General features: G+C 46.7%; 2 long non-coding RNA genes across 2 annotated transcripts in view; both read right to left on the reverse strand.

Moving 5' to 3' along the window:
- LOC148755260 (uncharacterized) overlaps window positions 1-431 on the reverse strand; it is a 10,567-nt gene extending 10,136 nt beyond the window's left edge. The window contains exon 1 of the long non-coding RNA XR_016018822.1: window positions 1-431. This exon is cut by the window's left edge and continues 4,166 nt beyond it. This is a non-coding gene — a long non-coding RNA (uncharacterized LOC148755260).
- A 9,941-nt stretch (window positions 432-10,372) lies between these two features.
- Window positions 10,373-110,523, reverse strand: LOC141572819 (uncharacterized). The gene is made up of 3 exons (XR_012498309.2): window positions 110,236-110,523; window positions 18,683-18,769; window positions 10,373-11,180 (listed from the first exon to the last, which is right to left on the reverse strand). It is a non-coding gene; the product is annotated as an uncharacterized LOC141572819 (long non-coding RNA).
- Between the last annotated feature and the right edge of the window lie 33,656 nt (window positions 110,524-144,179).

Raw genomic sequence — 144,179 nt, forward strand, 5'->3', positions numbered from 1 at the left:
GTCTTTGAGGGCCACCATTAAATGTGGGGGGAAAGCAGCGCCGCTGTCTATTTTTGACTTGCACCCACGTACTGAGTTAATCCATCTGTAAACCAAGCTCGGTCTTTGTCCTTCTCTTCCAGCTGCGGGATTCTCCTCTATGGTCATAGGCACAAGTTGGTAAAGGGAACTGGTCTAACAGTGGTGGGTGACAAGGAGGTCTGCCAGTTAGGCATGCCTTCTGGCCCTACTCAGGCTCAACTGGAGATGGAATATTTCCACACCACAGTGGACGCCTGCTGGACCTGTCTGACTTTATAACTTGGCAGGTCTGACAGAATGCAACTCATAATAAGCATTTCCAGATGCATTGTCACTTGATGTTCATGGCTAAGTGTTCTGTCTCTACCAGGACCCAATAATATGCCAAGAGTTATGTCTCAAAAAGTGTATAATTCTCCACTGCAGGTGGCATGACTTTGCTCCAGAAGTCCAGAGGCCTGCTTTGTGATTCTCCCAATGGAGTTTTCCATAAGCCAAGGTCACCCCCACCCACCCTTCCCCCTTCCAACCAATTATTCTCTTGCCCCTTTCATCTTTTTCTTTTTTATCTCAAGACGCTAAGCATTGACCTGTAGAACATTATATGCATTTCCAAGGGCTGCCATAACCGAGTATGATAATGGGGCAGCTTAAACAACAAAAAGGTATTCGCTCACAGTAACAAAGGCTGGAAATCTGAGATCACGGTGTGGACAGGATTGGTTCCCCCCAAAGGCGGTGAGGGCAAATCTGTCCTCTGCCTCACTCCTGGCTTCTGGTAGTTTTCTGGCAATCTTTGATGTTACTTGGCTTGTAGAAGCACCATCCCGGACTCTGCCTTCATCGTCACACGATGTTTCCTCGGTGTGTGGGTCAGTGTCCAATTTCCCCCTTTTCCTAAGGACACCACTCATCGGATTTGAGACCCACCCTATTCCAGCATGACCTCATCTTAACTGATTCTACCTGCAACAACCCTGTTTACAAATAAGGTGACATTCAGAGGCATTAAGAGTTAGGACTTCAACCTATGGACTGTGAGAAACACAGTTTAACCCATAACAAGCATCTTGATGTTCTCTCCTCTTTGAGCTTCTCTCTCTGAAGCCTGCCTCCTCCCAGGATAAGATCAACTGCCTCCTGCATCAGCCAGCACCGCCAGTCTTTGAATGTGAGCCACTCATATGAAAGGTAATGAGCAGGAGACCCTGGGGACAGTCCCCCGCACTGACTCTCACTGCCCAGGCCAGGGGCCACTCTCACCATGGGCCTCACTCTTGCCAGTCCCTCTCGATCCCAGGACAGCAGGTGTCCTGAGGCTAGCCACCCCTCCCGACCCTCAGCACAGCCGCTCCCCCACGGAGGCCCTTTCTCCACAGACTTGGCTTTGACACACCACATTTCAGTTTTCTCACCAGACAGCATGAAACGGCACTTTTTAGAGAAGCTGTTTGCTCCCCAGAAGCATGGGCTGGACACAGCTGTGAAAGAGCCCAGAGGACTTCAGGACCCCAGCCCGTTTCATCGTTCTCATCAGGCCTTTGGAAACTCCCAGTTCTACCCTGCCCTAAACATTAGTATAAACACGGTGCCCAGTGTAATGACAGAACATGGAGCTAGGAGTCAGGAGACCAGGGGTCTAGCCCAGGCTCTGTCATTTAGCATCTGGGTGACCTTGGGCAAGTCACCTCCCCAGTTCTCCTCTGGAAAGCAAACAGGCAGACACGCAACTGTCAGATGATCTCTAGGTTGTCTTCCAACATGAATGACCTAGGACTCAAGCCTAGCTGGTCATTAACTTGTCCAAAGAGAAAGGAATGTATTTGCTCGAATTTGAACCCCTCAGATGTTTGAAAACGTCCCTTCTCTCTGAAAGTAATGATGAAACTACAGATAGAAGACCCTTGGGTCCGTATTTACAATTCAGGATCTTGAGTATTTTCATCAGACATGTTTCTGGTTCTCTATCACTGCCTACCAAACCCTCTCATAGCTGAGTGGCTCCAAGCGATAATTGATGACCACAGCTCTGTGTTTTGACTGAGCTCCGTCGCGTGGTTCTTGCTTGAGGGTTTCTCATCCCATTGCAGGCAGATGGCAGCCAGGGCGGCAGTTATTGAAGGCCCGGCAGGACTGACCCACTCCCACATGCTGGCAGGGGGCACTGGCTGCCAGCCGGCCGCTCAGCTGGGGCATTGAGCAAAGCACCAACACTAGTTATTACCATGTGCCATGGGCTCCTCTGGCATAGGGTGGATTCCAGAGGAAGTGCCCAAGGGTGAGGGTGCCAGAGAAGGGAAGCGAAAACCACAAGCCTCCTCTGACCCCGCCTTGGGAGTCCCAGGCACCACTTCCACCACATTCTGTTGACCAGACAACTAAGGACAGCCCCCATTCAAAGGGAGAGAAATTCACTCCACCTCACGATGGAGATGTGTCCAGACCACATTGCAGAATTTTGTATCAGGTGGGAGAACGGTTATGCCCAACTTTGGAAAATGCAATCTGCCACAGTATGGAAATCTATAGTATAAACCTGTATGATAGAATCCGTAGAAATGCATTAAAAGGGCATCAGTAATACGTATTTCTAGTTGACAGAATTTTACATTTTATTTGTCAAATTTTTATACAGTTCTTACAGTGTACCAGGTACTTCTTAAGCACCCAAATGTACATAAACTCATTTAGTCATCAAAAACTAATTTAATCCACTATCATCACCTTCATTTTACAGATTGAAAAATAGGCACTGAGAGGTTAAGGAAACTGCCTGAAACCACACAGTAAGTGCTGGAGCTGAGATTTGAACTCAGGCAGTCTGTCTCCAGAGTTCATATGCTCCAAAGGAATGTTTATTTTTCCTTTTATTGATCTATGATTTCCAAAAGTTTAACAATGAACATGTGTTATTTTACAAGTCAGAAAAGTGAATGCTCACTGATACTGAGAGAAAAGGGGTCTGTGCACACAGCTCTGGAAACGCATCTGTGTACCTCTTTCTGCTTGAACATGATATTGCAGACACAGCACTTCCGTCTCGCCTGAAGGGGGTGTGTAGGAGACTGGGGCAGGTCGTGCTGGAAAAGGGGTGACATGGTGAAACCTGTGCCAGGGCTCTGGAGTTTGACATCTTCTCACTCTGATCTAACTGGACTCACTCGAGTGAAATCATGCTGATGGCATCCAAAGCTGCAGAACTTCCAAATGAAATCTTTTCAGGCCCTTTCAGATGAATCACAAAAACTTTCAGACTGTGTGTCTTCAATATTGCATGGACTATACTTACACTCAATATGTATTTGCTTTTGTATTGAAATGTGCGTTTAACGGAGGTGTGTATTTTTATTTACTGACCCCAGCGACCCTGCCTGCAGTGAAGGTGGGCGCTGGGACCACCAGGAGCCTGCAAAGGTGGGTGAGTGGTCAGGACCCAAGCTAGGACTTCATGGAAGAATTCAATTCTGTGGTTTTCCTCACAGGAGGCTGCAGTGGAGGGAAAATTCTGAAAGCAGGGGCACCCAGACTGGGGCTGCCTGATAATTTCAAAATAATTCAGAGGAGTAAATAAGTCCAAAAAGTGGGAATCCGTTATCTACGCCGCCTTCCCTCCTTCGACTGTGTCCTCAGGCAACGTGTCCTCCCTGTCACACTAAGTGTAAAACCACTTCCTTTGCTGCCTGTGAGAGATGATGATAAAGGGAGCTGCCCTACCGTCCAGACGCCTGTGGGGCAACTGAGGTACGGTGTCAGTTATGGGAAAGTGGACAAAGCAAAGGGCTTAGGTTTAGTGAGGGAACTCTGGTTAAGTCTGGGGAGGAAATTCTTCCCTTTTTATGGTCAAAGTCTAGGCTGTATCACAAATTCCTTGCGGCAGCACCTGTGTCAGTGGACACCTCTTGCCAGAAAGGTCTTTAAAGTGTCCTCTTTCTTGAGGACGTGGAGGGGTTAATTTAACTGTGACAATCCTTCTCCCCAAGCAGGGGTGGTGGGCGGGGGGCAGTGCAAGGACCATGAGCCTTGGATTTGAATTACTGTCCCCTACTGGCTGATCATATGCCTTGGGCATGTGATTTGACTTCTCTGGGCTCCAAGTTCCCCCTTTGCAGAGAAACAGACTCCCAGAATTAGTCTGCCTTCCCTTTTCATTCTTCCCAGCAATCACTCCTCCCAGACCCTCAGTTCCACACAGAAGCACGTTTTCCTAGCCCCATTTTCCTGCTCCCCCACACACGCAGTCCTATCTGAACCTTTCCCTCTTCGCCTTCCTGACTCAGGCCCTGGGCCTCGCCACCATCTCTCTCATGGCTTTAGACTGAGAGCACCCCGCCTCTTCCTGCCTAGGGAGGTTGGCACATTGCTGGATGCTGGGGGAGTGTCAGGTACCCGCGATGGCCCAGGAGTGCCAGGAGCATCCTGCAAGGCAGCCGGTGCTAGATCAAGAGCAGAACACAGAGAAGGAAAGCATGTGTCTCATGCACATTTTTTATATGTCAATAGGGAGTAAGCAGGAAGCTTATGGCCGCCATCAGTGTGCAATGAAGCAATTCCAGAGTTGATATGTTTCAGCGATTTAGTATCTACAAAACCCTCTGCCTGAGGGAAGCCATAACCTTACCCTGTGTGCCTGTGTGTGCGTGCGCACACACGCACAAGTTGTGCATATGTTCAGAAACTCCAAGTGCCTTCAGAATGTTCGTGCAGATCTAGGAATTCCATGGGGTCCTGAGCCCCCAGCCGTGTTGTGCAGCATCCAGATCATTACCCTCCTGAAAGGCACCGAATATCCAGTTATTTTCCCAGGACATGCAGCTCCCAACGTTAGCTCTCTGGCCGAACTCTGGGAGGGATGTGGTTACATTCCAGCTGTTTCTGAAGTGCTCCGTTAAGAGCTGTACCACCGTGCTAGCTTAAGTGGAAACGGTCCCCACGCCCATCACAGTAACATCATCCTTTCGTAAAGAGGCCAGGCCCAGAGAACACGTTCATTATCTAATCATCTTAACTTGCATAATTATTTCCCTAAAAATACAATTAGGAAATACACCTCTGGGATTTAAAGTATATAGATAGCACAGCCTAATACAAAATTGTGTCACAAAGGGGAGAAGAGGCAGAAATACAGAAGAAAAGCAAGATTAAAAGATCAGGAGGAGGCAGAGGTGGTCAGGTAAACAGCAGTGGCAGGAGAAAGGGGAACGAACGGAAAGGAGAGGGCAGAGAGAGGAGGAGGAAGAACTATGGAGAGAGAGAGAGAGAGAGAGAGAGAGAGAGAGAGAGAGAGAGAGAGAGAGAGAGATGCTTGCAGAAACAGTAGTAAACCCTGCAGAAAGGAGCCTCAGCACCCCTCCACCCCAGCAGTCTGAGTGGCTCTCCTCCTGCCCACGTGTGGGTCAGAGCAAAACCCACCGCAACCAGGATCTCCGACTCACACAGGTGCTTTCACTCCACCTTCCCTCGCCTATGTCCGATGTGGCTGCCTGGTCTTGCCGCCCCGCCTAACACCCAGAGCTTCCCTCACTGCCTCATTCTCCAGGTTGACAACTTGTCTGCTGATAAGCACGCTGCTTCCTAGGCACCACCCTTGGCTCCAGACATCAGAGCTTCTAGAGAAAGGACTCCACCCCAGGGCCCTGGCCAGGCTTCCGGACACTGCACCTCAGGCTGAACCTTGTGTCCTGGGATCCTACTTGTCTGGGAGTGGCCATCAGACATTAAAACCCTCTCACTCCGCCTTCTATCCCTACAGAGTATGAACATCCCATTAAGAACCTGCTTGGAGAACTTGAGGCCCTGAGGCAGCATTGAAGTTCCTTACCTCCTGCAGGTACCAGGGAGCAGATATGACAGGGACCAAGCCCAGAGTGGCTGCAGAATCCCAGTACTAACTAGCTCTCAACCCCACCACACCTCGGAGATAAGGTGGAGAAGGAGAAGTACTCTGAGGTGTAGATGGGGAACTTTGAACACATACTGATCGACAGGGCTGACACATTTGATCCTTGCTCTTCGGCATGGATGGGTAACAGCTCCAATGCTGCTGGCACAGGTTGATGTCCCTTAGCCCCTCCCACACTTTGTACCAACCGTGTTTCCCCGAAAATAAGACCTAGCCGGACCATCAGCTCAATGTGTCCTTTGGAGCAAAAATTAATATAAGCTCTGGTCTTATATTACATTATGATAGATAAGACCTGGTCTTATAGTAAAATAAGACCGGGTCTCATACTAATTTTTGCTCCAAAAGACACATTAGAGCTGACGGTTCAGCTAGGTCTTATTTTCGGGGAAACACGGTAGCCCTTTTCTAATTTAACCCTCTTTGAATAATTCCCATTTGAGGGTGCCAGCTCTTTCCTGTGGGCCCTAACTGATACAGGTGTTAACAAAACGGGGGAAAGGAGCGATATGGCCAAATAGGGTTGGAAAAGTCATGGTTAAATATAACCTGGTTTCCCACCTGCAGGGTGTAGCCAAATAATGTATTGAGACATTCATGTGCTTTTCATTTTCATTGCTGTAGGACACACAAAAGGACCGGGCTGTTTCCCGGTCCCTCACCAAGGAGTTGGCTAACCATGTCCTGAGTCTGGTCTCCAGCGCCTCATCATATTATGGGAAGTTTGATGGGGGTTATATGATGGGGGTTAACATCAGACTATGTTTCAGAGCCAAAATAACAGGAGGTGTACTACACACGTGGATGACCAACCCCAACTGAGATTGAGTTCAAGTGGAGACCAGGGCAGGGCAAGGGTAGGATCCCCAGGCCCTTGGGCCATAGGTAGGGATGAACAGGCGGGTAACTCTGAGCAAAAGGACTTGAATCCCAATCCCTGCAGTTCCCTAGGGTGCTCAGAGCTCCAATGGAAGCCCGGGCGTGTTCCACAGGAGACAGACGTGGTGTCAGGGGCTTGAGAACCTTGGCTAAGATTCCTGTGCCTGACCTTGTCATGGAAACAGCAGAGCCATCCACTGTGCAGGCCACTCCACAGAGACCATGAGGGACTATGGCCAGCGGCTCATCCCCACACTTCCTGTAACTGTCATTTCCCCCCAGAGGTCTTGTGAAATCCCAAGGGAAGGAGGTAACATAACTGATTGATTTGCTGCCAACCCAAGGGAAGTGAGGGCCATCCCTAGACACCTGGTAAAAACATAGCGTAGGGGCTCTTCTCAGCCCAGCTCCCAACCTGGTGAATGGAACCAACGACTTCATTGCAAGTGGATGGGCACTCTAGGTCCTAACGCAAGGAGGGGGACTGAGAGTTTAGGGGCAGCACCATCCCCTGTATTTGCCAGCCATGGGTCTTGCTGTACAGCCCACTATTGTCAGAAACTGGGAAAAGAGATGCAAGCCCAGCTAGGTGTTCCAGCCACTCATCAGCTAAGATACAAAAGGAAGAGTTAGTAGACAGGCAGTCCTTGTCTACCTGCCTTGCTTCCCTTACCTGCCAGACTTTATAGAACCACGTGCGAGACCAGTTCTTTCAGGTTAAACCACTAATCAAGTCAATTCATGGAACCACTAACTAATTCATGGAGTACCTGCCGATGGGCACATAATGGATTACATAGTTGTTGTTGTTTTCTTTCTGTTTTTGCTCAAAATACCACTACGATACCTGTCAAAATGCCCCAAAATCCTGTACACTGGCAACATGTGGAGCAACAGGAACTGTCACTCATTGTTGGTGGCAATGCAAAATGGTACAGCCACTTTGGAAGACAGTTTTGTGGTTTCTTACAAAATTGAATGTGCTCTTACATACCATCTAAGCATCACACTGCTTGGTATTTACCCAAAAGAGTTGAAAACTTACATCCACCTCCTCCTTCCTAGTGGAAGAGGTATTTGTCTTCAGGTTCAATGCCAACCCTCCCCTCTGCCCTTGGTCTCATCCCTTCCCGTCTCAATGGCACACACTCATTCACATGTCAGCTTCTCCCCTCCACTTGCTACTTCCTTTACAGTCTTAAAAATCTGCGCCACTTGTAATCGTGAACTTACCTCTTCTCCTCTCCTATTCTCACCTTCTTAGGAAAAAAAAAAAAAAAACAGGTCTGCATTCAGCGTCCCCACTTTCTTACCTTCTGTTCACTCTTTAATGTAAACATGCCGTAATATGTTTCTGTTCCCATCGTGCCAGGAAAGTTATTCTTGCCAGGCATACGGCCTAGCTGCCAAGTGGCATGGATACTTCTTAGCTCTTACATAACGTGTTTCTTTGGTGCATTTAGTCCTCTTGACTAAACTTTATCCTTTTTCTTTCTCAGCAACTACACCTTTCCCTGCCTCTTTCTCCTTCCTTTTGACAGTTCATTCACTCACCCAGGACACATTTATTGAGCACCTACGCCGCGCGAGGCTGGGCCCTGGAGCTCACAGGCTGGTGGAGGAAAGCAGTCACGGGGACCAGAGCACCACATAAAGTGTTCCAGGTACAGTGCCAGAAGTTTAGGTGCTAGAGAAGGAACAAAAAGAGGAAATGTCACTTACTCCTAGGAGAGGAAGCTTCAGAGGGGAGCGGAACGATGACACAATTTGCCAGAAAGACAAGGGGAGGCATGCAGTCCTGGCAGAGAAGCAGAGGAAGTAGAAGTGGAGGCCTGCAGTGGCCCCTGTAAGCTGCGTGGTGTGACTGGAAGATAAGCACAGGTGTCTGCCCCTCACTGGGCCCTCCTCCTCCAGCAGCTCCCTAAAATCTCCATCACCATGGCTGCTCCCTTGTCTCTCTTGTCTTTCTCCTCAGAAAGCCTCTCCCTGAGTGGTCTCAGGCCCACCCCCAGCTAGAGGTACAAATAACACCACCCTCTCCTCCTGTGACCTCTATGGATGATGGTTTCCTCATCCACCAGGGACCAAAGATGGGCCTGGGGTCATCTTGACTCCTACCTGTCCTTCCCCTTCTCCAGCGATATCCAGGTGCCATCAGTCCCACTCCCACAGCCCACTCCCTTCCGCCCCTATGGCCACTGCCATGGCCAGGCTCTCAGCTTCTCTAAAGAAAGCCGTCCTGAGGGCTCCTAACAGGCCTCCCTGCCCCAAACCTCCTCCTCCCTCTTCATGCCAGCCAAGGAGGGGGCCTTTAAAACACAGACAGGCTGGGGACTCTTTCCTTCACTTCCTGTCACAGCAGCCCTCCTCCCACTTTCCAGGGGAGTCTCCCCAACAGCAGAGCACAGCAACCACATTCCCCACTAGGGGCCCAGCGGGAACCCAGCCCCAGGGCTGGTTCCAACACTTTGATAATACTTGACCTCGCTACTGAATTACTCAGCTTCTTCCCCAACGACGGTCTAGTAAAACTAATGCCTCCAGAAGACTGCACTGGGTTTATGTGTCATGGGACTGTTCTCCCTGACCTACCACCTCATGCCCCGTCTATATCCATTCCCCTGACTGCGGAACAGAAATGCCAGCCTCCTAGCCTGGCATGTGAGCCGCTCACAGTCTGGCCCACGCCTGGCCTGCAGTCCACCTCTCACTTCCCCCCACCTCCTATTCTATCCCAGCAACACCCTCTCTGCATCCTCAGATACAAGAACGGGGTCCTAGGTAGAAATAATTTAACTAATTATACTCTGGTTCAGAAATTGTCTTCAACCAGACGGCCGCTCTCGCTTTAAAACTTCAGGCCCCCCAGATTACAATGGATTTCTAGAAAGCTCACCGTGTTATACTGTTATTTTTATTAAAGTCATAAAGTTCTCATGTTTTATAAAGGACACATGTTCGTTATTTTAAAAGCAAGCAATACAGAAAACTATAAAGAATGCAGCAAGTTGCGCAAACTCCCACCACTCACAAATAGCCAGTGTTGACCTGCACACACGCTTTCAGACACCCCTCTCTGCACAGAGCTCTGCGGTTGTTTTCTGTCTATCTCTGGCGCACAGCAGTGAGCCCCTCCAGCAACCTCACCTCATTCTCATGCCCAGAGGCCTGACTGGGCTGGGGGAACGGAAGAGGCTCCCCCCAGGGTCATGTCCTCTGGGGACAGGAGCCCATCTTTCCTGGGCGAACCTCTCCCCTTCACTGACCATCAGCTTTTAACTCAAAATCCTGGGCTCACCCAGGCCTCAGCTCTCCTTTCCCACCACCCTCCTTCATACCTGCGCCCTACATTCTGCTCTGGGGCAGAGATTTGTCAGGTGAGACTCTGATGGCCCTTCCAATTACAGGGGAATTGACGGGGTGGGGTGGAGAAATGTATATTTTTAGCCATGGTGAAGAGAAAGGAGATCAAGAGAGAAAATTTTCTGTTGGAACTTTGCTCAGCTCCTGTTCCTGAACTCAGCAGGTACCCAGGGTCTTGAACTTGAAAAATTTGGGAATGAGAAAGCGTGAGCAAGAAAAAGCCATAGGCAGGGCTCATGGGGGTGAGGAGAGGTAGGAAAACGGTTAATGTCGCTGTCAGAATGTTCGTTTTGGAGAGGTTTGCAAAACAATGAAATGTGTTTACTGTTTGATGTTGGAAAGCTAACAAGAAATAGATACAGAGGCAGTGTGACGCTAACTGCCTTTGACACTGGCGACGGCCTTTTGGTTAGAACAAATTCACCCTATGCCGAGACGGATTATTTCACACGTCCGTTGTCTTGAGAGCCACCCTTTGCAAATATTCTAATGCCCGAGTTGCCTCATCTGTGCACTTACTGATTTATTTGAAGGCAGATTGGTGTGGAGAAACATCAGGCAGGAAGGACCCTGAAAGGTGCAGGGATTGGAGGGCGCCAGGCCCTGGGATGGGGTGGGCACTGCCCCTTGGGCCATGCTGGGCTGATGACTCAGTCTGCCCTGCCATTGACACTCATCTCATGTTTACAACTGCACAAGGACAGAGGAACTCTTGTCCATACTTTACAGATGAGAAACATTACACAGCTGTCTAGTGGCAGAGCTGGCATTGCACCTTAAAGCCTGGACACCTGCTATTGCCTGACCCTTTCCCTGTGTTCTGCTCCTCGAGAAATGAAATCAAAGCCTCTTCCCTCTGATGACCTCAGCCAGAGCCACTCTCCCCATCTCTTGACCCACTTGGACCTGCCGTACTCCTCTGCAGACACGCTCCGCCCTGGCCCAGCTGCAAATCCAGGCACAAATATAGGCACAGAGGTTCAAATCCAGGGACACGGGGATGAGGTTAGTCTGCCTCCTGTAATTAGAATAATAGTGCTTATTTACATTTTCCTAGCAATTTATATTTTCCAAAATATTTCAGATATATTGTTGAAAATAGGTAGCATTAATATAGTTCAGGGATGCCAATACCATTGGCTGCTTACAGGTGCCCGGGTTGAGCTCTGAGTTGAGATGGGTTCTGAGGCCAAGCTCAGGGTCAGTGGGAAAGAGTTCAGGGTTTAGTTAGCACATAGTATCTTCTATGCATACGGTGCAGTCACATTATAAGCACATTTGATTCATTCAAATGCAATCATTGAGGCTCTATACGATGAAAAGAGAGTAATTTCAAAAGTGTGGGTGATTCTACCCATCTTTACCCTCAATGAGCACATTCCCTGGCATGAGGGGGTGATGGGCTCTCAGCCCCCTCATGCATCTCCTGGTGTGGGCATCTCACCACACTAAGTGGGATTTTGGCATTTGAAAGAAATAGCAAGTATTTTCATTCAACAGATCCCCATATGTGAGCCATACTTCATCCACTCCATCTTGTTCAAACACTGGAGGACATTTTTTAAAGGCTTGAGGTCTCCTGAGGGATTTTCAAGGCGAATTTTGTTTACATACAATTCCACAAGAGCCCATCCCTGTAGAACCCATCACTCCTATCAGATGCAAAGCTGCACTGGCCATCCTGGTAGGTGAAGGAGCACCCGACTAGAGTTTACACCTGCCAGCTCATCCATTTACCACCTTTCCAGCATTTACTACCTTTCCAGTAACTGGGCAGCTTCCTAAACTTCTCTGCAGGCCTCATTGCAGATAGAAATCAGTACCGCCAGGTAGCTCCCAGAGCCAAGTGCTGGGAAGAAGCTTCAGTTTTATTGTTCTTTCAAGTTCTTTGTTGTTGTTGTTGCTGCTGCTTTGTTTTTGTTTTTGTTTTTTTGTTTTGGTGGGGCTGAATATGCCCCAAGTGGTGACTGGGAGGAGGGCTGTGAGCGGAAGCATCTAAGGCTCTGCTGTACCTTGGTTTGTTCGGGGTGGGTGGGTGGAGCTGCACTTGATATGGGCAGAACATCCCCAGGGGGGGATGGGGGAATGCCTTGGGTCTGGTGTCCCTGGAGCTTTTAGCAGGTGGGGGAGGTTGTGGCCTGGGACCAACATCCGATGCTGGACTGCACCACTAGGACCTGTACCTAGGCAGCTTTTTGGTTTCAAGTTCAAAATACCTTTCTCTGCAATATCTAATTGGGTTTGTTCTGTGAAACCACCTTGTGATGGATTCTTAGCCCCATTTTAAAGATAAGGAAACAGACGCAGAAAGGTTACTGACTAACCCAAATTGGCTCAGCTAGTAGGAGGTGGAGTGGAAAGATAAACGCAAGAACTTGGAAGAACTCAAAAGTTTATCTTTCCACTCCGCCTCCTACTAGCTGAGCCGATTTGGGTTAGTCAGTAACCTTTCTGCGTCTGTTATCTTTAAAATGGGGCTAAGAATCCATCACAAGTTGGTTTCGAAGAACAAACCTAATTAGATAATGCAGAGAAAGGTATTTTGAATTCGAAAAGGCACTCTCCAGAGATATTTGGGCTTTGCTTCAAGGTGGTTTTCTGTTTGTATTTTTAGGCTTCTGTTGTTGTGTATCAGATACAGAGCTAAACCTGTCACTACTCCACTTAAAATCCTTCTGCTATCGACTGAATATTTGTGCCCCTCCATGTGTTGAAGCTCTAACCTCCAATGTGATGCTATTTGCAGATGGGGCGGGCCTCTGGGAGGTAATGAGGGTTAGCTGATGTTATGAGGATGAGACCCCAAGATGGGGTTAGTATCCTTACAAAAGGAGACTCAAGATACCAATCTTTCTCTCTCTCTCTCTCTCTCTCTCTCTCACTCTTTCTCTCTCCCTCACCCCCATTCCAAGGAAAGGCCATGTAAGGACATGTCCACAGAGAGGGTCCTCATGAAGACCCCAACCATGCTAGCACCCTGATCTTGGACTTTTAGCCTCCAGAACTGTGAGAAATAAATGTTTGTTATTTAGGCCACCCAGTCCATGGAATGTGTCATAGCCGCTGAGCTGACTAAAGCTCCTTCACTGACTCCCCATGCCCTCAGGGCAGAGACCACACTCCAGCCTAACACACGAGGCCCTTCACAAGCTGGCCTCAGTCTATCTTTCTGGGCTTACCACCCCCTCTCATTCTCACAAACGCATCCCAAGCTTCAGTTTCCCAAATAACTGCCATGCTTCAAATAACTCTTTTTCATAGTACATGTTGTTCCCTCTGTTGATGAGTGATTCAGACTTCAAGAATCATTTCAGAACTCAAAAATCATTTCTCTGTGAGGCTGAATCAATCACCCTGTTGTCTATTGCTGTGCCCATTTCTATTGTACCGCTTATCGCATCATATTATTACTGGGTCTTTAAATACCTTTTACCCCCAATTGACAGTGGGCAGTATGAAGAGCTCTCACTTCTTTAATTAGTGCCAACCCTTACACTAGAGGTTGATAATTGTTGAGGGAAGGAAAGAAAGAAGGAAGGAAGGAACGAAGGAACGAAAGAAGGAAGAAATGATTCATTATCACATGATGTGTTTATGGCTGTCTCCAGACAGTTTTGAAAGTGAGGGAAATATTAACAGCAACTTAACATGGAGATACCTACCACATTTCCACTAAAAGCAAAGAGTTTAGATATGCCAAGGCAGTCAAAAACCTAAGGGTTTCTTTTTACCCATCCACCTGACTACTCAGTTTCTTTTATGCCCCCACCGAGTAAAAGCAAGCCTGGAAACCCCACTGAAGCACTTCTTTGCAAAAAGAATTAAGGATAGAAATATAGCACTCACAATCATGATTAAGTTGAAACACTGATTATATTTGATTTTATGCCATTTAGAAACCATCTATTGAACTTGAGGTTAGCTTGGTATCCAATGCAAATTCTTCCAATATCCCCTTAAAAATACCTACAAAGATACTGAGAGAGGAAAAAAATAAATAAAGAAAGAAAGAAAGAAAATTTACAACAAAGAAAATTGATATAGCTTTATGGGAAAGTAGATAGAACTGTATTAGGGAAAGAAATCTAGCTAAGCTTTGCCTTATGATGTACAAGTCTCTGTGCCACGTGAAACAAAGACTCTTTAATTTAGGAAGACAGTTCATGTTTTCCCCATTGTCTGCTCTCTGACTCAGAGACTCAGAAACTCAGGTCTACGCCAAGCATGAATCTGAGGAGCCATCCCTTGGTGCTGACCTGGGTTTAGGCCAGAGAACTGTTGCCTAATGTCTTGCCCTCTCCCATTGGTCCCCAACCCTAAATCTTGCATCTTTCTACATCTCTTTGAAACCACTCATCAGAAGTGCAGGGCAGCTAGGAAATGTACTTTCTTATGTATCCCAACCATTTAGCTTATAGAGAACAAGGCAAGTAGAAGCAGGAGAAGATGCCTTGTAGGTAAATTATGGCATTATGGTAAACTTTGGCATTTAGATTAGAGGTTGCATGCACAAACCCAGACAACAACTTTAGGTCTGGGAAAATGAGGATGAGAAAATTTTCCTCAATTGGAAAAGAACAGGGAAATATCTATTCTCAAATCTTCAACAAATGAATAATACAGATTTTAATTTATTTGAAGATGAATAAAGGAAAATAATTCAATGAAAGAAAAAATGCTATAAAAGAGAAATGAAACAGCATCTATGACCCAGAAGAAGAACTTAGCTCTGAAAAGTGATCACCTCCAGGCATCAGAAGAAAATTTTTGGAAATTTGTATTCTCAATAGAATGCAACAAGTCATCGTTACCTCTTACAAAACAGAATGAAAAGAAGTCAAGATTTAAAAGACAATGGTGGAAAAGACTAGACATGGAGGGATTATAAAAAGCACCTTTTAAAGCATTTTTGAGTTCTCAAGAAAAAGAAATCTACAAAGGAGTGAGACTCGGAAAAAGGAAGACAATCGTAAGGTAAGAAGAACTGAAGAACAGAAAGCCAATGTTGCTTTGTAATTAAATTCTTGTATCTGCATTAAAATCAAGAGACTACACTTGTGGTCCTATGCTAATTGGAGGGTCCTGAAGATCTCCTATTAAACTGAGGTCCTTCTAAGAGGCTGAATGGTCTTAGGTCAATAATACTCCTCGCTTCCCAGTAGAAATAAACAAAAACCCTCTCTGAATGAAAATAACCCTACTAGAGTTTAACCAAATATGAACTCAAAACAAAAAATTTTAACCCACAGGGAAACAAGCTACCATAATTGAGAATCAGCAGAAATAAAATACAAACATTACAAAAAAACTACAAAACCCTGATGAAAGAAATCAAAGAAGAACTAAGTAAATGGAGAGATATTCCATGTTCATAGATAGGAAGACTCAATATTGTCGAGATGTCAATTCTTCCCAACTTGATTTATAGATTTAATACAATTCAAATCAAGATCCCAACAGATTGTTTTGTGAATATCAACGAATTGATTCTAAGGAGGACTAACACTACTTTACTTCAAGACTTGACATAAAACCACAGTAATTTAAAAAGTGTGGTATTTGTAAAAAGAAAAAATAGATAGATCAATGGAACAGAATAGAAAGTCCAAAAACAGACCCATACAGATATAGTCAACTGGTTTCTGACTAAGGAGCAAAAGCAATAGCATGGAAAAATGACAAAAATGTTGCTAGAATAATTGTTCATTCTTGCAAAAAAAATAAGAATCTAGACACAGACCTTAAGCTTTACACAAAAATTAATTCAAAATGGATCATAGTCTTAAATGTAAAATGCAAAACTATAAAACTATTAGAAGATAACAGATGCTTTTTAAAATATAATATCAAAGGCATGATTCACGGAATAAAGAATTGATATGTTGGACTTCATTAAAATTAAAATCTTCTGCTTTGTATCATACGCTATCAAGAGAATGAGAAGACAAGCCACAGATTGGAAAAAAATACTTGCAAAAGATATATCTTATAAAGGACTGCTATCCAAACTATACAAAAACTCATAAAACTCAATAATAAAACATTTTGCCTTAAAAAAATGGACAAAAAATCTAACAGATACCTCACCAAAGAAGATATGTAGATGGAAAATAAGCATATGGAAAAATGTCCAACATCATATTTCATTAGGAAATTGCAAATTAAAACAATAATGATATACCACTACACACCTATTAGAATGGCCAAAATCCAAAACACTGACAATACTAAATGCTGACGAGGATGTGGAGCGATACAAACTCTCATTCACTGCTGGTGGGAATGCAAAATGGTACAGCCACTTTGGAAGACAGTTTAGCAGTTTCTTAAAAAACTAAACCTGCTCTTGTCTTATGACTCAGCAATCACACTCCTTAACACTTATCCAAAGGTGTTGAAAATTTAGGTCCACACAAAAACCTACACATAGATATTTATAGCTGTGTGATACAGACTTGCCAAAACTTGGAAGCAACCAAGATGTCCTGCAGTAGATGAATGGATAAATAAACTGTGGTACATCCAGATGATGGAATATTATTCGGTGCTGAAAAGAAATGAGCCATCAAGCCATGAAAAGAAATGGAGGAACTTTAGATGTATATTAATAAGTGAAAAAAGTCCATCTGAAAAGCTATGTACTGTATAATTCCAACTATATGACATCCTGGAAAAGGCAAAACTATGCAGACAGTGAAAAGACCAGTGGTTGCCAAACGTTCAAGAGAGGGAAGGATGAATAGGTAGAACACAGAGGATCTTTAAGGCAGTGATGCTATTTCCTGTGGTACTATAACGATAGATCTATGTCATTATACATTGTCAAAACCCATGGAAAACACAACTCCAAGAGCGAATCCTACTGTAAACTATGGACTCTGGGTGATAATGACGTGTCAATACAGGTTCATCAATTGTAACAAATGTACCACTCAGGGGTGGATATTGATAGTGGGAGAAGCTATGCTAAGTGAGGGAAGGCAGTTATGTGGGAAATCCGTATTTGCCCCTCAATTTTCCTCTGAAGCTAAAACTGCTCTACAAAATACAGCGCATGTTTTAAAGTATATACTTACCTATTATTTATGGACCCCACCCAGATGTCACTTTTACCAGAACCTGCCTCAAAACTTGGATATCTCCCAAATTATACCTCAAGCAGGATCTTTTTTTTTTTAATTCACACCTGGACACACTGTAGTAAATCTAAAAATACTAAAGAAAAAGAAAGCTTTAAAAGAAGCTGAAGAGAAGAACAGATCATCTACTTACACTAGCACTAAACTCCTCAGCAGCAACATGGAAGCCTGAGGACAAAGGACTACTCCCCCACTGGGAAATCATGCAGCGCTGATGGCTGTGTAAGAGGGCACATCCGCTTTGAAAGGGTGGCATTCTGAACATGCACATATCCTATCCCCCAACAATTCTACTCCTAGTTAGACGGCCAGAGAAACTGTATAAAATGTCCCTCAGGAAACATGGGCTAGAATGTTCATAGGCACAAAAATATGAAAACCACCAAATATCCATTAACAGGAGCACGGCCAAATGAACGGTGATACACTTACGCAATGGAGTATTACATAGCAGGTAATATGAATCAACTACAAATGCAAGTCAAAACTGAAACAGATCTTATAAATACAGCAGTGGGTGAAAAAAACTAAGTCACACTGCATGATCCTATTTTATGAAGCCATTGAACACTATACTGTTTTAAGATATGTGCTTGTGGTAAACTATTTTTTAAAAACAAGAGCATGACAAACACAAGTTAATCATGGTGGTTACCTATGGGCGTGAGGCAAGCAAAGGAGTACCTTTAATGCAATAGTTAATATTCCAGTTCTTAAACTAGATGGTAGAGTGAGTCATGAGTTCTCGTTTTACTATCACGATTCATAACTTATATGCAATATATATGTATTATAATTTATAATACATATATTATAATTTATATGCTACGTGAATTTTTTTTCTCATTAAACTTTGTATTCAATGGGTCTCAGAATTCTGTGACAGATCTTTAGTCAAGTTGTTTCCATTAAAAAGGACTGATTTTAAAAACTAATAACTTAAAAACTGCCATACAGAAAGAACAAATGGTCCACAAAACATTTTCCTTTCCTTCTGAAGGTTTTACGATGCATTGTCATCATTAACCAGTCTTTTACTATTACACTTAAATAGCCAATTGAGACAAACAGGTCTGTGACCGTTCTTCCACCGCTGATTAAGACTGAGGTGGCAGGTATTGAGGGTAATATTCATTGAGACTTCTTACAGGAAAGTTTTAAATGAAAGAGAAATTGTAAGAAATTTTCAAATACGATATCAGCATTAAACAACGACAGAAATAAACAGCCGTCCTGATTCTGCTAAAACACAAACAGCACTATGCAATGCACATTTCAGAAGCCTTTTTTAATACAGTCAGGCACCACTTAACGATGGGCATATGAGAAATGTGCCGTTGGGCAATTTCGTCATTGTGCAAACATCACACGGTACACTTACCTAAACCTGGCTTGTATAGCCCACCGCACATCTCGGTTGTACAGGATAGTCCATTGCTCCTGGGCTGCAAGGCTGTACAGCATGTTACTGTGCAAAACAACACGAGATTAAACCAAGCACAAGAGAAAACAACATAATCAAGAGACATGGTACACATGAGCCTGTTGCCGAGGTAACACAGCATACAGTTTCACAGCAAACTTTTTTTATACAGTCCACTCCAAAATAAGGGTAAAAAGTCTAGTATAATAAATACAGAAACCAGAAACTTGGATATTGTCATTATCAAGTATTCTGTACTGTAGATAGTTGTGTGTGCTCTCCTTTTATACGACTGGCGACAGAGTAGGTGTGTTTACACCAGCATCATCACAAACACATGAGGAAGCTGTTGTGCTAGGACGTCACTAAGAGATGAATGTTTTCCATCTCCATTATAATCTTACAGGCCCACTGCAGTATATGCATAGTTCAGCACTGACCACATCTTAATGCAGTGCATGACTGTAAATGGAAAAACCCAAAGAAATGAATACAAAGAGAGAGCACATTATGATTATGGAAGACAGTGAATGGAAACAAACATAATTGGTGTTCCTGAAGGGGGGAAAAAGAAGTATAATACATGGAGCGGCAATAACCAAAGATAAAACTGAAACCTTTCCTGATATAAAAAACAACCGGATGTGCCAGACCAAAAGTAGTCACTTACAACGAACTAAAAAAATGATAGACAAATGCCTTAGTGAAATTTTTAACTTCAAGAAGAAAACAAAAAATCATATAAAAATCTAGTCGAGGGAAATAGAATAGCTCCCCTAAAAAAAAAGGATAGCAACCTAACCTCAGAATGTAATCCGAAATTTAAATGCCGTAGGCAATGAAATAACAGCGACAGAGTTTTGAAAGAAAAGAGTTACTACCTGAGAATTCTGTGCCAGTTAACTTAATTATTTACATGTGATGGCAACAGAAAATAGTCTTAATATACAAGGACACAAAAATAGACCACTCACAAAATCTTTTTGAAGAAAATAAAAACCAGTTAAAGACAAAAGGGCTAACAAAAAAAAATGAATTAAAATAAAGAGCTCAACAATCAGGAAGGCATGCTATAAAAAAAACTAGTAAATATTGAAATCATTAAGACAAAGATTTAAATGAAAGCATCTGCTCTGAATGTAGTCACAAAACAAAAGGAAATGTGAAAAAGTATCAAAAGACATATCATGTAAAATTATAGTAAATACCAATAATTAATTAGTCCATATCTTATAGAATAAATTGACATATACTTTGGGTAAGAGAACGATTGACAGAAGAAAATAAAATGTTAATTTCTAAAAAAAATTACATAAGAAAGCATTAGATAATATTGATAATATTATATATTTAGATAACATTAGATAATACTTATTTGACATTGATAATTAAAGAAAGTTAGGGGACAAATATGTACTTTTAATTAAAGATAATCACTAGAGAAAAAAATAAATGAAGGGCTAATTCATTTACCAAAACTAAAACAAAGGATATATATTTTAAGTATAAAAATGGCCAATAAAAACAAGATGAAAAAGTAGAACAAAACTTATTTGTGACAGTAGTAAATAATAGTATGATAAACTCATCTACTGAAATTGAATTTTAAAAAGATTGGATTGGATTTTAAAAAGAATCCAATTATAAATTATCTTCAAGACATACATTTAAAATGACGTAGAAAGGGTAAAAATATGAACAAGAATGTACCAGGCTAATGTGAACAAAGAGAAAGCCATAGATTAATATTAAAGTAGAACTCAAAGCAGTATGCAATAAACAAGATAAAGAGGCTCGTATTTTACTGATAAAGGGCAAAATCCACAATGCAGATAAAATAGTATAAAACTTCTGTGTTTTGGACAACATATCAAGATATGTGAAACAAATACAATTCAAAGTACCAGGAAAAGTTGGAAGAAATACATTAGAAGTCTGAGATTTCTTAACACATATTTTAGGGCCTTGGTAGAACAATAGGAAAATAGAAAAATCTGAATAATGTAATTAAGATTTGATTTAAATTCTTCATTAAACCTGGCATTTCATAGAAAACACACTTCATTTTCCAGTGTCCATGAAAATGTATAGAAATCGACCATACAGTGGACACTAAAGAAACCCTCACATTTGTTCAAAAGCAAAATGACTATCCTTGTTCTCTGTTTTACTCTGTAAGACTAAACAGTCAATGAAGACGCACCCATACAACATGTCAATTGGAAATTGTAAAATATTATCCTAAATAATTATGGAGGTAAGGAGGAAATCAAAGGTACACTTAGAGAAAGCTTGGATAAAAGGAGAGACAGGCATGTTTCCCAATAAAATGATTCAACATTACAACGAGGGCAATTCTTTACTAAGTTTAATTTACAAATTTTAATGTCATTCTAGAATTTGTGTGTGTGTGTGTGTGCGTGTGTGTGTGTGTGTGTGTGTGTATGCTTAAATTGATGGGCTTTATTTTTATAATAAAAAAGATTTTGTAAAATAAGAATAATGGAGGGGAGACCATCACTATAAATTATTAAAATAAATGATAATGCTAAAAACTACATTTAAAGAAGCTCTCCACAAGTTGAGGTGATCTGCCAGTGACTAACTACTTTATAGAACAAAATTTAACACTCTGTGGAGTAAGAAAATAGAATCCAGAGTCTCTAGCATATAACATCCATAATATCCAGTAATCAAACACTATTGGATGTGCAAAAAAGTAGGAAAATGTGACAACAACAAAAAAATCAAAAAATAAAATAGTCAATAGAAATAGACCTATAGACAACACAGGTATTGAAAAGAGCTCTTAAGTTACTATTTGAAAAGGATGGGGCTAAGATGAGATGAGTAGAAGCACTTGCTTTGGGTATAAAATTTAAGGAGGTGCCCCAGAAACCCAGTTAACAAAAGAATATAATGCAGTATTTTAACAAATCAAAATTAGTGCAAAAGAAATGCATGATGTACAAAACCCCCAAAATTTAAATAAAAGTCGAATTAATAATGATGCCAGGCTAAGCCTTATTTGGAAACTTCAAGGAGAGGGGGGAATCAAAAATAATGATCCTGTCTGTACTTAAAATTTTTGTCAGAAACAAATGAGAAACAGAAACTCATAGACACAGACAATAGTTTAGTGGTTACCAGAGGGTAAGGGGGGTGGGGGGTGGGAAATGAAGGTAAGGGGGATCAAATACATGGTGATGGAAGGAGAACTGACTCTGGGTGATGAACACACAATGGGATTTATAGATGATGTAACACAGAATTGTATACCTGAAATCTATGTAATTTTACCAACAATTGTCACCCCAATAAATTTAATTAAAAAAAAAATTGTCAGGAAGGAAATGATAAAATATCAAGCAAAATGTTTCCAAATCTGAATAAAACACTTGCAAAGCTCAGCAAAACCCATGTAGGACAAATAGAAAGAAAACCTCACTGAGGTATATCATAATTAAATTGGCTAAAAAAAAAAAAAAAAAGATAAAGGAAAAAAAATCTCAAAACCAACCAGAGAAAAAGACATGTTGCAAACAGGGGAACAGCAATAGTGGTTTACTTCTCATCCGAAAAAGAGAGAGAACAGAAAACAATATAAGGGTTGTTTCAGCACTTGTAAGGTGCTGAAAGGATTAAAGCCAAAAAATCCTCAACAGAGATTCTAAATCTAGTGAAACTATCTTTCAAAACTGAAGGTAAAAGAAAGACATTTTCAGTCCATTGAAAGCAGAAAGAATTCATCACACACAGATCCCCACCACAGGAAATGCTGAAGGAGGTTATTCAGGCTGAAGGGATGTGATCCCAGGTAGAAATTTGAATCCCTAGGAAGGAATGAAGAGTGCTTAAAATAGTAAATGTATGGGTAAGCTTTTATATTATTATTTTTCTTAGAGTCTTTAAAAGAAAATTGAGTGAAACAAAGTAATAATGTACTGTGAGGGTTATAAAATATGTAGAATTAACTATATGACAACAGTAGAACAAAGGACATTAGGGATAAATGGAATTATACTTTTCGTAAGATTCGTACATTAAACAAACCATGGTATAATACCAATTTCAAGTAGATTATGATTACACTAATGATGCATGTTATAAACTCTAGACAAAGAGTTTTGTAAAAATACGAAGACATATAGCTATAAAGTAAATAGAGAAGATAGATTAAAATATTTAAAAATACTTTATTAGCCCAAAAGGAGGCATAAAAGGAGGAAGAAAAAAAAGAAGAACAGAAAGAAACAAATTTAAAAGAGACAAATAGCAGGATAACTCTCAGTGGCCACTGACGTAGTGGTTTGAGACAGACCAGAGTTTGAAACCTGGTTCTACCTCTTGCCCTCTGCGTGACCTTGATAAATTGTCTGAACCTCCCTAAGAAGTTTCCTTATCTGTAAATAAAGCACTTGTGCGCCAAGATTTTGGTATGAAATTTTTTCAATCATGCACATAAATCCCTTAGCACAGTGCCTGGCCTTTAATAAACCATGAGTAAATAAAAGCTGGTGTCAATACAAAGGAACTTGGTAGAAAGTTGAAAGAAAAGCATATGAAAGATGAGGTGCGAAAGATCTTTAAGTCTCTGATTGTATGTTGATAGCTCTATGAAACCTTCACTGACTCCTTCTTGAAGAAATAATTGATCCATCCTCAGGGCTCCCAAAGAATTTTATACATAACTTTATGATAGTACTTGTCAAATTTGATTATAGTTACTTGCTTTAATTAAACTTTTTTTTCAGATCATTGTAAATTCACATACAGCTGTAGGAATGGTAAGAAATCCTATGTACCCTTTATATGGGAACAGTTTCCTACAGGGGAACATCTTGCAAACCACCCTACGATATCACAATCAGAATGCTGACACTGATACACTCAAGACACAGAACATTGCTGTCCCAAGATTCCCTCATGTTGTCTTTATATAGACACATCCACTTCCCACCTACCACCTCCCTTAGCCCCTGGCAACCACTACGCTGTTTTCCATTGTCATTTCAATAATGTTTAAAAAGGGAATCATACAGCGTGTGACCTTTCGAGATTGGCCTTTGTTCACTTATGGTTCACTCACGTTCTTGAATCTGTAGGATTCAAATTTCACCCAAATTATGAAGTTTTCAGCCTTTTTTCCTAAAAATCCATTTCAGACCCACATTCTTTCTTCTATTCCCTTGGGATGCCAATGAGCAAATGTTAGATCTTTCGTTAGAGTCCCACAAGTCCCTGAGACTGTTCATTTTTTTTCAATCTATTCTCTCTCTGCTGTTCAAATTGGCTAATTTCGTCTTTCCCCGAAAATAAGACCCAGCCGGACAATCAGCTCTAATGCGTCTTTTGGAGCAAAAATTAATATAAGACCCAGTATTTTATATTATATTATATTTATTAAATTATATTATATTATATTGTATTATATTGTATTGTATTGCATTGTATTATATTGTATTATAGTATATTATTATGTTATATTATATAAGACCTGGTCTTTGCTCCAAAAGAAGCATGAGAGCTGATTGCCCGGCTAGGTCTTATTTTCGGGGAAACACAGTTTTGGTTGCCTACCTGCCTGTGACAACATTCCAGAAGGAGAATGGGAGCACCGCCTGTACTGCTGGGTGTGGGGAGCAGTCCAGGCTCCCCACCTTCGACACTCAGGTGGCAGGGACTCCTCATGATAGTAGGGCAGGACTGGGAGTCTGGGCGCTTCACCAGGGCGCCGCTGAAACCACCCCGGCTAGGACGACGGGTGGGAATGCCTCTCTAATCCTCTGCGCGTGGTGTCTCCTGACGGAATTCCTCAATCTTCACCACACCTCCTCCCACACCACTCCAGCTTGAGGTGGGCACCTCATGGCAGCCTGGCAGGAGTGGGAATTTTGGGTCCCACTCAGCCTGTGATGGCGGGATAGGGTACAGTCGCTTCTGTGCTGCTTGTCTGCATACAGCAGTGACTGTCTAAAAGTATTATGTTTTGCTAGGGTCTCCTCTTCTGTTCCTCTGACTAGAGAGCAGATTCTTGTGGGGGTTTTTTGTTCTCTGCATCTGTTGGCTTGCCTGAGTTGCCAGTGTCCTCAGCTCCAAGTCTGGGATACACCGGACAATAAGAAAACCCAGGGAACTCACCATTGTCTTTCCTCAGGTCCCGAGAGCCCTTACATGGTGTGCCTTCTTTCCTCACCCTTTCAAAGCCTCCTTATGTTTGTTTCATATGTAATATCCAGGGGTTTTCATTGTACTTAACAGGAGGAAGAGGGAAAAATACACGTGCTCCATCTTCCCGGAAGTGCCAGTACTGAATTGCACTTCGTTTTCTGCAGTTTCCTCTCCCGGGGGAACGCTTCGAGGGCAAGGAGCACACTTGATTCATTTCGGTTTCCTCAGCACCTAGCCAAGAGCACATGTCCCATACATTCTGTCGAATAGACGTGTGGATGAATGTAGTGCCTAAGGGCCTGGGACTAACCCTCTGCGGGGCCAAGCCCTTTTCACTCTGCCTTATAGCCTTTCCGATACTGAGTCTGCCTGGAGTGCTAAGCTGCATGCACATTGCAGGGACCCTGGGATTTCCTCGTTCTCTGCCAAGAGCTTGCTCTCAGGTTTGACTGTGTGCTGTCAGAAAGACTAGGAAAGCAGACCAGAGACAAGGCAAGAGCAAAGGCCAGACTCTAAAGAGTACGGAGGGCACGCCCTGCAGCAGGAAGTTCCCAGATGAAGAAAACACCGGAAACCCTTCAGAGGGATTGTGCCCGGCTGTTTCTATCTCATCTCCCCGTTTGCTGCTGCCTCCGAAGATGCTCGTTAGAGTCCGAGAAAACAAAGCGGGGAAGCTTTGGGGATTCCCCAAATTGAAAGAAAATTGCATCTCAGGAAAATGTGCACACACACTTGCATCCACACAGCATACTCAAGGTGTGAGTTACATGCGTTCCCACGTCACTGGGTCACCTACTCAGTTCCAGTTCCTGCACTGTTGAGACGCACCAAAGTACAAATCAGCCAACAGAAATAATGAACGGCTTTAGTGCTTTTATCCACCATGTACATTGTGTTAAGTCCCTCAGAGAAAGTGGTAAGGCAGTCCTCCCCTCAGGGTGCAGGGTGCGCAGTCCCTATCTGGGGACTTGCAGGCCAGCCTCACCCCTCTGTGATATTATTCAAAAGGACAAATCGCAGAATGAACTGCTTTTTAACCAAGACCAATCAACCTCACACCCCCCACACCCCATCCCTCAGAGAGACAGATACGATTAAATCAGGCCTGTGCAATAGAAACATAATGTAAACCACACAGGAAATTATAATTTTTCTAGTAGTCACTTTACAAAAAGGAGAAACAAATAGATGAAACTAATTTCCGTAGCATATTTTATTTAACCCAATAGATCCAAAATGCTACCATTTCAACAGGTAACCAATATTTTAAAAAATTATTGAGATGTTTCCATTTTTTGTACTACGTCTTTGAAATCTAGCGTGCATTTTACATTTACGGCACATCTCAGTTTGGACTAGGTCATTTCAAGTGTTCAACAGTGGCACGTGGCTAGTGGCTCCCATATTGGATAGTACAGATCTAAGTCATGAGTGAATAAATGAGTGAGGGAATTAATTAATTAATTAATTAATGACTCTGAGACCATTGGCCAGCACCTCGGGCCTATCACACATGCTGGCTGGTGATGGGCAAGCAAGAGCCAGAGACTTCAGCTATTACTAGTGTGAAAATATCCTGCCTTACTCGTATAGTAATTCACTCCCTTCCAGAGTTCTTTCACGCGTACACTTTGGTCCTCGTAATAGCCTGGGAAGGGAGGGAGTCTCAGGATGCCAGGCCTGGCAGACAGCCCCACCCTGCCACCCTCTCAGTTGTGGGCCAACAAAAATGTACCCGAACCACCACCATGAGAAATCCTGTTGAAACTCTCTCCTCTCAGGCCTCCATGGCAGGAGATGCTCACCTCCACAGACTACATTCTCGGTGCTGCACGCCTTATTTACCTGGAGAGGGGCACCGGGCCGTGTTTGGATTCCAAAAGCAGCCAGTCCCATGGGTGTTCCGTGGAGGAACTGCCTTCCTGGAGCGGGCAATAATTCTCAACCCTGCACAGCAAACTGCACTCTACAGTTTCCCAAGGACTTGCACACACATCTTGAAGTCCTCCCCTCCCAGGACCAGGCCAGACCAGCCAGGCCTCAGCCTGGAGGTTGATTCCAGGAGGGAGCCTCAGATTTCAGGGTGGAATCGGGCAGGGTGGTTGGTTCACACTCACTCGCTGGCCCTTGCCAGGGTGGAACACAGGCAATGGCCAGCGAGTGAGTATGCACACTTGGTCATGAGACCCAAAATCTGTGTTTGTGGGGAACTGGAAGAAGGCCAAGGTGGCTGGATTGTCACAGCCCGAGGGGAAAATGGAACAAGATGGGGTAAGAGAGGGAGGCAGACCTCGTGGTGAGCCACGTGGGCCTGGGAAGTAAAATCAATCCTAGAAATTCCATAGGGACAAAAAGCAGATTAGGGATTGCCCGGGGCTGGGGGAGGGGGACAGCGAGGAGTTCCTGCTTAAGGGTGTGAGGTCACCTTTTGGGGTGATGAAAATGTCCCAGAACTAGATCGTGGTGATGGCACAACATTGTGAACATACTGAGTGCCCCTGAATTGTACACTTTAATATGGTCAAACCGATGGACCTGACGTGTGTTTCATCACAATTAAAAAAACAATAGTGCTGAAACTCAAAACTCGCGGTTTCTGAGGAAGTCCAGCTCCCCTTCCCCAGCGGCCAGACCCATGCAGCCCAGTGCAGACTTTCCCATGGGCTGAGGACATCTTTTAGAGAGAGCCCCAAACCAGCAACCCCTGATGCCCTGTCATGCGCTCACAGAGAGACATTCTACTCACAGCGGAGCTGCCTGGCCAAAGAAACCGAAAATCACTAACCGGCAAGTCTGGGAGATTTCATGCATTCTGTCTCCGACAGGAGAGCAAGGAGCTTGTTCAGCAGATGAATGTGATATTCAGAGTAGCATCCGAACGTACTAACTCCCGTCCTGGGCTTATTAGGGAACTTTAATCTTTGAAATTTGTAAACCCTTCTTGACGTTATTTATATGTTCAGCTTGTGCTGCATCTCTTGGGGATAGAGTTGCATAAATTTACACTACTCACTGGGCAAAGCGGGATTCCCTTTAGTTCTCCTAAAACTATCTCCCGTCAGATTTTATGGGGATGAAAGAGAAGGGGGAATGTAGGTCTAAGATGTCAAAATTTGAACCTTTCATCTCATCCTCCGTCAAACTTGATCTTTCCAGATCTTTCTCATTATTCCTCCACCCCTCTTGATCATTTTGGGTGCCTTCCCTACAGTTCTTACCTATTTATCCTCCTTCTCTCTGAAAAGGGAGTAATTAGAATCTCCTGGAATACTAGAAGGAGAGCTAGAAGCAGCAGCATCGACCCTTCCTGGATCTACCATATGCCTGGCCCACCAGAGGCATCAGTGAATTTAATATCCGCATCTTTAATTACACATTCATTGGAGCCCCACAATGTGCTCGGCGTGGAGAAGACGAAAAGAAGACTGTCTCAGGGCAGATTAGATTTTACACACACACTCTCATGTTCTCACTCACACACACGCACACCACGCAGGATAGTTACCCTCAGGCCCCCTGCTGAGAAAGCCAAAAGCACAGCTGTTCCTTCTGCAAGCCTCCCACTCACCCCAATACCTCCTAGAAATTCATTAACCTGGAGAGAAGTTTCCACAATGACATGGAGGAAAGGTTCAAGCTACAAACACGTTTGGAAGCGTTAACATCGTGGCTTTCACTCTCTCACCCCATGGTGCCAATGAGCAAGTGGTAACTTTATTTTTAAGTCTAAGTCCAACTCTCCCGTCAACTGTAACCCCTAGGAAGCAAAGCCTCTTTGCCCCGAACTCCCCTTGTAGACACCCTCACCCACGTGTCTCGGACTTGCAAGACTTTGGTTCAGTGTATCCCCTGTGTCTTTCTCACTTGTCGCCCTGGAAACCTCCTACTGGCACCTTCAATGTCTAACTCAAATGGTCACCACCTCTGTGAAGACCTCCCGGGACCCCTCGATGGTATCGCAGCCTTTTGCAACAGGCCCCTACATGACAATGGTCACATCTCATCATCATGGCTGACCCCTCACTAGATGGTGATCTCCCCAAAGATAGGGACTGTGTCACTCATCTCTGTCTCCCTGCAACATCAAATACTATGCCAGAAACACGGTAAAAAGTTGATTTTAGAATGTGAGATAAATAAATCACAGAAGTTAAAAGGGCATGTTCCTTTCTGCTGGTGGGAAAGTTGTTGGCATCTGAGTGCAGCTCCCCAATTCCCCCATGCCCGTAAATCCCAGCTGGCACTTGGGCTTTGGCTCTATAAGAGAACATGATACCGAAGACTGTAATCGCCAGTGAGAGATGGATTGCTTTCCTGCCCCACCTCATGCACCCTCACTTCCCTCAGCAGTGATGAGACCCTGAGTTTGGCCACATTGGCTCAGACCTGGCACATCCAGCCCAGTACCATTTCCAGCAAGAGCCTCAACAGCTGCTGTCACCGAGAGAGGCACACGGGATGATTCTGACCCGTCTTCCGGGTGACCTGGCCTCTGCCTGTGATGCCACCAACAGCCCCAACACTTGTTGCACTCCTGCCCAGACTGAGGACCAGCTCCCCTGCAAATTCTCCATCGGGCTGTCCCAGTTCTGGGACAGGATGCCTGAGGCCTACTTTCCCCTGCTCCTCTCCTGAAAGTCAAATGAAATGCTCTGGAAATCATTCATCAAACAATCATGGGAATTACTCTCAAAGGTGGAAAGAGGGTTGGATTGGGACCTTGAGATTTGCAAAATGACACTGCAGCAATGTCTCTGGTTTGTTTGTGTCCCCCATACACACCAGACTGGATATTGCAGAGCCAGGCAACCCAGAACCACCAGGAATTGACAGATAATTTCAAAAAAAGCAAACAAGAAAGTTTTCTTTCTATGGTGAAGAGACCGGGAAGGGAGAGGCCCAGCGGGAACTTGACAGAGAAACCCAAACCCTAAGTGGCCCAATCTGCCCAAGTAGGTTGTCCCACGCCCACTTCACGAGGCAAGCTCCACAGCTGTCTTCCTGTCCTGCCCCACCCACCATCCCACCCCATGTAAAGGGAGGGGTACACCCCTTCCAGATCCACATTCTACTGACTATGGGAGTCCCACACTTCAGGCCATACTACTCTCAAGTCAGAACCCAGGCCATTTTTGCTGCTGCCCTAAAATCTCCTTGCCAGGCCCCTCCCTAGATGGGGTAGCTCTGGCTACCACTCTGAGCCTTTGGGGGTGCATTATCTAGCTGCTGCCCTCCCTTGTTCCATTCCAGGTTATCAACATTCTTTTTCTTCTGAGTTACACTCTCTTGCAGGGGTCACCCAGCTATAGAATTTGAGGGAACCCTCCAAAACGTCGTCCTCCCCAGAACTAGTATACGCCCCCCACAGCAGTAGGGCTGGGAGCTCGTAAGTAACAGCCCTACACTCACCAAAACACCCAAGGGCCCTGAGCCTTGGGTGTGCTTCTGGATCCCTTTTCGCAATCCTACCAGCCAAGTCCTTTCAGTTCACCTTAGTAATTTGTCCTCTGCTGCCTGGCCCCCATGTTCAGTTGACCAGACATGTCTGATTATATAAGAACCCCAAATTCAGACGTAGCTAGAGTATTTTTCCCCAAGGAGCTTCTGGTACCCATATAAATCAGCAGATGCATACTTGATTTTCAGGGTAGTCCCTGACTCCACATAGCAAAATAAATTCAAATCTCATCTGCAGACCACCCTAGACTCTGCTGCACATTTTGCTTATGTGGGTTTCTTCATACAAAGCCTACATGTTTTCTGTAGCAAAATGAGTCTGGCCCTTTAAAAAGCCAGCTTGCAAAGCCAGCTCACCAGTGACAGCTTAGAAGCCATTCAGAATCGCCAGGAACAGAGTAGCCATGGCCCTTGGTGAGAGCTGGGGAAGGTGTCCTCTCCAGGAAGCCATACAGGGGGCTTGCTCCAGCTCACAAGTTTAGAGTCTTCAACTTCATTTTGAATGATTTAATTATGTGTAATAGTGTGAACTGTTTGTTCTATGTTACTATAAATAAATACTTCTCTCCTTTGTCTCAACACTGCTGGTTCAATCCAAAGACCCAATTTCACACGGATGTGTTTGACCCATGAGCTCTAAGCTGCTCACCTCAGGTGGCTGCAACTAGACAGAGCAAGACCAAAACATGCAGGAAGGATACTCCTGCCCTTGAGTGGTGGTGGGTGGATGACATTGTCAGTGATCTCACCACTGACACTGATGGTTCCTTTCAAATGTTCTAGACTACTAGATATATTGCCGTGCGCTTACTGGTTTCATAAGCACCACTCAACCCTGTGTGACACATAATCTTTATTTGTCCTGCAGCTCTAAAGCAATGTTCCTCTAAGTATGATCCACAGACAGCCTGCAACAAAATCACCCCAAGGTGCTTGTTAAAAAGGAAGGTTTCTGGGTTCCACTGAGACCTTCTGATTCAGGATCTCTGGGATTGCGGCCAGGAAGCCACATTCTAAATAAGTTCCCTATGTAATTCTGTGTTGCTCCATAATTTTAGTTTTTTTTAATTTATACTGTTCTTCTTATAAGATGATGATGATGATGATGATGATGATGATGATGATGATAGAGTAAGATTCCCGTACATTTCTCTGATGCTTTACCACTTACAAAGCTCTTTCACTTCATAATTATCTCACTTAACTCGCACCATGACTCGATTGTTGCAATCCCATTTATAGATGAGGAAAGCTGAGATTTAGAGAGAGGTTAAAAGACTTTCCAAGGCCTGCACAGCATTCACTCTGAGTCATTTCCCAAAGAGGACAGAGTTCCATAAACCAATTCATCCTGAGCCTGTCCCATCTCCGGGCATCACAACCTAGGAGGTGACTGGCCAAACCTGATCGGGTCTCAGCTGAAGGCCAGAGAATCATCTGCCTCCAGAACTGAACATACGACCTTGAGTCACGTTGCATCCAGGAAACCCCAACCCCCTGAGCCGACTGTACTTACCACCTCACACCACACCCTCATCAGACGTACTGTAGGGCCATCAGAAGACCTGGTGTGAGTTGTGACTGTACCGCTGCCAACTGAAGAGCTCACCTAGCAAATCTCATCTTCTGTAAAACATCAGGTTGCAACAAGATCTCATGGAATGCATACTTGTGAAGGTGCTTTGCAATTGTGAAGTGTGTACATATGAGCTAGTCTCACTGTTTGTATCATTATCATCTTTTGGGTTTTGAGGTCAGTCTGTCTTCCATCTCCTCCCTGCCCTTCCCCTCACCCAGACACCGCCATGGCTGCCCAGGCTGGGAGCCGGGCCCCAACACCTCGGGAAAGAGTGGTTGGCAGTCATTCAAAGGCTGTTTTTCCTCCACAGTTTTTAGCAATTCAAAAAGGAGAGACACAGCCATAAATTGTGTACAGAAAGGACGGCATGTCACCAAAGGGGCCATTACCTCCTTAGAAGTCAAGCAACATAGATTAGAATGGAAATTATTCAGGATCTTTATCAGTGGCTGAAATTGTTCAAGGCTCAGCAGTTCACTGAGGTTTGCCTCTGGGTCGTTGATTTTAGTGGTGTGTGTGTGTGTGTGTGTGTGTGTACATGTGCATGCTCCATATTTTGTGGAGGCTCAAAGCAGAGAAGAAACACAGATAACTCTTCAAGTTCTCAGTGAGCTGAGATTGACCCCAAAGAGCTGGGCCTGGGGGTTCTCAGCCTAATTCAGTCCAGCAAAGTCCTCCCAGGACCACAAGGAGGTCCCCACAGGACAGAAGACACGGAGGGAGGAGGTTCAGTGGGAGACTTCTGGGAAACATGCCCCAGGGCATGGAAAACGCATCCAAGGACAGGGCAGCCTAGATACTTAAGGACGTCTTTAGAGACAAGGCCTCAGACCCAGGCACCAGGAGCTCAGCAAGCTCACACCTGGTCCTAGCAGTGCCTCAGCCCCACCTGACCTCGGATCCCATTGCCCCGTCTCGTCTGCTGGAGTCCTGGGTCACGACAGGAGTATAAATGCAAGAACAGGATAAAAGCCAACCTTTATCAAGTGCTGACGACGTGCGGCCTCTGTGGTACATGTTTCACCATTTCATTTGATCCTACAAAAACCCTGTGAACTAAGTTCTGCCTTATTATCCCAGTTATCCCGTTGGGCAAACTGAAGTTCATGATAAAGTGACTTATGCCAGATCACAGAATCCATCACAGGGCAGCCAGGATTCCGCCTTGAGTCTTATTTACTCTAGAACCTTGCCTATCATTGAATCTTTCCAGCTCAATTATGCGAAGCCTGGCCTGTGGAGAGGGGAGGCCTGTAGTCTGGGGGTTAAAACTCAAGTTCTGGGGCTGGGCTATCTCGCTCAACACCCAGCTCTAACATTCACGATCTATGTACTTCCAGCTCTCTGTGGCTCAGTTTTCCTATTTATAAAATGGGTGCAAGCCAAGCCACTTCATAGAGCTCTAATAGCGATTGCAATAAAAGAGTGTATGTAGAGTCATTTGAGTCAGTCAGCTGCTATATGTAAATGTTCAATAAGTGAGAGTTTGAAACAGAAGGAATCTAAGGAGACGGAGAATCCAAACAGAAGACATAGGACAACCCAGAGATTAGTGGACCACAAGACGCCACTAACAGCCTGGGCTGGTAGGACCAAGGAGGAGGCTGGGTGAAAGGACACAGGGACCTGTGTCACCTGGCAGGCACCAGTGTCACCTGGCAGGCATCCGTGTCACCTGGCAGGCCTGGACTTCCGGTAGACCTACTCACTGAGAACTGCAAACCTAAGAGGGAGTCAGCCAGTATCAGAAACACTGCCCAAGGCAGAAAGGGAGAAATATCCTGGCTTCTTCCTCCTGCCCCCGCACCAGCCAGTGTCTCCCACGAGCTTCGAAAACCCAGCGTGTGGGGTCAGCCCCCGACAAACAGAACAGCGCGGGGCCAGGGCAAGCAATGAGTCAGAGAACAGCAGGCTCAGGAAGGGGATGCTTCTCCATGGTTTCAAAGGACAAAATCCACACTCCCGGGCATGGCCCCCCACCAACCTGACCACTCTACCTGTGGCTACATGGGCCTTCCTTCCGCTGCCATTCATGCTGGCCTCAGAGGCTCCATTTATGTCTCCCCCTATCCTGCTACTCCCACTCTTAGCTCATTCTTACTCATTCTTCACATCTCAGCTCAAAGATTACACATCCTCTGAGAAGCTGACCTCCCAAATCTAGAGTAGACTCCCCTGTTGATTTTTATTCCAACACCCTCTTCTTTAAACAAACAAACAAAGAAACAAAACGCTTTATTTTTCACCACAATGAATTTACTAATGAAGACTGGCAACACCCTCTTCTTTTCCTTCGTACTATGTTTTACTCTCCACTTTGCCCAGGCATCTAGCACAGGGCCTGGTAGACAAGAGATGCTCAATGCCTATTTATTGAAAGAGTGAATGAGGATGGGCCCAGCCTTCCCCTGGCAGCCAGACAAATGTTCAATGTATCAAACCACTGGTCCATGTTCTCAGAGGTGCCAGGTCCCTGGCTGCCTCTTTAGCTCTTCCAAATGCCCCCAGATCATAGCTCTACCTTAAGTCACTCAACCAACGCCTCCCCTGCAGCCTCGGACAGCTGGCAACAGGCCAAGAGCAGGACCACTCCTCTGACCTCTCCCTCTTGGCTCTTCCAGTCCCACCTCCCCATTCACACCCAGGACCCCTCACGTCCAAAGGAAAACGCTTGAATCTATCATCTCATGGGCACCTACGTGTCCCTTCCCTGCTTTTATATTTATTAACACCCTTACAGATCATAGACTATGCCTGGGTCAGCCTGAGATCAGGAAAACTCTGCATTAGAAGCTCCTGGGGTGATTTTAAAGCTTTGGGGGTTCCTGGAGGTACAGACTAGAGCCCTCAGAGGCTCCCAGGGTCTCCTTTCCCTGGAGAGAGGAGGAGTGAGTGAGAATTGAGGATGGGAGGCAAGGGCAGCCGGCTCAGAGAAGAGGACGAGGGGTGGGAGTGAAGCGTGCGCAAGCTGAGAAACTGGGGAACCGCCAGTAAGTAGGCCAGAAGGGTCTGGGCTGAGAACGCGTGATTAGTGCCACTAATCATTTCACCAGCTCAAAATAGGTTCCCTCCTCTGGGACAAGCCTCTCAGGATCAGCCCTGGCCTCTGATAAACCACAGGTGCTGCTGCGGGGCTGCAAGGCAGAAAACAGCTCGCGGGACCCAGGGACCTGTGCTCCCAGAAGCCACTCCCCAGTCTGAGAGCACCCTTCTGCTCACGGGTGGGACACCTCACAACAGGATTAGTCCAGGCCCCGCCCAGACAGCAGGGCCCACAAGCCAGGAGGTAATTGGCAGGGCCTGGGGCCAGCCCCGGGGCTGGTGATCAGGGAGGATATCCTGTCTTCTGGATGTCGCCCTCACTTATCCTCAGGGTGCCGCGTCTTACATCCGCTCCGGAACAGCGTCTGTAGTGATTAAAACCACAAGTTCCCTCCGTTCAGACTCGTATCATCTCTTTGCTGCCAGACCAGACAGTCACTTTCCTTACTCCTGTAAAGACTCTTGTTGAACATGTGGACAGAGACCCAGAATTACAACAGCAGTTAATTGCTTGGGCAGCCAGGCCATCGCGGGGACTCGGCTGCCTCACAGGCTGACTTGGTTCTCAGCTGAAGGTCATGAGGAGAAGGCAACCTTCAATGTCTTCATTCCGCAAGGCCACACGGAAGATGACAAGTCAGCTGATCCTGAGCATGGCACAGCTTAGAATGCAGTAGTGGCATCTGGGGTGGCCTCGGGGCACAGTTCTCCTCTCTCTGCAGCCTTCACCTGGCGGGCATTAATTGGCAGCTATGGGAATGCAGTTGAGACACCATTTCCCAGGACAGGTCTCTTTACCCAGAAGCCCCAAACCCCTCTTGCCTCAGTCCTATCCTGCCTGGCCGTCAGGGTACACATCCGGTCCCATGGCCTCCACGGAGCCAGTTCTGCCTGTAGCACACAAGCCCACCGTGTCGCTTATAGGCCGGGAGGTGGACTGAGCCTGAACGAAAAGCAGTGAGTGGGCCGTTCTGTGCTGGAGAAGCAGCAGCTCGTGTGTCCAAACTGCCCCTGCCCAAAAAGCTGGTGATCACCAGGCCCAGGCCTTCTGTGGGTGGGGTTGGCACTTCCAATGTCCAAGTGGAAAATAGGGAATGAGCTACAGGTGGTCTCAAAGGAGCCATCCACAGGCAGGTGACAAACTTCCAATAGTGCCAGTAAAGGAAGAGCCAGTGCCAACCCCACAGAGACTGAGGACTGCCACTGCAAGAGACAGTTTGGAGTAGGCCCCCCACCCCCAGGAGCCAGGCCCAGAGGAGTGCCGAAAGCAGGCAGGAGAAATGCTTCCCTCACTGGTTCTGTAGTCCCAGGTAAGGACGGTCTGAGCCCTGAATGGACACTGGAGAGGAGACAGTGAGGAGCCCACAGCAGGGTGGATAGAAACAAGCAAGGCAGAAGACCCCACTCCCAGGCAGAGGGATCCCCGCTGTGGACAACACAGTGTTCTACCCGCTTCTCCCACCACACCGAGGAGCTGAGGCGCAGAGCACAGGCCTGCAGTCCTGGCCGCCCAGCCTGGGGAGCCTGGGTCTGCGTCCACCCTGGGCTGGGGTCAGCCGTTTCCCGGCCCAACCCAGGCTCAAGAATGTCCTGGCAGCCCTTGGGGCAGCACACAACCACTGTGCACTTGGGAGGCCACAAAGGCTCCCTGTCTGTCTGCGAGCTCCTCTCCCATGCCTATTAGTAGGCCTGGGATTCTGTTCTTCACTGCAGCAACATGACTTTTGCCCCCTGAGATCACTGTTAGGGAGACTGGCCAGGCCAGCTGCAGCCACCCACAACCAGCTGCTCGGGCACAGAGCAGTGAGGCAACTGTCAGCCGACCCACCCCACAACACACAGCAGTCTCTCTCTCTCTCTCTCTCTCTCTCTCTCTCTCTCTCTCTCTCTCTCTCTCTCTCTCTCTCGCTCTCTCTCTAATACAGCTCCCTGCTCTATTCCACAGCCACAGCTTTCAATAGGCAACGTGTATCCTGCTGGCTGGTCCTACTTTCTTGCTATTCCATCTGATCATTGCAGGGATTTGAGTTCACATTTGACATTTTACCCCCAGTTTAAGACCCCCTTTCAGAATACAACATCTTTTTCACAATGGCCTCGGTTTGTAGATGGGTAAACTGGATCAAAAAAATGTGTCTAAAACCACCATAGCCCTTAAGAAACTAAGCCTCTTTGGGGCGTGAGTGAGAGGTTCATCTAACCTGAAATACAGTGTCAGACCCTGGGGACACAACACAAGTAATATATGGTATACTTGGAGGGACAAACTCTCATAATTACATTCTCAGGATCAACAGGTAACAACATTACATCTGACTAAAAGGTCAGGGACATCTTCACAGAGCAGGTGACATTGGTCCTACATCTCAGAAGATGGGCAGAACCCCTCCTGCATTATAAAGGGCCAGGAAGCAGTAAGAACTTTCCATGCACCGAGCGCCAGGAAAGGCGCTTAACAGTGTCATGGTTAGTCCTCACGACAATCCTACAATGCAGCCGCTTCCCTCATGAGTAGAGGGAGCCTTAGGGCGTGTGACCCAGTCACCCAGCCAGAAGGGGTAAAACCAGGATTTGAACCTCGGCGGTGTGACGCTAGAACCAGCACTCTGAATCACTGAGCTCTACCACTGCCCACAATCGGAAGTGAGAGGGTGTCAGTAACAGCTCCAGGTAGGAAATGAGGGAAGCGTATCTGAGACCCACGCACAGCATGTGCAAAGGTGTGGAGGTTGAACAGCATGGTGTCCTTGGGAGCTGCACGCAGCCAAGTATAGGTAGGGCAGGAACTGTCACTAAAGAGGCAGATGGCAGCAGGTGATGGCGGCATATGAATGAGGGAATCTGGACTCAGGGATGTAGGTAACAGGGAGGAATTTCAGGAATTTAGGCAGAGAAGTAAATTTTGCATAGTGGCAAGATCAGCTGTGGACGAACAGGAGGAAGACGAGAGGAAGGGAGATCAGTTAGGAGACCATGACCATGAGGGAGACAGTGACTCGGGGGATGAAGTCGGCCCCCAATTCGATGTGGAGAAAGTGAGAAAGATACAGGAGGCTAAGGTAACTCTTAGGGGCTGGCACCCAGGAGGACAGCGAGTTGAAGGTGGCAATAAAATGAGTCCATGGCAATAAAATGAGTCCAGCGAGGGGCAGATTGAGTGGGAGGGAAGCACGCGGGTGGAGCTATCTCGTGGGCTGTTCGAGGTAAGGTTTGTGGTGTAGGGAAGAGGTGTAACCAGGAGGTATGTGTGCGAGTGGGTGGAAGGGAGGTCATGGGAGAAGCTCGGCTGGGAAGAAGTGGGAAGAAAGAGAGAGAGGACTCTAGGCCAGGCCCCTGGGAGATTACAGTGTGGAAGCCCTCGGCAGAAGAGGAACCAGCAAACGTACTAGGAGATACCGGTCAGAGAGCTCGGGGGAGAAAGAACCAGGGCAGAGGAACCGAGCAGGTGGAAGGGCTTTCAGGAGAAGATAAGTGCTGACCATCAATGCACTGGGAAAATCAGGCGAGGTGTGGGCTGCCAAGGTCCATGTGAGGGGTCACGAGTGTCCTTTGTCATTGGAATGGGAGTTCGAAGAGGAAATGAGAAATGATGTTGGAGACAAGAGGCTAGGTGATCTTCGAGGAACTTCACTAAGAAGGGAAGAACAAGATGCTGGTAGCACGGCTGAAGGAGAACTATTTTCATTAAGTCTGATTTTTTAAAATTATGCCCTAATGGGTACCTGTGATGGAGTATATGTGAAGTGCCCACGACCACTCCATTTAACCTAAGGACCATCACTGGTGCCAGGGTACCACACCCTCTGCTCCTCCCTACTGCCTCCCTCTCTGGGCAGAATTTAATAAGCTGGCCCAGGTTAGAGCAGGTTTACAAACTGAGAAGAAGGAACCAATGAAGTGGACAGACCTCAGGGAGTTCAGGCAGAGGAAGTGGAATAGGGAGGGCTAGGAGCTCAGGAGAGAGGAATGGACCAAGAAATCATTCCTGAAGCAAGAAGAGAGCAGGTAAGAGTTGGTGTGGACTTGGGTGAAGTGGAAGATGATAAGAACAGGGAGGTGAGGGAGATTATGCCGGATGACGTCCACGTTCTCTTCAATAGAATAATAATAATAATAAATGGGCCAGTAAGGAGGTGGGGACCTCGAGGACAGTGAACTGACCAGAGACACATAAAGGCAGAACTGAGAGCCCGCCCAGGGGTTCTGCAGTGGCTCCAATTGCGTTCCGATGACACCCAATCATTTCCTCCACGAGCTCTCAGCAAGCAGGTGAGGACAGTTGGATTGACCCAAGGTGCAAAGGTCACCAGGGTGGGTGGAGTCCAACTAGAATGAATCCAGATTATTGATAAGAATTGGAGCTGGTTAAGAATTGGGTTGAATGGATGTACCCTACGTAGGATCTTAGCGACCCAGAGAAGAACCTGAGGCCAGAGAGGGGATGGGCCTAGCCTGGGGGCAAAGGGAAGCATCAAGGGACTGTATTTCAGTATGAGGTTGGATCAGACGATACTGTAAAGTCACTCTGAGGTAAGTGTCAGAAATGAGTGCTGTGAAGTGATAACAGAGTTTGCATCTGGCTTTGACACCTATCAGCTGTGTGGCCTTGGGCAGATTTTTTAACATCTCTGAACCCCCACGACCTTATTCATAACAATTCCTCTCTCAGAGGGTTGTCACAAGGCTCAAAGGAGAGAACTGTGCAAGTTCATTGCAAGCTGTGTGCACATGTCAGCTGTGATGAATCAGGCGGGGAGGTCAAGAAAGTTTCCAGGTTTCAGGCAGAAGTGGGACTCGGCATTTGTGTGGCTGCCTTTCCCTCCCTTTGTCCTTCTCCTTCTCAAATCACATTTGGTTGGTTTCTGACCAATCTCCAAGACCTACTGGAGTCAATTTGAATTCTAATCCGATCCTCCAAGGTGCCCCTCCAGCCTCAGCTGGGTGACATCTATGAAATTAATGAGCGTGCTCTGTTTCATCATCTAGTTCATTGCTGGAAACATTAAATAGCCCAGGGCTCCCAGCTTCAAATTGCTCCAAATGGTCTCTCACAAGTCTCCGGGTTTTGTGTTTGGAGACAGACATTGTGAAGGCAGGCTCTCCCCGTCATGGATGTTAACCATACACCCCTCCCCCACTCCATTCTCACCCAGACGTGCCTTTCTGTGAGGCACAAAAAGAAGACACCCTATGTTTTGCAATAAAAGTGAAGGCCCACTGCATTTCCCTGAAGACCACTCCATTTCTACCTCCTTCGTCAGGAGACCTGGACTCAGCCTCACCCCCTGCCTCCTGCCCAGGGCCTCTCCTCTAGGGGCCTCTGAGTCATCATTCACTTAGTCCATGATGTTAAAAGTAGATGCAATAATTTACTGCTGGTGGCGGATTCTTGGGGCACCTGCTAGAGATACTTATCTTGGAATGCAACACAGTACCTCGAATCTGCCTCCCCCTGCTTTGCCTCCAGGCCAGTCCTGAAACCCAGATCCTGGAGTCTGCACCCTTCTTTTACCTGCTGGCCTCTCTCTTCTTCCACTTCTGCAGGCCTCTCAAAGACAGCACCCAGCATTCATTCAACCTTTACTCACTACCGATGAAATGCCAGCCTCGGGCATAGATAAGTACACAGCCATTAACAAGACAAACACATCTTGTCCGTATGGAGACTCCAGCCCAAGCTCTTCCCTTTCTCTGTCTCCCATGATGTCCCAAAAGAGTTGCTGTCCACCTCCCTGGATCCTAGTTGGCAAATCCTACACTGCCTTCTTCCCCTACAGGCTTGGAAAATCACCTTCCACTACTGATCTCCATTCCAGTGCCAGGTCCTGGCTCACCCTGAGCTCTTCCACATCGTCTTTGTCACCGTCCCTGCCCATTTCTATTTTTCATCATGTCTCTATTTTGTACCTAAGTAGACATTCCTTCTTTTATAGCTCCTACCCTCTCCCACCTGAGCCACAACCAACCCTACTTCTCTCTTTCCCTTTCTCTCTCAGTCTTGCCCACCTCCAGCTAATGAGTTAGCCAGCGTTAATTTACATTTACAAAACGGCTACACACTTGTACTTCTTCTCTGTGGCACCAAAGGGCTCTGGCTTTGGCATTTCTGTAATTGAAAGGGATGCCTGACATTAGTTTCTGACGACTCGGTGTCTCACATCGTAAGGCAGGAGATCCAGGCTTTTTCTTGGGAGTGGGGGGTGGGAAGGGTACCCCAAAACACCCTTCATGGGGAATCAGACTCAGTGTCCTTTGGTCCATTGGCTTGTCAGTCATTCAACAATGATGATTTTAGGCTGTCCCAGGATGGTGCTAGGAATCCCGAAATGATTAAAACACACTATAGCACATGAAAATAACATGGAAACAGAGACGATGATAACAAAGGCTGTAGACAAAGCACAGAAGAAAGGAATTCTTTTTTTTTTTTTTTTTTTTTAGGAGATCAGGAATATTTCAGAGGTGACATGCAGAGACAAAAAAAAAAGTGAAGAAAGAGTGAGCAATGGCACTATTTTTATCTTGGCAATCTGTCAGCTCTGTGGAGAAATATTCTTTACCTACCCAAGTGCACACAGAGCAGCTGAGACATGTGTGTGTATCTATGTGCATCCAAGTACATGTGTTGTACATGTGCCAGCGTGTGTTGACCATGGGAGGAAGAGTTGGCGTCAGAGTTTCCTTTAAAGAAATGATAGGAGAGTTAGAGAACCAAGAACTTGAAGGGCAAAAAGCAACCTCAAAGACCTCTACTCGCCCCCTCCACAACTCTTCTCTGTTCTGTCCCCATGTAACCAACAGCCTAATGGAGACCTTATGAACTCTACTTTCTGAGCATCTGCGTTGGTGTACTTCTCCCCACGGCACTGTCACTACCAAAATTGAACCCTCATCACCTCTCACCTTGATTACTACAACAGTCTCTGAACTGGTCTCCGTGTCTCCAATCTGACCCTTTTTTCCAAATCATTCTCCCCACAGCAGCCGTGGTGTCCTTTCTAATGTACAAAACATATCCTGTCTCTTCCGCAGTGGCTCCCCATTTCCCTTTGCCGAACGAGGCTCTCAGTGTCTGCCAAGTATGGCCCCTGCTGACCCCTCCAGCTGGTGGGTCAGCGCTCTCCCCCAAACCCAGGGTTGATGTCCATCCACGCTGCATTGCGCTCTCCTACCTCCTTTCTCTCATGTGCTCTTACTTCTTCCTGAAGCACCTTTGCTCTTCACACCCCTTCACGCTGTCTGTGCATGGCTGACACAGCGCCAACCCTAAGGTCTCAGCCTGGACTGCTCACCCCCTCTCCCGTTTCGCCATCTGATTCCCATTAGACCCTCAGCTTGGAGAAGGTAGCAACTGTGCCTGTGTTGGAGACGGTTGTAACTGCAGCTCTAAATCAGTGCTTGTTGAGTTAGAGGTGCTCGATATTTATTGAACAGCTGGATGTGCTGTGATTCCTGGTGAGGCTGGTCCTTCAGCATTGGCTTTCCAACGAACATGAACCACTGTGGTGGTTTCTCCTGAAAAAGAATAGAGTCCAAAACTCCCAGACATGGGGAGGACCTTGGAAGTTATCAAGCTCACATCTTAGAGTCAACTGAGGAAACTGAGGCCCCGAGAGCAGTGACTCCCTGGAGGTTGTAAGAATGACCATGATCGTTGCTCTAATATTGTGTGTGGTGATGGGTACCTGCCCACACCCCACACAACACAGCCCCCAAAGAGCCCTGTCTGTTACCAATTACAAAACATTTTCTCATCCTCATCTCATTTCTTGTTTGAGCCATACAACTCCTACAAAATTGGTTGGGCAGTTGATCTCAATGCCTCCATTTTATTGATAAGGAAATTGAGGCTCAGAGATCCCAAGCCACAAGTCCCGGGCCTGGAGGAAGGCTCCTCTGAATCCAGACTCCATGCTCTTACCCCCTCAACACACAGCAGCTAGCCCTTTGCCCTTACCCCAAAATAGGGCTGGATGCCAGCAAGGAGCAGAATGATGTAACTAATGCCATGTTGCCATGGCAGCACATCTCCAGGATGCTGACAGGATAATAGCCGCACAGCCCCACAGAAGGAAAGACCCCAGCTGAACCTCACTGTGTCCAGGGCTGCAAGAGTAAACAGTCAGGCAGCAGCTCTCAAACTTTCCAGCATTGAGCTAGGTGCTTGACTTTATTTAAGAAAATTATTTTTCATTCAGTCTCATGGGCAATGGACGATGTCCTGCCTTTTTTAAATGAGATTGGGACACCGGAGCTGACCTGTCACATCCTCCAGTTTCCCTATGCACACTTAAACATTCTGCCAAAACTAATATCTTTATTCCTAAAAACTTCAATGCACGTAGGGCAAGCGGCGTCTGCCGGTGCTGTACAGAGCGTGCACTTCAGCCTTTATATTACCCAGAGGAATGAGCTGCTATTATGAAATCATTAAATTAATAACTTGGTAATATAGGCAGATATATAAAACAATCTGTTCATAGAACAAAAGAAATTACTATGTTCCAAACATTCATAATTTAATTTAACAGCAAATTAAAGTAGCATACATAATTTTAGCCTCAAAATGTCAATAGAATTATGTAAATACAGCGCCGAGCCCTATTGCCGTGCGCGCGCGCTCACGAGCGTGTGTGGTTGTGGCTGTGAAAGGAGGGCGGGTGCAGAGCTAACATTTCCCTCCTGTAAGCCTCTCTTCTTCACAACAGAGAAGCAATTGACAGAAATAGATGAGGTGTCCAGCTTTTAATTAAGAATTTATTAAACATTCAAAGAGCTGTAGAGGGGAAAAGCTAGCAAGGTAGTGCCAGCTGCCAGTGGATGCTGAGTAAACAGTAAGAGTCACAGAGGCGAGGGATGCAGGGGGGTAGGGGGTGCCCAGACTCCTTCGGGAAGAGCAGTGCCAGAGGCCACGAGGCCCCATCACACACAGTCTTAGAGAGGAGATGGATCTTATGAGTGTGGAGATGAACCAATGAAGAGGGGCTGCTGGCCAGTGTGGAATTATCTCAAAGGAATAACCAGGACAGAGGAACTATTCACCTGCCCCAGGATTTGACAAGAACTGGCCCTCCCAGCCCAGGCAGCTCTGAGGTGGGGGGAGAGTAAAGCAAGCTAGAGGTACCCTAGCCCATTCCAGTCAACTGCACAAACCACCTGCCTCATGGGAACCAAAGGGAATGGGACCCACCCTGAGGCTGTTCCGGGGACAGTGAGTCACCACTGCAGAGTCCTTGATTCCCCTTCCAGAAGCGTGGCAGTGGTTCCTGTGTAAGCAGGACAGGTAGAAAGGGCTTCCTCTGTGAGCTGACTTTGCCTCCACCCCTGCGTTTCTTACCTCTGAGGTGTTATATCTGTTCCTGCTCTCATGAATTGTTTTCTAAGGGTAATGGATATTCAAGTCTCATTGGACTTTCAACACTGGAAGGGACCTCTGAGGTCTGTAAGTCCAGCAAAAAAAAAAAAAAAAAAAAAAAAAAAGTACACACATAGAATTTAGCTCACATATCCCACTGATAAACCCAGAGTTAAGGATTGCTGCTCTAGCTGAAGACATTAAGCATGGAACTATATATACATATAAAGAGCAACACATATCCAGTGCCAAACATATGAGACAGAGAGTAAGACAGAAGTTCACAGAAGGCTCCCTGGAGGAGGGAAAGCACTGAACTTGAAAGGTAGTTAAGCTTTAAATAAGGAGATAGGAGTCAGAATAAGGAGATGGGAGGAGATAGGAGGAGGAATAGGCAAAATTGAAAAAAAGAAAAAAGCAAGCATACGTAGAGGATAATGCATGCTCCAAAGGGAGAGGGGAGGGGAGGATAGGAAAGGAAAGAAGGCCTCCATCCTATTGGGAAAATCCCTGAAAACCAAAGGTTTTTTTTTAAAAAAAAAAAGCATATAAAGCTTTTGATCCCCTGTGAGAATGAATGGTGAACTAGAGGGGGAAAGATTAGAAGCAGGTAATCCAGTTAGGAAACCATCGTAGTAGTTTAGGGGTTGGGGGAGCAGCAACAAGACTAAAATAGTCTATATAGGCATGGGAAGAAGGGGACAGGGAGAGAGACGTTATAAAGATAGCCTTAATGGGACTTCTGAATTGGTGGGTTAGTCTGCATGGGCTAACTGCCATAACGAACAACCACAGAATCTATGTGGCTTAACTAAGCAAAGGTTTGTTTCTCACTCACATCACAGTACAATGTGGGTGAATGGAAGGGCTTGATCCATGCAGTCATTCAGGGACCCAGGCCCCTTTTATCTTGTGGCTCCAACACAGTCCACACAGACCTCCCCTGGATATGTCTCCACTTCGCATGTGGCCAGCAGATAAGGGAAGAGAGACAGCATAGAGAGGGTTGTATAGAAGCTTTTATTCCCAGCCCAGAAGGTAGTAAACATCCTTCTGCCCATATTTTGTCAGCCAGAGGTCATTCATCTAACTGCGGGGAGGTTGGAAGATGTAGTCTAGCTGCCCAGGAGAATAAGGGAAACAATTTCCCAGTTTCTGCAGCTGGCTATGAAGGGAGAGAGACGGGAAGTCAAGAATGACTTTTCAGTCCTGGGCACTAGAAAATTGATGGGACCATTGATACACAAGAAAATTCAGAGGGGAAGCTACAAGGACCACAAATGTGGCATTGTACACCCATATGTCTAATAATTTAAAAACCCGAGAGAATTATAAAATAGATTTGCTCAGACATGTAGTTGCAAAATTATCCAAGAAACTTAGCATAACAAGGTGACTCTTTCTTACAAGAAGCGATGTAGCACCAAAAGTATAGGCTACAATAGATAACTTGGACTTTATCAAAATTAAACTTCTACATATCAAAGTACGCTATCAAGAGAGTAAAAACGCATGGGAGAAAAATATTTGTAAATCATTTACCAGATAAGGGATTAATATCCACCATATTAAAGGACTTCTACAACTCAACAACAAAATTTTTTTAATTTTTTGTAATTTTTAAATAGGCAAAGGATTTGTATAGACATTTCTCCAAACAAGATATACAAACAACCAATAAGCACATGGAAAGATGCTCAACATCACTAATCATTAGGGAAATACAAATCAAAGCCACAACGAGATGTCACTTCACACCCATTAGGATGGCTATTTAAAAGAAGGAAGGAAGGAAGGAAGGAAGGAAGGAAGGAAGGAAGGAAGGAAGGAAGGAGAGAGAGAGAGAGAGAGAGAGAGAGAGAGAGAGAGAGAGAGAGAGAGAGAGAGAGAGAGAGAAAGAAAGAGAGAGAAAGACAGAAAGAGAAAATAAGTGTTGGTGAGGTTGTGGAGAAACCAGAACCCTTATGTATTGCTGGTAGGAATGCAAAATGATACAGCTGTCATGGAAAATTGCACAGTGTTTCTTAAAAAGTTAAACATAAAATTACTGTATGATATAGCAATTCCACTTCTGAGTATACGCATATACACAAAAGAATTAAAAGCAGGGACTTGAATAGATATTTGTACACCAATATCCCAGAAACATTATTTACAATAACCCAAAGGTGGAAGCAACCCAAATGTCCATCAACAGATGATTAAGCAAGCAAAATGTGGTTTATATATACAGTAGAATATTATTCAACCTTTAAGAGGAAGGAAATTTGGACACATGCTACAATATGGATGATATTTGAAGACATGATGCTAAGTGAAATAAGCCAGTCACAAAAGGACAAATATTTTGTGATTCCATTTATATGAGGTTCCTAGAGTCATCAAATTCATACCGATGGAAAGTAGAATGGTGGTTGCCACGGCCTGGGAGGTGGGAAAATAAGGAGTTAGTGTTTAATGGGCACCGATTTTCAGTTTGGGAAGATGAAAAAGTTCTGAAGATGGGTGGTGGTGATGGTCGCACAACGATATGAATGTACTTAATGCCACTGCACTGTACCCTTAAACATGGTTAAAATAGTATATTTTACGTTAGGTATATTTTACCACACAAAAAAGAAGTAGTGTGGGAAAGTTCATCTCCCTAAAAATGCAGATTCTGTGAAAACGTGATTAGCTTACGAGAAATGTTCTCTGAAGCTCTCTCAACCACACGTCGGCCTCACCAGTGAGTCCACCATCGCAGTTTTTCATCCCCAACCTGCTTCTGCTGACTCCTTCACGTCGGGCCATGTACACACATCCTCCCAGGAAGCAGGTGAGAACCTCACTGTCCTCCTCTTCCCTCCTGTAAGCCTCCAGGTCCCACAGGCATGGCTCTCAAATTCCCCCTCCTTTTTGCCCCAGTCCCTGCTTCCGTTCTGGCTTCACAAAGGCTCCTGTCCCCGTCTCTCATACTGACCATTCAGACCCTTCAAGCAAGTTCCGCACCCATCGTGTCTCCTCCAACCTTCTTCTCATAATGGAGGAGTCTTCCTAACCCAAGCCACAGTCTGGTTTGCCTTGCTCTTAGGTGGGCACTGTGCAAAGAGTTTGCACCCATCTAACCCTCACCCTAGCCAGATGCTCTTCTACCTCCCCATTTACAAAAAAGGACAGTGAGGCTTGGCGGGCTGCGGTCGTTATGTCGAGGTTACATAGCTGACAAGTGGCAAAGCGAGGATTCCCATGTGGGCCACTGAACACCAATTAATAATAACAGCTAGCACCAACTCAGGGCTCCCTACGTGTCTGGTGTGGTTCTAAGTGCTTTATACCTAACAGTTCATGTAATGGTCATAACCTCCCCTCCCCCGAAACAAGACAATTATCACCCCATTTTACACTGGACCACTCAAGATGCAGAGAGGTTAAGTAACTTGCCCAAGTTAACCCAGCCAGCAAAGAGGGCAACAGAAATTTAAGCCCTGGGTAGTGTGGCCCTCAAAGTAACACCACAGACTATCTCAGAGAGTTAGGTCACCCCCCTCCTCCAAAACACGCAGAATAACTCCCACCCTCTGCAGCATGAGCACAAAAGCCCAGCCTCTGCTGACCACAGTTGACCTACCACGCTCTTCTAATGCTGTGATCTCCACACCCTGTGTCTCAACCATAGCCAAGTAGTCACGCCACTCTAACACCTCACACTGTTCCTTCATCCTGGGGTGTCCTTCAGAACTTCCCCCCATAATTACCAGCCTCATCTTTACAAGGTTCAATTGACTCTCGTCTACTCTGGATGCCCACCCTGACATCCAGGACCCATTGATAATTCATTCATTCAACCAAATGTATCAAATACGTCCTGTGGCCAATCTGTGGGCCAAGTACTGGGGATACACTGGTAAATGGGACAGACTTACTTCCCATTTTTAAAATAGTGCCAAACAAGTGCCATCATTGGGTCTTGTTCCGTGGATTCTTGGATTATCATGAACAACCTGTTTGTTTGTCTCTATCAATGCATTTGGGCTCCCGGCGGTCAAGACGACATCTTACCAAACTGTATCCTTCTCCTCACCGTACCTTGATCTTGGTAGAAAAACTCAGGAAACGTATTCAATGAATCAATGTTGGAGCGACTCTATGGGCCCCACTGAATTCCAAATGTCATAAAAGAAAACCTGTCCTCCCGTCATGAGTAATGAGCTGGAGGAGTTGAGTGTCTTCCTCTGCAGGTTGGGCCTCTCCTAGACTGGTTCTCTCGCCGTTGAAACTGCTCATTTGCATAGCAGTTATCGTTTTACAAAATATTTTCACATCCATTTTCTCACTTGATTCTCCATGGTAGGGAAATATAATCTTTTGCATTGGCTTGAAATTAATTTTCTATACGTTCATAAGCATATTTTGATTGCTCCTGATTAAGTTGTCAAAGCAAAGAAGTCTGCTGAATTAAGCACAACGTCCCTAGAGACTTAAACTGGAGTGAGGGTGCCTGGGCTCCAAGTGGCTTAGCGCCCAGCGACTCCCTGTCGATTCAAGGGTGGCACCAACCTCACGGGGCCATCATCAGGTTGAAGGGAAATAAGGGTGCTCACGGAACCTGGCTCAGAGTAAACACTCAATAAATATAATCAAGGTAAGTCGTTCTTTACTAATAATAGTAGCAAGGCAAGAATTAGGTTGTTGAATTGATCAGCAAACTGAGGCCGTGAGAAGCTGGGTTTAAGTCACAAGAGTGAGTTTCCCAGGTCACAGAGTGAGGTTGCCTTACATCCCAAAAGGAGGGTCATTCTTAGGCCTTCAGTCTTTCCCGAAAGCTTAGCTCCTTGTGAAATCCTGCCCAGTCCTCACCCAGATCCTAATTCATGCCCTGGACAAATGTACCCCCTTCCTTGCTTTGAGTGGTTCGTTCATTCAGAAGTGCCAGTTCAACATTCGTACCCTGTTTCCCCCAAAGTAAGACCTAGCCAAACAATCAGCTCTAATGCGTCTTTTGGAGCAAAAATAAATATAAGACCAGTTATATTATATTATAATATATTATGTTAAGTCATGTCATGTTGTATTATATTATATTATATTTATTATATTTATTATATTATATTATATTATATTATATTATATTATATTATATTATATTATATTATATTATATTATATTATATTATAGACCTGGTCTTATAGTAAAATAAGGCCATGTCTTATATTAATTTTTGCTCCAAAAGATGAATTAGAGCTGATTGTCAGGCTGGGTTTTATTTGGTGGGAAACACAGTATTTGAAAGACATGATGTCTTCCATTGGTTTGAAATTAATTTGGTGTAATTCACACTAGTGTATTTTGATTGCTTTTGATTAAGTTGAGCAAACTAAAGAAGTCTGCCAAAATTAAACATCAAAGTAAACATTCCTTGTTCTAAGGCTCCTCGTGCATAATTACCAGCCTTGTCATTCTGGCTAAATATATCCATTATGTGACAGCCCCAATGCCTGTCAGAATCCCAAAATCAATTCCAGAGAAATCCCCTAAAATCAAGGGAAGCTCATTTGCATAACTTCTAAAATGCATGAATGAATTGTTTTGAAACCAGGATGAAAAGAAAGGAGCTTTCACAGGTCAGGGTTTCTTTGTAAAAATAAATAAATAAAACCGGCTGCATATTTAATATTGGGCTTGTTGTAAAGAAAAATAGGTCTTTGGTGGAAAGTATGAATAAACAGGTAAATGGCTCTTTGGAGCCGTCACTTTGCAGAAAGCCTCACCCAAATTAATGGCTAATAATTAACCACCCAAGCGACTAATGTGCTGAGAAAAGTTCACAAGCAGCTTTGTAACGTTGCAGGAAATGATGACAATTGAAGTTAATATCATTTTATTAAAATGTGGGGAAATAATTTAAATATTTTTGTAAAAAAAAAAAAAGAAAAAAGGACTCTCCATGCCTCCATTTGTTTCACCCAAGGAAATATGGGAAAGCACCAGCATCGGAGCAGAGCTGCCCAGCTGCAAAACTCTCTATGCTGCTTAGAAACACAGTGATCCCAGCACGGACCCCATCTCCTGAAGCCTCGGTGTCGTCAGCGAAAACCAGGGACAACCCAGCTCTGTTCCCAGCTCACCCTAAGGAGTCCCCAAGAAGAGGGGGGTTTGCAGCTAGCGCTTCTTCTCTGTGGTGCCCAGGTCCTCCAGTCGAAGCACATCAATTATTAATGAAAATGATAAGGATCTTTAACAAGAGCTTATCAGACCCTGTGCTAAGGACTATTTTTTGCATTATCATTTTTCATCCTTACAATAACCCTATGAGCAAGTGACTGTTGGTTACCATCTTTTTTCTATTAGAGCGGTGCAAAAGTAATTGCGATTTAAAAGGTTAAAAATAATTGCAAAACCCGCAGTCACTTCTGCACCAACCTAATCAAAGTTTAAACACTTTTCTAATGAGGAAACTGAGGCTGGGAGAGGACAGGCAGCAGAGTGGCCCGCTGGTTTCTGAACGCGGGAAGTATTCCACCAGTGTATTATGCAGCGAGCCTGGGGTGGGCATCGTCAGAATGCAAGGGCACGCGACCGTAGATGGAACAGAAATTCTGCTGTGATGCATTTGCCCCGTGAACGGGTGCTGTAGATTGGAGCATAAAAAAGAATCATGAGCTGGTATCGCGCCTGCTCCTAGAGGCTGCGTCTGGACAGGCGGGGGCTGCATAAGCCATTCTCCCTTCCCGTCTCAGCCTCGTCCCCAGGTCCCCTCATGCCTGTGCCCTGCAAGACAAACATTTATTATTCACCTCTCATGTTCTAGGCAGTAGAGGGCACAGCAACGAATACAGAGGGTGTCAAAAAAATGTATTCACCTTTTAAGAAAGGAAAAAAAGGTATTAAAATTATGCTGATGGTCACCACTTTGAGCACCTCTTGTAATTGCAGAAGTCAAACGTGACTTGTATTCGTCTTTTGTTTTGGGTATATATCGAGTATTACAATTTTAATAGTTTTTCCTTTCTTAAAATGTGTATACATTTTTTCTGGCACCTTCCATATAAAGAGAACTAAGTGGGAATCCCTCTCCTCGAGGAGCTTGCCTTCACATAGAGGAACGTGGCATACACAGTATATGGAAAAAAGAGAGTAAGTAGTCGTGTCCCCCTGCTGCCCACCCAGAAGTTTCTGCACACGAACACCTTTGCCCAACAGCTCTCCTGAGGGGCCTTTGAGGCTGGCTCCGTGGCTCACGTGTGATCAACCTGCCCCAGGAATGGGAAGTGGCGAACATGAAGTTGGCTGCCTTCCTTCTGCTGTCACTAGGAGGCCACTGCCCACGGCTGTGCAGTCAGTACCCCCGCCATGCTCCATTTGCCAGCCAGCGTATGGGCACTGCCCAGAGGGGGTGCCCTTCTCTAACTCACAAAAGGGCACCAGGCAGGTTAGTAGTAGCCCTGCTTCCCAAAGAAGCATGGCTTCCTTAAAGACCAACTCAGGACCCTGCTTGGGGAATAAAAGTCAGGAGACGTTTCATCTTGTGGGTGCCTGGTATGGCCCATGCACTGTGCTGCAGGCCCTACGGGCAGTATTCAATGTCATTCTCACAACAACCCAGTGTCCTCAGATGCTTTTCATCCCTATTTACAGATGAAAAAACTGAGGCTGAGAGGGAATTGATCCCCAAGTTGCAGGAGGCTGAGGGGTGCAGCTGGGCCTGAACCTGGCTCCGCTCTGCTCAAAGCCCGCTGCTTCCTTCCCCATCCAGCCCCAGCCAGAGATCTCAGGACATCACTCCTGCCTGGGCCTGCACTGCATTCTCATCCTGCCCCTCCTGCTGCCATTTCCTATTCCCTCTTTTATAGTAAACACTAAACGAGAGAGTAAAATCAATAAAAAATAATAAGTATTAAAAAACAACTCCATAAAAAGATAAACTTAAAAACAGTAAAAACAAAAGCATGGCTTTAAAAAACAATTGGGCAAAATCAGCATAGGGGTGTGTATTGGGGGGAGGGGGGATGTTGCCAGCGGAAGAGATTAATCTGAATTCTAAAATCTCACACAATAACACTGTGCCCAAAAGGCAAGCAAGGCACCCAATGCAGAGAGCACCTGTTTTAAAATATGGGCAAGAATTTGGAGGTTCAGTTCCCATGTTCCCTCACCCTGGTATGCAATGTCATCATTCATTGAAATGGTGCAGGAAGGCTTCCTGGAGGAGGTGGCATTTTAGCTGAATTTTGAAGCTGGGCTACCGTTTGGAAAGGCATTCTTCTCAGGAGAGGAGAACTGTACAAAATCATGGAGACAAGAGATGATGCAGAATTTTGGAGGGTTTGGGTGGCTCTCAGATGAATTGGAGCAAATTGTTTCCATAAGGGAGCAGTTATGCAGAGGAGCCAAGACTTAGTTTGGGACCAGTGAGGACAACCCTAGGCCCAGTCCAGGAGTTTGGACCAACGTCAGGTGGCTCAGCCCCATGGAACAAGGAGGGCCAAAACATCCCTCCAGGAAGCTTGAAGTCACCTGTAGCTCTGTCCCAGCCAGCGGGGCTAAAGGACAGCATCACTGAGTCAAGGTCATAAACCATGTGAGAGCCTCAGGCAGGGCCAGGCCCCAAGAGAGCCGAGTCCTTTGCTGAATAAGAACTTGGCCCAGTTTTGCTTCCCCCAGTGACTATGTGTCAGGAGGATGTAAAGGCTCCTTTACAGAATAACAATTCTTCTTGGCAGGATGTGAGAAGCCTGGCGGGGTTGCTGCGGGGCCTCTCCTCCCACCAGAGGATGGGCTGGGGGGAGGGGGTCAGCTCAATATGGCAATTAGCGTCGGAGAGGAGAGGAATGAAAAGAGCACACACAGGGGTGATGGCAGAGAGGGCGCAGAAGGGAAGAATGGCACTCAGAACTATGGGCGGGCTCTAAGTGATCAAGATCCCAGAATTATGTGCAAACCCCAACTCCTACAGCAGTGGCTCCCCAGTTCCTACCACACTCACACACCTCTACCCTCCTCCCCCGTCCCCAACACGCATGCACACACAATCACACACACACACACACACACACACACACACACACACACACACACAGTCTTCCACATTTCCCTTCCCACACATGGACTCACGTTCATACTCAAGCATAACCAGCCACACTTCAGCTCAGATGACTGAAGTTTTTATCGGTCTCAGCACAATTAGAGAAAAAAAAAAAAAAAAAGGCAACGCAGTGACATTTCCCCAGTGCTATATTTACAAGGCCTGCCTGACAGTTAAGTTCACGAACTTGCTGCACCGAAGTTGCTAACCCTTTTTGATATCAGAGGGATTATTCATTATGAATTTGTACCAACCGGACAAACACTTAACCAAGTTTACTATTTGGAAGTGCTGAAAAGGCTGCGTGAAAAAGTTAGACAACCTGAACTTTTCGCCAACAATTCATGGCTCTTGCATCATGACAATGCACCAGCTCACAGGGCACTGGCTGTGAGGGAATTTTTAGTCAATAAACAAATAACTATATTGGAACACCCTCCCTACTCACCTGATCTGACCCCCAATGACTTCTTTTTTTACCCGAAGTAAAGGAAATATTGAAAGGAAGACATTTTGATGACATTCAGGACGTCAAGTGTAATACGATGACAGCTCTGATGGTCATTCCAGAAAAAGAGTTCCGAAATCGCTTTGAAGTGTGGACTAGGCACTGGCGTCAGTGCGTAGCTTCCCAAGGGGAGTACTTCGAAGGTGACCATAGTGATATTCAGCAATGAGGTATGTAGCACTTTTTCTAGGATGAGTTCGCGAACTTAATTGTCTGAACTCGTATTCAATTTGTAGCAGAACACATAATTTTGAGATTATGTCCCTTCTCTCTTTTGTTTGGAGTGGGGAATGTTAAAATCTCTCCTTTTAGGAAAGGATGATGGTAATAAATGGTGCGGAAGGGGGTGATCTTGATATCCTTTCTTGGCCAAACGCAAAGCTGTATCACTTTCCAACAAGAATTGATGTCTTCTGGTGTCTGCACTCCAGAGCCAGGAAACCACAGGCCTAGGCTAAACCATGTAGGTTCTGGAACAGGTCAAGCCCCTCCTGCCTCCAGACCTTTCAGCTGGAAGTGCCTTTCGTGCTTGTCTCCCTGATGCCCTCTGATTGTTCATTCCCTCCCATGTCCCTCCTCCGGGAAGTGCCTGAGAGCCCGGAGGTTGCGCTGTACCCTGTCTGCCCTCCCCAACCCCACGACCCTGGGCTCTGTGCCCTGGGAGCCCAGCCCTCTCAGCTTCACACCTTAAGGGGGTGGGCGTTCCTGGAGTGTTTGCATGTCAGGAGAGTCTGTGGATGATAGAAAGCTCTTCTGATTGCAAAGGACTTTGTCTCCCCCAGTGATGGAGCAGGTCAATTAGCAGTCTGGCTTGAGTACTGTGCTGAAGCCAATCTTCCTTCCTCCATGCGTAGCCGATCCCTTAATGGCACCTTGGGCAGATTCTCTAACTTTCTGGTCAATTTTGATTATTAAAAAGCTCAGTCCATCTTACACTTCGATCTGGGTCGATCTAAAGCTCTTCCCCTCCTCAGCCCTGGACAGGATTCAGCTCCAGGACCTAAAGGGGTCTGGTGTTTTGTCTCCCTTCTCTCCCTGGAGTACAGATGGGGCAGGCGGGGGCCAAGGACCACCTCAGGAACCCCTTCTCCCTCTCTCTCTTCTCGTGTGTTGGGGCAGGGAGGCAGAAAGAGAAAGGTGACATTTTTTTAATTGATATATTTTTAACAACTTTTTAACTTTTTAAGAGGTGACAGCATTTTAAGTGGCTGGAGTAAGTGTGTGTTCCCCAAAAACTGTGTGTTGTAGCCTTAACCACCTCCATGGGACTGTATCTGGAGATAGAGCCCTTACGGAACGGAGTAAGGTTAAGTGAGGTCATAAGCGTGGGGTTATAATTTGGTAGCACTGGTTTCTTAATAAGGAGAAGGAAAGACACCAGAGATCTTTCTCTCCAAGCACACAGAGCAAAGGCCATGTGAAGACACAGCAAAGAGGTGGCCGTCTGCAAGCCCGGAAGAGTTGCGTCATCCGGGAACCATTCTGCTGGCACCTTGACCTTGGACTTGGAGCCTCCAGAACTGTGAGAAATAAATGCCTGTTGTTTAAACCCCCCAAGCCTGTTATGTCGTGATGGCAGCCTGAGCTGACTGACTATGAAGTCTTCAGGTCCCTCTCTGTTCAGCCTGGCTCCATGGGCTGTAATAACCTCTGCCCACATGCCCGGTTTCCTTAGGGCATTTCATGCCAGGTCAGTCCCTATGGGTCACCACTTAGTGCACCAGGGTTCAGGACAATTCTACAATATCATATGCCATAGCAAAAGGCTCTGATGGAGAAAGGGAAACTTATAAGCCTGAGTCAGCCAGAGAAGAGAAGGCACGGGCTCCATTCTCCCCTCACCCACAGAGAACTCTCCAGTCACTCTGCTGGATATGGAAGTGTGGTCCCCATGGCAGTGGCCACTGCCCTCCCGCCTGCTCTTCCCTCTGAATAGTGTAGATGTGAAATATCATGGCCAGTATGGGGGAGTTGGTCCAGGTGTTGGGGTTGGGGTGCCTACTGTTTACAGGATTGACTGGGGAAGCCAGAGATACCTGGTACCTGGAGATCTCCTGGAATCACTTCCCACCAGTCCTGCTCGTTGCACCAAACTCACTCAGCCCTCCATTGCTGATATCTGAGAGGGGCAAAGACGTTCTCTTCAGCCTTGATGGGTCCGTGCCCTCAACCAGCTCTGAGCTTTAGCCCCTCATCCTGCCTTCCAGGACCCTTCACCCTGAACCCTGGCACCTTGGCAAGGCACCTCCATTCCCTTCTGTCCAAGCAGCACCCCTATTTCTGCTCTCCCTGCTGCCACCCACAGGCTGCTCCAGCCAATCTCCCGCCACCAGAGACCTGCAGTGAGAAGAGGGATGAGGGTCTATCTTCTCATTCAGCTCCAACTCCTCACAGCACACCCCAGCCGTCCCTCAAGCTCACTCGCCACTCACACACCATTCCTGTGAGAACACCAGGATGAGCCCGCCAGTGCCCCAGTTCAACAAGGGCTCAGCAGGGGCGAGAGCTGTACAGCCCCAGTTTCTATGAGTGATCGTCTCACGTCTCACCATGGCCTCTGAAGAGGACGCCCTCCCACCCGGACATAAAGGGAGAGAGAAGCCTCAGAACTCCTCACAGATAAATGAGTCATGACGCCCCAATCCCTCCTCTCATCTCACAGGCAGGAGAGGGAGAGGCTGGGGCCATGACTGGGGGTGGCAGTGCCAATTCTGTTTCCTCTTGCATGCCCTGGACGGAGTGGCTGAAACCACCAATTCTCAGCAGTAGAAGTCCCACTGGACGTGCTATTATAGTGGACCTGTGGCGGGAAACGGCCACTGAGGAGAAGAGCCGTGGTGGATGCAAAATTTCCCTGATAGGTCCCTGCTCCCATCGCTGGCTGGCTCAACCCCCACAGGCCCTCTGGAAACTGCTGTATCCTCCCATCTGCACAGATAAACATGCTCCCATCTGCAAGACAGACCCTGACCCTACGATGACTGATCATGTAGAAATAGCCACATATTCTGGGCGGAACTGTGCCCCCCCAAATTCACATGTTGAAGTCCTAACCCCTGGGACCTCAGGATGTAACTGTATTTGGAGATGAGTTCTTTAAAGAGGTAATGAAGTTAAAATGTGGTCACTAGGGAGAGTCTTCCTCCAGTATGGCTTATAGAAAGAGGAAATGCAGACACAGACCTGCTCAGAGGAAAGGCCACGTGAGGACACAGTGAGAAGGCAAGGTGGCCATCTACAAGACAAGGAGAGAGGCCCAGGAGAAACTGATGCTTTGGACACCTTGATCACAGACTTCCAGCCTCCATAATTGTGAGACAATAAATGCCTGTTGTTTAAGGCCCACCTCCATCTGTGGGAGTCCGTTATGGCAGCCCGAGCTAACATGCCAGGCCCTCGCTGTAGAGAAGGCTTCCTGTCCTTTCCCTCTCTTTACCTCATTTGAGACTCAGCAGAGCCCCATGAGTAGCAGGGCGGTAATCTTGCTTCCATGGTAAAGGGGGGGAATTGAGGCTCAAAGCAGATAAGTAACCTGGGAGGACATGGGCTTCCAGAATCCCATCCCGGGCTCCTTCCTCCCTGTCTGCTCAGCCTGGGCATGGCCTTTCTTCAGCACCTGGAGGGCTCAGGCTGCCTGCCAAGCAGCTGCCAGGTCTTGGGGGAGGATGGGGACCATCTCACTCCCATCACATCGCACCCTCCGCCACCTGTACCATCCCCTGCCCCCTGCCCCTCTCGTCCTATCCCAGTGGCTCTGGGCTGCTTGGACTCGGGTTCCAGATGCCTCCATTTTCCCAGACACCCACATCCACGTCACCCTGCAGGATTAGTCAGCACATGGCTTGGTTGGCAGCTGAGCTAAAATTAATAACAGGCTGGGTGTGCGTCCCACTGAGCATCTGGGTGTTAATGGCTTGGTGAGGGGATGGGGGCTGTGGGGTTCAGTTAGTGAAAGAGATACCTGTACATCAACCCTGGGGTTTGGAAAAGGAGAATGAGGATGCAGGGCAGAGGAGAGGGGAGGGGAGGAAATCAACTGAAAAGGAAGAAAAGGGAAAGAGGAAATGCACGAGGAGAGGCAAAGAGATGCGAAGAGAACAGGAAGAGGTTAGACTGTCCCTGGTGGGGACCACTGACATGGCCAGAGCAAGAAAAGTCCTCAACACTTTATCCAGTTTTGTGAGTGTCATTTCAGTCTGTGACAGGCAAAGAGGCTTCGTGGATTTGAGAAGTTACCCGCCACGAGAGCAGGGTCCCCTCTGCGTCCCTCCTCATCTTCTCTTCCCTCAGCATCCTTTCCCCACCTCGCTCTTTCTCATTCTCCCTTCCCTTACCACTCCCTGCAGCCCCAGCCCTCATCTCAGCAGGATAAACCCACGTTTTCTCCTACTGATCTGCTCTCTTTTGGCATAAAGTGTGCGGAAGAAGGACAGCGCAGTGTTCTCTCTGTTGGGCGACTGTGCAGTTTGATGGACGTGGAAGGGGACGCTGCCTGCTGCACAGTGGCTGATAGCAGCGCACGCGTGTCCTCACTGTGACGTGATGGTTCCACTCAACCATGTATTTACACGGGCAGGGGATATTTATAGACATGTGTGTCCCTAGACAGTAGCTTTCTGTGGTGTTGACCCTTCAACCTGCCAAACAAGGAGACCTCATGGAGATTATACACCCACTCTCTGGGAGGGAGTTCTCCCGGGTTTTCTGAGCAGAGAATGCTCAAAGGCACGATGCTACCAGCTACCATTTACTGAGCATTTATTATGTGCCAGGATTTCACATACGTTATCTCTGATCTTTCTAACAAAGCTCTGAATAGACATTCGCATCCCTACTATACAGAGGAGGAGACTGAGGTTCAGCCGGGTTAAGGAGCCATGCACAAGTCCTCCAGAATGTCCGTGGTGGGTCTGAGGCCAAAGCCAGAGCTCTTTCCAATATTCCACAGAAGAGGATTTATGTCGCTTTCAATGTACACCCAGCCATAGCCAGCGTGATCTGCTGTTCATCCCCATGAAATCAAAATGTTCTAGTCTGCCTACATCTTTGTATTCTCAAAGCCCAGCATATTTTTTCTGGGCACAGAATGCACTCAATAAATGGTTATGGGTAATGAGAAAGTCATACAGGCAAACAAAATCTTGATTAGCCAGAATCCTTCCAACACAGACTCTCAAGTAACTGAAACAAAATCATTGAGCTTCTATTTTAAGTGAAAACAGGCAGCTCACAGCAAAATAGACTTGTCTCTGCCTGTAATAATATGAAGCCTGGCCCTCATCTCAGGTCAGTGGATGAGGTAGCCAGTGGGGCGGGTTGAGAAGCCTGGGCATGCTTGCAGTGGGGTCAGTGCCCACCCCACAGTCCATGTGTCCATCTACATCTTGCTCAGAGAGAACTGATAAATACAAGCTTGACCCCAAGGCCCAAGAAAACTCCAGACAGTCAGCCGAATCAAGAACCACAACTAGGGCCTCCTATGTTTTGAGCACTGCATTCAGTGTTGAATGGAATCTGGAATTGTAATAATGGTCCCGTCATGTGTATTACAGGATAGTAACTGAAGCAGGAAAATAGCGACCACAGCAAGCTTTCAGTAGTCAGGGTGGAAAAGTGCAGTCTACTGAGTTAACTCTCAGTTAACTTGACAATCCAATCACTCATGCTAACCAGTCTCAGTGAATCAAGGTTACGATGCAATGGGGATTGACTCCACAGATTACTTATATCCTTATGACCAAATGTTTCATAAATATGTCCTTCCTAGATGTAACATAGAAGTGTAACTTTCAGTTCTCATTAATTTCACCCCAGAAGCCACTTGTACCAGCACCTCCTCTAATGCTTCGACACCTCTTTCTGAGAATAGTTCTGGGTATGAGGGGGGTAGTAAAAAAAGACCAGGCTACAGAGTCAGCCAGGCCTGAGCTTGACCTTGGCCATCTCCTGACTACTAGCTTTATGACCTTGGGCAAGTTGATAGACCCTTCAGGGCCTCAGTTTCCACATCTTTAAAGTGGGGATGACAACATCTGCTTCTTGGAGTTACTTATTGTATAGTCCCACCTTGTTACAGCTAAGTTTTCAGGAAGCTTATGAGGTTAGGGCAACAAGACAAAGGTTGAAACTGACAGCAACAAAAGAAAAGGAATTAAAGTAGGGACAAAGCAGAAGCTAGAAATGAGGCTAGAAAAATGAAGATGACAAAGATTTAAGAGTTGGCCACACGCTTAACACTAATGTTGTAGAAGTCAATGTGAAAAGGGAAGGTTGGTCATTTGTATAATTCACAAGGTTCCTAAGACAAACACCAGAGGTAGAGCTGTACTTGGCACTAAAACCAGAGAGGAACATCTCTGTGGAAGCCTCGTAAGGAAGGCCCTACTGCATTTTGTTTTCTGCCACTCCCAATGTGGACTGGGAGCGTCCCCCCAATGGCCCATTTAGTGAAAGCAGTAGCGGTCAGGGGAAGGGGACAGGGGAAGGACAGAGTGATGGGGTTTCAGTGCCCCCCTCGAGTGATATGACTTGATCTGGGATAGGATTCAGACTTTTTAGACTTTAGACTCCAGGTTGTCAGCCGAACAATCTCCTTAGATACTGCTTCTCCTAGCAGAGTTTTTTTTTTTAAGTCAGTACTGAGAGACAATGAGTCCAGGGCTGTTCATCCAAAAAGCACCTGTGGTGCAGCTGGTCTGGGCTGTCATATGAAACCCATGCCCCTTAACCAAGAGCAGAGCCAAGGGGAAGGGTGGTGTCTGGGAGGAGCTGAGCCCAGGAGCCCCCGACAGAGATCAGCTGAGGAGGAGCCAGCCCTCCTCCTTCTGGAGGCATCAACGGGCAGGCAAAGCGAAGACTCTCCTTAGTAAAGAGTCTTGGCACACAGATGAGTGGGTGAGCAAGCCACACCATGGACAGTGGCCATAAAAATTTTAGCCGGGAAGTTTTCCGTTCATGTGCACAGGAGCAAAGTACACGGGCTTTCAGAGCCAACCCTTCCATATGCCAGGCTACTCTCTGGACTCACCAAGGAGTTGGCCCTGTTACTTACTGCTCAAAGATGAAGAGACGGGGCACAGGGCCACACAACTAATAAGTGGCAAAACCCAGACTGGAAGTCAGGCAGTGAGAGCCAAAGTCCATGCTCCTAACCATGCACAAGTTTTGTTTATAAAGCAGTTGAAGCGTTAGAAACATCTACCAAAATGGGTAGCGTTGTTTCTGTGATCATTGCTCAGGAGACCTCCTTCTGGCAGTAGGTAGGTATGAGACCCCTTGTCTTTGCAGGTCTCTTCTAGTTGAAGGCCGTGAAAAGTAAGATCTGAATATAAAACAATGGACGCCTTTCCATCATAATGGGGGCTCAGGTCCCATCCAGCCAGAAGGTGATAGCAAACCATTAAGAAACGAACGGAAATGATGGGGTTCAAACACTTTCCTGATTTTGCTGCTACATCTGCTCACCCTGACTGCTGTTATAAAATCGTAGTACTGAGTCTTGGATGAGCTCATGTATTAGTTCATAATTAGCATGAAAGTGAGAGAAGAGTCAACAAAACCACATACATGATCTAGTATTGTTCCTGGTGGACTTCACTCCCCGGTGGGAATTGGTTAAAAACATGGTCTGCGGTTGAAAAGCCTGTCTGCTCCTCATGTAAAACATTCGTCTGAAAAATCCAGGCTTTGTTCAGTTAGTCATCAAGCATACGTTTTCTATAGAATGTCCAAAAAGTCATAAATATGCATTTGGGAGAAGCAGAGAGATGTCTCCCTCCTAAGATGTGGTAAACTATCACCTCGTCCAGCCAAGCGATAGATGCTCGTATAGTCAATAAAGGTAAGTTACAGGGCTGGAAACCCACCATTCAGAGCGTTCATTCACAGCTCTCGGCATAAATGATCTGCCGCTGGCTTGCTATTTATTTATGGTGTTTAACACCGTGTGCTACCGTTTTCTACAATGAGAGGGACTTCACCAAGGGCAACTTGAAATCTGCAAACACTGAGGCAGGTGGCTTTTAGAGCTGGGAACATCCACCACCAAGAGCTCAATTGGAATCTGAGACCTACATTCTCAATCCCCAGGTTTGTGCCTCCGGTGATGGTCCTGAAATCTCTTTTTATTATCAGATCTATCTGGAACATTCAGGCTATCCCACTAAGTTTTATGACAACTAAGTGTTTTCCAGACAAAATTTATAACAGATTTAAATTTGATATGGTCCCAGTTGGACACTTCTGATTTTTTTATTTGCCTTTGTCTTCCTTCACCAACCCAGCTAATTTTGTGTGTGGGTGGGGTGGTATTTTGTTTTTTGTTTGTTTGTTTTTGCGTGTTTTTGTTTTTGTTTGTACCATTAAGTAGTTCTCATTAAACTAGACTCCAAAAGAGTAAGACCCACTTTTGCTGGAACACTTGGCAACTAAACCCAATTTTAAATTTTCTACACCCTGCTAGTAAGTAAAGCCACCATGTCAAAGGCCTGGAGAAAAAATACGTTGAGATCCTAAGGAGTTTGAAAGCTCTTCTGCATATCCAATCCTTTTCCTCTCCCTCCCTTTCCCAGGACAAAGTTGCAGACCACTGGGCTCTGGAACAGTCAGGTCCATGATTTAAACAATCGGGTCATGTTCCCTTTTACCTGATCCAGACTCTATCTGTTGGATGCTGCTACCCCAAGGTGAGCTGCCGTCATCGGAGTCAGCAGTGCCAGAGCTGATGTAACAGAGAAGAGGTGCCACTAAAATTTGCCCCAGATGTATTCCGTAAGCTACCATTCGATACCATGGGTTCTACTCATAAATGAGAAGGTTGAGAAATTTCTTTCAACCAGTACAACTCTCTAAAGATTTGCCATAGGGAATTGATCTATCCGTCTCCCAGTGGCTCCCAGTGGAAGCCAAGCAGTGCTACTCCCAATTCGGGTGCTCAAGAGCCCCCAAAACAACCAGCTCCAAGAGGATTACAAAAACAAGAAAATTCCAGATACGATTTTTGCAAGACCACGTGTCCAAACATACCCTGCACACCCTGGCAGGGGAATCTGAGTGTTAAGACAAATCACATCCAACTTTCCAGGGAACAAGGTCTATTCTACAAGAAATCTATCCTTGTCATGTGAGCCCTGACAGTAGTTCCCCTGAGTTTGACAGAAATAAGAGTGGCCAGTCCACCTTCACTTCTGCCAGTTACTTTTTCCCTGATGTCTGGAGAGATAAAAGACCTAAAACCATAAGCATGAACACATGAATTTATAAAATCCAGGTTCTTTTCAACCAGAAAGTGTTTATTAAAAAAAAAAAAAAAACCTTCAAAACAGGAAAAAACCTCCCAGCTGTTATCTTCGGGGCCCCAAATGGCCACATTCCCAGAAAAGAATTGTAGTCATTGTGAAGCTCGCCTCAGGACATGTAACAGGCTTTTAAAAAGCTGGCACTGGTTTTTCTGGTTGGCTGGGTACCTTCCAAGGTATCTTCTTTCTATGGCCCAACAGGCCTCCTATTTGGCAGGCAAAATCAATCCCAGCCAAAGGTGGGCGGGGGGAGATTCTGAGGGGTTCAGATCACCCTGGAAACATTAACTGGGGCAGTGGACAAAGGACATTTTTCAAAAGCTATTACCAGGAGGAGAAGAGTCAGGCATTTTGCCGGAAGAGCAGAAGGGTGGTGGTGAGACCATCCCTCAGTCAGGAGTGAACGAGGGGTCACGTGGTTCTGTTTGATGGCAGCAGAGGGTAGGTGATCCCACAGGGTGAGGTACAGAAATAAATTTTAAGACAAGAAAGCTGCCCCAGTAGGGCACCTCATGGAGACCTGAAAAGGGTTTGGAGCGTGAGCTACTTAGATTAGGAACTAGCAGTGGCGTGAGCTGTCTTCCTGGGATCCTGTCATCCATTGGAGAGTGAGGCCAAAGATTCCTATAGTTCGCCCTCAGAGGTCACCTCATGCTTCAAGGGCTTCACGATCTAACAGAGGGAGGGCACTTCCTCCTTAGAGCTGCCTGGACCACCAGGGGCAGCTAACCCATTGGTACAGCCTCAATCAGGGTGACCTTGGCCCCAGTGACAGGGCGAGGAAGCTGGGAAGAGCGGCACTGCAGGATGGCCCTCTCATAGCCCTGCCAAGAAGGAAAGTAGAGCAACTGAGCAATCTATGGGGGTGACTCTCAGGGGCATTTTTTAGGAATATAAACACTACATGACTCTTCATTAAGGCTAAGCAGGAGAAGTGACAAGATATTCTCTCCTAGGATGTGATTTACTCTTGCCAATCTTCCTGAGTCATGACACACTGATGGACACGTGTCTTAGCTCAAGCTGCAATAACAAAATGCCATAGACTGGATGCTTAAACAGCAGAAACTTAATTTCTCATGGTTCTGGAGGCTGGAATTCTGAGATCAGGGTACCAGTATGGTCTTGGTGAGACCTCTCTTCCTGGCTTGCATATGGCCTCCATCTTGCTGTGTGTTTACATGGCAGAGAGAGAGAGAGAGAGAAGGGGGGAAAGAGAGAAAGAGAGAGAGACAGAGACAGAGACAGAGACAGAGACACAGAGACAGAGAGAAAAGAGGGGGGAGGAAAGGAGAGGGGAGGGGACTAATCTCATCATGGAGGCTCCACCCTCGTGACCTCATCTAACCCCAATTACCTCCCATAGGCCCCATTTCCAAACACCACCACATTGGGGGTTAGGGCTTCAACATATGAATTTGAGGGGCACCCAATTTAGTCCATAGCAGCCAGTTTGGCATAAATCCAATCACTCTCTGTTATCTATCTTCATTTATAAGCAATACTGTTTCAACACGTCAGCCTTGATATTGGCACAGTGAGGCTACAGCTCTGTGAAGGCAATTAAAAGAGATCATGACAAAGTGACCAGATGAGATAAATGCTCAACAAATATTAGTTCCTCACCCTCATTAGATCCTCTTTTCTTCCCCGTGCTTCAACTCTAAACCTCAAACAGCTTCCAAATTCTCTGCTCCAACCCAATTAAGACACCCTGGTTTCTGGAAACTTCAAAGAGGACAGGTCACCAACCCATGGAATATTGCCAGGCACTATCGTGGGAGTATTGGAAACTGAGGAAGAACAAAAGAACCTCTCCACCCACAAGTCAGGCAAAGGGCAGCAACCCCAACCATTGCTAACGTGGATTTCTTGAGACCACCCCTGTGCTGGGTGCAGAGGGATAGCACCAGGCGAAGGTCCTCAGAACGCTTACATCACCTTACTAGGGAGCACTGAAGTTGGAACTTACGTGGTTCTGACTCTAAGTGCAGAAAAGGCTTGGAGAGGGGAGAGATCCAGGTCAGCCAGATTAATCAGAGAAGTACTTATGGAGGCGGACATACGGGAGCTGGAGCTTGAAAGATGGGCAAACATTTCATAGAGGAGTGGAGTTTTGTCGGGTAGGAACGAGCGTGAGCAGAAGCACAGAGGCATAGCTCCGACAGGGGTGGGGGGCATAGGGAAACCTGTGTGGCCGGAGTGGGAGCTGGTGTTAGGACACACTCATTGCTTGAGTCACCCTTCCATCCACTAAGAAATATTTACTGAGCTCCTATTACATAACAGGTGCTGTTCTAGCTAAAGGCCACTCAGCAGTGAACAACAACAACAAAATCCCTGCTCTCCTGAAGTATGCATTCTCGTAACAAAGAGAAATACATAATGTTAGATGGAGATAAAAGTTATGAGGAAAAATAAAGGAGGATTAAGGTTTCCAGTCAAATAAGAGGGGCTATTACCCTCCTGCCTAAAACATTAAAATACTGAATATATGAGGTCTGACAATTAAGTTTGTGGAGTTGTTGTAACGATGTTGCTCACCTTTTTTTGATATTAGAGGGATTAGTCATTATGAATTTTTACGAACTGGACAAACAGTTAACCAAGTTGACTATTTGGAAGTGCTGAAAAGGCTGCGTGGAAAAAGTTAGACAACAACAATCTGAACTTTTCACCAGCAACTCATGGCTCTCGCATCACAACAATGCACCAGCTCACAGGCACTGTCTGTGAGGGAGTGTTTCGCCAGTAAACAAATAACTGTGCTGGAACACCCTCCCTACTCACCTGATCTGGCCCCCAGTGACTTCTTTCTTTACCCTAAGATAAAGGAAATATTGAAAGGAAGACATTTTGATGACATTCAGGACATCAAGGGTAATACGATGACAGCTCTGATGGCCTTTCCAAAAAAAGAGTTCCAAAATTGCTTTGAAGGGTGGACTAGGCGCTGGCATGGGTGCATAGCTTCCCAAGGGGAGTACTTCGAAGGTGACCGTAGTGATACTCAGCAATGAAGTATGTTGCACTTTTTCTAGGATGAGTTCGTGAACTTAATTGTCTGACCTCATATATACAGAGGGTGCAAAAAAAGATGTATGTACATTTTAAGAAAGGAAAAAAACTGTATTAAAATTATAATACTCAATATATACCAATCACAAAAGACGAATGCAAGTCACGTTTGACTTCTGCAATTACAAGAGGAGCTCAAAGTGGTGACCATCTGCGTAATTTTAATACAGTTTTTTCCTTTCCTAAAATGAGTATACATTTTTTTGGCACCCTCTGCATGTGTATATGTATATATACTTTTTAAGATACTGAACATCAGGCAACAATGGACAGTGATTCCTGAGAGACAGGAAATAAATAAAGTAGGCACTACAGTATTCCCAGCTTGAGAGAGTTTGCAGGTCAAGGAACAAGGAAGAGGAACCCAGAGGGGAACCAGAAGACTCTTTTAGTTGAGGAGACAGAGTTGAGAGTCCAGGCACCTAGAGTTCCAGGACAGAGTAGAAGAGGAAGGAAGTACACACAGAGAGACAACACTGGCGATTAGGAGAAGGGTCCCACTGAGTGGTTAGCTGAGTACCGATCAGCACACGTGTATGTGGAAAATATCCAAGGCTAAGAAAAGAACCACACAAAAGGATTAGAGGGAACAATGCCCAGTGTTCACACAAGGCCAGGAATAATGTCTGTTCCCACCAGCCATACTGTAAAACTTCGGAATTCCAGGATTTTGACTCAATAGTGAAAAATTATAAGCCCTACACTGAACACTATTTAGATCCCACTTAATAAAGCTTAAGCACGAGACCCAAAAGGTCAAATTATTTCCAAGTAACTTAACTTCATGACAGAACAAAGCTCAAAAATATTTATATGAAAATAAAAATATCCAGCACCCAAAAAGGCAAAATTCGTAATGGCTAGAATCCAATCAAAACTTACCAGGTATACAAAAGAAACAAGAAAATACAATTTGTGATGAGGAGAAAGTCATAATATTACTAATTACTAATATTACTAATTACTAATATTAAAACATTAAAATATCAATAGAAACTATCCAAAATTAAACTCAGAGAATTTTTTAAATGAATACAGCATCTGTAAGCTATTAGACAATTTCAAGTTGTCTCATATATGTGGAATTGGAATCAGAGAGCAAAAAAGGGAAGACAGAAAAATATTTGAATATTGGCTGAAATTTTTCCAAAGGTGATCAAAACTATAAATCTATGGCTTCAAGAATCTCCATAAATGCAAAGCATAAGCAACATGAAGAAAACTACACCAAGATACATCATAGTCAAATTGATTAAAACCAGTGATAAACAGAAAATCTTAAAAGCAACCAGAAGGAAAAAAATGGCATGTTGTGTCCAGAGTGACAAGCGTACTGTGAGAGCAAATATCTCATCAGCAGCCATGCAAGCCAGAAAGCAGTGAAGCAACATCTTTAAGTAACTGAAAGAAAAATTTGTCAACCTAAACTATCTTCTAAAAAAACAAAGGCAAAACGATGACTTTGGAGACATAAAAAAACTGAAAGAATTCATCACTAGCAAACCTGGAGGACAGGCAATGGTAAAGAAAGTCCTACAGGCAGAAGGAAGGTGATACCAGATGGAAACATGGATCTACAGAAAGGAATGAAGAGCCCTGGATGTGATAAACACACAGGTAAACAGTATCAACATTTGTTTCTCATTATTTAAAAATCTTTAAAAGATAACCGATTCCACAAAAATAATAATAATGTAGTGTGGGCTTTATAACATGTAAAAGTAAAACGTGAGGCAACAATAGCACAAAGGATGTTAGGGCAAAAATGGAAGTATACTGTGTAAGGTTCTTATAAGAAGTACTATAATATCACTTAAAGGTAGACTTTAGTTAAAGATGTATATTATAAATCCCAAAGAATTACCAATATCGAGAATGAGAGATAACATCACTACAGATCCTACAGATATTAAAGGGATAATAATGGAGTATTATGAAAACCAGTATGCTAATAAACTGAACAACTTAAATGCAGTATTCCTTAAAATACACAAACCACCAATGCTCAATCAAAAAGAAATCAATAACTTGATTTACCTTATCTCTATTAAAGAAATTTCTTCCCAGAAAGAAATTCCAGGCCTGGATAGTTTCACTGGCAAATCCCACCAAAACTTTAAGGAAGAAGTAATATTAATTCTATACAAACTCTCCTGGAAAATTGAAAAAAAGGAATACTTCCCAACTTATTCTCTGAGGTCAGCATTGCTCTGACATCAAAACAAGATTAAGACATTACAATAAAACTGCAGACCAATATCCAAACAAGTGGCTATCCATGTGCAAAAAATAAACTTCAGTCCCTATCTTGGCCTAATACACAAAATTATCTTAAAATTGATCATGGACTTAATTATGAAACATGAAACTTCTCAAAGAAAATACAGAAAAAACTCTTTTTTACTTTAAGTTAGGTAAAGATTTCTTAGATCCAACACCAAAAGCATGATCCATAAAGGAACAAATTGAAAAACTGGAGTTCATCAAAATTTAACCCTTCTGATCTTTGAAAGACACAGTTCAGAAAATGAAGCAACATGCCACAGACTGGGAGAAAACTATATATTTAACTGAAAACTTATATCCAGAATATATAAAGAAATTTCAAAGTTCAATAATTTTTAAAAAATAGACAACCCAATAAAATAATAGATTGGTGAACACACTCTAAGGTGACACCCAACGAGTCATGTCCTGGTATAATCACCTCTCTTTGAGTGCAGGGAGAACTTATGACTTGCTTTTAACCAATAGGAATCAGGAAAGTTGATAAGATGCTACTCCCATGATTACCTTATGTTATATAAGACTCCATCTTAGCAGGCCAGAGAGAGAGCTATTCACTTGCTAGTCTTGAAGAAGCAAAAAGCCATGTTTTGAACTGCCCATGGAGAGAGCCACATGGCAAGGAACTTCAGGCAGCCTCTAAGAGTTCAGAATGGTCTCCAGATGAGACAGCTAGTGTGTTGTTTTAAGCCACTAAGTTTATAATCGTTGATTATGCAGCACCAGAAAACCAATACAATGGATAAAAGCTTTGAACAGACACTTCACCAAATAAGACATATGGATGGTAAATAAGCATATGAAAAAAGAAAATGCTAGACAGACAAAAAGAATACATCCTAAGCTGAACAATAATGAATGTCAACTACAAGTTTATATATATATATATATGTATATGTATATACACGTATATATACGTATATGTATGTGTATATGTATATACCTACAAGAAGCGGATTACAGCATTAGGAATAGAGACAGTGGAAATGTAATGGCTCTGTACAATGTCAGAGGGACAGTGGATGGGGGAGGGGGATTCACACAGTGTGAGGGATATAAATGTTAAACGTCTAAGTATTACTTTGTCTTGTGCACCTGAAACTAATAAAAAAAATAAAAATAAATAAAAATTTAAAAAAAGAATACATCCTGTATGATTCCATTTATACTAAATTCTGTAAGATGCAAACTAACCTATAGTGACAGAAGGCAGATCAGTAATTACTTGTGTGGGGGAGAAGCAGGAAGAGATTACGAAGCAGCATGACTAGACATTTGAAAGTAATGGATGAGTTCCTTATCTTGATTGTGCTGGTGGTTTCACTGATGGATAACGTATGTCAAAACTTATCAAAATGGTGCACTTTAAATATGCGTGGTTTATTGTGTGCCAATTATACCTCAATAAAGCTGTAAAATGTTTAAAGTAAAAAGAAAAATTAAGGGAGAATGACAAACGTGTATTTTAGATAGGATGTACAGGAACGGCGCTCTGAGGAGGGGCCGTCTGTGTACAGACCTGAACGCAGTAAGGGAGTGAACAATATGATCGTCTTGGGAGGTGAGCATTCCAGGCAGAGGGAACAGCAGGTGCGAAGCCCTCGAGGGGAAACATGCTTGGCACATCAGAATGTAATGTGGCTGGAACCGAGTGAGCAAAGGGCAAAGGTGAGGTCAGAGACGGGGAGAAGGCCCAGATCACATAGAACTTATTCTGAGAAAGCTGGGAATGTACTGGATTGCTTTGCACTGAGTCACGACATGATCTGACTTATGTTTTTAAATTATTCTTCTAAACCATGACTATAAGGAGCAAGAGCGGAAGCAAGGAGACGAGTTAGTGGACTATTGCCATAGATAAGCAAGAGATCGTGGTGATTTGCTCCTGGGTGGTTGTGGTGGAGACGAGGAGAAGGGATTGGAGGCAACATTATTTGGAAGATAGAGCTGCCTCGCTCTGTTGACAGATTGGCTGCAGAGACTAAGAGGAAGAGAGAGTCAAAGATGACTCGAAGGTGTTCGTTCTTAACCTCGGGAAAAAATATATTTGCCCATTACTAAAATGGGGAAGTCTGGTTTGCCAGCTTCTAAGATGTGTGCAGCATCGGCGATGTTAAGTTCAAGGTACCTACTAGACAGCCAAGCAGCAGTGTTGAGCAAGCGGGATATATTGGTCTATAATCAAAGGAGAGAATGGGGGCCAGACATAGAAATCTGAGAAGGAGCATAGAAAAGGGTAAGAGGTCTGAAAACTGGGCACTGGGAAACTCCAATAGTAAGAAGTCAGGAAGAAGAGGAAAACCAGCAAAGACGACTGTTGAAGAACGGTGAGCACGAGCCAAGGGAAGAAAGGGTTTCAAGAAATACGGTGATCAACTGTGACAAGTGCTGCTGACAAGTCAACATGACCTCTCTGCATTGACCACTGAATTTAGCAATAGACGACCTTGGCAGGAGCTATTTCTGTGAGGTGGTAGGCATGCAACCTTGAATGGAATGGGCTCACGGAAGAATTGGAGGTGAGGACGTGGAGACAGCAAGTTACCAGAGAATTTTGCTGCCAACGCAAGCAGAGAAATTGAGCAGTAGCTGAAGAGGGATGTGGGGGGTCAAGGGAGACTTTTTTTTAAGATTGAAGATATTATAGCATGTTTGTATTCTGATGGGAACACTCTAGTAGAGAACAGAGAGGTAAAAATTAATGATGCAGGAGAGAAAGTGAGAGCACAATTGCAGGGTGAAAGTCCTTGAGCTGTGGGAGCCGTAAGAGATAAAGATGAAGAGTGAGAAGAGTCCAGCTGTGGAGGCGACCACGTTCACCACTCCAGATGCAGGGCCAGGAACCTAAAATGGACAGGTGCCTGTGATATTCTAGCAAATACATGCTTATTCTCCTCAACCACCCTGAGAGGGGTTATTTTTGGCTTCACTCTACCGGGTGAGGTGACTGAGGCTCAGAGAGATGCAATGACCCTCTGTGTCACCCAGAGTCCATCCCAACTGTGCCCAGCCGGCAGCAGGTTACCCTGGGCACAAGAAGGCTGTCCCCTCACCCTCCACACCTCCTGAACAGCTCATCACAATAACATCCAAACACTGAGCCTCAGTCTGAGGCCAGGATTGTGCAAAGCACATTTTTACTCTGCCGATTTCAGTTGCGGTTCAGCTGCACAGTACAACACGCTCCACTGGTTTTCTTACCACCCTCTTTCCCCACAGATGTAAAACCATAGAACACTAAAGCTAAAGGAGACCTCGGAGATCACCCAGTCCAACCCCATTTCCATGAAAGAAGACTGAGGTGCAAGGTTACGTAGGCCCATGCGCAAAGGCAAGCAGAGCAAACTGTCATATCATTGCCCATGAGCTGTCAAATACCACCCCCCTTGTCCCCAGAGATGTGAGTGCACACGCCCATGTGTATAAAATCGATTTGAAGATGCAAATTGGCTACATCCAATTTCATCCAACTGTCTTCGAAATTTAAGAGCTCTGCTGACATGCACAGAGCAACGAGTAAATTGTCCCCCGGAGAGAAATAGTCTTGGAAATGGCCTCATGTGTCCCTGTCCAAGGTGCTAGGCGGGCAGCCGCTGTAAGGAAGAAGTGTGTGTCTGCCGGGTCCAAATGTGTCGTCCCATGAAAGGAGAGAGGAAGAGAGGCTAATGTTTGGAGCGGAGGCAGATAAACAAACCCTCTGAAATCCTTCTTAGTTGGAAATGAATTGACACCTTCCCCAGGACTCCCAGCAGGGTTGTTTTCCAACATAAATACATGTCATTCGGGAGATACATGATGACTACTGCTGAACACCCCGCCTGCTCAGTTTAGAGAGCGATGGAAGAAATAAAAGTTTTAAGTGGCACTGCTACTCTCAAGGAGACTCAGGGACATTCCCTAAGTGCCAGGGCCTCCGGTACGGGACATCAGTTGCCCCAAGGCTTGACCTTCTGACATGGAAAATGGATTCACCCAACAGTAGATCAATCACAGCTCCGCAGATTGAGAGCCATGGTTGTCAAGCACTCTGTTAGAAGCAGAAATGTTGTTTCAAATAAAGTCTGATCCAGAAGACGATGGATGCAAAGCTGCTGTGCTTGCAGCAGGCGTGGAGGCCTAGCCGCCCACCTTGGCTGACCCCAGACCTCGGAGGCACGGCTATCGCATAGCAGCATTTTCAGAAAAAGAGTTAAAAATCCCTTGTTTAAGTTAACCCACAAAATGTCTGTAGATCTTTACCCCACCTAACTCTTTGGTACAGAAATAGCTCTGCCCAGTCTCATTCTTTAATGAACGACCAGCCTCCTCACCCAAAACCTGAGTAGCAAGACGCCTGCCCCCAGATGCAAAAATCTTTGGTCACTGAGAGACCTGGACTGTACCCTATTTTCTGATCACACCGTGCTGTTTTCTGCACCCTACTTGTAGCTTTTCAATAACCTGCATGCACCGGCACTCCTCTGTCGTCTCCACCCACCCCTGGTATGTGCCTGAGGATGACCTTGTGCCTCTGCCTCTTTAAGTGGCCTTTCTGGTACCTCTCTGTAACAGATGCTGGCAATCTCCTGCCCAGATAGATCCCTTGTTGGGTGGCATCCTGCAGCAAGCATATATACCACCTCTAAGAGCTTTCTCACAGTCTGAAAATCTGCAGGGCAGTCCAGAAATGCTGAGCCAGTCTGCCAGCAGAAGGCATCAGCCAATAATCCTTGGGTAAAATAACTCTGAGGAATGCCCGAATCTGTTTCCAAGTTTCCTGGTAGAATTGCGCCCAGGTTCCCACAAGAGTAACTTCCACAATGACACACTTTTCAGCTTTCTTCCCTTCCCTGTACTACTTACCCCTCCCCTCCCACTGCTTCCTAAAATCACCTCCCAAGGAAACTACATGCACGCACCTCTTTGGCTCAGGTAATGCTTTTACCTGGCTCAGGGGAACCCAACTGAAGAATTTGGTGCCAGAGTGAGTGTAGGAAGTAGACCTTCTGTGTAAAGTCCTGATTAAGATCACATGCCAACCACACGATAACAAGGACAAGTGGGGTGGGACAAGCCCAGCATGGTGACAAGTGGGGTGGGACAAGCCCAGCATAGTGACAAGTGGGGTGGGATAAGCCCAGCATGGTGACAAGTGGGGTGAGACAAGCCCAGCATAGTGAGCTACAGTTCACAACTGCTGAAATGCTTACCTGTGGTGAAATGAACTCAGACGAAACACCAGCCAAATGAAATGCACTGACTTACACAGCAGGGTGGTACTCAAAGTATCGTCTATGGGCCCACCCCAGCCCATGACCGGTTTGCTACCAGTCTCTGACAAGATTAAGTACAGAAACTGAGAGCAAGCAGGTGGAACATCTTATAGCAACTCGGCAAAGTAATTTTATGTCTGTTGGATCTAATAATTATAAAAAAGTAGACTTACATCACCAATATCTTTTTATTTTTCTAATAATTCATCATTCCATGAAAGCTTTGCTTAAAAAACTGTTTCTTCAGAATAGATCACTGAGAAGCACTTAGCCTAGACTTAAAAATGTTGGGCGTAATGTTAATTATGACGATGGCAGCATTGGTTGCTAACTGCCACTGTAAGTTCTGAAGGTAAAATATGACAGGCTCAGATCAGGCAAACAATGGACTAGAAAGCCAGACGGTGTCTGGGGCCACGTTATACAGGTTCCGTCTCCTGCAACTGAGAGGCAGCCCGAGCAGAATAGCAGGCTCCACGTCAGGTTATAAGAATGGCAGTTACAAAGGTGGTTGGAGTCACCGCCCCAGCAAGCTTGCTAGGGCTGATGCAAGGCTCCAGCAAGGAACAGACGGGACCCTGGGACCCACAATAAGGACATTTGGGTTGGTACCCTTGAGAATATTGAAGTCTCAGATTCTCTGAATCCTCTGGGCCGGTGGCAGTGGCCCCTCGCACTTGTAAGAGACAAGTTTCCATTTGGATGGATCTACGCAAAAGCCTCACCAGAGGCTAATGGCTCACAAGACGATTCTTATCCTCCTCAAGGGGGTTCCTCCGGGGTGTCTGCACCTCCTCTCTAGGTTTATAGGCTAATACCTAGGACCAATTCTTAGCACGACTTGACTAGAGAAGTATGTCACTCCTTATGGAAGGAAAGAGATCATTCAGCAAAAAGCTGCAACAAAGCCGGCAGGAACGTGGAGAGTGTGCCTGGGCATGGACCTTGAGAGTGGTGAGGCTGAGTTGCGGACAGTTTCTTGATGGAAGAGCACCTTTCCATGACTCAGGATTTAGCGCCCTGGCATGGACTTCCCAAGCCCGTTCTAATAGACGGTTGGCATGGCTCCTTGAAGGTTGAAAAGAATAATGGCCTACAGTATATGAGGTGGAAATGCCAGAACTGCCTTGGCAGACTATTGAGGAAGAGAACAAAAGGCTCAGAGAGGTACCCTGGATGGGACAGACGTACTATGTTAGACCAGAGAACATGCTAACTGACTACGTGCCTCAGGAGGGCCTGGAAAACATTCCCTTCACTAAAGCAATAAAAATAATGGGGCATTGTGATCTGAAGGTCAGAGGCTACTGTCTGAGGCCAGGGAAACCAGTGGGCAATGCTGCCATGGCTCCCAAAGGTCAATGGGGCTAATATTCCATAGTAACCAGGACCAAGTCAAAAGCAAAGCGAATGCAATTCCATGATAGGCAGCAAGACTGGAATTATAGCCTGGACCTGCTGGAATCTGTTGCAATGACTGATAATCCATGATGTTCCCAGAGGTGAGATAGATGCTTTCTGCCAACAAAGGCATTGCTTGACTAATATAACCAAAAACGGTCAAAGAGGGATGAGCAGAATGTTGGCCGCCACAATAGAAAATTATAATCCCCAATCCAGTTTCCAGTCCTGAGACAGTTCTTGGACCCAGAGACCATCAATGGAAGAAGAGAACATGTCCTCTTGAAAAAGGACCCTGAAAATGCCTCAGAAAATACATACCGTCGCAACATTCCCAATCCTGCCCTGAAAGAACTTTGGGGCATTTACCAGGTCATTGTATGAGGTCGGACAATTAAGTTCGCGAACTTGTTGCAACGATGTTGCTAACTTTTTTTTATATCAGAGGGATTACTCATTATGAATTTGTACCAACTGGATAAACAGTCAACCAAGTTTACTATTTGGAAGTGCTGAAAATGCTGCATGAAAAAGTTAGACGATCTGAACTTTTCGCCAACAATTCATGGCTCTTGCATCACGACAACGCACCAGCTCACACGGCACTGTCTGTGAGGGAGTTTTTAGCCAGTAAACAAATCACTATATTGGAACACCCTCCCTACTCACCTGATCTGGCCCCCAGTGACTTCTTTCTTTACCCAAAGATCAAGGAAATATTGAAAGGAAGACATTTGATTACATTCAGGACATCAAGGGTAATCTGATGACAGCTCTGATGGCCATTCCAGAAAAAGAGTTCCAAAATTGCTTTGAGGGGTGGACTAGGCACTGGCATCAGTGCACAGCTTCCCATGCGGAGTATTTTGAAGGCGATGGTAGTGATATTCAGCAATGAGGTCTGTAGCACTTTTTCTAGGATGAGTTCACAAACTTAATTGTATACAGGAGAGAAGAAAATGCCCCAAAACTCCAAAGGGTGTTGGATACAGGGTCTGAGCATATTGATCTGATACCAAGGGACACTGTCAGGGCGGGAGCACAGAGAGGCCATGTCGTAAATGGACTCCTGACTTACGCCCATTTCCCAGTGGATCCAGGGGTTTGCATCCTCACTCAGTTGTAATTTCCCAAATCCCTGAGTGAGTAATCTAGATGGACAGACCTACGGGTTGGCAGAACTCTCCCTGGCCTGTGTAGTAGAGTCATTAGGATAGAAAAAGCCAAGTTGGAGTCTTCCGTCACCACACACACACACACACACACACACACACACACACACACGCACGCACACTGGGCCAACAGAATAAAACGGAAGCAATACTGTATCTTAGGTGGAATGATAGAGACTAGTGTCACGTTCAGTTTTACAGGATATAAGGCAGTGGTCCATATCTTATACCCATTTAATTCATCAGCAAATCAAATGGGTCATGGAACGTGACAACGGACAATTGTAAACTTAACCAAGTGCTAGCCTCAATGGCAGCTCCTTTTCCAGATATCTTTAGTAGAAGAGATCCACACAGCCTCCAACACTTGGTGTGCGGGTTCTCAATCATGTGAGCGCCTTTTTCTCCATCCCCTTCAAGGAGGATCAGAATAAGTCTGCATTCAGCTGGAATGCACAGCTTACATACATTTCAGTGGTCTTGCCCTAGATCTAGTTAACTTTTCTGCTCTCTGTCACCATATAGTGCAAAGGGACCTTGATTTTCTGAACATGCCACAGAACATTAGACTGGCCCAGTACCCTGCTACATCATCGTAACAGGTCATGTGAGCAGGAAGTGACAAGTACTCAGAAGCCCTGCTAAGACATATGCACCAGGGGTGAGCGAGAAGCTCCTCAAAGACCCAGAAGCCTGCCGCATCAGTAAACTTTTTAAAGGTTCAGCAGTCATGGCATATTGATATATTTCCTCCAAAGTAAAGGCGAAATCATTGGACTTTGAACGTCCGTCTTTAAGAGAGAGGCCCTCGCTTGGTGCCGTAAGACCTGGTAGATTCCATGATGTTACCAATTTCTGGGGTAGATGACAATGTTGTTTGGGGTGTCTAGCAGGCTTAAGCAGAGAACTTGCAGAACAAAATCCTAGAATTGTAGAGCAAGGCTGAGCTATCTGAGCAAAAAAAAAAATCTCACCATTAAGAAAGCAGCTTCAAGTATGCTATTGGGCCCTAGCAGGGATTGAGCACCTGACCGTGGGACATCAAAGTACCATGATTCCAGAGCTGTCCATCATGATCTGGGTGTTTTCAGGCCCTAAGTTGTGTGGACACTGAAGCATTCCATCATGGAATGGCACATTCAAGACCGGCCAAGCAGGTCCACAGGGCACAAACCTGTGATCCAGACCTCACGTCACCTACTTCTGTTGCACAATGTGTTACCCTCAGTTCATACCTGTAGGGAGTCCCCATCACCAGCTGGTGGAGAAGGAAAGCCCTGGACCTCTTTCACATGTAGTTGACTCCATACACTAGTGTGATAACTAGACGACCATCTCCCTAAAGCCTGACTCAGAGGTGGCCCTGAAAGTCAGGAGTGAAGGGAAAGCCTCGCGGTGGAGAGAGCCTCAGACACTTCAGTGATCACCGACCTGCTGTGGTAGTTTGAAGGAGTTATGATCGTCACATACTCCTGGGCCGTGGTGAATGGCTTAAAGATCGTCTGGGCAGGGGGCTGGAAGGAACAAGATTGGAACAAGGGGACAAAGTATATGGATCTTCTCAATGCCCACTAGATAGCATTCCCACAGACGGGGCATTGAACAACCAAAAGGGCAGGATCCTGAATAGGTCAGCCAGCCTCTGCCCTTGACATTTTGACCCAGTGAATGGAGCCCTGGTGACAGGGAAGAAGATGACCTCTGAGCCCAACAGCATGGACTCCCTCTTACAAGACTGACGTAGCTACTTCCAGGGACTAATATGAACTTATGACTGGTGTTGAGCCTGCGATATGGTGCCATTCCTCAAGGAAACCGGGCAGCCATTTCATGGCAACATCCCTCCATCTCTGCTTTTAGGTCGTGTTCCAGGCCAATTGTAGTCAGGCCTCCCTGTTGCTCAGCAGCCCCCAGAGAAGCCTCCTGCGTCGGTGAAGTGTCAGGTCAACCTTGTCCCAGTGTCCCAGAAGCCTGGGGAAGCCAACATCCCGTACCCAGGCCCACACGTGTCTCAAGTTCTAAACACAGGCCAAAAAGGGGAACTTCTCCTAGACAGAAGTCTGCAGAGCAGAAAGTGCAACCTCAGAGATGCCCTCTGCCGTCACTCTCTTCCTGCACTTCTCCTCCCCCTGCAGGGATCCGATGCCCTCCTGCTCCTCCCCACAACCAGCAGCACCCATCCAGCCAGTCACCATTTCCTCCCAAGAGCCTGCTGACAGCTTATCCCACCAAAGCACTCACCGTCCCCTGAGGGGAGGGGACCAGGGTTACAAATTCTGAATGGGGACATTTCAGGTACCATGGCACTGGGTTAGGTTGATTTAGGGGGCTCTCAGGGCCTTCTCGGTGTCCCTGAAATCACCTCAGATCGACAGCCATGTACACCCTGGGCCTAAAGCTCCTGAGAGAGCCTGTGAGAACTCTTGGCTCATGGGTTCTGGCAATGGATGAAGATATTCTACCCTAAACCCCGATACTGAGACAAGGGAGAGAGAGAGAGAGAGAGGCTGGAAGGAAATGAAGGACAGAAGAGGGGCATGAAAAAGAATGGGATGAACCAGAAGGCACCACGGTAGGGGTACAGGGGAAGAGGAGGATGGGCAGAGAACCCACACACTCACACAAAACACACATACACACACAAACAAAGAGAACACATCAGCGGAGACCACAAATGAAATTTAAAGTTGTTATGGCAACCGGAACAGGTGGGTGGGCACTTGTGCCTACTGAATTTACAAAATCAAAGTAAGCTTTGCATTTGCTACCTAATTAAGTAATGCCTTCTAAATAGTTCTAATCTCGCAGCCATCAGTCCCTGAGGAGGATAGGGAATGCGGAGAACTGAAGCTCTTATTTATTTACCTGGAGGTCTAGAGAGCTGCGCACAGGGCTCTGGTTGAGAAAGGAAGCTGGCATTAGGAAGGGGGTGCAGGCAACATGAGGACACCCCTTTCTAACACAGCCAAACAAGCAAGGGCACTGACCTCTCACTTGGAGCCTCCTAGGAGAAGGACCATGTGAGGCAGGGCCAGACCAGCAGTGGGTGTCCTGGGCTTCATTCATTCTATAGTTCCTTCCTAGCCAGCTCCACCCAGAGCTACCCCAGAAAGAGGCTGGGTGACAGTAGGGCCCCAGGGAATTTGCAGAGACCAGAGTCCAAGCCCTCTGCAGAGACGTAGCGAAGTTCAAAGACACCAATCAAATAAGGCATTAGCTGGAGGTCACAATTTGCCTTTCAGTGCAGGGATTGGATTAGTTTCTTTTAAAAAAAAGAAAAGAAGAAGAGAAGAGAAGAGGAAAGAAAAGAAAAGAAAAGAAAAGGAAAGGAAAGAAAAAGAAAAAGAAACCTCTACTAGGATTCAGATGCGCCATCTTAGCTGATTTTCCCTGGGGAAATAAATTACACACAACACTGTACACAAACACCGCTCCAAACACAAACCCAGCTGGCAGCACGGTGGCACTTCTGTCCCTGGGGAAATAAATTCCAATGTCTATATATCTCTATCTATAGATACATACACAGAAAAGGTCACACCATGTCTCCTTCAGTGCTCCTTTCACTTGAAATTAAACAGTAATTGTTTCGGTGTTTAGTCTCCAGCAAAGGCTAGAGACGAGGGATTGGAAACCGTCCTGAAGTAGCTCACCTACACACACAGCCACACAGGCCTTCTTGTTATGCCCAGGGGCAAAGTAAGAGAAGGTGCGGGCACCAGGATGCTGGGATGTGTGTGACGTGAGCAGTGAGAAGGTCTTGCCTGATGCGATCCAGCCAGGGGTTGGGGATGCAATGGGTGGCCCCACAGGCAGCTGGGGCTGCTCCAACACTCTTGTTTAGGTGGTGGTGGTGGTGGTGGTGGTGGTGGTGGTGGTGGCGGCGGTGGTAGTGGCGGCGGCGGCGGTGGTGGTGGTGGTGGTGGTGGTGGTGGTGGTGGTCGTGGTGGCGGCAGTGGTAGTGGCGGCGGTGGTGGTGGTGGTGGTGGTGGTGGTGGTAGTGGTGGTAGTGGTGGTGGTGGTGTATGTCCCCAGGACAGGACAGGTCCTCTGCTTTCCTTCCACAGCTGCAACCAGCCCAGCTTACAACTGTAAGTTCCACGGAATTAGAAAGCTTTGGAGGAAGAAATAGTCTCAGTAGAAAAACTGAAGGCTGGAATTGGTGGCAGAGATTAATGTAAGCTCCATGAGGGCAGGGGTTTTGTCTTTTGTCTCTTATGTTCACTATTGTGAGCAGAGCCTGGCATCTCAGGAAGGAGAGAGGGAAGGAAAGACTGGGTGTCCTGTCTCCCTGTCCACTGTTCTCTCTACGTCAGGGTGGGCACCAGGGGGAGGCAGCACTCTGCCAAGTTCTGTGGCAATAACAAGGTCATGCTCAAACTGGAGCTGGGAGGGTGGTCATGGTGGACTGAGAGCCATGTGGCACGATTCCATCCAATCTGGAGGCTCTGCCCTCCCGTTCACGTAACCACATCATTCCAGACCCCTCTGCGTGCCCTCCCCTGGCACCTCAGCCCATGCAGACTCCACCCTTCTCTGATGTCTCCCATGGTCGTCTTCCTGCTCAGACAGCACTTTGTGCCAGTCACCCTACTCTATCCCACACACGTTCACACTTCGTTCCACACAGCTGTTTCCCTATTTGTTGGTATGCAAAGGCATCCATACATCTCGTCTCTCCAGCGAGAGTAAGTGTTTGCCGAGGGTGGTGCTGTGTGCACAGCAGGTCATCACAAATACTTGCTGAGTCAAGGGATTGACAGGTGAACCAACAGAAGCAGGAGGTTTTCTGGAGGACAGGAATCAGACCCCAGGACAGCATGTGGGGACACCAATTCTGGTTCTTCAAAGGGTGTCAGCTCCGATTTGACACCTTCTACAGCTTCTGGCACATCCAGATTAACAGTGTGTCTTTAAAAACTCTCTAGTCATTTCTCCTTCAGCCCAGGGACTCCCCCAGGCAGACTTTCTCCATGTATGTCTGCCCTCTCTGATATGCTTCTGCCTGGCTCTACATCCTGCCTTCTCTCTTCTCACACAGCCCCATTTGCATCTGGCTTCAGATGGTGCACCTGGTTTAGACCTGGGAATCCACTGGGATGAGGCCTCTAGCAGTTGTTCCCCTGGCTCCCAAAGCCTACACTTGGGGCAAGAGCATCAGTGTGGCCTTGTCCTGGAACCCAGTCAGGCTGGGACCCCAGAGCCCTCAGGTCCTGTGGTCTTAGGGGGGAAGACAGAAGCCCACCAGGGTAAAGGCTCCTAAGAATTGAGAAATTGGAGTGGCAGTCCAGCCCTTGAACCTCATGCCCAAACTGAGAAGCCCCAGTGAGCAACCCCGAGGCCTGGGGCATTAATCTTATTTGTCAGAACAGCCCGACAGGCACAGGCTGGCCTGTGTTGTGGCAGGGAGAGGCTGGCATGTTTGCTGGCATGTTTGTTCCAGTAAAACTAGGCCTGTTCTTCCCAATCAGCTCTGGGCTCTGAGTCCCCAGGGAAGGGGGAAGGGAGAGGTCAAGACACAAGAGGAGATGTCACTTCCCATCAAGGTCTAGCACCACAACCAGGGAGATGGGCTGCCTGTGACATACTCATAACTCTGTCATCAGTGACTCCCTTCTCTTCCAGGCTCATCTGGGGTGATGGGGGCAGTGCAGGGCAGCCCATCAGCGACTCACAGGAATTCAGGCATAAGACAAGTCCAAGGCTATCTGCACTACAGAACCAGACAAGACCTGGATGGTGGTCCATTAATCCCAGGGACTGGGGCATCTGCTGTGTGCCAGGCCAGGGATTACAATGGAGGACAAGAGTGACCCAGGCCCTTCCCTCATGGAGCTCACCCTCTAGCAACCGGCAATAACAATTCTGTGTGATGAGTGATTTGATGCAGAGGACAGGGAGTTATGGAACCCATGGGGGGAGGAGAAAGGAGTGCAGGCTCCTGGGACAGTACTGCTCCCACACCAAGTGAGCATAATGTGAAGGGGGGCTGCAGGTGTGAGCTTGGGAGTCAGATACACCTGGGTCTAAATTCTGGCTCTACATTAACCAACAATGTGACCTTGGGTGAGTAACTTAACTTCTCTGTATCTCAGTTTCCTTCTGTAAAATGGAGATGGGAAATATAAGTGTTTCTGTCTCACGGGGTTGTTGTGAGACTCAAATGAGAAAATGAACAGATGAAAGGAAAGAATAAGCTCTCAGTAAATGTCAGCTTTTACCATTGTTCTTGTTAATAGTATTATTATTACTGTTGCTGATAATAACAATAGTAATGGCAGCTGTTGCTGTTGTCATTGCCACCACCGTTGGCATCTGCTAAGTCCCTCAGCAGCTACCTGGCTACTGCAGGCCGGGGCAGCCTGTGCAGGGTAGTGGGAGGGAGGTGAGGGAGTAGGCAAGTCACCCTACTTGAGAGAACTTGGAGCACTAGAGAAGTTACCTGACAGGGCCTCTGGCACAAGGAACAATATGGGACACAAGATCAGAGTCCAATTAGCTACGACAGAAGGAAAGGCGCAGAGGAAAACGGGCACTCAGCAGGTTTGACCCCAAGACGGGCAGTGGAAGGCTTCCAGACACCAGCTCTGGACCATGGTCTTGGCAGGGACCATGCATTCTAAGGCTCTTAACCTGTTCCCAGTTTGGAGCAATTCCAAAATCTGATTAATGCCCTGGATCTTCTCCCCTAGGAAAATACACATTTATAATTTGTATGGAAGTTCAAGGTTTGAAGGACTCCACTGAACCCATGAACACGAGTATAAGAATTCCTGGGAGGTCCAAGATGGCAGAGTACATAAACACTGTGCCTGCTTCCTTCCGTGAACACATTAAAATTACAACTAATTATAGAACAACCAACCTGGAGAACCATCTGAAGTCTAGCTGAACAGTAGTTTTATAACTAAGGAAATAAAGAAGTAGTCACGTCGAGACTGGTAGGAGGGGCAGAGACGCAAAACGGACTGGCCCCAAAACCTCCCTGTGGCCGTTGAGAATCAGAAGGAATATCTCAGCCACAGAGTTTCCCCCACAGAGGAGTGAGGAACCCCAGACTCCCCAACCTGTACTGGTGCTGGGAAGAGGAGCACCCAAAACATCTAGCTGTTTAAAACAGTGGGGATTCGGACCGACCAGGTGGGACAAAAGGCAGTGGAAAACCCAGCCATCCTCTTAAAGGGCCCACACACAAATTTGCTCGCTCGCAGGCACTCACCCTGGGCTCCAGAGGAGGACAGTGACTCAAGGTGCATCAGAGGCATGCAGGGGGCAGACTGAGGTGTGTGGCTTCCAAGAGAGGACTTGTAGGCATTTTCCCTGTGTGAGGTCCTTCTCCAATGCAGTCGGCAGGCCGGCGCCATCTTTCTTATGTTGAGCCCGCCCACATACAGCCAAACCTGAATCTGATTGGCCTGTTGAGCTCCACTGCTCTGCCCTGATGACTCACTGGGACTCTGCCCCACCCAACTCCCCCAACACTGGAAGCACTTTCTCTGCAAAGAGTCAGCCCTGCCGGAATTGCACTCTTTCATGGAAAACTATCCGAGTTCTCAGGCCCCAGACGGGTGGTGAATGGCCTCAGGGTGCTTTGAGACTTTTGCCGAGTAGCTCTAGGCTCAGCACTGGCACCAAACCATTTATATTAACCTGGTGACCACAACACCTCCCACTATAATGACTCCCTGAAACCCTGCCTCACCCACTTACATACCACTCAAAGCTTTATCAGTGGCTGAGCCTTAAGGGAGCTGTCAGGTGGCAGCAGGCCTTGAGGTATCCTGGCTTTTTGTGCAGCTACCCTAGGCCCAGTATTGGTGACAGCCATCCTCAGTTCACAGCATGCCCTCTCCCACATGCCTCCAAGGTTAGTACAGGCAGTGAACAGCTGCAGATTGCTTTGTAGCTCCTACCGGGGAATCCCTGCCAGTCACAGGGAGTGGGTGACCTGGGCCTGCACCAGAGACTCTCATAAGAGGCCCCAGAATCACCATACTTGGAGGTTGGCTTCAGACCACAGCAGAGCACTGCCCAGTGAGCCCCACAAGTGGCACACACAAAAGGGCGGTCTCAATAGGCACCACGCCCACTGGGGTGAATCCCACTCAGTGGAGTAAGCCCCCTGCAGAACAGCCCATAAGCTGTGGCCATGGCCAAACCCCACAGCCAATCAGTCTGAGGGTCAATCCCACCAACGAATGTGCCAATAACTATCAAAACTCAACTATAACAGAAGGGTACACATAACCCACACAAGGGTCACTCCTGGAGCACCCATAGCAGTTGAGCAGGGAGACTGGTCCAGGCCCCATACGGCACAAACTACATAAGCCCACCCGGCAATACTGGGAGATAGAAGATCTATCTAATACACAGAAACACACACAGAGAGGCAGCCGAAATGAGGAAACAAAGAAATATACCCTAAATTAAAGAACAGGAGAAAACTCCAGAAAAAGTCTGAACGAATTCTGTATCTATCAATAATGATAATCAAGAAACTTAGTGAGAACTTCAACAAAGAGAGATAGCAAGCATAAAAAAGGACATAGAAAGCATAAAAATGAACCAGTCAGAAGTGAAGAATACAATAACTGAAAGGAAGAAGGCACTAGAAGGAATCACCAGCAGATGAAGCAGAGGATCACATCAGCAATTTGGAAGACAAGGTAGCAGGAAAATAACTCATGACAGCAAAAAGAGAAAAGAATCCAAAAAACGAGGATAATTCAAAAGACCTCTGGGACAACATCAAGCATAACATCATAGGGAGAGGAGAGAAAACAAGGGATTGAGAACGTATCTGAAGCAATAATGACTTAAAACTTTCCTAACCCGGCAAAGAAATAGACACACAAGCCCAGGAAGCACAGAGAGTCCCAAACAAGATGAACCCAAACAGGCCAACACCAAGACACATTATAATTAAAATGGCAAAGGTTAAAGACAAAGAGCGAATCCTAAAATCAGCAAGAGAAATGGCAACTAATAACTTGTAAGGGAGCCTCCATAAGATTGTCAGCTGATTTCTCAACTGAAACTTTGCAGGCCAGAAGGGATTGGCACAAAATATTCAATGTGATGAAAAGCAAGGACCTACAACCAAGATTGATCTACCCAGCAAAGGTATCATTTAGAATCGAAGGACAGATAAAGAGCTTCCCAGGCAAGAAAAAGCGAGGTCATCGCCACCAAACCAGTATTACAAGGAATGTTACAGGGACTTATTTAAGATGGAAAACACAAAAAAGGTCAAAATTATGAATAATAAAATGGAAATAGCTACATATCTATCAACAAGTACTTTCAATGTAAATGGATTAAATGTTCCAATCAAAAGACATAGGGTGGCCCTGAAATCTATGTAATTTTATTAACAATTGTCACCCCAATAAATTTAATAAAAAAAAAAAAGACATAGGGTGGCTGAATGGATAAGAAAACAAGACCCTTACATAGGCTGTCTGCAAAAGACTCACTTCAGATTGAAAGACACACACAGACAGAAAGTAAAGGGATGGAGAAAGATATTTCATGAAAATATAAATGATAAAAACAAAAAAACCTGGGGTAGCAATACTTATACCAGACAAAATGGACTTTAAACAAAAGCTCTAACAAGAGACAAAGAAGGACCCAGTAATCTCACTTCTGGGTATTTATCTGAAGAAACCCAAATGCTACTTTGAGGAAACATGTGCATCCATATGTTCATTGCTGCATTGTTTACAATGGCCAAGATGTGGAGGCAGCCTGGGCGTCTGTTGATGGAAGAATGGATAAAGAGGAGGTGGTACATACATACGACGGAATATTGCTGGGCCAGGGAAAGAAATGGGTTCTTGCCATCTGCGGCGGCATGGGTGGAATTGGAGGGTATTGTGCTGAGTGGAGTGTCAGTGAAAGACAGATGCAACATGAGTTCACTTATATGTGGAATCTAAAGAACAAAATAAACAAAAAACAAAAAAACAGAAACAAACTCATAGATACAGAGAAGGTATTGATGGTTGCCAAATAGGAAGAGGGTTGATGATGGTGGGTGAAAAAGGGGAAGGGATTAAGAAATACAAATTGGTTGTTACAAAGTATTAACAGTCATGGGGATGTAGGGTATAGCATAAGTCATATAGCCAATAATATTGTAATAACTATGTATGGTGTCAGATGGGTCCTAGATTTATCGGAGTAATAGATGGGAAGGGGATTGAGGGACACAGTGAAAAAGGTGAAAGCATTAAGAAGTACAAAGTGATAGTTACAAAATAGTCATGGGGGTGTAAAGTAAAGCATAGGGAATATAGTCAATGATATGGTAATAGCTATGTATAGTGCCAGGTGGGCACTAGACTAGTCAGGGGGATCACTTCTTAAATTATCTGTCTAACCATATGCTGTACACCTGGAATTAATATAAAATAGTATTAAATGTAAAAACAGGTAACATCATTTTCTACAGTGGCATATCAATAAGTAATGTTTAAAAAGAGAAGCCTTAAAGCACGTTCATAAAAAAATAAAATAAAAATAAAAAAGCCTTCCTCCAGGCACAGTTTATCAGCAGCCAGGGGACACCCACATAAATGCTCACTGACGGCATCAGTATGAGAAGAGAGGGGCCTTGCTGGCTGTCCTCACTTCACATCTCCCGCCATTTTCTCAGGGGGACGGTAAAATAGCAGAGATGACCCAGAGTTCCCCTGAGATGCAAATGACCCCATTGGGACTGAGAACATCCAAATGGCCTACAGTCCATGATCAATGTCCTGCAGCACTGATGGAACTTTTCCTGTGTGCCCGGCCTGTGGAAGCACTGCCAGGGGTGGGAGATAAGGTGACTCCTTAAGGATCTCATGACTCTTGGGGAGAATGCCAACAAGCTATGCCGCTGAATAGTGGATGCTGCAGAGGGACAGGCAGGGAAGGGGATAATTCCATTTGGGGGTCCCAAGGGTGGGGTGAAAAAAGACTTCCTGGAGGTGGCCTCGATGTTTGAATGAAACTCCAAAAGGCAGAGAAAACGTGTTGAAGGCAATCCCAGCAGAACAGCCAGGATCTCTCTGGGCCTGTGCGGAACGACAGAGGGTGACGACCACATTTTCTATTTTCTGTGTTTATTCTATGTCATGTTCGGGTCTCGCTGACACTGGAGGGACAGCGCCTCCCAGGGCTAGTTCATTCCCAGAGATAGCAAACCAACCAATCCAGGGCCCATACTCCAGCATCCACCTTTAATGGGCTCTTACACTTTCCTCTGGGCCACTGTCCCCTGCCCTAATCACCTCAGGGACAGGTACCAGATGACTTGGGACAGCCTCTATACCCCACAGCCCATGAAACTATTCAAACCAGCCAATCTTAACCCTGCTAACCCGGCCTCACCCATTCTTTCCTTAGAAACCACAATATAGCCTTCCAGCCACATTTCCCCCTCCTCTCCCCTGCCTCCTGATGGACGCTGCTGCTTCCCCGCACGTCTGTGTGTGATCTGTCCTGCCTCCTGCTTCTAGGGATCTGTGAGTAGAAACTGCTTTCTTCATGACAGTCATTCACGGGTCTGCATATCTCATATGCCTAGTTCAAAAAATTCTGGGCAGCTTTAAAACATGGGGGGGGGGGGCCTCCCTAAGGGGAGGGCAGCCTGGCTGGGCTGTAAAAATCAATGATTGATGGAACCATGCAGAAAATTTCTCATGGAACCAACTAAGTGAATAAAGAGGACACGGAAAGATGGGCCTAGGCCTGCCTCCTTTTCAGTACAGACAGAATAGTACCCAATGCTCTACCAAAGACCTCTTCACGCTGTGTGACTAACTGCAAGCATGGGCTTTCATACAGAGAGACCGCTAAAGAACAGCCCTCGGGTCTAGCAAAGGCCTCCAAGAAGGGCAGAGGGTCCTACCTGGGAATCTCTCAGGGAGGAAACACCACCATCCCTGAGGGCGAGGACTGGTCCCTTCAGAGTAGCGGTGATGTCCCGCCTCAGGGCTGCCTGCCAGCATTGGTTACCAGAGTGTATGAAGTGGAATCCCAGCCCACAGGGTGGGTAGTGGCCACAAGAGAATAGGACGGCACACAGGCCCAATCCCTGGGGTCTCGCCAGGCGTCTCCATGAAATCCCTGTGGGACCCAGTGAGAGGATATGGGGAAGACTGGCAGAGGAAGGGGCATGGGATGTGCAGGGGGCAGCAAAAAGGACGCAGCAGCCACCAGGGCCCACCACCTGACCCGCAGGGGCTACAGTGAGGGAAGAAAAGGCCCTGTCTCCCCAGCAGCCAAGACAGACTCAGAGGATAATCCCATGAGGTCAGCAGACGGAACCAAGAGAGCCTCAGGGCAGAGGCGGGAACACTGGGCCAGTCATGTTTCTCTAGGGTCAAAGCCGCAGCGCCATTCCTGCCCCACCGCAGCCCCACAGCAGGGAAGAATGGCCCTTTTGAACTCCCCAGCTTAGAGGGCATGGGGGCATCTCTTCCAAGGCTCTGTTCATGTGTGGGGCTTGGACCAAGGACTTCCTGCTGCCAAGGAACTGCTAGCTCAACAGAGCCCATTGTTTGGATTGAGGGAGGGGCTGGAGGCTGGGGGGGTGTCACTCAAGGGCCCGGCCAGTGACTGCGGCCTCACTCGGCCGTGTGCTTGGACTCTTGTGGGGTTCCGAGCAGCAGGCTTTCCCCCATCAACAGCCAGGGACACCCACAGAAATGCTCTCCTGTCTTGTCAGTACTGAGGATAGAAAGGCCATGCTGGGTGTCCTCACTTCATGTGTCCTGCCTTGTTACCATTTTAGATTCCCCATAGCCTTGGGAGGCAGGTGTCCGGGCAGCAGTTTCCCACACCAGGCTCCAGGCCTAGCACTCTGTCACTATTTGCATTCCTGCTTCTGTCTGAGTCAGTGCTCACCCAAAATGTCTTTTCGCTTTGACCCCTACCTAAACTTAACACTCCATCCTCTGCCCTCCAACCTCTAGTGCAACGCCATTCCCCCACGGCCCACCTACCAAACCAGATGAATTAGTCTTAGCTATGCCCTCTGGCCTCTTCCCAGTAGAGTGCCAAACGTCCCATCATCGTAGAACAATCTGTTTTGTCATCTTGTGTCCCAATTTTAATATTAATAGCATTTCCTTTTATCCTCAGAAGCATTCCCTTTTGGAAGATAAATTATATGGCCAGCCTCCCCCGTGGGCACCCCTTTAGCTGCTCCCACCCATTTCCTACCTACAGTGGTCCTGGCTTCCCCCTAGGTGGCGCTCCTTCCTGGCCATGTGTGGCACTCTCATCACTCCCCACCATGTCTGAGAGTGGGAGCCCGTTGGCAGGCGTTGAGGACAACGAGAGGTGTGATCTACCCCAGGTACTGGATTTCGTAGCAGCAGAACCCAGAATATGCAAGGGCTCTAGGCCAGGCTTTTCACTGAACACCGAGCTGGCTTCCTGACCACAGCTCCCAGCACATCGCGACTGCAGTCTGGTTATCCACCTGGGACTTCCTCTTAGCTGTCTGTCATTGTCCTTGAGTTGTGTCATGTATAATGGGTTATCTTGTGACAGGAACTGTGGCTTCTCTTTTTCTTGGCTTCGGTACAGAGAACACGCTCAAGAACTACTTGAAAAATCAGCTCGAAGGGTCCTGAGTCCTGTAGCTTTAGGGGCCTCCCCCAGATGACAGGCAAGCCTTGTTCAACTCAATGTAGTGGCGGCCACTGGGGAGAGCTGTCTCAAAACTGCCCTTCGGTCCTTCTGCTACGTCCTGTGTAGGCTGCCTGGGCCAGGGCCAGGTGTGGAGAAGACCCCCTCCTTGGCCCACAGGACCAAGAGCCCCCCACAGAGACAGTCATCAGGGAGATGGCTAATGGGCAGAGACATGCCACTTGCCTCAGAGAAAGGTCCAAATGTACGCAAGGTCCCAAACCCAGGCCAAAATTAAACCGCTGGCTTCAACTTTGGGAGGAAGGCCACCGGGGTCATGCCCTCTTCCTCTCCACCCCACCACAGTTTATGCAAAAATAATTGATGCAGTGAAACAACCTGCCACCCTCCCAGCCGTCCCTGCTGACACCCCACTGTGTACGTGGTCTTGACTTCCCTTCTCTGAGCCTTGGTCTCCTCATCTGTAAATGAGAGGGTGGAACTAAACCAGAGCTGCCCAATAGAAACACGATGTGTGCCTCATATATGATTTAACGTTTTCTAGTAGACACATTTAAAAAAGTAAAAAGAAATGTGTGAAATTAAGTAATTTATATCATTAAACATATACAATGTTTTCTCATTTCAACATAATGGATATAAACATTTTTAATGAGAGCATGTTACTGTTTTTTTCATACTAAGTTGGAAACCTGCTTTGTAGTCTACCCCTGCAGCACATACACGTCAGTTTAGACCAGACACATTTCAAGTGCTCAATAGTCACAGGTGTCAAGCGGCCCCCATGTTGGACAATGCAGGACTAGGTGATCCTATTCCCTTCTCATTTAGGTGACTTCTGATTTCGTGATTGTGCCTCTACTCTTTACCTGACCCCAGACCCTCCACCACCAGCCTCTGCCTTCCTGCTTTCAGGAGATGCAATGCCACCTCCTGTCCTGCCAAGCTCCCCAGACTGTGTTTTATCACCCAGTGCTGACCCTGGTACTCTCTGGAGGTGAGGCTTGGCCTGTCTGGACTTCCAAGCCACAGGGGGCCTTGCTCTGGTGCCACTTTCAGCCCAAAGTGTGAGCTTGGTTTCCATAGTTCAAGCTTCCGCAGTGCCCACCAGGTCAGAACTTCTCTTCTGAGGAAGCCACTAGACTCACACACCCGGGGCAGAGACTGAAGAAAGGCAGTCAGAAGCCCACATACATGGCAGCCTTTTTCCCCGGCAAAACTGTGGACATTTGCTTCGTGCCCAGTATGAGGCCAAGCTGAGGGACACCAAGAAAAGCGAGATGACAGTCGTGTCTTCCCTTAACACCCTCACCCTCATGCATATGAGACAAACAACTGAAGGAGGCATAAAACAATATGTACTAAAGTGTTAACCTGGATCCTGCACCATCAGAAGGCCTATCCGTCGGCGTCTCAGCAGGAAGCAGACGGTGCCCTCAAGCTGGATGATGGAGGAGAGTTTAATGAGAGTTCTGTTTTAAAATACGTGGGAAGGGTTGAGGGAAAGCCACAAGTGACACCATGCACCACTGCCCTGGGCCTGAGGAGGCCGAGGACGGAGACATTGGAGAAGGCAGAGAGGCTCGCTGCATGGGAAGCTGCAGCTGAACAAGAATTCTAGCAACCAGAGGCAGCCCCACAGTTAAGGAGAGCGGAGACTACGTACCCCCAGCTCACTCTCCTCCCACCCTTGGATCTTCTGCTGGTTCATCCCGTTAGCTAAACCCAACCTGAAGCTAAATGGAAGACAGCCCATGCGGTCACCCTCCCAGCACAGAGCAGGGTGGGGTGGAGGGGGAGGGACCAAGAGAAGACATCTAGTCCAGGGACCAGCACGCAAGCATCATACGTGATAAGTGCACAAGAGGTCAGAGTAGTTGGGGGGAGGTCTTTCTGGGGGAGGCAAGGCTAGGCCTGGGTCCAGGCGGATGAGTGGGCCTTCCTTACCTTGGGAAGATAAGGAAGGAGGACCCTTCCGCTTGGACAGCAGAGTGAAGGGCAGATGGCCTGAGCACAGTGGAACAATTGGAGATGCGCTGGCCCTCAGGGGTGGGGTGTCCATGGTAAGTCTCGGCAAGGCCCTAATAGTCTTCTTTCCCTCACCAGCTCCAAGATCACAAAATCTCAGTCTTCCTTCCTGGGAAAGTTGGACTTGAATGAGGCCCCTTAAAGAAGGACGGGGACAGACGGAGAAGAGTGTGTGCTTGGTACTCCCACAGCGAGGTCTGAGAGATGGCAAAGCGGGAGAGACGGTCTAGTACAGAAAGGTAAACAGTTCCAGTCTTTAGATATAATCCAGGAGAATAAAGGTCTAAGAGGAATTAAAGCAATAAGTAGAATAATTCCGAGTGTGAGTAGGGCACCTTCCACGAGGTCTTTACATGTATTACCTTCAAATGAGCTTTCACGTGTTATCAAATGTTATCACACATGAAGGAAAAGAAGGAAGGTGGGGAGAGAGGTAACAAGCACAATAAATACCAATTAGGTGCCAGACACTGTCTATAACACTATACACCTCATGGCTCTGCATTCCTATTATTCCCATTATACAGAGAAGGAAACTAAGGATGAAAGGTGTTCAGTGACTTGCGGAAAGTCAGAGTCATCAGGTGGAGTGGGACTAGGACCCAATATCTGATTCTAAATCTCTATGTACTTTCCCCCACTCAGAAAATAACGAGAGGATAATGCAAGCCCACATCTAATGAGACCTGGACACCTATCGCTTTGTGAGAGGACGAAGCGCTGCTGTGTGATTAAGGCATTATTGTTCCAGGGGTCAGCGCAGAATTTGGGCTGCAGACAATGGGTGCTGGAGTTCAGAGAACGGCAGCCTTGAAGAGCGGATGAGAGGGCTCATGGCAGAAGCAGGACACGAGCTTGGGGCCCCCAAGTCCGGTTTCCATGGAGACCAAACTCCCTTTTCCAGGAGCCATGATCCACCCTCTTCCAAAGGCCATAACAGAGAGCCCCCACCGCCCACCATCCCAGCACTTACAATGCAGATTTCTGCCCCATGCAGTGAAACAATCCAAAAACAAAAATTCAAGCGTACAGGAAGACATATTAGGTTTAAATTCAGTGCCTGTGTGTCCTGCCAGCCACGCTGTGCTGGCCAACAAGTGAAAGGATAAGTTACTACCAGGCTGCTGCCCCCAACCATCGAGTCTGGAGAGGGGCAGCGAGAGACGCATTCTACCAAAGTTCATCACAACATCTGTGTCTTGGTTATAAAACGAATGCTTGTTAGGAATGGATTTTCCTATTTGTAACATCTTTGGTTTGAACAGGCAGGTCATCGTGTTGTATGTGGGTTGTGTCTGAAGGAGAAAAGCAGCCGCTGGGAAAGGGTCAGCCAGTGTTCCCGAAGGAGTTAAGACTCAATTAACCGATATGGTTTGTGTGAGCCCATCTGATTTGGTACTTAAATGGGGTGGTGGGGAGGGGCGGTGATGACAACAAGAAAAAAGAGAATAAACGGATCAAAGGATGGTGAATGGTGCCTAGAGGCACTAAGAAGGTGTAGCCAGGCTGCGGCACTGGCTGGGCTGGCGAAGGCGGGCTCCATGCCTTTTGCATCACACCTCACACATCCCGTCAGAACTGCCTGGGGAGCCCCGACACAGCACCGGTGCCCCGACCCGCCCTCGGAGATGCCAGCTGCGTGGTCTGAGCTGGGGCCAGAAATTAATATTTTTTTAAAAGCACTTCGAGTGCACCGGAGCTAATATAACTAATATGAGTGTATACCAGCTACACTTAATTTTTTTTTTAATCTGAGTTTAATAAAAGATGTTAAAGTCAAAACAAAGAGCACTTCAAGTGCAGCCAGAGTCGTAAAACACTGATGTATACACATGCCTCGTAGTCGTCTTTTGTTATAGGTATACATTGAGCATTATAATGTTAATATGGGTTTTTCCTTTCTTAAAACGTGTAGGCATTTTTTTGGCACCCTCTGTATATATCCGGCTCCACTCTCTCTGCAGCCCCCAGCTCCTTTCTATTCTTCCTTTTTTTTTTAATTAGTTTCAGGTGTATAAAACAATGTAATAGTTAGAAATGTATCATTTATATCCCTCACACAGTGATAACCCCCCCATCTATTACCCCTCTGACATCGCACACAGTCATTACATTTCCACTGTCTCTATTCCTAATGCTATAGTCTGCTTCTTGTAAATATATATATATACACACACATACACACACACACACATATAATTGTAGTTGACATTCATTATTGTTCAGCTTCCTTGCCACTCTCAGGGCTGGGGCCAGCCACCAGCAGGAGGCAGTGTGTGATAAAGCAGTGGGTAACATCAGTGCTGTCTGCCTGCTGGAGTGACCCACGGTCCCAATTTTAAACCGGAAGTCCAGCATCCCAGGAAACCGCCAATCCCAGAAAACTCAGAGGTGGGTCATCCTACTTCCTGGTTTGCCAGACGCTGACCACTCCCCATCCACCTGCAAGCCAGGAGGAGCCCGTCTTCCTCCTGGATCTCTCCTGCTCTTCGCAGGCCTCAGGGGCTGTTGTGAGGAATCCAGGGCCCATCAGCACCTGTTGGCCTCCAGTTCTGGTCCTCGACCCTGGGAGCTGCCCAGGCCTCCTGCTGTCCGGGCCTGGGGCGCACCACACATCTGAGAAGGGACAGTGGTGGGCTGAGTGCCATCTGGTTGGTGCCCCCGGGCTGATTTGCCCCATATATGAAATTGCCCCGCTGGTACTAATGTGTTGCTTCCTATGGTCCTGGGGCTCTAAATCCGGGAGCCACTTACTAAGCAATGTTCGTATTTATTTGTGAAATTATATGGACCTTTATGGCACACTTACAAAGGCGAATAAATCCTTGCCTGCGTATCCCAATTTGTTGTCCTAACCTGATACTTTCTTGTCATAATCACCTTTCTTTCAGCTGGTTATGGCCAAGGCTGTCAGCGATTTATTAGAAGCATTTTATAATGTGCTTTACAAGATGTTGTTTAAGGCTGTGGCTTTGTTTACAGGAAGGGACAGGGGATGGAGGAAACAGGGTGGAGACAGGAGTGAACGAGAGAGCGAAGAATAGGTAACAACAGGCTCTGGAGCATCTGGAAGGCTTGTCCAGAGATGAGTTTAAGAGGAACTCTCCTTCCACCCCCACCCCCACCCCCAGCCCCCTGCCCCTGCTCACCCACCACCTGAAAAGCTTTGATCTCTCACTTCTGCAATATTATTGATCTCCAGAGGTGGGGGGAGAAAGATACAGACATCAAGAAGATTTTAAAATAAGACTGGGGATGACAGGACCCCCTTTACAGCCATTGAAATCTCAGCAAGCTCTGCTAGAAGTGACCTTTCCACCCTCCAGCTCTTTCTACCAAACAAGGAGGGAAAGAAGGAGAAGCAAGTGGCAGGCCATATTTGCCCTATTCCTCCAAGCCCTTTCTGAGGGCTGGAGATGGTCCCCCTGGTAACTTGCTCAGCCTTTCCTCCGTGGCTTTTGCTGAAGGTGGTCCGTGGAACCCAAATGGAGAATCCCAGACTTCGCTTGACAGATACTGAGAGCCTTGAACTGAGGTCGAGGTGGGCAGGTCACAGATGGCACCCTCGGGGAGCTCACCCTGCAAGTGAGAAAGGGGTATTTGCAAGCTACGTACAGTTCCCTGTGCTGGGTACTCTCCTGGAAACGTGCTCCAAAAGCCCCGGGAGCAAAAGGGGGAAGGACAGCTTTGTGGGTCCCAGGGAGACCTAAGGGCTTCACGCACCTTTGAGCCAGGCCTTATAAGAAGAATAAAGTTTTGTAGGGAGGGATGGGCTTTCCATCAGAGACTGTCACATGCAGATGGGAGTACTGGGCCTTGTTATTCAGCACTGCCAGGTACCAAGGGGTTGGTTGGTTTGGCTATGAAAAGTGTGTTCACAGGCACATTGTTTACTGTCTCTAGAAATCCACGAGCCCTGGGAAGGGCAGCGTCTCACCAGTGAGCAAGGCCACTAGGATACCAAACCATCAGAAAACACAGAAACTGAAAAGCACGATTCATACAGCACTAAAGGGGAAGACTGTGGTATAGGAAAGTCCTGACACTCACACAACACAGCCACAAACACAAGACTTAAACCTCCACACGAGGTACCAGCTGTCAGACCAGGAGGGCCCCACCTTCCAGCTCTCCCCTAGGCAGAAAGCTGCCCTTTCACACCAGCTGTCCTTCTCGGGCCTGTCTTTATACCTTGACTTCACCTGTATTAAGACAAGTGAGAGACTGCAAAGCAGGAGAGAGGGCGATGTATACCGTGTGACTTGCTCAAGGTCCTACAATACCCCATGAGCCTTCCAAAAGCCAGAAGCCCCCCAGCAAAGGGTGCCGCACCCCCCACACACACACACACATACCAGTCTACTCCCAGAAATCACATACGAGGTCACACAATTAAGTTCACGAACTCATCCTAGAAAAAGTGCTACAGACCTCATTGTTGAATATCACTACAGTCACCTTCGAAGTACTCCCCTTGAGAATCTATGCACTGATGCCAGCGCCTAGTCCACCCTTCAAAGCCATTTTGGAACTCTTTTTCTAGAATGTCCATCAGAGCTGTTGTTGTATTACACTTGATGTCCTAAATGTCATCAAAATGTCTTCCTTTCAGTGTTTCCTTTATCTTCGGGTGAAGAAAGATGTCATGGGGGACCAGATCAGGTGAGTATGGAGGGTGTTTCAATATAGTTATTTGTTTGCTAGATAAAAACTCCCTCACAGACAGTGATGTGTGAGCTGGTGCATTGTCGTGATGCAAGAGCCATGGATTGTTGGCGAAAGGTTCAGGTCGTCAAACTTTTTCACGCAGCCTTTTCAGCACTTCCAAATAGTAAACTTGGTTAAGTGTTTGTCCAATTGGTACAAATTCGTAATGAATAATCCCTCTGATCTCAAAAAAGGTCAGCAACATCGTTGCAACAAGTCTCAAACTTACTCATCAGACATACAAGTTCGCGAACTTAATTGTCAGACATCGTGTACTTAAGGGCACACAGTTCAGGTGGTGGGGCCTGTCTCTACCCCAAATGTCATTGTCTCCCCTACAGAAGACCCACAGTGTACAGGAGACACTGTGGTGACCAAACTCCGTCCTGCTCACTACATGGGTACTTCCCACCCCGCCACCTGGGCAGGAAGAGCAGGAACACCATGCATGCATACACACACACACACACACACACACACACACACACACACACACACGTGCACGCAGAAACAGCCCAGCCTGGCTTCCCTGAAAGCCACGCCACTGATACACACTCAGGGTCTCAGGGGTCCCAGAGGCCTCGCTGCCCGAATGTCTTTTGTCTCCCCATTCCCTGGAGCTAATGCATGACACGCTTCCTTAATTCTTCTTCCCAAGTTTGGAATTCAAACGTCCATCTCCCTGTATTCTTGATGAAACGAGGTTTGTTTCTTTAGGCTGAGAAGGTATTGGCCTCTAAATAAAGCAAACGGAGGGTTCAAATCGCCTCTCCACAATTCCTTAGCCAGTTACGAAAGCTCTCTGTGCCTCAACTTTCTCATCTATAAAATCAGAGCCATAACACCCACCTCATATGATTGTTGATCATAATGCAACAGCATTTGTGACAAGCCTGGCACACAGCAGATACTAAACGAAAGGTAGTGGTGCCTTTGTGCTTCTAAGGCCAGTGAAGCACGGGTGCTGCGGGCCTTTGGGGTCGAGGGACAGCAAGGGGTAACTGCCTCTGGGGGTAAAAGCCTGGGTGAGCTGGGGACCATGTTCCTCTTCCCAGTTTTAAGATGCTGAAGATGCTCAGCATCTTCTCCCAAGGAGATCTGCTCCCAGGGCGTTGGCCCCCTTGTGCTTGATGGGTGGCCCTCCAACAATACAGCTCGTCCAGACCCAAGCAGGAAGCCCGGCACACCAGCAACTATCCGTATCGGGACCAAGGGTTCATCACGCTTGTGTGGAACACAATCTAATAGGGTAATAATGAATAATCATCTTCGGCTGGCAAGCTGCACGTCAATAATGCAGGACGCATGATATAATTGCACAGTGTACTAATTATAGACCACAGTGACAGTAACAGGATTAATTAACCTGGAAAACACCGAACACAGAGGGGTCTATGGCAGCTGAACAGCTGCCCAGGGAAAGTGGAACCCAGAGAAAAGGGAGACCATTGGCCTGTGTCGCCCCCAAGGAGCTTCTTCACGCTGAGCTGTGGTTGCCCTGGTACGGGGATGACACACAGCTCACCATCCTTGGAGGCGCTGTTCTGGCCTCCTGGCGGAAGACGCCAAGAGCTCAGGGGGCCCGGAAGGAGAGCCCATCTCCTAAGGGATCCAGTGGAGGTAGTAGCAGAACTGGGGTCTTGCCCAGAAATAAGCATCCTTTTGTGGAATTGTTCTTGGTGCCTCAGCAAAGGCAAGAGACATAGGGCCGGCTCCACAGCTGGCCGCTGAACAGTTAAATTCTTCCCCAGGTGCCAGAATGCAGGTGTTCTCCTGCCCTACAAACAATTCTCAGCAAAACTGCTAGCTGATGAGGTTACAGCGATAGCCTCCCACAGCACACGCTCGCCCTGGGGTGGCAGCACCATCATCTCACTGTGACCTGCTCTTGGGCTGGCACGCAGGACATGCTCAAGTGCACAGCTTTCAGCCCAGCCACCCACACCTCCAACCTCCGCCGATCTTTCCAACACTCTAGTCTCCCAGCAACAGGCAACAAAGGGGACCAGAAGCCCAGGGGGGCCCATCCTGAGCAGTCACCTTGGCTTCCCTTCTCCTCTAGGTCCTCCTCAGGGAAGTGTCCCTCTGGCCAACGGCCGTGTCTCAGAATGGCTCCGAGTACGTCCCCCTTTTCCAGCACATGTCCCATGCCACATGGAAATGGCGCTCAACCACGTCTCGTGTGTCAAGCACATTTCACAATTAGAGGTCTATCCCCTACGGGGAGGCCCTGTGTCTTCTGCTCCCAAAACAGTTCGGGGCACATTGCAGGTTTTCATTAAACCCTGATCAAATGAATGGGTTCTAAACAAAATATCATTCGTAGATTGCCCACTATATGCCAAGCGCTGTCACTTTCATTTAATCCCACAACCCTCCCAGGTAGATATCATTGCGCCTCTTTAGGAATTTATTATGATGCCTTATCTAAGGCACCGAGAAGCAGGGAATTAATTAATTTGTTTAAGGTACTACAGCTGAAGGATGGCAGGGCTGGAATGTGAGCTGAGAGCGTCCTGATCCCAGTGCACCTTTTCTCACTACATCCTGTTGTAGCAAATATGGTTCTACTTGCAATTTCGGCTTCAATAATCTAGGGATATGGTGTCTAACAAGTTCCGCATTAGAACACATTCTACTACACCAGTAATGTGGTGACCCATGGAGATAATTATCAGAGGGTTTGCAGGTGGTCACTTTCCAACAGGTTCAAAGAGGACCCCAGTGTGCACGTGAGTCAAGATAGTGCTAGCGGCTGTAACAGGGAAACCCCAACATCGCAGGGCTTCGTTCTTTTTCTCTGAAAGGACAGTTGGCAGGTGGGATGGGACTCTGCCCTGCACAGTCATTTAGGGACTCGGGTCGTCAGAGATGGGATGTAACCTTGAAACGGGAGGGCAAGCTTTACCGTCAGTGTGTGGCCCTGATCAGTGATGTCCAGGCAGAGACAGAAAGGGAGGGAGTGGGGCGGGGGTCCCATGGGAGGCTTTTGGGAGCCAGAAGTGGGGTGGTAAGACTGCCACACAGCCACACCTGGGTGGAGAAGTCCTGGCTGGGCAGCCACAACGCCACAGCAGCGCTCAACTACAGAAGGGGAAGATGCATCTTTGGTAGACACCCAACCACCTCTGTCCCACTGCACGTGGCATTGTCTTATGTAAAGAGGCAGAAGACTAGCCCTGCCCTCTCACGATGGGGGGTAGGGCAGGGATTTGAGAGTAAAAGGGTACATCCACCATGCATTTACGTATTTTTGTGCTTTTATGGTGCATCTACCATGTGACTGGGATATTTGCATAAGATGGAGTATTTCCTGAGGACAGAGTGTGGCTACTGGCGCTGATGCCTGGGGTTGAATCCCAGCTCTGCTGCTGGCTGACAGGGCGGCTCAGGCTCCCTGCGTCTCCATTTCTTCTGCTGTCAATTGGGATCAGTAGCACCTAGCTCACCGGGGTTAGCCAAAGCGAAATGAAGTAATCTCTACAAAGCTCTGCCAGGTTCACAGCAAACATTCCACGGTGATAGTTATTGTTATAACAAATACATTTACCTGACTTCAATTAATCCCACAGCAGTCCAGTGTGATAGGCTGAAAGAAGCTAAGTGTGTTGGTCAAGGTTACATCCCGTTTCATATCTGTGTGACTTAAAAATAAAACAAGACACTCGGGGTGTACAGGGAGACAGGAGCACGGGGAGCTCAGGGAGAAGTCTGGGTGGAAGCGGGGAAAGAAGGACAGGTTAGAAGTGTTTCCTGTGAGGGCCCAGAAACCTGCACCAGAACAAAGGGGAGATCAGAAGGCATTGGCCCCGGGCCCCCACCCGTGCAGGCTAACACACTGGAGAGGAAGACAGCAGAGGCAGCTGGTCCTGAAGTCCCAGGACAAGAGGACCTGAGGCAGCTGCTTCCTCTGACTGGGCCCTCAGCCCACTGGGTCCCAGCAACCACTGGCCTGCTGCCAGGATACCTGGGCCCCGTCTCCTGGCAGTGAATTGTCTCTTTACCCGGAGTCTGCTGCCAATTGCACTTATTACAATTGCTTATGCAACCAGATTAAATATTACGCAAGGGAATAAACTATAAGTGTGAAGAGGAAGCTGATGATTCAAGTACAGCCGATTGAACACTTTGGGGAAACTTGACAAGGCACAGCCTGACAAACATTGTGAAATAAGGGGTAGGCGAGACCACTAACCAACATGGGGGTGTAGGGAGAAGTTGTGAGAGGGATCATAAAAACCTAGAATTCTGCATTTATGTTGTTTCCCATGAGTCTTGCAGTTCTTGCTCCACTTTATAGAAACCCAAACTAGACTTCTTAGCTCATGCACCACAGACATGGGTGAGGCAAGAAAGAGGAAGGGGACTTAGCAGACCCATGTCCAAAGGATGGACCTTGACCTTCCGTCAAAGGCTTGCCAAATAACTGTACAGTTATATACCTCAAGTTAAATGCAATGCTTAAAATTAATACATGTTCTTTTACCTTCCTCTTTATTTTTTTTTTTTAATACCTGGCTTTAGCAATCTTTCTGGGCTCACCAACCACCAGCACCTGTTATGTCAGACAGGAGGGCAAGCTTAATAATTGGACAGATTGACTCCAAGGGAGAACATGGGTCGGGGAGCCTACCCCACCTCTCCCACCTGCGATTTTTCTATAATGCCAAGCAGTCAGGGAGCCTGGTGACCATACATACATGAGGCCAGCGAACAGAGACCCTCAGAGCTGCACACTGGGGCCCTCTTGACATGTGACCTTCCCACAGTCTCCACCTCAAACAATTAATACACTAATCAAAGGCCTTGCCCTCTCCTTAAGACCACTTAATGCTCTTGGCATCCTGCCTGGCACAGCGCCAGGGCAGGCCACGCTGCTGTCCTCAGCATTATCGCCGATGCCAGGCCTGCGCCTGTGCACAGGAGCACCCAAACCCTCGCCCTGCCCTGTATCTGTATGTTCTACCAGCATTCACTGAAAAATGATTACATTCAGGGACTACCTCTGAAATGATGAAGACAGCCTCTGTCCACTGTCAAGTAGAGGAGACAGAAAAAGCTTATAAATACAATGCAAGCAGTGCTGGGGTAGACGCTAAGTGAGCAGAGAGGAGAGAACAACTCAGGCATTGATGGATTAATGCCCAGCTCACAGTTGAGGGTCACACACAGACACGCACACACACACGCCATTCCTCCAACCCTGTAGCAGCTCTCAACAGTCCACAGTGTGGCTGGGAGCAGAGACCCCTAAACCTCCAGAAGAAAATGAACTTGAGAACTCAGGTACTGCGTTTGCCCCTGGCCCTGTAGCGAGCAGAGGGAAGTGGACAGAGCTATGTGCTGGGGACCCAGGAAGCAATCCCTCCAGGGTGGCTCCTGTAGCAATGTGCATGGAGCAGATCAAGGAGTCTCCAGGAATCCCAGCAGGACGCCCTCCACACAGCCAGCTCCCAAGGAACCAATGAAGCATTTCAGTGGTTCTGTCGTTTACAGAGCTAATTAAGTCTTTGCCCCTTAACCCAACATAGACAGCTCTCCATGACTTGCTGTCCACCTCACCTCATCTCCCAGCATTTTCACCTCTAATCCAATCCAAGTTTACACACACACACAAACACACACACACACACACACACACACACACACACACACACACACACCTTGTTTTATCCATCCATGATTTTATTTATACTTTTCCCTCTGCCAGGATTTGTTGGCAGTTTTTTTGTTTCTTTGTTTTGTTTTCTTTGGTTTGGTCCTAGCTAACTTTTATTCACTCGTCAAGAGCCAACTCTAGCAGCATGTCTCCTTGAAAGGCTTGCCAAAGTCCCAGGCCCCCCACCCCACCCCACCAAGTGCTCCCGTAAAATCCAGTGCTGATCCCCCCCTGTGAATCGCCATGTATATTAACATCTGCACACTCCTTGAGGACCTCGGTCTCCCTGTCCCCACTAATGCACAGCCCAGCTCCCAGCTCACCACCAGTGCTCAATAAATATCGGCCATTGGAGGCAGGCCACCTAAGGTGAGGTCATGTCCTCCAGGACATGAAATCTACTACATAAAGAAGGGCTGGCGGCAGTGACTCTCGTCAGGTTTTGACCCTGCTGCTTTGGAGAGCAAGAGCGTGAAGGGGACCAACCCCAGAAAATGCATCCTGCCCTACTGACCTGAATATATTGGCTGCTTGGTAGACAGAGCTTAGAAAAAAGGATCCGCTCAGGTGACTGCAGCTTGATAATAAACCCTCACAACCACTAGGTCCTGTTGGTCTCTTTCCATGTTTACTAACTTTCGGGCTTGAATTGCTTCTCAAAGAGTGAAGAGAGTATGCCACCATCATTCAGACTTCTTGGCAACTGTGTCTCATTGTACATTAATAAATCAGCATTCTGGCTTATCAGTAATACTTTTGTGAGTTGGGCAAGTGTAAATCAATTTCTCAAGGCCCGATGACCCCTGGAGAAATGAAGATATGGAGCTTCTGACATCAAAACAGAGGACCCAGGCTGCCCACGGTTACCTCCGAGGCAGGTGACCCAGCACCGAGCCATTCCCAGTCTGCGCTATCCTGTATCACGTACCAACCCTGTGAAAATCACAGAACTCCGGACTCAAAGTAAACCAATACATCAGTCATGCGGCTCATTCACCCTGGAGTGTTAGAACTAAAAGGAGGCTTAGAGAGCATCCAGGAAAAAGTGGGCATTTCAGCACAAAGAACTGTAAGGAATGTCTACAATAAATTCTAATGGGTCAGGGTAGTGAGAAGAACGTAAGAGAAGTTTGTTCACTTGAGGAGCTTGCAAAGAAGTTTGGGAGTTGTGTGGTATAACAAAGAGAAATTGAACTTTAGAGCAAAAGAGGCAGGGGTTCAAATCCCGCTTCTGCCACCTACTAGCTGTACGGCCTTGAGCAAGTTTCAGAACATCCTCTAAGCTTGTCCTTCTTCACCTAGAAAATGAAAGTAGTAATATCCATTTCACAGAGTCATGTTTAATTGTGATATGGTGCATATCACATGTTTCACATATATAGTAGATGTTCAATAATAGTTTCTTTATGTGAACCAAAAACTAGTATAAAGACATAATTAAGGGCTAAGCTGTGATACCCACTCTAGATACTGTTTCAGTATATGTTCTTTCAAAAAAGAGCAGATCAGGGGTTCAGGAAGTAGTCAGCCTGAAACCCTCTACAGTCATTTCACACCTATCAAAAAATTATCCAAAGCCTCCAGTGGGTCCTGCAATCAAACCAACCATTCAAACCAAGATGACTGATGTCCTTTAAAAAGGCAGAAATTTGGGCACAGATACTCACACAGGGAGAATGTCATGTGAAAATTGTAATTATGCTGCCACAAGCCAAGAAACCATCTGAAGCTGGAAACTCTCTGAAGCCTGGAACAGCTCTCTCCCTGACACTTTCTGAGGGAATGTGGCCCTACAGACACCTTGATCTCAGATTTCGACTCCCAAATTGAGACAATAACTTTGTATTGTTTAAGCCCTTTTGTGGTATTTGGTTGTGGCTGCCACAGGAAAATGAATAATGCCCATGTTCACTGCCTCCATTGTCATCCTGCTCCAAGGACAGGGCAGGGGAGGCCCAAGAGAAACTACATGTACTTTCTCGACTCAGGGACCCCGCCAAGGTCTGTGGTCTTCGCTTCCCATCTACCGGAATAAGTGGACAAAGCCTGCATTTCGGGTCCACATTTGAAGACAGCTGCGAGGGTGGCCATGGCAGGAGCGCTCCGGGAGATGGCATCCGCTCGGTCTCTAGCCCTGTGTGGTTCTAAAGCCTGCGACGGCCTCCCTGTCCATGGCTATTCATTCCCTGCTTAAGCACTGATAGTTATGGGAAGTTTACTGTCTTTTTAAGTTGAGGGTTTCATTAAAAAAAAAGAGAATTTTGATCAATGCCAAGCTCTTCCTATAAATAAGTAAAGCCCCATTCTTTCTTCTTATGACTTCTGACCCTTAGTCTAAAATTTCTGCTCTCAGGGGCCATATGGAAAATAGAAGAAAAAATTCAATCCCACATCTTCTTGGCAGCTCTTCTGGTACGTGAAGACTTACCATGTCCCTCCTATTCCTCTCTTTTCTCAGCAAAACCTCTCTGTCTCTCTGCTCACCTCCTCCCTAAAAAGGAGGTGGCCTTTATGTTCACATATAATGGGTCTTGATCACTGTTTCTTCTGGGTTGGGGCTTAGAGTTGGGTTTGTCAGATCCCACGGCCACCCCCACTCCCCTCATCTTTTTCCAGCTGGGACACACTGATGAGATACTACTACAAGGTAAGCGCTGGGCCAGGGTCCCAGAGAACCAGGAGGTTGAAGCCATGGGGACATCAGACCGCAAGCTCTGAGCAGGCAGGGTGACCCCAACTATTACTGTAATGTGGGAAAAAACACTTTACCTAAACAAGCAGTAAATGAAAGTTAAAGAGAGAGGAAAATAAGACACTTTCCAATTGCTGTCAGACTCCCAGAAAGCTCAGTTAAGCAGAAAATTATTGTCCCCAAAATAAAAAGAAAAAGGCAAACTGAAGTGACTTGAAAATAACCCCTGACCTCATTTGAAAACTACTTTTTTATTTAATCCAATACCCAGAATCCCTTCTTGGGATGGAAATTCCCTGAAAAGCCAAATCTTTTCAGGACATAAAACTGTTGGCTGCCCTTTTGAGGGCTGAGAGCAAAGAGCTCCAAAATTTATGCGCTACATTAAACAAGATGCCTCGGTATCCAACTAGGTTAAATTGCTTTCTATATTTAAATTGCCTGCTAGCTGGTTAGACATGGGAGCCACAGCTGTGAAATGGATAGTTCCAGCCAGTAAATAGAAAGGCATAAATCCTAATGGATTAATCTGTTATAATTAGACAATTCGGTATGACTTTGACATGGAGACCAACTCTCTGGAGAAATGAGAGAGGTGAGGGGTGCCCCTCAGTTGTGCAGGACGCACGGCAAGAGAAGAGCAAGAAGATGCAGGTGAGGTCTGAGGACCAGAGGATGGTTGCCAAGCCACAAGCCAGGAATCCCTGAGGAAGGGTTGACAGAGGTAGACAGAGGGTGTGAGTAAAGAAGTAGTCCTCTCTGCAACAGAAATTCGCACCAAAACCAGAAATTTAAATTATAGATAGGAGAGAAAATAAACGGCAGTGCACGCCTCCTTCTCTCTCCTCCCCCTCCCTTTACCGGGAGAAGTTCTTTCCTTCTACTTCTCAGAGGGGCAAACCCCTTTTGAGAAGATTTCTTTGGAGTAATAAGAACTTTCGGGAAGCTAACCTTAGGTACTTCATTCTGTCCCTATTCTCCTTCAACTCTGCCTTCTTGCCAAGACCAGGAAACCCCGAAGAGAGTGAACAGCCAGCAGAGAGTGAACACCCAGAAGTGTCCGGCATCCCAACCAGCACCCCAAGGTGACCTGGGGTAAGGGCGCGTTGCTGCGATCAGGTTGAGGCAGGCTGGAGGATGGTACAGGCAGTAGAACAGGGGTGCATCCTTCTGGCCCAGAACAAGTCCCAGGAAACCCCTCCTCTCCCTGGACCAGGATAACGAGGATGCCTGGAGCATAAGAGTTTGATTATTCGTGTCTGATCTAAGTTAAGGTCTTGTCAGTCTGGAATTCCAGGACAGTTTCCAAGAGCTGGGTGTTCCCTGGGACTAGCCTCTGTCTCAAGGTAACGTCCGGGACCAGAATGACTTCCCCACCCAATGTGTCCCCCCTATTACTCGTCCATTCCTGACAAGCCCTCAGCTCCAGGGACACCGAGCTCTTCACTCAAAGAGAAAGTAGATAAGGAGCTAGAGGGTGCTGCTGGTAAAGAATGGGGACCAGAGGCTACTCAGGCTCAGAGTTTCAGGCTGTCTAGACAGGATTTTCCTAAGAAACACAGAGAGAGAGAGAGAGAGAGAGAGAGAGAGAGAGAGAGAGAGAGAGAGAGAGGGAGGGAGGGAGGGAGGGAGGGAGGGAGGGAGGGAGGGAGGGAGGGAGGGAGGGAGGGAGGGAGGGAGGGAGGGAGAGAGAGAGAGAACTTTATCTGGAGATTGAAGGACAGAGAAACTAAGAAGATAGTTCAAACGTTTAGACTACAAGCAGCCATCAGGGAACAAGCTGGATTCTCAATACATGACTTACTAGGGGCACCAAGAGTCCAGAAATCGTAGTTGGGCACCCATGGGCAATCAGACCCTGCATTTTGCCAGCTTAGCTAGAATGTGTACCAACTCAAGCCTCACACCAACAGTAATGTCATTCCACCCTGAAAAGAGCAAGTATCTGCTAACCACCTATCTGCCCACAGCTAGGCAAAACTGTAAATCCAGAGCCAGATAAGTAATGCCCACCACTGAAGAGACCCCATGTGGGGCCTCCTGGAGAGGGTATGGGGTCAAAGGTGAGGGAAGTTGGTGACAAGCTGCATCTCGCCTCTCTAACACCTGTCTCCTGGCCCATTTTCCTGGTGAGCCAGGATGGCCACCTTCATCCTGTATAAACAAATAATACCCTCTTGAAAGAAAACTTGGATAGAGATAGTACATCCATGGATGGGAAAGCTGAATATTGTGAAAAACATTCAGCTCTTCCATTTAATTTTTAAACTTAGTGCAAATCCAGTCAAAATTCCAAAGGAATTTTTTCCTTAAAGCTTAACAAGCTACTATGGAAAACAGTGTGGAGGTATCTCAAAAAACTGAATATGGAATTACCTTATGACCCAGCAATTCCACACATAGGTATCTATCCAGAGAAATCCAAAACTCTAATTCAAAAAAATTTATGCACCCCTATGTTTATTGCAGCACTATACACAATAGCCAAGACATGGAAACAACCAAAATGCCCATCAGTAGATGACTGGATTAAGAAACTGTGGTACATTTATACAAGGGAGTATTACGCAGCCATAAAAAAGAATGAAATCTTACCATTTGCAACAACATGGATGGACCTAGAGAACATTATGCTAAGTGAAATAAGTCAGACAGAGAAAACAAATACCATATGATCTCACTTATATGTGGAATCTAAAGAAAAGAATAAATGAACGATCTAATCAGAAATGGTCTCAGAGACAAAGAGGAAAAACTGAGGGTTGCTAGATGGGGTGGGGAGAAGGGGGAAGGTGAGGAGATTAGAAAGCACATCGGTAACCACAATATAGACACGGGGATACAAAAGTCAATTTGGGGAATATAATCAATAATGTTGTAAAGATTTTGTAGGGTATCCGATGGACACTTGTCTCATTAGGGAGACCACCTCAGGGATGATGTAGATGCCTGATCACTGCACTGTACACCTGAAGCTGAAGCTGAACAATAATGAATGTCAACTACAATTACATACATATATATACACTTACAAGAAGTGGAGTACATGTAGCATTAGGAATAGAGACAGTGGAAATGCAATGGCTGTGTGCGATGTCAGAAGGGTAGTATATTGGGGGAGGGGGATTATCACTGTGTGAGGGATATAAATGATAAATGTCTAACTAGCACATTGTTTTGTACACCTGAAACTAATAAATAAATAAAAAAGCTTAACAGTGTTTCCAATGGTTATCTGTAAAAATGAACATGCATTAACTCCCAAAAACATTAAAAAAAACTAAGAGTGATAAGGGGAACTTGCTAGGCAGGCATGAAAACTGACCATAACTGCAAAGATCAAAGGCCATGGAACTGAAAGAAGGATCATCACGTAGTTCACAGACAATTTAAGTGTGTAAATGAATGCACACACATTTAGTAAGTTCATGAACTTGTTGCATCGATGTTAGTAACTTTTTTGCTATCAGAGGGATTATTCATTATGAATTTGTACCAACTGGACAAACAGCCAAGTTTACTATTTGGAAGTGCTGAAAAGGCTGCGTGAAAAAGTTAGACGTCCTGAACTTGTCTCCAACAATTCCTGGCTCTTGCATCCTGACAATGCACCAGCTCACACGGCACTGTCTGTGAGGGAGTTTTTAGCCAGTAAACAAATAACTGTATTGGAACACACTCCCTACTCACCTGATCTGGCCCCCAATGACTTCTTTCTTTACCTGAAGATGAAGGAAATATTGAAAGGAAGACATTTGATGACGTTCAGGACACCAAGGGTAATACCATGACAGCTCTGATGGCCATTCCAGAAAAAGAGTTCCAAAATTGCTTTGAAGGGTGGACTAGGCACTGGTATTGGTGCATAGCTACCCAAGGGGAGTGCTTCAAAGGTGACCGTAGTGATATTCAGCAATGAGGTATGTATTATAGCACTTTTTCTAAGATGAGTTCACAAACTTAATTGTGAATTTATTTTAAAAATAGATGTCATCACCAATCTGTCAGAAAAGGGTTATTTGAGGTATTTGGTTAATAATTGAAAAAAAGTTTTTCATCAAAATTAATTCCAGATGGATGGATTTTATAACCCACAAATCATAATGAAATCACAAAATAAGTAGAAAAATATAGGTGAAAATTTCATTCATCTTGGGGTGGAAAAAACTGCCTAATCATAAAGAGAAAAACTGAGAAAATGTTCTACAAGTAAGTTACAGTTTGAGCATGTCAAAATCCCTGTTATAAACAAATAGGAAAGTGACACATTGGATAACATAAAATAAGGATATAATTAAACACTCCTACTTATAAATAGAGCTTATATTTAGAAAGAAAAAGAAAACACCACCAGTTAAAATAGGCAAAGAATGTAGATTACTGTACCAAAATGGCCATTCAATATTTGTAATAATCATATCTAGTGTCATAAAATGATCATCCTAACCATTGCTGATAGGAGTATAAATTGATTAAAACAAAAAAACCAAACACACACAAATATTCTGGAAAGTAATTTGACAATATGTAACAGTAATCTTACTTCTGGGAAGGAAGATTTAAAGCAATCAAACTTATTTATAAAGGATTAGTCCTCCAGTGATCCAGAAAAAGAAAGAGTCCCTCTCTCTAAAACCTTCGGATGACTTCTGAGATTGGCTTGATGCTTCCTCCTCCAGCACTAAACAGAGTAACCCTGGCTCTATCGGGGGCTGACAGCAGCTTGTTTTATACCAGGCGGCCACGGCCACGCATGCTGTTGTTCACTCACCTGAGGGAAGCTTCCTGCTGGATCCCTTCCTACCCTAAATAAATCAGACACCCCACCACACCCCCGAAAGCCACATTTCACTGGCTGCACTAATCCATGTAAATTAGCTTGAGCTGATGTTCATAATTGCTCTCCTCACCTGCCACTCACACTCACACCTGCTGCCTCCTCAGACGTGGTCTGCACCCACTGAGCTGTCATCATCCCTGACTTTCTCAACTCAAACACTCAGCCAGGCCCCTTCTGGGCTCCCACACCTCACTGCACCCCCATCGTTGCACTGCTGGGGTACTGTTCTGCCTGGAACGCCATCCCCCCTCTGGTCGGCCAATCCGCATCCTACCTTGAGTGCAAGTTCATCTGCAGTTCCCTGCCAAAACCACATGAGTGCCTGCTCTGTGCCAGCATTGTGCGCCAGGGACAGAAATGGTTGAGGCACGAGTCACTGCCCACGAGGAGCTCAGCATCTAATGCAGTAGACACACAGATAAAGAGAGCATTTGAACCCAGTGAGTGGGCTGCTACAGAAAGAGGTGTGGGGTGCTAAACGATCATGGAGGTCTTCCTGGAAGAGGTGGTACCAGGGCTGAGTCTAAAAGGCTACATAGGATTCAGTCAGGCAGAGGTAGTAGGAGAGAGTCTAAGAGAGGAAACAGACTAAATGAAAACCCAGAGACGTGAAGTACCTGAAGCAATAGGACACTTCAAACTGCAAGTTCAACATGCAAAGAACAAGGAGAGGGAGGAGAGCAACCAAGGAGGGAATGAGTGGGGGAAGTCAAACAAAGACCAAGCCACGTCTGAAAAGCACAATGTGGTGTGGCTCAGGACCACCACAAAGCGGTCTCCCCTTTCCCGCCCCCGGTGGTCTTCCAGGGGCTTGCAGGCAGCTAAGGCAGCAGCAGCCTCAATAAAAACAGCTCTAGGGTCTGGCAGGATTAACTGGTTCAGCCCGTGTCTTCTGCTTTGACTCCCAACACTCAGACCCCTCCCTTACTTCTAGATGGCTGCACTGCCCGTTCTCACGTGTCCTGGCCACCTCTGGGGGCTGCCACACTTTCTACTTGATCCAGGTCAGTCCTCTTCTGAACCCTCTCCAATCAGACTTCCATTTCCACCCTCCTCCCAAACTGTTCTCATCAGTGTCACTAGGAACCACATTGCTAAATCCAGTGTTCACTTTCTAGTCCTCGTCTCAGGTGACCTGTCAGCAGCATCCCACACAATGCTGGCCACGCCCTGATCTACCTGTCACTAGCCAGCCCTCCAGGACACCCCCCTCCAGAGTCTTTCTCTATCTAGCTGGATTCTCTCGCTCAATCTCCTTTTTTGGTCCCTCCTCATCCAGAACTCTCGAGGTGGTCATGCCTTAGGGCTCTGTGCTTGGTCTCTTTCCTAAGGCTGTAGTACTATCTTCCTGAGCACCTAACTCCTGAACTCAGTCATGTATCCAAACACATGAGGCCTATGTGAAATTTCACTTGGGAGTCTAACACTGACCTCAAACCTATCCCAAACCGCACCCCCATCTCCCCCCACCCTCAGAAACCCATCACCCCCCTACAAGACTCCCCATCTCAATTGCTAGCAACTGCACTCTTCCCAAATCTTGGGTCAAAAACAGTTATAAAGCTTCTAGAAGAAAATATAGAATAGTTTCAAGATCTTGGGTTAGACAAAGATTTCCTAAACAGAATACAAAATGCACTCACCGGAAAGGAAATACTGATAACATTACCACAAAGCACTTCTTTCTCGAGGAAAAAAGTTATTAAGAAAGTGAAAGCGGAGTATGAGTGGGAACTAATATTTGCATTCTCTGTAATCAACAAAGGACGGTGTCCAGAATATAGGAAGAACTCCCAAAAGTCAAGTAGAGAAAGACAGATCACCCGTTTTTTTCAATGGGCAAAAGATATGAACAGGCACCAGACAAAAATAAGCATATTCAAATGGCCAATCAACACAGAAAAACCTGCTCAGTCATTAGTCGTTGGGCAAATGCAGATTAAAACCACAATGAGACACTACACCCAGAAGAATGGCTAAAATAAAAAATTAAAAAAATTAAAAAAATTTAAAAAAAAAAAAAAAAATATATATATATATATATATATATATATATATATATATATATATATACAGAGATGAATAATGATGTGTAACAAGCTGGAACGCTCGTACATTATTGGCAGGGAGTAAATTGGTACCAACACTGTGTGAAATTGCTGAGCGGTATCTATTAAAACTACATGTATTTGCATACCCTATGACCTAGAAATTCCATACTTTCGTATACATCCAACAAAAATGCCTACATATGCAGCAAAAGTCACATACAAAAATATTCATAGCATCATTATTTGTAATTGCCAAACCCTGGAAAGAATCCAAAATGTCCATCCATCAACATTAGACTGGATAAGAAGTTGTGGTGTATCCACAGGCAGTGCCATACCTCAATGAAGGGGAGTGAATTATCACTACATGCGCCATCATGAATAAAGGTCATAATTGCGAGGGAAGACATCAGACAAGAAAGAGGACATTCCCTATGATTGCATTTGTGTAGAGTTTTAAAGCACACAGAACGAATCGATGGTGTTCTAATTCAGATTCATGGCAGCCTTTGGGAAGGGGCACGAGGTGCCTTCCGAGGCACTGACCTTCGTCAACCTCTGGATGTGGATGGTGGTTACACAAATGAGTTCACTTTGTCAGAGCTTATCATCTTCAGTCAGGCTCCTTAGAAGGAAAGTCTGAGATGCGGTTCCTGTCTAAGTGGTTTATGGAGAGGTGTGGCCGAGGGCAGCTCTCTGGAGAAGGAGACAGCTGTGACCTTGAGCAGCCAGCCCTGTGGGCCAGGACACCAGACCAGTGAGGGGCTCTGGGCCGCACCAATAGCACCCACTGCCAGTGTCTAACCCGACTCTTGTGCCTTGCGTACCTTTCCTCAGACTGTGTTATGTTTCAACCTCAGAGTTTAATGGGGTGGTGAGGGAGAGCTTTGGGGCCAACCTGAAATTCTCTTTCTGTCATCCCACACATGCCCTCCACATTTTTCTGGTTCCAGACAGACCCACAATCGGACCACTTCTCACCACCTGCACCGCTACACACAGGGCTCCCTCACCTGTGTTAGCCTCCTAGCAGAGCCCCCGGCTTTCATGCTTGGCCCCTGTACTTAGTCACCACACAACAGCAGAAGGATCCCTTGAAAACGTAATCTAGGTCAGGGCCCTCCTCTGCTTGAAATCGCCCCGTGGCTTTACATTTTACTCCAAGGAGCCAAATCCTCACGATGGCCTACAAGACCCCACACCGTGACCCATCAGGTCTCCAACCCCGTCTCCTTCTCTCCACCCAGTCCTTTCCTCTGGGCCTCGCTGCTACCCCTGGGCCACACCAAGTCCTCGCCTGCCTTGGGGCTGTGCTCGGGCTGTTCCTTTGCCTGAAAAGACTCCTCCCCCAAGATTAAAACCAAGTCCCCCACTTCCTTCCTGGAAATCTATATTCGGCTATCACTGTCTCAGGGAGCCCCACCCTGGTGCCTTTTCAATTGGACCCCACCCCCTCCTGTCCGTACCTCCAGCCCGGTTACCCCACTGTATTCCTCTTTCTACAACTTACCTTGTGATGTACTATGTAATTTATTGATTAAACGTGTGCTGATTATAGCCATCTCTCTTGCTTGCCCCACACCACACACACACACACACACACACACACACACACACACACACACGCTGCACAAGGCTTTGTCTGCTTTGTGTCTCTGGCAGCCAGGTCCACATGAAGCTCCCCTGGCACAGGGCGGACCGACTGCAGTATCTGTGGAATGAATGAGCCTCCCCTTCACACTGCTCTTGGGATGATGTACAGAATCTGCCCCACCCCCCACACACTGCTGCTCTGGCCAGGACCCTCTGGGTCCCTGACACCCCACCCTACAGGCCACATGTTGCCTCAGACATCACCTCCTGTCAGCCATGCAGTTTGGAAGTCTCCCATTCTGAAAAGTGCTGTCCCTACGAAGCTTCACGGGTCGTTGCTTACATTCAAGGCTCTGGGTGAGCGTGGAGCACATGCTACACATCTCTCCTACTCCCCACAGGCCCTCGCCGTGCTGGACGTGGAGCAGGAGCCCAATAAGCACGATCGGGGAGAAAGTACAAGTGTCATTTAAATTGAATTTAGAAGGTAGCCACTGTAATAATTTTAAAAGAGCTAATGAAGGTATATCATCTTCACCCCAAAAGGGAACCCAGGGGACTTCAACCAATTTTCCCCTTTGACTAGCAAGCAAGTTATAGGTGGAAAGTAATGGTTATAAACTGCCTGCAGTTGATTCTGGTTTTAAAAGTCCATCTTGTGCTCACAGGATGCTGGCCAGAGATAAATGATGGTGTGGAGCAGAGGTGAGAGGTCATCCCAAGCTCTCACGGCCAGTGGAGACGGCGGCCCCCCTGGCCGTGATGGATGGCAGCAACCTTCAGCTTCTAATTGCTCCCAAAGAATGCACGTATGATTCGAGCCCCAAATCACACACACGGGGAGAAGAAGGACAGAAGCCAAGGCAATGGGATGGGTCAGCAAAATCAGAATTACCTGAGAAATGGAGAAGGAAGACTCCCCCACCTGAGCCTGCCCTATAAAAGCCTAAGTGATGTATTTCCTTCCCCTAGTTGACTTATTTTAAGTGTCTCTCTGATAAGTCATTAATAACTAATTTCACAATCACTGCATCATGTGACAGTCATAAAATATTGCCTGCGCTTTTCCCAGCAAATTTTAGTATTGAGCCAATAATTGAATCCAAATTGTCTATTAAGTTAATTCTTTAGTAGACAATATTTCACACTTGGAGTCATTTTTCACAAGTTCTCTGGAACAAAGTAATTGTGGAATAAGCGATGACTTTTTCCCCCTCCTGAACATGTAAAAGTAAAATTGCTGGGTTCAGCCTGGAGGGTGTCAAGCGGTTATGAATTCTTTTCTTTTACATTTCCCTTTCCTCGTTAGAACTACTAACTCCGTGCCCTCAGAAATCACCAGGCAGACAACTGGACGTTGCTTCTACAGTTAGTTTCTTCATTGGAGCTGTCCTAGGGCCAACTCACATGTACAATTCCATGTCACCCTCTTCCGCCGGACTCTGACTTTTAAGGCGATTTTGTGCTTTTTGTCTTTTAAGACTGATGCAGAGTGAACTTGGGGAATCCAACCACCCACACCGCCCTTTTCCTAGATCCAAAATCCCACCCACACAGGTGAGCCTCTGTAACCGTATTTGTGCCAGTGACCTGTCCCACCCCCTTTCACTGACCAGTCACTGGCCACACAGATTAGAGCAGTCCGGACACCTGACCCTGGCTGAGGTAATCAGAGTCCTTCTTCCAAGAATTTGAACTTGGGTCAAAGAGTCTCTATTGGTCCCTGGAATGAAGGATGTGAAGTTTTCATGCACTTTGCACAGGATATTTGCTTCACAACTCCCAGCGTTTCGTGGATCTGGATGGATTGGAGTGAGAGAAGAGCAAGAGCAAAAAGGAGAAGGCGAGTGAAGAGTATGCACAGCTTTAGGGGAGCACAGAGGAGAGAACCTGAGTTGGGGAGAGACAGGAAGTGGGGCACGACCCCACTCCGGAACCAGGCTATGCCTCCTGCCCCTGGGTTCCATGAGAACCGGGATCTTTATGTGGCCCGAATACGATTTGGTTTTCTGACTCCTGCTTTGTTATGGGGACAGTTTGAATAAAACGAAACCCATATCTAACACCAAAAGACCCAAAGATAAATGATAGCATGTGACTAAAGGTCTTCTGCAGGATTTAAGGAAAAGGGGGGCTACACCTCACAATACGGGCAAAATGCCTAAAAATACTCTTAAGGATTTCTCTTCTCAGAGTCCCACACATCAGGACGCTGCTCAGATCTCTTGTCCCCTTCCTCTTTCACCCTCCACCACGGACTTCCAAGTGCCATCGGTGGGGCATCGTGGCCTTTGTCTTGTAGAATCCACCACAATTTTCCCCTCAAACATTCAAGTGCAAAACAAAGTGATTCATTCATTCATCCCACGGACCCTGAGTGAGTGCCCGTGGCAGGACAGGTGGGCGTCCGCTCACGGGCAAGGCACGTTACGGTCTATGATTTATAATTTAACACTTTTGCCCCTGTTATATCTATGACCAAGTCCCCACTTTTTGCAGAACTGAGTTTCCATTATCATCACCCAAAAGGATGATTTTCTCCAAAGAATATTCCTGGAGCCTGTCCATGCCTCTGCCTTTGCCCCACACACAGGAAACAGCATGAGATTTGGGGCCCGATGCACATGTCAGTTTCTTCTTAAAAAAAACAAAAGATTGAAGTTCACGTTTCTCCATTCATTGAGATGCTGCTGTAAGTTTGAGGCCCTTCCAGAACCAGGGGATTGATTCCCTCTATTCCTAGTTTCTTGAGAAATGTATTTTATTGATGATTATTATTATAAACGGATATTGAACTTCATCTTTTTTATTATTATTATCCTTATAAATACGTATTGAACTTCATCAAATGCTTTTTTGCAACTCTTGGGTTAATCATACGATTTTTTTTTTTTCCTTTGGTCCATTAACGTGGTAAATTGCTACACTTTCTGCTTTTTTTTTTTAATAGTTAATATTTCAGCATTGTATTATTTCATTTTATTTATTTGTTTTATTGGGGAAGGGGAACAGGACTTTATTGGGGAACAGTGTGCACTTCCAGGACTTTTCTCCAAGTCAAGTTGTTGTCCTTTCAATCTTAGTTGTGGAGGGTTCTGTTCAGCTTCAAGTTGTTGTTCTTTCAGTCTTAGTTGTGGAGGGCGCAGCTCAGCTCCAGGTCCAGTTGCCATTGCTAGTTGCAGGGGGCACAGCCCATGATCCCTTGTGGGAGTCGAACCGGCAACCTTGTGGTTGAGAGCCCGCGCTCCAACCAACAACTGAGCCATCCGGGAGGCAGCTCAGCTCAAGGTGCCGTATTCAATCTTAGTTGCAGGGGGCAGAGCCCACCATCCCTTGCGGGACTCGAGGGATTGAACTGGCAACCTTGTGGTTGAGAGCCCACTGGCCCATGTGGGAATCGAACCGGCAGCCTTCAGAGTTAGGAGCATGGAGCTCTAACCGCCTGAGCCACCGGGCCGGCCCCTACACTTTCTGCTTTTAAACCACCCCTACATTTTTCACATAAACCCAACATGATTTTGTTAATTGTTTTTAGTACACTACTGGATTCAGTTAGCTAATGTTTTGTTTAGTATTATTTTCATCTATTTTTGCAAGTGAAATATGCCTACAATTTTTTTCTCCTGTCCTTGTCTAGTTTAAGAGTAACAATTAAACTACCCCCATTAAATGAATCAGACAAGTGTTTTTTCTTCTTCATTTTCTAATTTCTGGAACAGCATCTACAAAACAAGGGTTATTTCTCCACAAACACTTTGTAGAACTCAGCTGTAAAGTGGTGTGGACCTAGGGCTTTAAAGGGAGGAGTTGGCTATGATTTTAATTTATTTACTCATCACTGGTCTGTCTGAGTTTTCTTTTTATCCTTTGCCAATTTTTGCATTTCTCATTTTCCCAGAAAGCTATACATCTCATCTATTTTTCAAATTTATTGGTGTTTTGTAATATTTGTTCATAATAATATTTTATTATTTTTTAAATCTGCTGTGCCTGTCATCTTTCTTTTTCACTTAATTTTATTTTATTATATCTTGTTTTTCAGACAGTCTGGACAGAAGTTTGTTCATTTTATTACTCTTTCCAAGAGACTGTAGATTCAGCTTGGTGAAGCTTCTGTGATTTTTAGTTGTAATTTGCTATTCATTTATTTCTGCATTTTTATTTATTATTCTCTTATTTTTCTTTAGGCTTACTCTGTCGCTATGTTTTCAGCCTCTTGAGATAAATGCGTAGCTCATTTTTTTCTGTCTTCTAATACATGAATTTAAGGCTATGCTTTTCTCCTAAGTGCTGCTTTATCTGTGTCCCAAAAAGTTTGCATGTGGCTTATTCACTCATTTAGTTCTAAATATTTTGCAATTGACATTATTATTTCTTCTTTAATCCAGACTTTTTAAATAGTGTCATTTTTACTTTCCAGAAATACATATTTTTGGTGTGTTGTTTTGGTTTTCTTTTACTGATTTCAAATTTCATCATGTTACATTCAAAGAATGTCGTCTGTAGGATGTCAGTCTTTTGGAATTTATTGAAGTTGCCTTCATGCCCTTATTTATGGTCATTTTTGTGAGTGTTCTACATAGAACCAAAAGAATGTATATTTTCTGTTTGTTAGATATAAAGTTGTATGTGTGTGTAACTATACACACACATTTAAGCTTATTCAAAAACTTGTTTAAGTCTTCTATACTTAATAAATTTTTTCTGCTTCCGCTATCAAAATACGTAAAAAATATTCAACTAAAATGGTTGATTTATCTATTTCTCCCTACAGCTACTTGTATATGTGTGCTTGTATATAAGTAAAAATACAAGGTATGATCAAATACGGTGAATGTTTGAATAAAAATAAAATGTATTACAGTAAAAGACACATTGCCATTAATCTCATTCAAAATATTCCCCTTCGCTTTGAACACACTTATCCCATCATTCTTGCCACTTTCTGAAGCAGTTCTGGAAGTCCTCTTTCGTGTCGTTAGTTGCACTATTGTGGCTGCCTCAATGTCCTGAATCGACTCAAAATGTTTACCTTTCACGGTCTTTTGACTTTGGGAAAGAGCCAGAAGTCGCATGGTGTCAGATCTGGTGAATAAGGTGGATGAGGACACACCATAATATTTTTATTTGGCAGAAATTGCCTTACCAGAAGCAATGTGTGACACGGAGCCTTTCCGTTGTGGTTACAAAATACAGTGAATGCTGCTTCCGAGTGCCATCCAACGGCAAAGCAGGGATCTTCAATACGGGAAGTGGCGCATCGAACTTTAGTAGTAACAGTGTGTGACAAGTTTCAACTTGTTCAGTGCAGTCAGTGGGTGTGAGCTACGGTTGAGAGAAGGTGTGTTTTCAAGTGTGTCATAAATCATCCTCCATCATGACAACGCTCCATGTCACACATCGCTTCTGGTATATGGCAGTTTCCGTTAAATAAAAACATTCTAGTGTGTCCTCATTCACCTCATTCACTGGATTTGGCTCCGTGTGACTTCTGGTTCTTCCCCAAAGTCAAAATGGTTCAGGACATTGAGGCAGCCCTGAGAGTGCAACTAAAGATATTCATGACAGGGGACTTCCAGAACTGCTTTAGAAAGTGGCAAGAACTTTCTGAAGTGAGATAAGTGTGTTTGAAGCAAGGGAGAGTATCTTAAGGGGAATTAATGGCAATGTGTCTTTTACTGTAATACTTTAAACATTCACTGTATTTTTTTTATCACACCTCATATATATTTGACGGTATATTGTTAGCTGTGTATACACTTTTTATGACTGTTATAGTTTTGTGATCTCTTATGCCCCTTACTGAAGTGTTCCTCTTTTTTCTTATAAATTTTCTTTTGTTCATACTTGCTTGCTATATCTATTATACTTCCACCCACTTTATTTTCATCCTGTTGTTGTGTCTCTTGTAAGAAGCATATTCCTAAATCTTGTGCTTTTAATTCAATTTAAAAATCTCTATATTTTGAATTACGAGTTTAATCCACTTATATCATTATAAATGGATGTTATATTAAGAATTATGTTTGTTATTTTATTTCACATTTTCCATACTCTTCCTTCCTTCCTTCTTCTCACTGGATAGATAACATTTTCCTCTGCTGGTATGAAAACTCTTACCTTTTATTTTTATGGTTTTGGCACCAATTTCTTTTAGTTATTCAGTCCAAAAATGTTGACTTCATTCGTGAGTCTTCTCGTTCTCTCACCAGCCGATAAAGAAAGATATGCTGTTGGTTCTACCTTCAAAATACATCCAAAGCCTGACCCCTTACTTCTCACCACCTCCACTGACACCACCCTGCTCCAAGCTACCACCATCTCTCATCTGAATTAATGTCATTGCTTCCCAACTCATCTTCTATCTTAGCTGCCTAGAATCTATTCTCAACACAGACTAATCCTTTTAAATGTCACTCCCTTCCTTGAACCCTCCAAAGTCTTCTCAGGTCACTCAGAGTAAAAACTAAGTTTTTGCAATGGCTTACAGGCCCACCTGTCTCAGAGACCCTCTTCTATCAATTTCCCCTTGGCTCATTGCACTCCAGACATATCAGCTTCCTTGCTGTTCTTCATACATACCAAGCATGCTCTGACCTCTGGGCCTTTGCACTGGCTGTTCCCTCTTCATAGAATACTCTTCCCCACATACCAACATAGCTAACTCCTTTACCTCCTTCAGGGTTTGACTCAGGTGTCTCCTTCTCAAGGAAACCTGCTCTGCCCATCCTATTTAAATTGTAAGCCTCCCCACCCTGGCACTTCGAATCTCCTTTACAACACCCCATTTTTTTGCATAGTACTTACAAACTTCTACCATACTGTTTTATTTATTTGTGTGTCTATTATGTTTACTGAGTATTGTCTGTCTTCCCTTGCTCCATGAGCATAAGAACTTCTGTCTGTTGTGGCCACAAAAAAATACGTTATTTAGATCTCTGCTATGAGAGGTATAATTGACCAGCAGTCTTAGCTCTGCCGTTTGCCTCCACCAAGTTCATATTGAGGCTTCACGTCCCAGGGGCCATTCCCAGCCAGTGGCTAAGCACAGCAGGCACCAAGGCAGGCCCAATCGGCAAGATGGTTCAAGGATCCCCCACTAGCTAGCCCAAACCATTCCTGGAATTGCATTTCAATCAGAAGAACTTTCTACCCCAAGTCTCCTTTCTTCCCCATCTCCTTCTGCAGGTGTCAGGCCTGCATCACCGTTGGAAGGCTCTCTCCCTGCCTTTCCTTGCTTCTTCCCCAGTAAATCTAATGCCATTGTGGCATCTTTGTGATGGACCTGGACCCATGTGTCTGATTGTCTCCTAATGTGTCCCAAGTGCCTGCACTTGCAGGAGGTGCTCAGTAAGTATCTGTAGAGTGTGTGTCTAATGAAGGCCAAGTACAAGCCAGCACGTTCACCTTCAAGGCCGTCCCAGGACCCCACTGCAACACGCCCACAGTTGGGGTTTGCAGCAGGGAAAGAGAAGGTTTGCCCTCACAGCCTGTTCTCCTGACAAGTTAGGTGGCTGAATGCTAACTAAAATGATGAGATCCCAGGGTCCATCTGAACCATCATGACTAATATTTTTCATAGTAATTTAGAATGTTGCAAAGGAGCTTTACAAACAGATGGTCCTATAATCCTTACCCCAACCCTGTGAAGTAAATCATTATCTATTTTAAATTTGGTAAAAACAGAGAGGTTCGTTGAGTTGCTCAAGATCACACCGCAGAGCCAGGCTCCAAATGAGATGTTTGTGTCCTAGGCCCATGCTCTTCTGACTGGACCACACAGCCCACACAGAATAGGGGAAGAGAGAGAGCCAGTGATGACCGGAGGGTCTGTCAGGGACGATACAGGCTCACAAAGAGACAGGCCTCCTGGAGGACCAGCCTAGGGATAGGCCCGTGCTGCCCAGCTCGGGGTAAGGGAGTCGGGGGGCTAACATTGCTCCCTGGAGTTCTGAAACGTGCAGGTTCTAAGCAAGAAACTGTTTTCTTGGAGAAGACTTAGCTAAATCAGAGTGAAAACAGAAAAGAGGCACAGAGGGAATGCAGACGTGTAATCAGCCTGGGGAGCTAAGACTGGACATTGGACAGAGGCCTCTAGAATTGGAAGTTCTCCAAAAAGTCCACCCCCACCCCCAACCGAACTGACGTGAGCTCTCTTCAGTCCCATAAACTTGGGAGTTCCCTCCATGCCTGCGCAATGAGGACTTTTTGTACTCAGAGAAGAGGAGCAGGAACGTATAGCTAACTAAAGGTACTTTACTACTGAGGGGGGACGGAGAGACAGGAGGGAGGGCAGAAAGATCAGAGCCACCCTCAAGCACGCAGCATCAGTGTTCCAATAAGTGACCAACCACTGAACTGCTCTGGTGAGGAGCTGTGCTCATGGTCAGCGGTGGGACAAACCTCTGTGCCACTAAATGAACGAGGGCCTTCTGTACTTGAAGGCTGAGTGGAAACTCCCAGCCTCTCCTCCTGCTCCTCTGGGCCAGGTCCCCAGGCTCTCAGGCCTGCATGTGCTTCCAGCCAGCCCCACAGGCCCAGAACTATCCAACCTGCCTGCAATAGCACAATGGTGGGGCGACAGTGGGTCACAGGCATGTGAGACATTGATGCTTGAAGCTCTCTTGGCGCCTGGACAAGGGCTGGCCTCTGGCTTTAAGGGCTGCCCCCATTATTCTAGGGTGCCTACCGATGTTAGCATTGCCTGTGCACCGTGATGCTGGAAGGAAGGGGGGAGGGAAAAGGTGAGGACACTCTGGAACTCTCATTGAATCTCCTCCTTCTTCACCCACCACTAGAGGCCCCCACTCTCCATTCATTCATTCATTCTTCATTCATTCAACTAAAATACATTGGGTACCTACCACGTGACAGGTACATGCCGGGATGTCAGCTGTAAACTCTTCTGCCAGGAGAGGGGTACCCCCTGTCACTAAGTAGCTATATAACTGTGGGCCTTGCGTCTCCGTCCATAAACGAGGGGGCTGAACAGAGCTGTCCAGTGTCCCTGCTGCCTCTGCCATTCTCCATGGCAGTGGGACCTTTCATGGAGCAGCAGTACACTTTTCCCTTCACCCCATGCTCTCCTCCCCTGTCCCTGAGCATTACCCAGGGCAAGGACACACAAACCACGCTGCAGCCTCTCCCTGCCTGTGGGGTGTCACAGGCTTGTGTCCTTGAAGGTTGTGTCCTCCCAGGTCCTTGAGGTTCTGGGAGGACCTCAAATTTGCCTACTAAATGACTGAGTGTTCAAGGACACCTCCCTCCTCTCTAAATATTTGCCAGGCTGAGAGGAAAGAAGAGGGACACCTCGGAAAGGGCTGTGGTGGGTGCAGGGGTGCCCTGGCAAAACTTAATAGATGAGTGCCTAGGGGCAGTGGGGTGATAACAGCTCAATAGATGCCTGCCTGGGGAGTTGTGTCAGGACCAGACGGGTTGTGCCTCCCCAAACCCGCACCCCTCAGCTCCACAGAACATATCAGGAGCCCAGGATGCCTAACATGAGGGAGTCACTCAAGTCCCAGGCACCTGGGAGAGAGTGGCTGGCACATCTACATTGTTCCTGCCTCAGGTGGGACTGGCTCAGAGTCTAGGGCTGTGGGTGAGATAAGGTTCCATAAGACCTACCTAAAAAGAGCTGGGGGGTGCACCGTGCCCGAAAATGGCTCACCAGCCAGCCAGCTTCTTGGAGAGTTCCCTCAGAGGCAGCCAAAGCCTGGAGGGACTTTGGCCTGGGTTCTATGTACAGGCTCCTCTCAACCAGCCCCCAACATTCCTCTCCTTAGGCCTCCCCACTCTCACCAGGCCTCACTCATCTGGGCTCAACCCCATTTTGGCAGCCCCAATGCCAACCTCTCTACCAGCAACAGCCACACCTGCCAACAGCCTGTCAACCCCCCAGCACAGGGTTCCCACCAGTGCCATGGCCCAGCGACCCCACCTCATCCCAGGGATGAGCCTCGTTTTCCAGATGCCCCCACTCTTGCCCTGGCTGCTCTTCCTTTCACCAACCTCAACTGCCCCTCACCACCCCAGCCCTACTTTTGTCAGAGGATATCAGGGAAACCATGTCCTGTCTGTGGAACCCAGCCGAGCCACCCAGGGCTGCCCCATGCCTCTGTCGACCTTACTGTGTAGTTCTAACTACCTAACAACTGCCGGGTAATTACATCCCCTCTAAGCACCCGCCCAGCAGCTCCTAAGGAATTATGCACCACTTAGGGGAAAGTGCTGGTAATAGAAAACATAGATGAACAAGGGCTGTTGCAGGCACCTCGCTTCTTTCCCTTAATTTACAACAAATCTCTATTTATTGAGCCAGTAACATATTTGAACACTGACTCATAAGAGACCCTTCTCGCAGACACCATATATCTGGCAAATAACTCCCCTTCCACTGAGGTGTGTGTGGAATTCAGCCCAGGCAGTTTACAGGGCTGTGTGGGGAGGGGAGTGCAGGGAACGCACAGAGGCGGGGGTGCCTTGTCCTGTGCAGGACCCGCCCCTGCAGCATAGACTCTAAGCCCCACCCCCTAGGAAGACCCACTGTCCTCCCCTTGTGCAGGAAGGCAGAGGTGCAGAGGGGCCCGACGTTTTTATGAGGCCATCTCCCTGCTGATACTTGGGTCCCTGCTCTCTCGTTCATTCCTCAGCTCCACAAAGAAAGCCAGGCAGGTGTGATCATGTCCGTTTTACAGATAGGGAAACAGTCCCCGGAAGCAGAAAGAGAGAGTGGCTCAAGGTCACATCAGATTTTGTTCATCATTGTTGCAGGTCCCAGGAGGACGTACACATCTCCTTTACTTTGACAGGGCAAAGACAAGAGAAGGGAACAGCTGTCCCCCTCCCTCTCCCTGCAGCTGGCAGGAGATTTAGCAGTGTGTGATGGCCAGTTGAGAGTGAGAACTCGCTATTAACAGTGAAGATGGGGAGACAAAAGACATCCGATTGGCGTGAGAGTGGGTTATGACAGGTACACCCAGAAACCAGCTTCTCTCCCCAGCCTACTGCCTTCAAAGCTCTAGAAAGGCAGCTGGTAATTAAACTTCATTACTAGGGTAGGAAGACACCCTCCTCCCCAGACCCACCCTCTACACACACAAACACACACACACACACACACACACACCTACACACATGCATACACATACAGACATGCACACAAACGCGTGCATGCGTATACACGCACATACATCCACACAGACATAAATACCTTGCTCTCCAGAGGAGAAACAAAAGGTTCCCAAGGTTGCCCCATGTTTAAGTACATGACTATGGGGGGCTACACTCAGGACCAAGGAGATGCCTTGCTCCCAGGCATCCCCCAAAGCCAACCCCAGGCACCCAAAACCACAGCACACCAATGAAACTAGAAAGAGTGGGAGACCTGAATGCAAGTGTCACTTGCTAACTTCATTACCTGGGTGAGTTATTTAAACTCTCTGAGCTCCAGTTTCCTCAACTATTAATATAAAATGGAAATTACACCAGTCATACAGATTGCTTTTTGAGGATCAGGTAAAATATTCGACATTTAGCACAGTGCCTGGCATACTGCTGGTGCTTAATAATTGTTCAGCAGTTTCTCCTTCCTCTTCCCTCTCCCTTCCTCGATAAAACCGAATAGCTCATTATCTCCAGAAAGTTTTCCCCCAAGGCCAAGCTCTGCAGACAACAGACCCTGATATTCTGAGCCAGGATGCAGGTAGGAGTGACTTCCTAAGGAAGAGCTTCCAGGCGGACCCTGTAAGGAAGAGGGAGCTGGGAGGGGGTGGGGGGTCCCCTGGCACTTTGGAAAACAGCTCCTGGACCCCCAGGGCTATCCTCCCCAAGGACAAAAGCTCACCTGAGCCAGGAAGGGACTCACAGAAGCATTCACAGAAAAGCGATCCAAGAGCACCCCAGTTCCTAGTCAGAATGGTGGGAGACCTGTGTTACCGAGCACACCAGGATATGCCAGAGTGATCCCTCCTAGTATTCAGAGGGGACCTTGTCAAATGCTAGAAACGCACCGACACAGATTCTCTAATCCTCTCCCAGTGGCTGTTACATGACGCAGACAGGCCAGATTCCATTACTTTCCTTTATAAAGAAATTGAGGTCCGCAGAGGTAGGACGCATCACTGCAGGTCACAAAGCTAATTAACAGCCATCCACATCCACATTCCTGGACTCCCAGGGCCAGCCTCCTTCCCAAAATAGTGTAATGTTCACAGGCACGCACGCATACACACCATATGTTGATCCTCTAGACAAGAAGTTGGTCGCTTTTCAGTTGTGAGGTGCAGGTTGATACTATGAAGAGGCAAAGGGCGGAAACCAGAATAGTCAAGGGTCCTTCTCTCCAGGACATGCAATTGGGGTAACAAGCTCCCTTGTGAGGTGGAAGTCATCCCAGGAAGAACTAACGTGTACCTGGGAGTTCACATGTCAGTGTGAATTTTTCCATGTCTTTGCTCTCCTGTAAACGGGGGGCCTGTGGGAAGGGGCGGTGGGTAGTCTGCTGAGCGCCGGGGACCGTGTGCAGACTGTGCAGCCTGCATCGCTCAGCCATCACCCCTTTGGCTCTCAGCTCCTCACAGGCAAAGCTGGCTGCTCGCTCCCTGCGATGCCCCCAGAGTGCCTTGGCACATAGAGGCACTGCACCAAGGTTCATTGAAAGAATTGAAAGAATAAACGTGAAACCTGGGAGGGGGGATTCTGTGGTGGGGATGTCGGGAAACAGGGGGGCTTGTGTCAGCAAGCGTGAGAGGTACATATGGGGTCAAAGAGAGAGAAGAGACCCTAAGAGGTTGGGAGAGGGGCACAAAGCAAAATAGAAATGTTCCAAAGACATCTTGGGGTGCCTCCAAATTGTCCCTGTGGGAACCATTCCCCTCCAAATACCGTCCACCTCCTAACTGTCCACTTGTTTATCTCAGAGCCCTCTGGGCCCAGGGAAATACGAAGACTTTCCTAACAGCTCTGGTCTCTGCGGAGGTTTTCCAGACGTCTCTCCCCTAACCACTCCCACCTTCCCGAGCTGAATGGGTGAACATAACCAACGCCCCTCCACCGTGGGGGGGGGGGGGCCTGGAGAGCCAACAACAGGGCTGGGTCAGCCTGGATCTCCCCCCAACCCCCAATGCTTTGGCTCTGGCATCTTGCAGAACAGGCTGTTCCTTACCCAGCCAAGAGAGAGTGAGGGAGTGGCAGGAAATGGGGCCTGAACGCCTGCAACATCTAAAGAAAAACAGTGGATGGGGAAACAAATGTCTGTTTCCAGATGAAGTTGAAGGTTTGACACATTGTTTATTCTCTCTGGGTGCTGAGGGAACAAAGCCATACTGAGAAAAGACCCATGAGAAGTTCTGCGGGTCAGCCCGCCTCCCTGCGTACATTCCACTGTTATTTCTGGGGACTGCAGGCCCATTGGGAGTCTCCTCTTTTCGTCTCCCTGTCACCCATTATTTGCTCTGACAAAGCAAATTAAACTGCCTGGCGCTGCCATGGTAGAAAGTCCAGCAAAAGCTGCTCTGTCCTTTAGGGCATGGAGCCAACAGATGCTCCCTCAGGGGGGCTTCCCTGAACCCCAAACGTTTGCGGCAGAGAGGTCCCAGTACAGGGCGGGTGTCAGGCAGGAATACTACTTCCATCTAGGAAGGCCTCTGAAGATGGCCTGGAGCAGGCCCCCATCCACCCATTTCACTGGGATGTAAACTGAGGCTACAAAGAAGAAGGGGCAGCCCCCTTCTCACAACTCCTTCTCCTCCCTCCTACAGGAGGCCCAGCTGGGTGCCAGGTCACCATCACCAACACGTGGAATGCAGGCAAGGCAGGGTGCTGGGGAGATATGGGCACTACTCTTGCCAACGCCTCCCCCCCAAAACCTACCACAGCCAGGGTTGGCAGGTCTCATCTCTGGTTCACAGTTCCTCGTTACCAGTAGCCAATCAAAACCCTCAAGCTTTCCCAAGGCATGCTGTCATTAGTCTTTGGGGACCTCAGGGAGAAACAGGAAAGAAATGGACTTTTTCCTCCCCATTCCAGGAGGGGTGGGAAGGTGGAAATGAGCGGCCAGGAGATAGCGGGGCAGAAGGCCAGGAAGGACCACTGCTGTCCTTGTGGATAGCTGGCCTCCGCACGCAAAGCACAGTTCTCAGTGTCTTGTCCCTTTGTCTGTGGGACCACAGAGAGCCCTAGCTTGGAAGTCAGAGCCCCCTGGGTCAGCCTGGCAGCATTCTCAGCAGGAGAGGGATGGAAGGGGCCAATGTTTGGCATGGGTTCCCCACAAATGTCTCCCTAACTTCTAGATAACATCTCAGAGACGGCCTCAAAACTGTCACCTGAAAACCAAGACCATGGCCCCTTTCCCCAGCCTCTGTACCTCCCGCGTTGTCATTATTTGGCTCACTCCTTGCCGCTCCCCCATAAAGATTAGCAGTAAAACCCTTAAAAAGAAAAGGGTTTATGCGCCTAGCTCCAGGGTGAGCAAGGAGGGCAGGAAGCAGAGATGACCTTCCTATGGGACCCACAGCCTGTGGGACACACAGCCCGTGGGACAGGGAGGAGAGCTCCAGAAGGAGAGAAAGGGGAGATGGCCTGGGGCCAAGAAACCCCCTAGGGTGACCCTAAGCCCACCTCTCAAGACTAGGGTCTCCTGCATTATCTCCTCTACATAAGTGGAGCGAGTGTTTCCTGGAGAAAGGGGCCAGACCAGAGGGAATCTCTTTTAAGCATCTTCCGTCAGTTTTTCTTCGTGAAAAAGGTTTGAGGGTGGGAGAGGGGTATCTCTGGGTGGGCGGACAGAGAATTCCATCAGCTCTCAGAATTCCCTGGGAAGCAGGGCAGGGCAACGGGTAGTTATGAAAAAAGTATATTCAAGAGTATAACAGAGAGAGACCCAAGATGGCAGAGTACATTAACACTGTGCCTCCATGAACACATTAAAATTACAACTGAATTATAGAACAATCAACCTGGAGAACCATCTGAAGTCTGTCTGAATAGAAGTTTTATAACTAAGGATATAAAGAAGTCACGTTCAGAGTGGTAGGAGGGGTGGAGATGCAGAACGGGCTGTCCAAACCTCCGTGTGGTGGATGAAACTTGGGAGGGCTATCACGACCATGGAGGTTCCCCCCAAAGGGGTGAGACACCCCAGCCCCACACCAGCCTCCCACAACATCTAGCTGTGAAAAACAGTGGGGATTCCAATTATCCTGATGGGAAGAAGGCGGCAGCAAACCCAGACATCCTCTTAAACGGCCCATGCACAGACTCTCTCACTCACAGGCACTCACCTTGGGCTCCGGTGGAGGGACAGTAACTCGAGGAGCATCGTAGGCATGGAGGGAAGGGGGTGGGCCCACTGAGGTGTGTAGCTTTGAAGCAAGGGCTGGAGGACAGCTGCCATTTTCCCTGTGTGGAATAATCCTCCCATGAGGACGCAGACAGGCGCCATCTTTCCTGTATTGAACCCGCCGCCACAGGCCAAATCTGAATCTGATTGGTCTGGTGAACTCTGCTGCTCTGCCCTGCTGACTCACTGGGACCCCACCCCACCCAACTTGCCCAACACTAGAGGCACTTTCGCCTGAGCAGCCAGCTCCACCCACATTGCACTCTTTCTTGAAAAACTCTTGGAGTCCATGGACCCAGGCAGGTGGCAACTGGCCTCAGTGAGCTCTGAGACATGTTGAGTAACCCCAGGCTCAGCACCAAACCAGAGTCTACATTAACCTGGTGACAACTGTTCCCACTCTAATCACTCCCTCAGACCCTGCTTCACCCAACTCATGTACTACATAAGGCTTTATCGGGGCTCAACCTTAAGGGAGCCAGCAGGTGGCGGCAGGCCTCGGGGTGTCCTGGCATTCTGCGGAGCTACCCCAGGCCCAGTATTGGTGGCAGCCATCCTCTCCCACGCACCTCCAGGTACAGCACAGGCAGCGAACAACCATGGATCACTTTGTAGCCCTGACTAGGTACTCCCTGGCCTGTCACAGGCAGTGGGTGACCTGGGCCTGCACTGGAGCCCCTCACAAGAGGCCCCAGAACCAACACACTTGGAGGTTGGCTTCAGACCACAGCAGAGCACCACCCATTTAGCCCCATAAATGACACCCAAAGGGTAGTCTTAACAGGCACCAGAGCCCACTGGGGGGGAATCCTGTTCCATGTAGTAAGCACCCCACACAGCAGCCATAAGCTGGGGACATGGCCAAAACCCATAACAAATTAGCCTATGGGTCACTGATGTGCCAATAGCAATCAAGACTCAACTATAACAGGAGGACACATACAACCCACACAAGGGACATTCCAGGTGACCAGGGAGACTGTGCCAGGGCCTCACAGTGTACCTACTACGTAAGGCCACCCAGCCAAGACTAGGAGACATAGCAGATTTATCTGACACATAGAAACAAACAGAGAGGGCAGCCAAAATGAGGAAATAAAGAAACATGTCCCAAATGAAAGAACAGGAGAAAATTTCAGAAATAGAACTAATCAAAAGGGAGGCAAGCAACCTACCAGATACAGAGTTCAAAACAAAAGTTATAAAAATGCTCAAGGAACTTAGTGAGAACTTCAACAAAGACATAATAAGCATTAAAAAAGGACATAGAAACCATAAGAAAGAACCATTCAGAAGTGAAGAATACAATAACTGAAATGAAGAATGCACTAGAAGGAATCAGCAGCATACTAAATGAAGCAGAGGTTCAAATCATGGATTTGGAAGGCAAGGTAGCAGACAACACCCAATCAGAACAGCAAAAAGAATCAAAAAAAAAAAAAAAAAAAAGAGGCTTATTTAAGAGACCTCTGGGACAACATCAAGTGTAATAACATTCACATCAAAGGGGTACCAGAAGGAGGAGAGAGAGTGCAAGGTTTTGAGAGCCTATCTGAAGAAATAATTACTGAAACCTGTCCTAACCTGGCAAAGGAAATAAACATACAAGTCCAAGCCAGGACACGCAGAGAGTCCCAAACAAGATGAACCCAAACAGGCCCACACCAAGACACATTATAAGTAAAATGGCAAAGGTTAAAAACAAAGAGAGAATCCTAAAAACAGCAAGAGAAAGGCAACTAGTAACTTATAAGTAAGTTCCCACAAAATTGTCAGTTGATTTTTCAACAGAAACTTTGCAGGCCAGGAGGGATTGGCACAAAATGTTCAACATGGTGAAAAGCAAGGATCTACAACCAAGATTCCTCTACCAGCAAAGCTGTCATTTAGAATTGAAGGACTGATAAAGAGCTTCTCAGACAAGAAAAAGTTAAAGGAGTACATCACCACAAAACCAGTATTACAAGGAATGTTAGAGGGACTTCTTTAAGATGAAAAAAAAGATTTTTTTAATGAATAATAAAATGACTACATATCTATCAATAATTACTTTCAATGTAAATGGATTAATCAAAAGACATAGGGGACTGAATGAATAAGAAAACAAAACCCTTACATATGCTGCCTGCAAGAGACTCATTTCAGATTGAAAGACACACATAGACAAGAAGTAAAGGGATGGAAAAAGTTATTTCATGAAAATGGAAACAAAAACAAAAAAGCTGCGATAACAATACTAATACCAGACAAAATCGACTTTAAAACAAAGGCTATAACAAGAGATAAAGAAGGACCTGGTAATCCCACTTCAGGGTATTTATTCAAAGAAACACAAAACACTACTTTGAGGGGACCTGTGCCTCCATATGTTCATTGCAGCATTATTTACATTGGCCAAGATGTGGAGGCAGCCTGTGTGTCCATCGATGGAAGAACAGAAAAAGAGGAGGTGATACATACATACAGTGGAATATTGCTCGGCCATGGAAGAGAATGGGTTCTTGCCATCTGTGGCAGCCTGGATGGACCTGGAGGACATTGTGCTGAGTGAAGCATGTCAGACAGAGACAGATGCAGTGTGATTTTGCTTATATGTGGAATCTAAAGAAAAAAATGAACAAACAAACAAAACAGAAACAGCCTCATAGATACAGAGAACATTATGATGGTTGCCAGATGAGAGGGGGGTTGGGGATGTCGTTGAAAAAGGGGAAGGGATTAAGAAGTACAAATTGGTTGTTAGAAATAGGTATGGAGATGTAGGCTACAGCATAAGGAATATAGTCAATAATACTGTAATAACTACGTAGGGTATCAGATGGGTACTAGATTAGTTGGGGTGATAGCTGGGAGGGGGTTGGGAGGCAGGGTGAAAACGGTGAAGGGAGTAAGAAGTACAAATTGGAAGTTACGAAATAGTCATGGGGATTAAAGTAAAACATAGGTAATATAGTCAATGATATGGTAATAACTGTAGAGTGCCAGGTGGGTACTAGACTAGTCAGGGGGATCACGTCTTAAATTATATAATGTCCAACCACTATGCTGTACAAATGAAATTAATACACGGTAATATTGAATGTCAAAAAAGTGAAATAAAAATAGTATGACACAGGGCAGGCGGTTGGCTCAGTTGGCTACAGCGCAGCACTCATAACGCCAAAGATTCCCACACGGGCCAGTGACCTGCGCCCTCCACAACTAGATTGAAAACAATGACTTGACTTGGAGCTGATGGGTCCTGGAAAAATACTCTCTTCCCCAATATTCTCCAATTTAAAAAAAAATTATTTCCTCTTAAAAAAAAAGAGTATAACACTTTCATTCTTTAAAACAAAAATAAGTTTGTTGTTTTCATAATGCACATTGTGGAAAATAAAATCCAGCATGCTTCTGGTGGCTGGAGACAGGCATTAAACCATGCAGTGATTCTATGGGGACGACAGCCCGGTGGGGGAGCAGAGCAGGAGCCCCTGGAAGGAGTGAGATTTCCATGCCCATCATTTGCACCTGGGTTTTCAGGACCTGGGTCGTGATCCCGCTTCAGGACCCAACGGGGATGGTCTCCCATGATTGGCTCCCAAGGACGGCCTTTAGCATTTTCCCACACATTCCCTTCAGCAGATAATCTAGCCCGTGGAAAGACCCTCATTCCTGGGGTCCAGCTCAGATAAGAGCCTGGGGTCTGCATTAATTTTAACAAGTAGCCCAAGTGATTCTTGTGATCAGGCTGGATTAGGACATACAGACTTCCCGACAAGTCAGTAAATACATCTGTATTCATCAAAAGCTAAATAAAAAAGATACACCCAGAGAAGCCTCGCTCGGTGCCTCCCTGCCTCCCCTACTCTCCACCACACATCACACTTTGATCCATAACACTTTGTTGTCTGTCTTTCCAATGTTTCTTTATGCGAATACAATCACCAATGAATATATATCTTCTTATTTTTTCTCATCCTTTCACAAAAGACATGACATTATTTACATGATCTGTACCTAGCTTTCTTCCCTTAACAGAAGTATCCTGGAGATCTCTCTATATCTGTACATGTGGATTTTCCTCTTTCTGTCTCACCACGCAAAGTTTCCACTAGGGAGAGGTACCTGATTGATTCATCTGGCCCCGTGTTCCAGACAGCAGGTTGTGTGCTGTCTTTTGCTATCGCAAACAACGCCATAATGACTGACTGTGCATGTGTGATTTCACACTTGTGCGGGTGTGTCTGTAGAACTGATTTCCAGAAGTGGACTTGCTGGTGGAAGGTGAGCGCCCTTTGATGTCGGCTTCCATAGAATTATTCCACCTCACACTCTGCCAGCAATTGCAGAGACTGTGTGCTTCCCCACAACTCTTGCCAGCACTGCATTTTGTCAAGAGTATGGATTTTTGCCAAATCTGAGCGGGGAGAAATGGCTTCTCTCAGTGTTCGCATCTCTCACAACGAACAAGTTGCTGGTCGATTCAAACGGTGAAACAATTTGCATTTCTTTTTTGTGAACTCAATGTTCATGTCCCTTGCGCATTTTTCTACTGGGTTATGGATCTTCTTGATTTCAAATTCTTTTTTATATTAGAGGGATCAGCTCTTTGTGATATGTGTTGCAGATCTTTTTTCCCCCAGTTTCTCATTTGCCTTTGATTCTGCTTGTGCAGAAACTTCTTTTATTTTTATATAGTCAAATTTATCTATCTTTTCTTCGACTCTTAGAATTTGAATCATAGGTAGGAAGGCCACCCCCATCCAAGGTGATCCTCGTGTTTCCTTATAGCACTTTTATGTTTGTGTTTAGTATTTAAGTCTTTGCTCCACTTGGAGATTTTCCCAAATGAAATACAGAGCCAAATGTATCTTTTCCCAAAAAATGGCTGTTTTGTTGTCCCAATATTTTATTTAAAATTCATCTTTACCATATTGATTTGAGATGCCACCTGTACCATTTACTTCGTTACATATGTTCTGGGCCTACATTGGGATAGTTCTGTTCCATTGGTCCATTTACCTATTCCAGTGACACACCGTTTTAATTACTGAGGCTGTATGTATAGTGTTTTCAAACTGTCTTGTAGTCTCCCCTCAATGCTTTTTTTATTGTCGTTGCTATTTCTCAGGGTTTTTTTTGCTTTTGTTTTTGGCTTGTTTAGTTTTCCATATAAACTTTAAAATATGGGCCTAGTTCCAGGGGCAGAACAATGTCCATTGGTATATGATTTTGGATTGTATTAAATGTATAAATTAACCTAGGGAGAATCAACCTTTTTGTGGTATCGAATCCAAGAACCTGGGTGGGGTTGGGAGGTGGGGAGAGAGTGAGCTCCTGCTGCAGGGTCTTGAGGCAGGAACATGGGGCGATAGCCTGGTGAGAATTAAGGCTGAATTCACCATGTTCCCGCAGCCATCCCTGCTACCATAGTATTTGTGGCCAACGTTCACCTCAGTTGTTCCTAGTTCCAGTCCTATTATTTGAGATTTTATGAGAGGACATAAAGGGCACGGAGGAAGTTTATTTAACAAGACACACTAAACATGTGATCTCATTTCATAATCTCCTGAACATCCAGTTTAAGATTGGGATTGCTCAGTGTCACTGTGGGGGAGAGAAAAGAGCAGAGGAAGAAAAGTTACAAGTATAGTGAGTGCCTCCTTTGCGCTAAGACTGGGGAAGGGGTTTCACATGGAGGTATAGATTCCTGAATGCCCCGGAGCATGTAGGTGGGTTCAATAGCTTGCATTGAACTATTGAGGTAGAATCCTATGACCCACAGAGGGTATGCAAAATTGGCTTTAAATTTTCACGGTTAGAGAGAAAGCTGTTCGTGAATAGCAGAGATGGGCCTCCGCAAGACGTAGAGATCCATGAAAGTTCCCCTTGTCTTTCCATTTAGGGATGTCCTTCCCTCCATCCAGATGAGTCTTCCTTCAGACATATGAGCCTCCTCTCGGCGTTGGGCCCATGGTAGTCCAGCCACACCAAATATCTCACCACGCCCAGAGGTGGCGATGGCTCCCCTCTCTCTCTGTGTACTGGCACGTGCTGTTCCTCCTGCTAGGATACCCTGGTCCCTTTGGCTGCCTGGCAGCTCTTGCCCATTCTTCTAGACACAGCTCAAGCACCCACCACCGGCCAGGAATCCCCCTGACCCTTTTCCGTGCGCCAACAGTCGCTGACACTTCAGTATCCTCCTGGGGGCACTCAAGTGCTGCGTGCTCTATGCGTCCTTTGCGCCCCGAGCACTTCCCCAAGCCACACTCACAGGGCACGCTGCAAAGAAGGCCTCCGCATTAGATTCTGAGCTTCTCCGGGGCAAGGACTTCATCTGAATTCCAGGGCTGGACATGTAGAAAACATCCAGTATGTGTCTGTAAAAAATGCACGAGCTAACAAAGCAATAAGCAGGAGGCCAAGGGTTCAGATCCAGCCCTCCACCACCACCACTTACTCCCATGACCATGGACACAGTCCTAAACCTCCATTAGCCTCCGTGTCAATACTTACAAAGTGGAGAGAGTAATAATGCCTCCTCACAGGATTGTTAATAGGATTAAATAAGATACCACAGGTAATATGCCTACAAGGCACTCAATTATTGTTAGTTACTCTCATGGCCACTAATGAGATTTTAGTTAATGAGGTTTGAAGCTAGAGCTATACATTTAACGAGAGGGTCCAGGACTGGGCTAAGACTCGTGTTTCCTGCACGAGAGCTCTTTCTAGCACGCTCTACCCTTTCCAACAGACGTTTCTGCCCCAGCCAAGGCCAGAGCTGGGTGTGCCTGCCAATGGACTCACAGAGTATCCCGGATTAAGGGTCCTTCCGAGCAGCTGCGTCGGTGACGGACAGCACACCCCAAAGGCTCCACAGTGGGAGTTAGCGCCCTGATGACACATGCAACTCAGCAGGGCAGAAGCCCAGTTATAGCCCAGGCTGCTTTCTGGAGAATCCATCAGAAATGCTTCCTGCACAGCACACTCCAACTTCACATAAGATCCCATCGGAAAAGTGCTGGCAAAGGCCTGGTTATGTAACTGAGACAGCAAATAATTAGCACAAGTGCTCCTCAACAGCAGTGGAGGAGACACCCCATAAGGCCCGAATCATTCTCTGGAAGGAGACCGCAGAGAGCTGCTTGCATCAGCCCAAGTATCAGAGAAAGGTTTTCCTCCATAGAACAGACTTCATTGAAAACCTTTGGAGAAGAGCCTGCTGACGCAACGGAGTTAGGCCAAGGCATGGGGATTTTTGAGGCGGATGGCGGTGGACGGAGGGGGCTTTTTCACTCCATGAGAAGGTGTAGGGAGAGGGGCTGAGGGGCAAGAGTTAATGGGTACCAGTCACCCCCACACAAAAAGGGAAGCCCATCATGCTGGCCGGCCAGTCCAGAATGTTTTAAAGCAGTTCCTAGTTGAGATCCGCCATGGTTAAAAGCATACTAGACTCTGGATAAATGGTGTTGCACGAATACATTGGTCCTGCATCTCAGGCTCTGAGCCCACAGGGATTTCCAGAGGACAAAGAGAAGTAGGTTATCAGGGCAGGGGGCGGGGGTAGCAGGCACACCACCTTCCCCACCAGGTGCCCACCTACCTTGTGTCAGCAGCACCCCAGGTCTCCTTTGTCTCATGGGCCCAGGAAGCTGAGCCCAGCTCTGTCCAGCGAGAGATGTGTTTTTTCCAGCTAAGGGTTAACGCCCAGCTCTCAGCAAGTGGATTGAGTTATCACATAGATTATAAATCAGTGAGGGCTTCGTAAAGAGCTGCTGAATAAATAGGCTATGCGTTAAAAGCCTTTACATGTGAAATTAATTTTATATTGCGATTCGTGTTTGGGAAGTTGCTAAATGCCAATCGTGCGTGTGTCCAGTGGCCACTCTGAACAGAGACGTGTGGATGTACATGATACAGGTCCAGAGGCAAACTTCACAGCCCTGACTCTCCACACGAGGTCCTCCCTGTTATTATTACTGTCTTTGGCAGTGCTGCCTGTCAGAGCTTTTCACTTTGAGCTCAGCCCCGGAGACAAGTCAGGACCACGAGTCTCCCCCTGATGCCACCACCCCGTGGAAGGATAGACAAAGGTGGCCTCACCAAAAAGCCAGGCCCTCTCAGCTCCCACAGACCAGACTGAGTGGGATTCAGGCTCTGACCTTCTTCAGAACAAACTCAAGAGATGGTGCCAACTTGTAGACACAGCCCCTGGCAATATCCCCACCAGCACTTCCCTAGACCCCTAGAGCACTGGACCAGGGTCTCAGGCTGCAAGTTTAAGCCACTCTGGGCCACAGACCAGCTGAGAGAGCCACTCCCGTCACTAAATCTCTCTGGCCCTCAAGCTTCTCACCGAGAGTCAAGATGAAAACACCTGCAGCCTGCTCCAGGTACAAGGATGCAATGAGACTCTGGCTGTGAAACAGCACTTTGGAAACATTACACTCCATAGCTAATTACTGCAGCTTCTGGATAGTGTCCAAAGCCACGTGCTCAGAGGGCTGACGTCCTGGGCCAGGTTCTCTGTCCCCTCAAGTGTCTGTGCTAATAGCTAAGGAGCAGCAATATGACAGAGAATTCAGGGTCCGGGCCAGCCTGGCCACTCAGCACTTCCCTGGACCCCAATTTCTCTCACTGTAAATTGGGGATCAGACCACCTGACCTCAGAGGCCCCTCCCACATCGATGTGGAGTCCGTGAACCAGATTGGTATTTGCCTGGACACTCCCTCCACTGACGTGCAGAGATTTGCAGAGTCAGTGTGCCCAGCATTGAGCCAGGTGGTCAAGTTTAAACAAGAGGAGCATCGGGCAAGGAGCCTGGCCTCAGGGAGCTTAAAGTCGAGTTAGAACAGCAGGACACACACGGCACATCACATCACTCTGCCGGAGACTTTCTTTCACTCATCACAAACATTCTCTGAGCACTGACTATGGGCCACGTGCCCTGTTACACACTGTACTTATGTGGTCTTGTTTGATCTTCCACTATTCTATGAGGGAAGTTTCATTACCTCCGTTTTTATAAATAAGGCAACAGAAGGTCAGAGAGGCAAAGCAACATGCCCAAGTTCACACAGATGGTAAGTGACAGAGCCAGGATGACACGTGTCCTGCTTTGTACCCAAGTCCCCAAGTCTATGTTTGTGAGCACAAAGGCACTCGCTGGCATTGACAAAGGCTTTGGGGACGAGATATTTTGTTGTTCCTTGGTTCATTTATTTATGTTTCTATCCCACATAATTCCAAAAAGCTTTCAAGTTGTCTTTATAATAAAAGGTGTGCAATAATGGTAGGAGATCAAAATATAAAAAATCAAAACCCATAGAGGAGCAAGGGAAGATGATTATAGCTGACACCTAAACTAATATGCTTCATTTAACCATTTGTTCATTCAGTCATCTCTCCATCCAACGAACATTTAGTGAGTATCTTGCAAGTTCTAGACTCCAGATATAGTGAGCGCAACACACTCCCTGGCCTCAAGAAACTTAAAGTGTGTGTGTGTGTGTGTGTACACACGTGCGTGCGTGTACACAAGCCGAAAGAAAGAGAATGAGACAGTGTTCTGTGGAAGGAAAGCATGAGTACCTCTTTCCCAGACTTCGAGAGTCTGAGAAGCTTTCCTTGCAGGACGTGTAACGGAGGTTGGGTAGTGTAAGTATTTCAGTCATGATAGCTCCTAAGCACAAAATATAATTGAGTTTTCTGGCAACTCAAGGCAAAACAGGGAAATGTGATCTGTTCCATAGTGGTCTAACCTCAAGAAGACTTCATTTTTCCTCTACTAAACATCTAAGATTATCTATCTCAATATTTTCAAGGACATTGCCTATCATGGGCAGTGTCTCCAAGAATGGGTTTTCAGACAGGACAAACCTCCATCAAGTGGCTGTGACTTACAGCAATCCCCCAAGAAAGCCTAAAGAAGATGCTCGAATGTCCCCAGCACACACGTGTATACAGGGAATCAAACTAATGCAGCCTCCTGGGTAGCTTTCTCAAACTTGGTGCGGCAATGGAACGAGAAGGTTGTAGGCGTGGACAGTGCGAAAATAAGGAAATGAGAAGGGGACGTATTTTATTACAAGCCCAGTACGTCCTGGTCCTGCCCCAGGCACTTGATGCACATTAGCTCATTTAGTACTCCTAACTCTTCAAAGCAAGTGTCACTTAACTCCCTAACAGGTGACAGACTGAGACTTACAGAGGTTAAGTGGCTTCTCAAGGTCACATAACCAGAGCTTATTCTTGAAGGACCTAGAAATTGAGAGTGCCCACCCTGAGGCAGCCCATCCACTCGAGGTGAGCACCCTCAGCTCTCAGTTAGCCCACTCATTGTAGATTGCCTGATCACCTGGTCCAAACCACACATTTGACAAAAGCAGAAACTGAGCGGGACATGAGGCAAATGACCTAGACCAAAACAGGAACCACAGCCTTGCTTTCCTAACTCCCATGTGGACAGATACTTTGTCCCTCATGCTTTTTCCTCCAGGCCCAGGAAAAGGCCTTCTTCATTCTGGTGGAGCAGCCAGCCGACAGCCTCCACGAGCTCCTACTTATCAGTGGTGAGGAGCTTGTTAGGACCACTCTGCCCTCTGCCTGCCTTCCCTCTCAAGGACACGGCCACTTCAGTACAGCCCTGAGGGCCACGCACAGATTTCCCCAAAGGGGGAACATATCCTGGACCCCATCCAAGGGGATGCAGTGCTCAAAGTCCCATCCATCTTTTATTATGAGGCCATGTCCACCGTGCACAGGGAAGCCAAGAAAAGTGAGAAGGGTACTCTTTCCTCCAGACCTCTCTGTGGATGCCTCTTTCTTTCTGTCCACTCTGTCTTTGATTTCTCTCTGAGTTCACGTGCAAAGAGTTAATGACATTTCCCAAAAGCCAAATGAGGGGCTTAGCGAAATTCTTCACTCGTTGCAAATTATCACCGGAAAAAAATGCCATCACGGGGGCCATTGAGGGAAATGGCCCCTGGACTGACAGGCTTTCAATCAGAATCTGAGACAGGAAGGCAGGGAGACAGGCAACAGGACCCACCTGCAGAGTGGGCTTCCCCCCACCCACTGCCAGGCCCAACTGTGGCCCTGCGGTCACCTGCGGTCACCAGAGACCACAAGAGCTGGGTCAACGCAGGGCCAGACCAACATGGCCATTTCTATGGTCATTTCTCAGTCCACTTCCCTTTGATTTGTTAGTCAGTCAGCTTCCCGCAAAGGAAGTCAGGGTTTGGTTCAGAGAATTGTGCAAGAGTAAACAATTCCACCCCCTATACGTTCTACCAACGAGAAACTTCGTGTGTGCGTGTGTGTGTGTGCGTGTGCGTCTGTGTGTGTGTGTGTGTGTGTGTGTGTGTGTGTGTGTGTGTGTGTACACCCACAGGCATGCACATGCCCCTTAACCCCTCACTGCAGAGCAGGGCACAGGGAAGACAAATGCGTGTGGCCCTCAGCCGGGACACGAGCTGATCTGATTGATGTGTCACGCTCCAGCAGACAGCGCCATGTCCCTGGCCTCTGAGGCTGGCCCTTCCCCAGAGAGGAGATCACAGTGACCTCACACACGACGCATTTTTTGAAATCGAAGATTGTCAGTAAACTTAGGACACCTAAGACCCAGGGCTTGTCGTTCCTGGCCCCTTCCTCCTCCCTTGTCTTTTTAAGTGAGCAGCTTTGGGACCCCTGACCGGAAGGAGAGGAACATTTGCCTCTGCCTCCTGGTCCTGGCCCGACCAGTGCCCCTGATTCTCCATCACTAATGGCACGGGGCGATTGTCATAAGGACACTGCTCCCTCAAATGGACTTTCCATGAAGCTCGTCTGTGCACTGGGGCACAATGATCATCCTCCTGAGATTGTATCTATTTCCTCTCCATTTCAAGAGGCAGCTGTTGCTCTTGGTTATAATGGCCTGGTGATTTCTAACAAGCTCCTCGTCCCTCTGTTGATGGCCTTTCTCAATCACATACCTGAACAAGCAAGATTTTATTTCCCCCTTTCATTATCGGCCGCTCAGCTCAGCAAGTACACACCCCACTCCCCTTTTCCTCCCTCTCCAGCCGAGGCTCCTCTGTAACCCTTCCAAGCTCAGGCTCATCCACTGGGGAGATTTTTCCTCACTCACGTCCCAGTTTATTGACCAGACACTTGGCCGCAGTGCACGGCAAGCATGTACCACTCTTGGATGCAAATTCAGAAAGACACTGTGGATGCCTGGCTTTTCGCACTGGAACGTCATTTTTCTCAACTAGGAGTGCGAGGCTGGGTAAACCGGGACACGCAGTTATTTGGAGGGACAGGATGGAGAAATCCAGATGACTGTCAGCTTGATTATAAGATAAGCTTCCTGCAGAGGAACTCGACTGAACTCACTCGAACAGATGTCCAAGCCTCCAGCTGCTCTCCCCACAGGCTTCTCTTCAAATCCGACCAGGTCTGAATCCACCAAAAGCTCCCTTTGTTCTACCCACCAGAAGACAGTTCGCTAATTAATCCTTTTAAATGAGACTGCCGGGTCTGTATGTAGCCACCTAGGAGAAGAAGGCATCTTCCAGGGTAGAAGAAAGAGGGCTGGACTAGAGTTTTAGTCTCAGCCCTGATGGTCAGGACCGGCCATACCCAGAGCTCCACACTTGCCGCCAAAGCCCAGCACAGGCCTGCCTGAGGTGTAGGCTCTGGGTTGGCGTCAGCGATGAGGACGGTGTCTACGAACACAGCCCAGGTCTGACAACAGAGTGGAGTGAGGAGAAGAGAAGGGGAGGAGCAGCTCCAGAAGAGGACATTGGAAGTCCTGCAGAGGACGAACTCCACCTGAGGAGATCCCCCCGGGAACACCCACCTTCCACTGGAAACCAATCACTCAACCAGCCAGTTATTCAGAGGCAGCAGCACCCCATGTCCTCCTACCCTCCCTGTTGTCACATTTCATGCTGAGGCCATGGACTCCCCAGTCTACACGGAGCTGCCCAGGCTGAGCCGTCCCTGCTATGCACAGGGAAGGTGGCCCCAGGCCTGCTGTCTCAATGCATCTTTTGCCAGTGCAGACTGGGGGCAGTTGGTTGGGTTCTGTGAGGAAATCCTGCCAGCAACGCCCAAAAAGGAATGTGGCCCCATAGCACCAGCTCAGCCCCATTCCTACCACCCTACCCAACCCCCCATACCTCGTGCAGGGACCCAGCAGTGTGGCTGCTCACACAAACACTTGTCAGACTACCTGGGCTCTCTCTAGGCTTGTCCTCTGCACAGCTGCCCCGGGCCAGACAGTGAGACGCAGGGGTGTGGGCGAGTCTGCAGGGCTGCCAGAGGGCCATCGCCGTCACCTGGGGTGACAGCATCCCTGCATCGTTTCCACTCACCAGTACAGCCAAGTCTCCTCCGTTCAGGAGAAAAAGTTATGTCAGCAGGCCCCCAGTAGAAATGCTATAAACACCTCCCTGGAGGCATGCATTTTAGTACAATACAGGTCCTTTGGGTCACTGTGGCCTCACAGTCACCCAGCTTTCCAACACAGCGAGAATTAAAAGTGATTTCAGGTTACCGGGGCCCCTGAAAAACAGGCCTTTCATCTTCCACTGAGGATAAAAATGAAGAATGGCCTGGGCCAGAAGTGTCCTCCCACAAGGATCTGTTTGGCCAGCCAGGCTGGACTCTGGTTTTTAAATGGAGTAGGGTGAGAGCTGTGGCATTTATTTTAAATTGTCAAACTCCTGCCTATGGGTGGGCAGAGGAGAGGAGGGGCGGGCTACTGTGCAGGCCCAGGAAAAGTCAAGAGGGAGGTTTTCCTGGAAGCCTGGATCATGCTGGCCATGGCGGTTGTGCAAACTCTTCCCGTAGAGACGTCAGACAAGAATTAGTCACTCCAGGCCTGGGTGGTCTGAGTGTAGGAGGCGCCATGACCTCCAGCTGCAGAGTAGCGTTCGAGTCCAGGCGGTGACTCAGGACTGCCCTTCCCCAGGGAGGAGGCCAGGACTGAGTGGGGAAGTCATTGCTCCATGTGGGCTGGCAGGTGCAGACTTCCCAGGAAACGCTGTCTTGGGAGGGAATGGTACAGAGAGTGAGGGCCACCACCGTCAGCCATACCCAGAATGAGCTCATACGCAGAATGAGCTCTGCAGCCCTTAACTCTGTGCAAGACTCTTGGTGAAAAATCAGAGCAACCAAGCAGGGTGGCAGTGTTTACTGAGAGAGACAGAGACAGAGACAGAGACAGAGACAGAGACAGAGACAGAGAGCGAGAGAGATGAATTCCGTCTATTTCCAAGTCAGTCTGTGCTGGGCTGGTGAGCTCAGAAATAGCCGGCAGTCATAGAAATCACAGAACCCCATTGTGGAAAGGCACCTTGGAGAGCAGCCTCTCTGACCCTTCCCTTTTTCGATGAGGACAGTGGGGCCCAGCCAGGTTAAGTGACTTGCTGACAGCCACGCAGGGGCTCTCAGGGGCCCTGCTGACTCATCCTGGGCTTCTCTGTGCACACAGCCGCCCTTCTCCCCTCCCCCCGCTTGCTCGCAGCCCCAGGTCCTGCTCCAGCACATGCAAGTGTATTCATGCAGACCAGGGAGCCGAGGCCCAGGGTGGGCATAGCTGAATTGCAGCCCCATGCGCCCTCCTGGCCTGAAGCCTCTATGTAGAGCACAACTTCCCAACCATACATGCAGCCTCCATACTCCAGACCATACTTATGTGTGTATGGCCCACAGGCTTCCTGGTTTCTCTCCGCACGCACCACTGGCCCAGTGTAGGGCCTTTCCTCCCAGCTTTCTCTTTCATCAACTCATCTGCAAGTTCACCTCACTCATCAGAATGGCGACCTGCCCTTTCTCTTCCTCCAACCTAAGGACGACTTCAGCTCCATCACCCACTGTCACTCCCAGCCGCCAAAGCTCTGTACTCAGAGTGCCTGGGGTTGGTTGAGAGCTTGGTCTCAGAGATCATCGAGAGCAGGGGTGGCAAACTGCAAATCCAGCCTGGGCCTGTTTTTATAAATAGGGTATTATTAGTACACAGCCAGGCCCCATCATTTATATATTGTCTATGACTGCTTTCAAGCTATAATGGCCGAGTGGATAGCAGAGACCAAGATGGCATGGTCCACAAAGCTGATACTACTTACTACTTGGCTTTTTACAGAAAAAGTTTGCCAATCCCTGACCTAAAGCAACCTTTTTGAGGTTCAGAGAAGTTCGGTGACTTAGCTAGTTGTCACTGGCTGACGGATGACCAAGACAAAGTGTGAATCCAG

This window comes from Rhinolophus sinicus, chromosome 15, assembly GCF_057876585.1.
Source record: "Rhinolophus sinicus isolate RSI-liver-muscle chromosome 15, RSI-T2T, whole genome shotgun sequence".
NCBI classification, from domain to species: Eukaryota; Metazoa; Chordata; class Mammalia; order Chiroptera; family Rhinolophidae; genus Rhinolophus; species Rhinolophus sinicus.